At 50.6% G+C, this 144,179-nt stretch overlaps 1 protein-coding gene across 1 annotated transcript; it reads right to left on the reverse strand.

The window, feature by feature from the left end:
• Positions 1-4,390: 4,390 nt before the first annotated feature.
• On the reverse strand, positions 4,391-98,481 carry PLPP4 (phospholipid phosphatase 4). Its single transcript, XM_037059570.1, has 7 exons — positions 98,356-98,481; positions 62,540-62,648; positions 54,409-54,499; positions 49,487-49,550; positions 47,523-47,647; positions 15,018-15,188; positions 4,391-4,923 (listed from the first exon to the last, which is right to left on the reverse strand). Exons 1-7 carry the CDS (start codon positions 98,409-98,411, stop codon positions 4,724-4,726), a joined length of 816 nt encoding a protein of 271 aa, XP_036915465.1. The 5' UTR covers positions 98,412-98,481; the 3' UTR covers positions 4,391-4,723.
• Between the last annotated feature and the right edge of the window lie 45,698 nt (positions 98,482-144,179).

A 144,179-nucleotide genomic window follows, 5' to 3' on the forward strand; every position in this document is an offset into this window, starting at 1 on the left:
AAAGTAGGGAAGCGTGTTTGGGAACTGTGCTGAGAGTTGCTGCACGGACGCAACCCAAACCCTGCCCTAACTTCCCCTGGACGGGACTCTGAGTTTGGCTGGTCTTCTGTGAACCCCAGATCCTTCCCTTAAAAATGTTAATACACCGCATTGTTGGTCCAATTTGTAATTGTGGCTTTTGGCCACTATCAGTTAAAGAGAAGAGACTAAGCCATGTGAGAGACCCACATCTGTGGCACTTCGAGAAGGACAGAACTTCCGAAGCCTTCTAGTTCAAAGCCTCATGGTGAGGGATGACTCATAGCGCCTTCTCCATGATTAGTCAGCAAGAAATAGCAAAAGTGAGAGGCCCTTCTTCTCCGGGACTTGTCAGGGGCAAGGCACTTTCCCCGGTGCTTTAATCTGCACTGATTTATTCTCACAGGGATCTCTCCGGCACACACGGTCCTTATCACCACACTTCAGATGCACAAACTCAGTGAGAGAATGCAGGGGACTTGCCCAAGGCCACACCATAGGGCAGGGGTATAAATCTGTGAGTGCCGATCTGCTGGGGAGAAGGTCTGAGTGACTCGAGAGCTGTCACTCTTACCTACTCTGCTACGTTACTTTCAACCAGAACATGGTACCAAGCTCGCAAACTACACAGGGAGTAGGGGACAGTATTCTGAAGAGCAAAAACAGCCCCTATTTGTACAATGCACACGCTTCCATCAACGTCTGGGTGACAGTTGAAAATGATAGACTTACATTGGGCAAGATACGCCAGGTTACTTTATTTTCTTTAAATAAAATTCACTTTGACGGAGTCCCCACCTCAATCCCATTGGCCTAGCAAGAAATTTGGGCTCCGGAAATTGGGCCTGTCCCTACCCGGCATCACGGAAAGGCTCTGGGCTCTTATAAGAAGGGGGACACTTTTGAGTGGCGTGGTTGCCCGAGGTTGCCAGCCCACCCACAGCCCAAGCCCACATGGTTCCTCATCTACAGAGTTTCTGCTGCCTTCCCGCCACTCTTACACCCGTCGATCCCTGCGGAGGCTGGGGGCTCCAAGGAGTGGGAGGGCTCCCTCCTCTCCAGGCAGACCTCACAATCGAACCTTCACCCCCTCCAACATTACCCAGCTGTACCCCTCCATGCCCTTCTGTCAAGACCAGCACAGTTCTCTGTCCCCTCCCAGTGTGACCTCTATGAGCACAGGAACATTGTCTGTTCTGCTCTCTGATGTCCCCTCAATGCCTAAGCCAGAGAGTGACACACAGACCTATGCCCCTTCTGCCCCTCCAGCGCCCCCAGGGCCCTCCTGCCTCCCTTCCCCCAACGCCCAGCACCATTCCGACAGTACTACACACCCATCCTTTCGTGGTGGGGGAGACAAGAGTGAAGACACCTGTCAAGGTTTCAAAGACCTTTGCTACTGAAATGATGGCATTTGAGAGGCTCCTCTCTGGGACCAGGATAACGAGGTAACTAACATTCACACTCTTGAAGAGACCATTTGCTCTCTACAACACTCTTCTGTTCCACGAAAGTGCTCAGCTTTCAAAGTGCTCAGCTTTCACCGCAGGGGAGGCTGGTAAAGTTCCATGCCCAGCGAACTCATTAGCACAGCACAGGGGGCCAGATAATACAACGAGAGAGACAGAGACACGTGGACTGAGAAACAGGGACATGCTGGCTGGGGACAGGAACGAGCGCTGAAGTCACTGACCCACGGTGATGCACGGACACCCAGAAGAGGCACTCTGAAGGATGTAGGGAAAGACCCACAAGAGTTAGGACACACCGGGGCTGAACAGCACATTACATATTCCATCGTTCCCCACACTTAACTAACTTCGCATTAAAGTGGTAGCTACACTACTCAGACACCTGGGGGGAAAATGATTGAATTTAATGGGACAGGTTATTGCAAACCTGCTTCAAGCTCAGCCATTTACAGAAGTACTGTACGCCTGCATTTCTCCACCCACCCCTGATGTTTGGAATTTGCACCCTCGTAGCCCTGTGGTTGGCAGGATGGGGGGAAGGCAGGTCAGGGGTCAGTTTAAAAGCCACCCTGGCCTCTCCTTTCCTGGCCTTCCTGGCAAATGCCTCCTGGCTCCCAGGTATGATTTAATCAGCAGGCCTGCAGCTCCATGTGTGTTCTCAAAAGACCTTTGTAAATCAAACGGTAATAAACTCTATCACACGAGAAATGGACTGGGGCATCGGCTTTATAAATTAGTTGAGGTTAAGAAAAGAAGGCTTTTGTAAAGTTGGTTGGTTTGCTTTGTTTAATGTAGCACCTTTAAGGCATCTGTGTTTGGTTGACAGGTCGTTATTTTTGCATCTCTCCCCGAACCCAAATGAAGTAACTCCGAGCCTGCCGATGTACTTTCGGCCTGACCATCCCATCTCCTGGAAGAGGAGGTCAGGAGTTGCAGATTCCTCAGAGAGACCCCCAGCAAACTATGCACTGAGTGACACAGGACCAAGAATCAGGAATGCTCTAGCTTTTAGGGGTGTCACCTTGAGCAGGTGACTTGAAGAGCCAACCTTATAGGGATAGTGGTGAGAAAAAAATAAACTGATGAGCCCGTATATTAAGGGTCGGAACTGTGAGCAAGACAGAGCAATCCCTCGGGTGAGGGCAGAAAAGGGGAAGAATGTACTGATTTGCTCAAGGGGCTCAGTAGCCAAGTGCCACAGACTGGGTCCCTGAAACAACAGGAAGCTTTGTCTCACAGGGTTGGGGCTTGGGCTTGAAGTCCAAGACTGAGGCATGAGCAGGGAAGGTTCCAGGCCTCTCTGCTCAGCTGGTGATGGTCATCTTCACATGGTCTTCCCTCAGTGAATGCCTGTCTCCAGATGGATCCCTTATCAAGGACGCCAGTCTTGCTGGTTAGGGCACATCCTAATCACTTTATTTTAACTGATTGCCTCTGTGAGGACCCTGCCTCCAAATGAGGTCACATTCTGAGGCACCCAGGGTCAGGACTTCAAAATATAAATGTTAAGGGGCACAATTCAACCCATGAAGATTTATGAATGCTATAACTGCAGTATGTAGGAACGTAGTGGGAAAATATGAGAGAAAAATATTTGTGTGTGTGGAGGGGGGTGTGGCGAGCAGAGGAAGGGGAAGACCGGCGTGGTGCGTGGGGGTTTGAGGAGGGGCCATCTGAGCTGAGACCTGAGGGGGAGTCAGAGCCAGGCCAGAGGCACTGAGGAGCAGCTGGCGGGCGCCCAGGGCCCATGGGTGCAGAAGCCAGAAACTGGGCAGCTGGTCTGAGCGACAGAGAGGAGGCACCATGTGCAAGGGCGGGGGCGGGGGGGGGCAGGCCCAGAAGGAAGCCCGTTGTGAATGGATATTGAGTGGACAGATCTCAAAAAAGGCAGAAGCAGGTCATAGAAGGCCACATGATGTGTGATTCTACTTATGTGACATTTTTAAAAAGGTGAAACTTTAACAACAGTTGACCAGAGAGGACGGAAAGCAGAGGAGACCAAGGAAACTTCGGGAACGAGGTAGTTCTGTGCCTGACCATGGTGGAGGCTGCACTATCACACGCAGTGATCAAAACTCAAAGAGGTGGGCGCTTGACATAGGTCACGTTTATTCGATGTGAATAAGGGCTTTGTGGGAAAGGAGCACACGAGTGCAGTCCAGCCCATGTCGACCGTGGGTCAGGAAGCGGAGGTGGACATGGTCACAGGAGGTGTGGCATTCTGAGTGACACGGTGGCAACGGCGAAGGTGGGAGGACTGCGAGGTGTGTTTGGAAGGTGGGACCAAGAAGAGTGATGGACACACCTGACGAGGGCAATGTGGGGGAAGAAACCCTCAGGGAGGCGCCTGGGTTTTGTCCTAAGCAGACGAGGTGACAGCGGCCCCACAGCACACTCGTGCTGTGAAGTTCCCACCAGAAGTCAAACCCTGTCATCTAGATGTGCCCTCCCTCGCCGGGTAGAGGACACGAAGGAGTGGTCCCCTCTCTGTCCTGTCCCTCGGGGACTAAGGAGACGGAAGCGGGGGTCCCAGCTGCAGAGGCCTGGGAATCACCTGGGGTGTGTCCACAGACTCCTGGCTCTCCTTTCCCAGAACGTGATGCAGGAGCCCCCAGGTGGCACGCAGACTCTGTCCTCACCTAAAGCCACAGGGCTGGGGGGCTTTGAGCCCAGAGGCCCTTCTGCAGTGGTCTCAACATGCTGAGCCAAGCGCTCAGTGTCACCTACTGAGGACGCACAGGCCAACCAAGGGGGGCTCCGTGGTTCTTCAGGGGGTGGGCTCCTGCCCCCGGGGGCTGTGAGAGCAGGGCCCTGAGTTTGAGGCCGCAGCTCGGCCTGCCCACCTGCCCCCCCCCCCCGCGGCCTTGGCTGTGAGGCTCATGCACATCCGAACGACCTTCGGTGGGAGGTTTTATTATGTTTTACAACCATGAACACAGAGGAAGGCGGCTTTCACAGCAAACACTGTGGACAGAAGAATCCACCGGGCAGCACCCACCCCGCCCTGGCAGCCTCCTCCACGCATCCCCCAGAGATGGCTCCTGCGTCCTTCCTCTGGGAATTCAAGTGAGAGTCAGCACGTAAAGGAGCAGGAACCACCGGCAACATGGAAGCGGCAGGGTCGCTGTGAGAAACAACGCATGAGAAACACACTACAGGAAACCTCTTCTACGGTGTGATGATGTCGGTGAAGAGCACACCCCGGGCTCAATGTCCATCCCCCGGGGCACTGGTCATACGGGGCCCTCGGTGATCCCCTCCAGAGGCAGGGTGGGTGCAGCATCGGCGGGCAAGCTCTCCTCTTTCTTCAGCGAGGTCGGGATGCGGAGGCTGACGTAGGGTTTGTGACAAGCCATGTTGGCCAGCGGTGGGTAGTGCTGTCTGTAGCAAATGTAGGCAAAAATGAGGCCAATGACTCCACCCACAAAGGAATCTGGGCAGGAAAGAGCAAACAGGAGATAAATGGGTTATAACTCATTCAAACGTGGCCAGAAAGCACTTTCCCCACCTGCTCCAGAGAGTGGCTTATCAGCCCCCTGACAGGCTGCAGGAAAGAGAAACCGCGCTGGAGGTACACATCTTGGTGGCCTCTGCAAACTGTTCTAGAACTTGGTGTGAACATCCCTTTGGAAGGTGTCCTTGATTCCTTCTTCTCTCTGTCTCCTTACTCTGTACCGGGCACTGCAAGAGCTCAGATTTGCATTCTTGATTTTCAAAAGCGAGTCTACATCCTGGAAGAGGGGTCCCAGCCATCTCTTTTGCATCTAACTACTACTATTCAGGGCTGCAATGCCTTTTTCTTTGGCAAGTTCCCGCTGGAGTCCTGCAACATTGCTGGGGCACCAGGGAGACCCAGCGGGCATGCCAGTCTCCTCCAGGCAGAAAGGGATTTCCCAGGGAGAAATGAACCTTCTAAGTCACAAAGCGAATAAAACATTTTATGATACACCATGACTGGCGAACTCAACAGACGGCTGGTGGGAGAGGCCCAGCCCCTCCGACAAGCTGCAGGCCCCTCAGGTAGGAGAGGCCTGTGCCGGTGGAACAGGCCGCCCCACGTGGGCAGCCCCTTGCCAATGAGGGTGTTCGGCGGGTGCCTGATAGAGACCCCGCAGGGGCAGCAGGGCCAGCAGCCTCTCCTCAAGTGTGTGTGTGCATACACACACACACGTGGGCACACTTTTAACCATGTCTGCGGATTATTCTTTCCCCAAAGAGCTTAACAGAACGGAATCCTTCCTCTAACAAAAGAACTCTTTTGGGAAAGTCGCCACCAGGCGGAACCACCATTCTTCATTTGGGGGTCTCCACTTCCACATGTATCATGGTGGACTGTGCACACACCTCCATTGACGGGTAGCACTGGCCCCATTTTACAGAAGAAACTCAGGCTCAGAGAGGCCAAGGGAGCTCTGCACAGACACGGCCCGCGTTAATGACATCACGGACTTGAACTCCGGTGTCTCGACTCTGCACCTGCGCTGCTCGGTGGGGCCGTGCTCGATCCCTGGCAGGTTCATTCCAGATTTTCTGGGTCCAGATTTTCTGGGTCCAGCTTTCAGAAGGCCGCAGGCCGTGACAAAAGGTCCGTCCCCCTGGGTTCCCTCACCCCATCAGTGCTCGGGTGTGAAGCCCCAGAGGCTGCCCAGTAAGCAACACGCTGTGTGCGGTCCTCAGTTTAAGTCTCAAGCAGCTTCTCTTGTGTCTCCTACAGGGGTCTTGGGGTGGGTGTCGGGGGGAGGTAGCTTTCAGGAAAACAAACTGCTTAATGCTTAGCTCTCTGTGCCTCACTTCCCATTCTTTTTTCAAAGCCTGTTACAGGTGTCCTGGCCCATCTAGATATATGGGGGTCATTTCAGAAGAAAGGGAAAATATTTTAGTACTTTATCATCGGTCGAAGAACTGCTTCTACTGTCAGTATTTTTACTAGGCTAATGGTAAAAAAATTACAAAGTGCTACAACAAAGAGCTTTACTCGCTTTTAAATAAACTGAGCGGTTCAGTGCATGTACTTTTACTTGTGTGCGGTGGCAAAACGGGGCAAGAACAAGGCACTGCTGTGAGGGCAGCGGGAAGGCCCACTGGGTGCCCAGGCGCTGCTGGGGTGGGTAGGGTGTGGACACAGTGGCGGATGGCGGGGTTTTTTAAGTGGAAACAAATGAGGTCATTCTCCTGATTAAAATCCTTCCCCCTGCTCTTCAGGAAGTGACCAGGTCCCTGTGGCCTTCAAGGCCACCACACACCTGGCCCTCCGGTGCCCCGGCCCTGCGTGCTCTCTCCCACTACGGCAGCCGCTGGCTTCCCTCCCGCTTCTCCCACGTGCCTGCTCCCCTGTTCTTCCTCTTCCTACAAACCTGTTTCAGTCCTGGGAGCCTCTTCCTTTCCCTGCCTCCCCTGCTCAATTTCTACCCGTCCTTCGGAGCTCAACTCAACATCACTGTACAACAAGGCCTCACCTGGGCTCCAGACTGGACCAGGCCTCCCCGGCGTACACGTTAATTGCCCCTTCTGCACCCCACGTGCAGTCAGTCAGAATGAAAAACAATGGCAAACTGCAACTGTCTCGTGTTTAACGTTGGGTTCTAAACTCCATGAGTGCAGGAGCAGCGTCTGTCTTGTTGGCAGCTGATACGTAAACGCCTGGAACAGCACTGCCATCGCGCAGAACAAACGCGGCTGAGGGAAATGGATGGGTGGATGGGCAGCTCAGTAATGGGCTGCTGATACGCGCGTGTCCCTGCGCGGGCCCCTTTCGCCTCTCCCGGCCCCAGCTGCCTCATCAGTGACATAAGAGCACCAAACAACTGCACGGAGAGTTACGGGCCTTCCCATGCGCGTGTGCCAGGAACCTGACCCCCCGGGCAGGCTGCAGAGACCAAGCATTCAAGTCATTTGGAAACTCTGCCAAGGTATATTTAGAAAGCAGGTCATATCCTTGGTTGGGATAAAACATCGCTTAGAAATGAAATTCATTCTGACGGGCCAAAGGAAGAGCCTGAATAATTGTGGCTAATTCCCTCTCCACAGCTGCTTAGACACAGCATGACTGTGTGGCCTCCATCCGGCAGAAAGGAGAGGAAAACATCCCGGGGCGTGCTGGGCCAAAGGGGAAGACCACCCGAGAGATAACAGTGGAACCCCGGAGCCCGCCCCTGCTCCCAGCACCGGCACTGGGGCTGAGCAGGAGGAAGAAATGTTCCTCTACCCTTCTAGGTTCTTCCAGCTGGTCTAACAATTAAGTCAACATGATAGATTAATAAGAGAAAATAACCAAATTTAATTACACATGTACGCACAGGAAACCCACATACATGAGCATTAGAGACCCCCCAGCCATGACAGGTTCAGAGACAGACAGGTGAAATGAGGTCTGTATGACATCCAGAGCTAAGGGTGAGGTGGGGCACTCTGGACTTCACGGTGAGGAGGGTCATTCACAAGACGATAAGAAGCGCAGACGGTCAGTGATTAGATGTTTGCCTGACATATAGATAAGAAATAGAAGTTACTTCTGGTGATAACTCACATTATGGGCAAGGTCCCTGATTTGATTTGTCAAGGTAGTTGAGGTGCAAAAGGTTTTTCTGAATACGCAGGTTCCTGATTGCCTTCAACACAAAAACAGTCTACATGCAAAAGTGTCACGTCTTAGGAAGGCTTGTTCTGAAGCCCTTTAGGGCCATGGCAAAGGACCCAAGAGCTCCTTTCCCCCTTCTCCTGAGAATCCTCTAGGCTGAGGAACCCTCAACCAAAGGCAGCGCAGCCCCCGCTGGGGCAAGTCACCGCACCTGTGAGGCTCAGTTCCCCTGAGTCTCAGGTGGAGACCTCGATGTCTACTCACTGAGCTGTGGTGACGACTTATCGAGACTGTTCTTCTAGAGATCATGCCACAGAGAGTGTCATGAAATGAAACAATCTAAGAAATCATGTGCCCACCCTTGCTATTCTTACTCAATTCCTTTCCAAAACTACTGGGAGCTTCTAATCTTCTCCACCCTTCACCTCGCAGAGCCACTCACCAGTCCAGAGTTCTAATCTCTTTAGAATGGCCGAACTTCAACTTTAAATAAACTTCTAATGAACTTAAAAAACATTCCTCACCCAGGGGATGGAAAAGCGATATGTACCGTGATTTCTTGAGCGGGGTCGCAAGGCATAACTAATTCCTCAAATGGAGAAGCTCTTCTTGTAGCCTGTGGCCAGTAGCTTTGTGCAAGGTCTAGTTCAAGGTCTTAGAACTGCACTATTGTTTTGTTCTTCCTCCAACCAAAGGGAACAGCCCCATGGGGTGTTATTTTTATTACCATCTGAAATGACCCCCAGCACCAGCACGTGCGCCACTGACCTCTGAACAGACCGAACAGCAAAATTACAAAGAAGGCCGTTCGACTTCCTGTTTTCTGTGACATGACATTGCATTAGGTGCATCACGGACCAAGACGTCGGGCCATTCCAAGTACACGTTCCCCAGGATTACCAGTGGGGCAGCAGGCAGGGGAACAGCCGTTCCCGTGGGTGCGGTTTCCCGTTCAGTGGAATGAGTGACAAGTGGGAATTCAGGTAGGGTCAGAGTTTTCAGAAGGAACGGGGCAGTGAAAGGTCTAGTTGAGCTGCCTTCTCAGCCAAGTCATTCGGGGCTTTGTTTATTGCAAAGGCAGTGAACGGGACCCAAATAACCATTTACACTATGGGGGGTCGTCACCAAGCGCCTCGCGTGGGCTGCTGTCACTGATGGACGTGTCACAGGCATGTCCTGCGGGGCGTGTGCCGGCAGCAACGTGGGCCGAGGACGAGCAGAGTTTCACCAGAGGGAGAAACCCACTTGGGGTCGACTTCACCCCACATATGGCTGGAGGATTCTGAAGGGGAACACATGGGTCTCCGTCTGCTCAGAGCACAGAATACGGCAGGCTCCTTACTCAGCACATATGTAATCCAATCGTCACACGTGCACTACATGGTGTCAAGGGTTAGGTATGCTGTCCAGTCCTGAACAAAACAGACAAGTTCACAGTCCTAAATAGTGGCAGCCTTATCGGTGAGCTGCAGCTACGATCCTGGCCATGAAGGAGATGAGCAGGACTCTGAGGTCACCCACTGGAGTGAGCTGGCTGGTCTGGACCAGGGGTGTCCAAGGATGATGTGACCCACAGGCAAGCCCTGCAAGGGGGCAGGCATGACCAGGGGAGTTGAGAAGTGGAGGCAGAGAGAGCACCTGTAGTCTTCCAGGCAGAAGAAGAGGAGGCTTCGCAAACCCAAGAAGCTGCAGGAAGGCCCATCTCTTACCCTAGGGGTGGTATCTACCATTAGGTGAGAACCTGTGTACTCGACCAGGTTCAGGTGTGGGCCAGAGAGGAAGGTCTTTCCTACCCCTTCAGGGCTCTGTTGAACCTCAGCATGAACCAGGGGTCCCCCTGGCTTTCTGGGTGACTGTCTGTGTCTTTTTTAACCTCACACCACCACTCAGTGTTGCCCCCGCCCCCAAACTGCCTCCCTCATCCTGGTTTCTCCAGAGCCCAGAAGTTGTCACTCAGGAAATGTCTGCACGACTGAGATGCACTGAACAAGGTTCACGCAATGCACTGAAGAGTCAAGACAACCAGCCACGACAGGTACCACCTTGTGGGACCCCATGGGCATGCGATGCCCAGAACAGGCCAACCCAGAGAGAAGGAGAGCAGACTGGTCACTGACGGGCACTGGGGAAGCAGGGCATGAGTTTCTTCCGGGGGTGATAAAAATGTTCTGGAATCAGACAGTGGTGATGGTTGCACAACTCTGAACATACTAAAAAATCACTGCACAGTACACTTTAGAAGGGAGGATTTATGAATTATGGGTTATGATTATATCTCAATAAAGCTATTAAAGGGGCTTGGAGGACCCCCCTTTAATCAATACCAGTGGGTTTCAATGGTAGGACCAAAGTCTGGCCTTTGAACCAGGCGACCTGGATTTGGATCTTCACAGATAAAATAGGTATGACCCGCACCCTTATCCTGAGGTCAAAGGACAGGAGAGGACCTCACCGGGTCTGGCACACTAAGAAAGCTGCTGGTTGCGCTCACCTGTTCTGGTGCAAGCAGGCAGACATGCTTCTGAAGATGTGCTGTCAAGTCCCAGGAGGAACACATCCTTCCCTGTCACCATGGCAACATCCAACATCACTGAGCTGGTTGACCTAGGACCTTGTATGGCTTGGATTCCATGACCCACGATACTAGAGTAAAAATCAGCTCTGGCAAATTCAATAATCTCATGTTGATTCAGTAACCATTTATGTTCTTTTTATTCTGTTACTAGTAAAGCTTTCTGATTCTGTGACTTTGAGTTTGTTTAAAAGAATGTATATAGCACGGAGCATCCACAGTCCACCTGGTACCCTGTAAGCTGGAAGGCTGTCGCCATATCTGTCTTCAATACTGTGCCTCCAGCCTAGAGCATGCCTGGCACACAGGCACAAGAGGATGGATGGATGGATGGATGGATGCTTAAAGTGCAATTTTGGTTCATTTTGAATGGGAAAGAACTTGCTGAGAATAAGGTTAATTTTTGTAAAACCAGTGTAAAGAAAAATCATAACCAGTAGAGAGGAATGTGATTCATTCATTCCCTCAACATGTATTTATTGAGCACTGTTGTGAGCTGAACTGTGTCCCCTACAAAGACATGTTGACATGCTCGCCCCCAGCACCTCGGAATGTGACCTTATTTAGATATGGACTCTGCACAGAGGTCATCAAACTAAAAGGACACCATCAGGGCGGATTCTCATCTACCGTGGCTGGTGTCGCTGTAAGAGGGGGACATCTGGACACAGGGAGAGACACATATGAGGAAAGAGGATGAGAAAAGACAAGGAAAACACCACGTGAAGATGGAGGCAGAGGTTGGCATCATGATGCCAGAAGCCAAGCAGCATTTGGGGCCACTGAGGGCTGGAAGCAGCAAGGAAGGAGGCTGCGTGGGAGGGAGTGTGGCCCTTCTGACACCTTGATTTCGGACTTCTGGCCTCCAGAGCGGTGAGACGATTTCTACTGCTCTGAGCCACTTGGTTTGTGGAACTTCGTCACAGCAGCCCTGGGAAGGGGGGTGGCAGGGGACCACAGCAGAGGGGTGGCACACACTGGAGCACGATTTAACAGCTCCCTCTGGCTGCGGTGGGAGGGGCAAAGGAGGAAGGAGGGAGACTGGCAGGGAGGGGTCTACTGGCAACAATCCAGGCAACAAACGGTGATGGCTTGGGCTAGAGTGGGAAGAGGAAGTCAGATTCCGGAAATACTTTGAACACAGAGCCAAGAAGAGAAACCAGAAAAACTCCTGGAAAGCAAAGGTGAGGATGCACTGGGCAAAATGAAGCAAGGCTGTCAGCAGGACTCGGGAGCGGCCACAGTAATGGACAGAGCAAGGCATCTGAGAAGACACCTACTTATTGGATATGAATATGCAATTGAGAAACCGTATCAGTACATAAGAGGTACTTCTAATTAGGCACAGTTGTTTAGCTTGGAATTGAAATGGAGTCATAAAAAGCTCATAATGTTGACTGAAGTCTACAGGGAGAAGCCTTGGGTTTTGCTGGTGCCCACGGGGCTCCACATGGATTCTCATCATGATGGATGGCCCCTGCCCGCAGTCGCTGGGCAGCTCAGTCTACCAAAGAAAAGCAACTTACTTATCTCAATCAGGCAGCCTGCCCCAAATACCCACCTACGCGGCAGTCAAAGGCCTCACGGCCTGTCCCTTCTCCAAGCTGGAAGCCTGGAGGCCTCCTTGATGACTCTCTTAATGAGTGAGTGTTGAGCGAACACAATTTCCCACCCCTTGAACAGTGCTGCTTTTCAATGTGCAAGAAGGAAAAGACAGACAGAGCTGACGTGCTGTGTAGTTCAGGGTTTTGCAACCTCAGGGGCAAACTTTTGGGCCTGGAGAAGTCTGTGTTGTGGGGGAGGCGCTGCCTTGTATATGTAGGATGTTTAGCAGCATCCCTGGGCTGCACCCACTGGATACGAAGTGACCTCCACTCCCAGTTGCGAAAACCAGAAAGATGTCTCCAGACAAATGTCCTCTGGGGGGTACAGTCTCCCCCACCGCAGTTGAGACCACTGAAGTAGGCAGTAACAGATGACCTCTTAAAAGGGGAATTTAGGTAAAATGAACCTGACTTAGAGCCTAGCTAAAGCACCCAAAGAAAGGCACCCCCCTCTCGTGGCTAAGTTGGGGGGACGAGCGGAACGGAGAGGATGGCACAGCTGACCTGGTACTTAAGCCCCATCAATGACCTGTGCCAACCAATGCACCTTCAGTTCTGGCTGCAGAAGCCACTGTGATGCAGTGTGGCTTCTCCCCAGCCCCAGGTACGGCCCTGAACGTGACAGAACATGAGTTCCCTCGCTTTGCTCCCCATCAGCCCACAGGGCACTCATCATTTCCCTCTTCTGCACCGAGTTCCTTCCTGTGCCAGTTGGATGGGACAGCTCTGATGCTGCACCGCCAGCAGGCCTTGGGGACACCAGCTGTGTAATGGGTCCACCAAGAACTGCTCCTTCATTCTCTCGTCATGCGCCAGCCACAGCCAGGTGACGAGTAACAAAGCTGGTAGGGCCAGGAGTATTCTAGAGAGGCCACCCTTACTTCTTAGGTTTTCAGTACAAAATCACTGCACAAAGGCTCTCACTGCGTCCTGAGAGCGAGCAGAAATCCATTCAGTTCTGAAACCCTGAATCACTTCTCGAATCCAGAGTGGCTGGGCAGAAGTGAAAACCAGGACGCACAGCTTTACTAACAGACCTTGTCCTGAAAACGGCTGCCTCTCAATCAGCTGTTCGGGAAACACAGCACAACCCTGGCCCCTGCTTTAGAAACAAGGTACTACAGAACAACAGGACCGATGTTCATTTACAAAGTACACACAGACCCACTGTCGCCTTCCGTCCATCAAACAGCTCTGTGAGATGTTCGGGAGGTGCTGCTCCCAGTTTGCTCCCCTGATCAGAAGGAGGGGCTACGGTCCACAAAACACCGTCTAGCCTGGGATAGTCCTCACGGGGAGATGCCCCAGTCATATAAACAACGACTTTGCTGGAAAATATCCCCAGTTCCAAGGGTGCAACATTATACCCCTGGGCTGGTGGCTCAGCAACTGGATCCCTGCTTCCCTTGCAGGATGCAACTTTGTACTACCTGGAACCTAATCCAAGTCGCTGATAGAAGCAGAGAACAAGGGAGGGCTCAGGGCCAGCCTGTGGCCCTCTGCTGACGGTCCCCATCATGCATCTGCCTGGCCAGACCTTGCATTAGCCTCTCTTTCCCCTGCACCCTCCACCTCCAACCCCAGGTCAAAGCTATCGCTGGAAGCTCAGGAGGCCCAGAGCATGTGCTCCAAGAAAGTGGAAGGTGGAGTTCAGGCCAGGGAAAGAGCAGGAGGAGCCAGGGAGGTGCTGGGGAGAGCAGGAGGTCCTGGAAAGAAGGGGGTGAAGGTGCCCCCAGCCGGGAGTTGCCCTCACCTGGCCTCAACTGCTGTCTCACTGCCACTAGAACAAACACCTGGGAAGATGTGAGAAGAGGGCGGTCCCACGAGGCACTGGGCTGCGGAAACGGATGGAAGAAGACGGAGGAGGGGAACAGTGCCTGGTGGCAGAGCAGGAAGGAAAGGGAGGTGCAGGCTGCGGACTAATCGTGAAAGGCCATTGGTCCAGGGGAGCTGGATTTGGGCGCCCTGCATTCAGTCTGTTGCTTGAAGCTGACCCAGTGCGGCTCCTCACCAGTGCCTCTCCAACTTCACCAGAAACAACAGACCTGCTGGTTGATAACGCGGACTCCTGGCCACCATTCCAGACCCGCCCCCAAGAGCTCAACTCCCGGCTCAGGGCCGCCTGATCAAGGCGGTCTGAGGACCACCCTTGCGTAAAGCCAGCCTAAACCCCGTGCCCCGCGAGGCCACACGTCCTGGGAGACCACCTCTGCCTCCGCCCCTGGTTTGCCGCGGCAGCTATGGCAGCTGATCTGCAGGGGGGCGCAGCCCGGTTTAGTTTTATTCTAGGAACGAGCCCCTCCCAGGTGTTGTGGTTTTTGACTAGTTACATATGGGTAAGCCGCCCCCACCTTGCAGCGGCTGCTAAGAACATTGCTGGCACGAATCCCTGGGCTGAACAACTCCATTGGAAACACAACCATGGGGAGAAGTATGTCCTCGTGGGATGGATCTGAGATGTGAAAGGAGCCAAAACCACACGGCACCAAGTCAGAGGACCGAGGTGAGTGACCCAGCAGGGAAGTCACACTGTGGCCCAAGGCCAAGGGCCGCCATCCAGGCAGGACTCGAGCAGTCAGTCCCTCAAGCTTCAAGGAGGAAAAACTCCAGTTCTGTCCCCAGCAAGGGCCACAACTCACTGGAACAGGGGTATGTTCTTCGACACGATGCCTCTCTGTCACTCAGCCTTCTCTGGTGTCTGACGGCGGGCACTCGCTTCTCCCCAGGGAGGTGCCCCTCTCCTCCCGCCCCTGCAGGGGCCAGCAGGGACTCACCTTGCCAGTGATGCTTGTAGTCGCACATGCGGGACAGTGCAATCATCATGGCGCAGTACAGCGGCAAGATGGCGGCACACAGCCGCCAGCTCTTCCCCCGCCCGCTCTCGGTGAAGCAGTGCAGCTTGCCAGCCAAGTAGAATGTCGTGAAGCCGAGGCCAGAAAAGGCAACTGCCAAAGAGAAACAGCAGGTGTTACTCTGGCAGGTGGTGCGCAGCAGGGACGCAGAGCATCGCGGGCATGCTGTCTGCCATTGTGCACGCCCCCAGGCACAGGACCTCGCCGGCATCAGGCTCCGCCTCAGCAATCTGTGCTCCTGCTAGAACCACCCTGGTATGAAACTTCCAACCATGAGAATGACCTTCCAGGCCTGCAGGTGATCAAAATCCATTCTATTTCATTCGTAGGTTCATTTAACAATAACATAATGGGTATCTGTCACATGCTAGACAGGCAATATTCCATGTTTAGGCATGGGGATAAAAAGAGACATCAGATGCTTGGGTCTGGTCTCAAGGTGCTCACAGTCAGGTTGAAGGTCATGGTCATGCTAATAGATAATTTTAACATAACACATTGAGTTCTATGAGGAAAGAAGTATACACAGAGCAAAAGACTGAGATGATGACTCAGATTCAAAGGGAAGGGAAAGGAAGGGATTTTTGGGTGGGTGGCATCCACCAGGATGGGACCAGCAAATGCTAGTGAGTTTGACGGAGAAGCCAGTGATATCCAATTCCTTGTTTGCACTTAGTAATCATGATTATTGATTTTTACTATTCAAAGATAACTTTTGGCTGTGCTAAATCCATCGTCCAAAGTGTGGAGTTGGGTATAGCATACATAAACCCCAAGTTTTTCATCCAGTCTGGTTAAAACACAGAAGTCAGTGAGATTGGAAGTGGGTCTTCTGCAGGCTTAGAACTACAGTCCTCAGCCCCAGCTACACATGGAGTCACTTTTAAAGCCTGGAAGCTTTAAAAAATACCTCTAGCCAGAGCCCATTGCTAGACATTCCGTTCGTTCTGCTCTACTGGTCTGGAGTGGGTCCTGGCGTGTGCCCGCCTGTGTGCACATGTGTGCGTGTAAATGTGTGTGTTTGTATATGGGTGTGCAACATCCTAGTCAGAGCTTTAGGTTCTTAATTTCTGGTCCTCACCCACTTTCCCATCTCCCTGCTCTTCACTGACACTCTCCCTTGAAGCATCAGAGTCGGGTGGGTACTGGCCTCATCCTGCACTCTTATGGGAAGAGAAACAGACTTCATTCCAATCAGACAGCTTAAGGCTGTCCACCTGATTACACAAATGTGGGGAGCAGAAACAAACTGCCCCGGGGCTCTCCAGAGTCATGGGTGAAACTCCCCAAGATTCAGAGGAGAGGCACTTCTGGGTATTGCCGAACTGGCACCTTTTTGGAAAAAGAAACAGGAAAAAAAACCAGTGAGTAATGGGTGGATGTGGAGCAGAAATTTGTGTGTGTGTCCATAAGAACAGTGGCCGTGGAGACTTTCAGGTAATGAGTGCATCTGCCGATATACCACCCGAGCTTCTAGGCACTTGCAGGACATGGACAAGGGAGAGGCGGCTGAAGACCGCTGTGGTCAGACCTGGGGCGAGTGGTTTGAGGCCAGACCCTCGATCACTTCCTCGCCCACCAGGAACAGGAATTGAACCAGTGCAGCAGCTGAAGGCGCGGCTCATTCTTCACGGAGCAGGCAAGGTGTATTCCCACCCACGTGGAGGGGCCCGTACCGCAGGCCTCTGGAATGCTGAAGCATCTGCTGCTGTGAAAAGGAAGTGGGATTCAAAGGCGTTTTTAAAGGCCAAGTTCAGCAGCCTAGACTCTGAGGGCTTCTGGCAGCCTCTGGTCTTTTCCAGCACTTCTCAACTGGGCCACAGGGCTGTACCTCTAAAGCAGCTCCACGTGCCCCTACTTCTCTAGGTGACACGATAGGCCCCAATTCCATGCAAAACCTATGGTAGTCTCGTTCTCACTAACATTTCTATGGTGACTGAGCCAGCATAATGCCCTTTGACAAAGGGCTTCGGAGGCACCTCTTTCTAGCCTGGGCAGGTACGCTGGGTAGCACGGGAGCATGGTCCTGCTTTTCCAAATACTATCTGAAGAAGAATTAGGCTTGACCAAACTCTGCTGAATTCAGGGGATCCCAGTTTTTCTGCCACCTCCTCTCAAAGACGGGGGCAAGAAATGCTCTCCGACTCTAGCCAAACACCACTGTGTTCTCTTCTCAGAGAAACATGCACTTGAGCCTTGGCTGGTATAGCTCAGTGGATTGAGTATGGGCTGCCAACCAAAGGGCTGCTGGTTCAATTCCCAGTCAGGGCACACGCCTGGGTTTCGGGCCAGGGCCCCACTAGGGGGCATGTGAGAGGCAACCACACACGGATAGTTCTCTCTCTTTCTCCTTCTCTTTCCCCCTCTCTCAAAATAAATAAATCTTAAAAGAAAGACAGAAACATGCACTTGAGACACCGAGGGGCTGTAAAGCCCGGCACGTTGGTTGAGAACAAGCGAGGTGACCCGTTCACCCCAGCGGCTGGCGTTCCCTTAGCCACAGCCACAGCTTCCCCCAGGATCAGAAGAGAACTTTTCATTCCCAGACATTGGCAGGGCAGTGAACATCTTAGAAGACGAGGGTTATAAAATAGGGTAAATGCATTCGCAGTTGGGTAACATTAATGACAAAAAGACAATTAGAAGAGTCTCGAGCCAGGGGTGAGAGGATGCAGGCTGTCTCCCGGTCCCAAGGACGCAGACGTATTGATCTGCTCTGCGGAATTTGGAACATACGACAGAAACCACACCCACAGCGCGCCCACAGCAACCGCGCGTTCAGCCTGGAGCAGGTTTTCTTGGCTGGACGCCGCTGATTGTAAATATTTACGTGTTGCTCTGGCTGTGAAAAGCGAAGATGCTCTCGGAGTCTCCAAAGTGGAAGCAGATGAAAGCGGATGGGTTCCCTACACTGTTTCCACACTTCGAGCGCTCACTTGGCTGCTGTCTATGAGGTCAGAGAAGCAAAGCATCACCACGGGAGTTGCTGGCCCAGGAAGTGACGCAGGTAGCCTGGTCACACTGAGAGGGAATCACTGACCCCTCTCTCTGGCTACACAGATGGATTGCCAAAGGGCTGAAAGGTCTACAGTATTAACAACTAAGCAAAACCTCACACAGGGCAGACCAAATGAAACTCACCCGCTGGCCCACAAGGCTCGGTCTGAAGGCCACCAACGTGCTCACGTTGGTGGCACGCCCTCATGTCCCGCCTTCTGGCTCTGACCAGTGGTCTGCTGTTTAAACGACCCTCTAAGCCTGCGCTGAACGTGACACGTGTCAGTTCATCCCTCCTCTCTGCACCAGAGCAAAGGAGCACCTGATAAGTTTGGTGTGACTGCTTTCAAACCAACAGGAACGACAATTTAAGTTTACTATTATTGGGGGACTAAACAATCCATGTGGCAGGAGGGAGTGTCTGCTGTCAAAGAGCACGGGGCTTTGAGACCACCTGGGCACACGGTGACGCTCCACTCTGCCACGTACACCAGTGTGAGGCCAGCTCACCCCTCGGGGCCTCAGTTTCCTTGTCCACGCACTAGAGTTAGCAGCACTCTACTCACAGTCATCTTGGGGATCAGTTCACGAGGAACTGTGAACCACTAGCATAGTGCGTGACGCCCCCCCCCCAACACCACTGCCTGCAGCAGCCGCACTGTGCACAGCCTCAGTTCTGGAACGTTCCGTTCTGAAAGAGAAGCCTTCCCAAGCGGCAGTTTGTTAGTTATATAACTGTGTTGCGTGCTTCGGGAGAATCCTACAGCCAGGTTCTCGAGCTCTTAAAATTCTGCAGCCCCCGGGGCTCTCAGCAGACGCAGAATGATCCTAGCTGTAACATAAACACACTCGAAACCTGGGTGAGATGGTCGCTGCAGATGTCTGTCCCACCCACTCTGCAGAAGCCTGATGCTCTGAGAGGGAAGGGTCGGGGTGCCAGGAGGCTGCTCCTGCGCTGGGCAACCCACACGGGGCTTTTGTCCTCGGGTTCTTCAGAAACAAGTTTCACTGTGGCAAAACCCCTCTAACGCCCCCATAGCCCTAAATCCCTTCACATGAACAGTCTCTCGTTGATAGGAAGACCGATGTTGTAGTTTCTCAATTCATCATTTGGCCTAGCTAAGATGCTTGCTCTGGGGTCTGTTTGTTTTTTGTGTGTGCGACAGGCTCTATTATTGATATTCTATGATATTCAGAGATTTCGCTTTCAAAAAGAAGATGGCCACATGTCTTAGACGGAAAGCAGGTCTACGGGAGCCTACAGGCTACACATTCACAGAGCTCGGGGAAAGACAGTTGCTCCTTCCTCAGGAAACGATCCACAGCAGGTCACTGACAGCTAACAAAGCTACCCAACCAGAGTTACGATTTCAACAAAAAAAATCTGATGAAAGTTATAGAACGGATTCAATATGCACAGCAACGTTTCCAAAAACCTCGCCTTCTCTCTAACCCATCAACGATGAGACAGTGTCGCCCTGATGTGAGAAACAAAAAGTCTACCTTTGCTGAATTGAAGAGCATTCTCAAAATCCTTGAGGTCTTCGGAATCTCACACCGATGATTCCTTTAAAGTTTCTTTAAAGACAACAGTTCATTGCCATTATTGACTGTGATAATCCAACCACCTTAAAAATAGCCATTAGTGCAACTAGACCATTTAGGGGAAGTGACTTGGGTCCTGACGCACCTCAGTAAGTGTCCATGCAGAATCCCTTCTCTGTACATGTAGAGCTCGGTAGACATCAGTCCCAGAGGACTGGAAACACCACAGGGCAGGACTTGCCTTCTTGCGTTCGTAGAGTCTTACGCACTGATAAACACTTAGGAGGCCCCAAGTCAACGAAAGAAGAACCTGGTCCAGGGTTAGGTGACTGCCACCCTTGCCTTCACCCATTGTCTCAACACCTGTTTATCAGCAGCAGCTCTAAGCCAGGGGTTTCGCCAGACCCTGTTCCTGCCCTGGCCGAGCTTCATCTGGGAGAGGAAAACTAGGGTAGCTACGGCGCTTCCATGGAAGACAAGAGACCAGAGACTGGAGGACAGACGGAGGAAAGGGTATGCGAGACAACCCCAGTTGTCTAGAATCCAGGGGTTAAACTCATGCGACCCTGCAGGAGACTTGCCTGTGGTTCCAGGCACTGTCAGAGTGGCCATCGGCTCAGGTAGAATTACCTACCCTAGAACCATAAGCCTTAAGATTTAACGAGAATAGCCATCTGAGGACAAAGAAGACCGAGTAGATTCTACACACCTTGGGGGAGGTGGGCTGAGCTAACACCACTTGACTGTCTGGTCCAGAGGGATGGAGAGAGCCGTCTCGGCTCACCGAAGGAGGCCAAGTAGCCAAGCAGACCCGATGGACATGGCCCCAGAGACGTGAAATGAACTGAAACTCTACTGCTGGCTGAGGGTGGAGGGAGAGTCTATGCGCGTGCCCCTGCAGCACAGGTGAGTGGACCGAGGCACACGTCCTGACCCCACCACTCTCTGTCATCTAGGGCAGGGTGCTTAACTTCTGACGCTCAGGCTCACTGTCTATAACACGGACGGACAACTGCTGTCCAACAGAGTGACTGGCAGAACCAATGACAGTCCGCCACGCGCTGGACAAAGTGCTTGGCACACGTCAGGCCCACGGTGAAAGCCTCTTTTCCCTTCCCTGCTTTCTTCACTGGTGCCCCTGCTCACACAATGCCGCTTCCTGCAGGTGGACCGGAGAACATGCAGGAGGAAACACAGCGAATGCACAGGGATGAGGGCTGAGCTCCGTGGCACCAGGATGGCTCTGTGACCAAGGAGGTGTCTGCAGCTGTTGCCACTAGACGACCCCCTTCCGCAGCAGTGATGGGCACATCGCTGGTGCTAAGTACCAGTGAATGAACAGATCAACAAATCGAAGGAACAGCAGGATCCTATGAAACCTGGATCAGACAACGAGCCCTCTCAGGGCTTGGAGGAAACAAGATGAGTAGCATCCCTCTCCTGCCTCACTAACTTACACTCCTCCAGTCTCAGTTTCAACGTCAGCCCCGCCATGGCCCCGGCCACAGGCAGGACAGGCTCTCACTGCACTGTGCACCTGTCCTCCCCAGCACCAAACACGGTCCTTTTATTTGTGTGGCTGTCACGCACCCACCTCCCTTGTACTGGAGACTGAGCTCCGTGAAGGCAGGGGCTGTGGCCCTTGTGCCTGAGCTCACTAGATGCTCAAAAATGTACATAGTGAATAAGGACACGTTAGGGTGACAACCTGATAACCAGGGAGGTTTCACAGAGGAGGAGGCAGGGATGAGCCCTATGGAGGCGCGTGAGAGTCACGTTTGAACACGCACTGGCTCGGAATAGCGCGTGGGAGGCAGGGAAGCTGGGGCCCACCCTAATGTGCTTGCTTGCTCTCTCTCCCTCTCTCTCTCCATAACTCACTGCCCCCGTCCTGCCCTCCCTTGCACACACGCACAGACACACGCTTCCCTGGACTCTTCCTACAAAGATGACCCTGGAATCCTCCTGGGGACTTCAGAACAGGAGTCTCTCTGCTGTCCAGGGCCTGGCAGTCACATCCAGGGACCTGGGCCAGACTCCAGGGAGCAACGTGAGGTTCCCAGGTAAGGGAAGCAACAAGCCAGTCCAAGGGTCTGCGGGATGGACTGGTGGAGTGGCACTCAATGGACAGAAGAGAAGGGGAAACTATGCCAAGGTGAGCGGGTCCGGGAGTTCGCCATCCGAAGGAGGGGGCCACACGGAGATCGGGGGCAGCAGCTTTCACAGTCTGGCCTCACTCCAGCCCCAGAACAACACGGAGACACAGGTACTGGACCCATGTTATGGATGAGAAATAGAGGCTCCGATAGGTCCAATTATTTACTGAAGGTTAATGAATTCAGCCCTTGAAAAACTGTGAATTATTTCTAAATGGAGCAAAAAAAAATATCACAGATTTCCTTGGTGTAAGTGTAGTAATAACACAGCTAATTGCCTATTTGTTTTTATACCCCTGTCAGTGTGTGCCCTTCAGAGTCCCTGCTGAATCTCTGGGACCCAGCGCACTGCCCGGTGAAGGAAGTCACCGATACATGGGGACTGAGTGAATACAAGGACCATTGGACTCTCCTGCACCTTGGCACCAGGCCGAGGTCCTTAGTGACAGAAAGACCTACGTGGCCATGAAAGGCCACGCCCTTTGCCCCCTGTTTTAAGCAGGGTGAGACTCAGGCCACCTGAGCCAAGCGAGATTTCCACCTCAAGATGGAAATGACTGTACAGTCTTGTTTGAGAATGAGCCATGGGGACAAGGAAAAGGAACCAAAAATCTCATAACTGGGCTGAAAGCAAATGCCAGAGGCAGGAAATGCAAGCAGAAAAAAGCATAGCAGAAATTCCTGTGTGATGCCAGTGTGCATCTTCAAAGAGGATTTTTGTTCTGAAAAAATAAATAAATAAAGTAAAAACGCACCCCTCAGGTAGGATGCACAGAAAGTGCTGAGGAGGTGAGAGGGACAGGGAAGAAGGCGGCTGTGGGGGGTGAAGGTGGCCGTCTCCTGTCCACCCCTGCAGCACCGATCCTGAGGGCAGTTAGGACTTTCAAGTGACAGAAGCCACTCTGCCCCCCAGGCACCCCACACTGCTCCATAACAGTCCTTACTAGGAGTCACGAATGTTTCTGCTCGCCCTAGCGAGAGCTATGGACTCTCACCGAGAACAACCTTCGCTGCTTCCTGTCTTGCTCATACACCACGGTGGTCTGAAATGTAAATACAAGAACAAGCCTTCCACAGGGAGACATCCCCTCGTTCCAACTACCATTAGGGGAGCCGATGAAAGTTAGAGCAGGATTAGATAAAGCTAACATTTTTATGACAAATAATTGCATTTTACATCCAAAGGCCTTGGCGGAACACAAATTTGATAGCAAGATGAGAATGGCAAAGCCCACGTCCGAGAAACCACTAAAAAGACAGGAGCCATTGATCGGTGCCGTGGGTTGGTCGGATGAGCCTCCCCTTGGGCCGCGGGGACCCCAAACGTGAAGCCTGAACGGCTGCCACTGCCCAGCCAGCCTCTCAGGACGCGGCCTCGCTGCACCTGCCTTCGGTGACTTGTTACTGCACTGCCCGAGGTCTGACCCATTAGGGGACACAGCCCTTCCGACCTGCCCCCAGCAGGCCTCACTGGGGATGCCAGCTCACCAGGAAGGCAAGGTGGGAGGTAACAGAAACATACATGGGCCTCTGCCCCCCTGGGTCCTGGCCCAGAGCTCTGAAACCCTCACAGTTTCCTACATGGTAAGAGCACGAGGAGCATCTCATTCTAACGAGGCAGCATGGGTGGGTGCTGGGATGGGTGCAAAATGGAGGGCAGTCTCCCGAAGACCAAGTTGTGATCAGAAGCTAGGAATTCCCGCTCTGTCCCCATTCTCCAGAGAGGGGTGGGAGGGTTAAAAACAGAGAGCACAGTCAATGCCCATGGGAGAAAGCCCCCTCGAAAACCCCGACAGCCCGGGGGTCAGAGGCTCCCAGCAGGGTGAGCGGTCTGCGCACTGGGCGAGCGTCACACCCACCCCAGCTCCCCAGAGACAGAAGCCCCTGCTCTGAGGCCCCCGCCGCCCCGGGGCTGGGCCTTGCGTGTCTCTCCATCTGGCTGTTCCTTGGGATCCTTTATCACATCCTTTAATAAAGTGGTAAATGTTAGTGTTTGCCCAAGTTCTCTAAGCCACTCCAGCAAACTAACCAAACCTCCAGAGGGGGTGATGGGACCCTCAGATTGAGAGCTGATGGGTCAGAAGCACTGGTGACAACTTGGAGTCGGGACTGAGATGGGAAGAGTGGGGGCCAGGCTGGTGGGGCTGAGACCTGAGCCCATGGGATCTGACGCCATCCCCAGGCAGGGAGGGTCAGAATTGAGGTCAAGTGTGAGACAGCCAGTGTGGGTCGCCAAGCATGCTCCGTGTGGGAAAACGCCCACACATCTGGGATCAGAAATGTGAGCTTATGCGAGTAAAGGAGAAACACTGGAAGAAAGAGTGGGCTTTTCCATACAGAATGTCAACGAGATCTGCCCCCCCCAGGTGTCTGGCTCAGGTGCTGACCAGCAGGTACAGCCACGATGGCTGCTGACCACACAGCCCGACCCAATCTTCTCAGCTCTGTGCACGTGGAAAAGGGCACACTGGCCTCACATTTCTGCCCTAGCTGGGTGAGGCCATTCATTGTTTTGGTTACTGGAAAAGACTGTAATGCCCTGACTGGTGTGGCTCAGTTGGTTGGGTGTCATCCCACAGAGCAAAAGGTTGCCGGTTCGATTCCCAGTCAGGGCACATGCCTGGGTTGCAGGTTCAGTCCCCAGTCAAGGTGCATACAATTGAGGCAAACAATTGATATTTCTCTCTCACATCGATTCTTCATTCATCTATTCTCTCATTCTTCCTTCCTTCCCCTCTCTCTAAAATTAAATTAAATCTAAAAGAAATATTGTGGCACAACTGGTGTCAGGACTGAAGTGACTGGGCAGCTGGTGAGAGAGCTTCCGAGCCAAGCTGTTTCCAGTTCCCCTGACAACAAAGCCCTATCACCAGAGCCCACCGCTGCCTATCTCTCGCTCACACCCCCACGGAAATGGACCACAACCAGGACAGAGCCTCACTCATCCCACCTACACCGAGTCTCCCTGTTACACACACAATCCAAATTCAGCTCAAGATTGTTTTTGTACATATTAAGAGTTGTGGACTTTCTTTCAGTTAGGAGGGCCACTTAAATTGGGGAAAGCAAACATGGCATTTTCATCTCCTGTGACCTTGGCAGACACTGCTATTTGATCCAGGAACTTTCTATCAAGAAAGTCAGTCTTGGGCCCAGAATCTTCTTCAAGACAGTGTCCATGCAGTGACTTGCCCCATGCACCTCTTGGCTTCTTGTAAACTGTCTCGTCTGAGGCAGCACCAAGCTGAACTCTCCTGGGTGTTGGGAGACAGGGGTCCCAGATCAAAGTGGTGTCCCCACCGGGGTCTCATCTATTTGCCAAGTGGGGACCATGTCCGCCTCATCCAACTCCCACAAAACACCATCTTTGTAAAGGTAACTTTTAAACAGATATTTGACACACAAATGAAAGATGTTGATAGTAAAGGTGAGGAACTGGATAACTGGAAATACTGCATGTGGAGGCTGGTCTTGAACCAGGATCCGCGTGCCTCAAAGCCCAAGTCGAATCCTCTCTTCCAGTCCAGAGATACCAAACCATCACCAAACCCAGGATTTTACACCCAGCTGTGTGGCAGCCTATGCATCCCGACTGAAATAACTAAATGTTGGGAGAAATAAAAAAACAAGCAAACAACCTTTTAAACACATGGCAGAGTTGGCATGAAGAGAAGAATTCACAAAAGCAAAGTCTCCCAGAATGGAGGGAAAGCAGGTGTCTTGGGCATCAGGAAACTGCAAAGCCAGACTGCACCCTGAGTGCATCTGTAGAAATTGCTGACCTTGAACTTCCACTCTGATGTCTCCATGGGACAAAGAGACGAAGCCTCAGCCATGTCCAAAGTGGAAAACATGATGGGAGACCCTGCAAAAGCCATAGATTCTGAAGTCTTAAGAGTAAGTAAGAGTCCTAACTGGTGTGACTCCACTGGGGCATCATTCCACAAACTGACAGGTTGAGGGTTCAATTCCCAGTCAGAGCACATGCCTGGGTTGCGGCTGGGTCGCTGGTTAGGGTGCATACCAGAGGCAACCGGTCAATTTCTCTCTCACACTGATGTTTCTCTCCCTTTCTTTCTCCTTCCCTTCCCCTCTCTCTAAAAATAAATAAATAAAATATTTTTTAAAAAAAAAACAATAAGTAGGAAAGAAAGCCTACTCTTTTGAAGGAAAGAGCAGAGGAGCTTCTGGTCCCCATCTTTGAGCTGTGTGGGGAGGTTTCATAACTGCAAAACAACTCTCATAGGTTTTTGCTGTCCAATTAATGCTTTTCCTGTGGTTCCCAAAAACTTTAAGAGCAGAGATAATTTGGGGGGCCCTGGAGTGGGCAATGCTCCCCAGATAACTGGCAGAACCCTCTCTGGAGGAATCCAACTTCAACCCAGACATCAAAATATTCCCTGAAATAATAGTTCTAGAAGAAAGTAAAGTGTCCAGAGTAACAAAAGTCTAACACAGAAGCTTTCAGGGCACACATAGCGAAATCTGATTTAGAACCACTTTAGATATTGCAAGGCACAAAATATGAAATCATTATTTGCAAGAGGTTTAAGAGAACCATAGGGAAGCATAAAAAGAAAGCCAAAGAACAGGCATTATAAAAAAATAATGAAGGAGATTTTTTACAAGACCAAAGTAGAATTGGTATAAATAGAATAATTGAACTTAAAAACTCAATAGATAGATTAAATAGTACATGAGGCAAAACTTAATAAAGAATTAGGAGTGGAACATGATTCACAGATCAATAGATGAAGTAGATAAAGTAGATAGATAGACAGGTATAAATAAATAAATATTTTTAACATTTTGAAGGAGAGGTTAAGTGACACGGGTAATATGGAGACGAAGTCTCGCAAATATCTAACTGGAGTTTTAAAATTAGAGGAGAAAGTAATAGGAAACAATGGGGAAGCAGCAAGATTCAGACAATGGCCGAGGGTCTCTCGGAATGTTGGAGGGGGCTCAGGAAGCTCATCGATGGGGCTCACACAGAATATGTCACAGGAAACCCTGAGACACCTGACAGTGAAATTTTATGGCACAAAAGAAAAAGCAAGACGCGCGCAGCCTCCAGAGAGGAAGAACAGGCTACCAGCGAAGGAGCAGCAGCAAGATCTACAACTGACTTCCAAAACACCAACAATCCGATGCTAAAACGCAGCAATATCACAGCTTCGGAGTTCAGGGAGACCGGAACTGTCATATTAGAATTCCAAACACAATAAAGCCATCTTCCAAGACTGAGGTCAACTGAAGAACATTTAGCAAAACCTAAACCAGAAAGCAATGACCACGAAAGTATGTTCAGGCAGAATGTTGGGTGGCATGGCAGTGGGGGGTGGGGACGGGGGCAGTGCAGCTGGGACAGAGAAGAGGCCATAAGCAAGGGGCCTGCGTGAGTGCATGGGTCACTGCCCACAGGTGGACGGTTGTATCATGGGAAGAGGAAGAATCGGGCTGAAATGAAGACACTAAATAAAAGCGAACTTACCAGATATGTTTTTATCAGAGTGAGTGTACTTCATGGCTTTACACTGCTCAGAACAAGAAAAGATACTAACTTTGTGTCCCACAATTTGAACATTTACATATGCCCAACCCAGCCAAATACATACTCAGGTTAACTCTGGCAACCTCTGGGCGCAGGAATGTAAAATTCTTTCTGCATATTTACTTCTCCATATATCCTGACTTTCTACAGTATGCATCTACTGTGTCTGTCATCATGGAACAATTATTAAAATAAATACATGAATAAATACATGAAAGAATGAATACACAGGCGGTAGGAAGCAACAACAAATAAAGATAATAAAAGAGATAAGCGTGGAGAGGAAGGAATTACTTTTTGGCACGTATAACCAACAAAGAACTAATAGCCTGGATTTTTTTTAAGCCCTGTAAGCCAATGAAATGAAAGCAGACAACCCAACTGAGAAACAGGCAGAGAGATGAAGTGACGTGTCACACAGAGAATCTAAACTCCATTGTACGGATGGGATGACACCCCAGCTCATTCTCATTGGGAAGTCACAGCACAACCGCCAGGGGCCACAGGCAGGCCCCGAGTCCAGCAAAGGCCAAGTCCCTGCGAGTCCCAGGGGTGGCAGGGCTGGGGGCCACGGGGACCCTCATGACTGGCTGGTGAGAGCGTCTGAACTGTTTGGCCTTATTTCTTAGAGATGAATAATGATGAGTAAAAGCCCCAGGCATCTTGCTGCCAGGAACACACCTGAGAATTATTTCTGCAATGTTCATAATTGGCCCAAAGTACCACAGATGGACGGGACCCAACACCTGTGAACAAGCATTCGAATGACGTGAAAATGGTGTGGCACAGTCATGCCCGAGAGCACCATACAGTGACAACAAAGAGTGAACTCCTGCTACATACGTCAACAAACAGGGAATCTCAACAGCAACGGTGAACAAAAGCAGAAAGTTATAAAAATGTATTCTGCATGACTCCACGTACATAAAGTTCAAAACCAGGCAAAGCTAAGCAGTATGTTGTTTAGGAATATGTGCACGTGTGTGTGTAAGACTACTGAGAAACACAAAGAAGTTATTTTTCAAAGTTTAAGCTAATGGGAGACAGAATAATAAGACACAGGGAGAGTTTCAGTGAATTTCCAAGGGCATAGTTAAGTTCTGTTCCTTAATCCAAGTGGTAGGTACATGAGGGTGTCTCCTATCGTTATTTAATATTTATTGTTATTATTTAAAATAACATTATGTAAACCTTACTGATACAGCTTAGAAACGATTTTGTCCATTGCTTTTCACTCTTAACTAAGTAGCCCTGTAAAGAAACAGCAGGATGCTAAGAAAATTACATGGTCCAGGAGTAGATGCAGAATTACAGCCAGTCACCAAACCGTCTGCCCTGTACCAGGGACTATTCATTTGGTCATCCAGCAGTTGGGATCACTCGGAAAAGGAGCCACCAGTTCAAGTCCCCCAACCCTGTTCTCCTTTCATCGGAAAAGCATGACATGAAAAGCTCCGTGGTCACAGGCCTATGCACACCAAGGCCAAGTGCCCCGGCTCAAGCAAGACTGATGAGCACAAAGTACTGCGTTTGGTTTTAGGACATCCCAAACATGACCATTATGGAGCCTTTAAATTGTATGTTTTATGACGACAGTGATCTGTTTAACCAGGAAGACAGAAGCAATGCTCCTCAAGAAGAAGAAGAAGAAGAACACAGGAAGTCTATGGAACATCACCTCATTATTCAGGCGCAATGAACTCCAACTAACACTTAATTACAAGAGGCGTTTGGAGACTCCAAGCAGAATGCAACCCGGCACTCTCCCGAGGCACTTGATTGATTTCTCAGATTACAAAATTTCAGCGGCTGAGAATTCTGAGAACATTGATTTAGCAAGAGAGAGACGAGGGAGCTCTCAAGGCTTATAATAGGAATGAACACAGAATAAACGAAACTGGCCCAGTTGCCTGCTACAGATCTGAGGCACCAGGATGTATTTCAAGCTTCGCTGCTATTTTAGTTTTCCAATGTAGCTATTTCTTATGGGTGACAAGACAGACCTCATTCCTTTTTTGCCTCGTCACTGCGACACAGGCCCGTGACTCTGTGCTGTAACAGGGTATTCTGCGTGATTTGCTCGGGCTCAGGAACATGTTCATCCAGGACTTGGGTGATTCGCTTTCTTTGAAAATTATTAGCAATGAAACAGGCCCCACAAACATGAACACAAAATCAAATGCCCTTGTTCAAAGTTTCCAGTCAGCAAGTGGATGTTTCTTCACTAACAGCTTAGTTTAAATATTAGATGTTTGTACAACGTAGCATGTAAGTGCCTGTGCTGGAATCCCAGCCTCACTACTCATAAAATGCATGACCTTAGGCAAGATACTTAACTCTGTGGGTCTCATCTACAAAATGGGATCAATAAGACTATCTACTCATAGCGGTTTCCTGAGGATTAACTAAGACAATGCGAGCAGACCATGCGGTGTGTGCCCAGAAGATAGTAAATGCTTGATAAACGCTAGCTACGTATAGTCAGTACAAAGCCCGTATGCTTGGTTCAACACACTCCACGGCAGACTGAATTTTCTGTGCCCCGTCTATTACGAGTTTTATACTCACACCATGTGACGTCCTACCCATGAAATTCGAATCCATCCTTCACCCACCAACAGCGGCTTGCCAGAAACAGTGTATCTGTTCCCCTCCACTGCATCCCAACATGAGACGGAGAGCAACTCCACCCAGGACACTAAGACTCCATCCCCATGTCATCGAAAATGACTTCCAGGAACTTTCGCAAGTGAAGGGATCACAGGAAAGGTGCCAGGAGCTTGATGCCAGGGAAATACCCTGAACCGTTTAAAAAAAAATTTTTTTAAAGGCTTAAACAAGAAGTCAGAATTCTGGAAATTCAAGGTAAACATCTAACATTGGCTTCTGGCAGTATTCACAGAATGGAGTATGTGATCTCCTACCCATTTTTCTAAGGCAGGGAGGAGAAAGGGAGTCAGTCATGCGAGTCATCAGTTTGCAGAAACAATAGATGTGCAGCATAATCATACCTGCAGTTCGGTCTCAAGGTACACAGAGCCAGTCACTCTCCCAGAAAACCCCCCGCTATTGTCCTGACTTCCTGACTAGGCCAGACTTCCTTGAGGAAGTCTTACTCACCTGAATAACCCCAACACGCTGTCTTATTCACCTGAATAACCCCAACACTTATTCAGTGCCTGGAACCAAGGATGCAATCAATAAATGCTTGTTGGGTGAATAAGTAAGACATCAAATAACCTGCTCAAGGTCTCTGCTAGAAATGAGAGATTCTTCAAATCAATTAGTTCATTCATTCATTCATTCAAATAAGCTGGCACTTGGCCTAGTCAGACCTCCCAGTCCCATACCCTTTCTGCCTGGCACAAGGACACTCTCGGTGGGCCTCAATTTTCGTAGCACATTCGCCGAAGCCATACCTGAGAACTCGAACAGGCTGAGTGAGGGGCTGGCTGTCCTGGAGTTTTGGCAGCTGACTGAATAACGAAACTAGAAAAGCACCCGGTGCCAGCCTGACCAGCAGCCCTTGGCCTTACGTCTGCCCGCCATCTTCCCGGGTGACTGGGGTGAGACAGACTGAAAGTGAGGGACCAAAGAAAGTCCCCAGATGCCGACAGAAAGTCAAAGTTCTTTTTACCTACACAATTCGACGTGCCCTGGGCAAAACGCAGGAAAATACAAAATGTGATTCAAGCCAGTTGGGGCCAGCCCGTCATCTGAACGCTTCTACGTTACCAAAGTTCGAGGACAATCTTTTTCAACCTATCGATGGGAGTAAAAGTTCTTCCATGGAGCCAGGCTTTCCCTTTTCTTCTCTAGAGGCAAAAATTAGTGCTTTGCTATTTGGGGTCTGCTTATTTTGGTGCTTCATGTTTGCTGCTCCCTTATTTGTTTATTTTCCATTCCCTTCCGCCCCACTTCCCAAGTTTGACACTCAGGTTAGCTAGCAGCTTCTGGGAGACTGTCAGCATCCCCCAAACTTCCTAAAGGCAGGTTTGGGGCCAGACAAGGCATATGCTGCCCAGAGTGAGCAGGCAGAGCCAGCCGCAGTGGGATCCCGAAGGGAATGGCTGAATCTGGGGCAAAACTCAAGCCGCTACACGGGGCCTCTCAGACCTGTCTCATCAGTGCCGCACGGTTCTCCTGATGCTCAGGCACAGGTATCAGGAGGTCCCAGGGTCTGGCAGCCCAGCTTCCTTCCAGGGACAGGCAACTTCACAGAGAGTGACAGTGACTTAAAGCTAATCCACTCAAAACAGGGAGCAACACTTCATATTAAATATTGGTCATACATTTTAACTGAGATCCCAACTGGAAACCTACACTTATGAAAGTAAATTCATTTTGTCTTATGTTTAACACGACATGGGTTATAACGGCACCTCGGGCAATTTTTAGAATAAAGAATCGATTTGATCGTCTTCTACATCATTTCGAGGGGTGGGCAGCAACACAACACCTTCCCTCAAAAAGACCAAGAGGACGGTTCCATGACTACAGACAGGTCAGCAGCATTCTTCAGTCCCCGACTGCACCTCACGGCCCTTTGATGTTCCCATCAGGCCAGCCGGAGCAACTCTGCTGGGCTCCTCCTGGGCTTCGCTCCTTTTCTGTTAACTGGCCTGTCTGGTCCAGCAGGTACTGACTTCATGGAATCCTGCATCCTTCTCGAGGTGTGCGGTTCATCATCAGCGCAACGTGTTTGCACTGCACCGTCACATGACAACCCCCAACAGCCAGTGAGAGCTGAGCCAGGATGAGAGACCCCCGCCCAGGGCTGGAGTAGATGCTTGAGAGCAGGTTAATGTCAGAGGTGATCAACTCGTGCCTATACATTGGCCTCCCCGTGCAATCTCCTAACTGCAAAGGGCCACCTAACAACTTAGGTGTTAAGAGCCCCAATGTCTGCACCCCCTCAAAGTCAGTGGAACTCTGCCCGTTCTGTATCGATCAGCAGGAGAGGAGAATTTCAGTGCTGGGGTCCCCCCTCTGTGCATGGCAGTTTTCAAAGACTCTTCCTATATCAGGTCCATCAGCTCGGTCCTTGTCACCCAGCTAGCAACTTGCAGAGATGTAGAAATCAGCACAGCTGACCTGCCTCTCCAATAACCGAGCAAACCTACCATTTGGGGGAAATGAGGCTCGGGGTGAAAGTGGGTTCGTGTTCTGCAATGCCAAAGTAGGTGGATTCGGTCAATTCCTTTTTTTTAAGGGAAAAGCAGCTGCAGGAGCAGCCAACTTGTCAATTCAGTCAAAATGGTCCATCTGGACGACCAGCCAGACTATTTTCCCAGGAATGAGCACAAAAGTATGTGCATTGGGAGCCCCAGAAATGATAAAGTTCTGGACACTTCCTAAAACACTCTTAGATAGAATGAGATGGGAAATGTCAAAACCCTGCAATCAAATCAGGTCCCAACGTTCCACCCAGGAGAGAGGTGATGATGGATTGCTCGGATTCTGGCTTCGGTGTTTCCTCCACTAGGGAGAGAGGCTGCAGTCCAGTGTGAGGTTACCCACTGTAGGCAGGGAGAAACCACAGTTGAGCCGCAGTTTCTTGATTAGCATTTGAACCGGTGGATGCAGAAAGCAGCCCACCCTCCCCAACGTGGGCAGGCGCCTCCAATCTACTGAGGGCCTGAACAGAATGGAGAAATGGCCTCTCTCTGTGAGAAAGCTTGAGCTGGAACGTCGGTCTTCTGCCCTTGGACTGGACCCCACACCATCAGCACTCCCGGTTCTCGGGCCTTTGAACTTGAACTTGAATTTACACCACCAGCTCTCCCAGGTCTGCAGTTTGCAGACAGCAGATCATGGAACTTCTCAGCCTCCATAATCACGTGCATTGTTTATCACAGCTCCTCACAATATATCTCATCATACACACACCAGTGATTCCGTTTCTAGAAGAACCCGCCTCCCACAGAGAAGACTCAGATAGGTTCCAGCATGGTGTGGGAAAATCCCCCGGTTCGAATTCCCAACGAACGATGAAAGACACAGCTAAGTTGTTGTGAGCGATGCAGATCCCTGCCCGTTCGCGGCTGGTGCCACAGAGGAGCCTTGGGGCTCCCCCTGCCACTCCAGGGGACAGAATTGAAGAGGAAGACAGCACAGTGTGCATCGGAGGGGCAGGGAAGTTGACCGAGGTCAGCGTTTCATCCCCAGGAGGGACGTAAATGAAAACAAATCAATAAGGTGAAAACCAACACAAAAGGAGTATGTTGCTTGAACGTACTACACGCCTCTCACAGCAAAACACACACCAGAAAGGAAGTGGTTAGGAGTGTAATGATCACAACACATCTTTCCTTTGGGAAACAAACTGGATACATTTGTAGCCGGCTCCTTCACTGAGTTGGAAGCAAACTAATTCAAATAGACACCTGTCTGTTCGAATAGACATCTGTCTATTCAGACACCTGTCAAACTGAAGCCTATTTGACAGATCTTCACTCTTGCCCTCCATCCACCAAAGGGAACAGGGACCAGAACTTTCTTATTTTTCCCCGAGTCCAAGTTCAAGGGGGAATGGCACTAAGTTATCCCATTAAATTCCACCCCCCATGCCTCGGAAGGTGGAGATCAGTCAGAACTCCTGTGTACAGATGAGTAAACTGAGGTACAAAGTCATGACTCCCTGAGATCGCATCATCACTAAGTAACTGAGCCTGGCCGAACTCAGGTCTGCCTGGGTCTAAAAATAATTCTTCTTTCACTATCGTCAGCATAGAAATGTTCTTGGATGTAAGATAATCTAATCATATTGAGCAAGCTAACAATTGTAAAAGCAAATATATCCTGTTTAGCCCCACGTTCGGTCTTTGGATGGCTTTCTTTGGACACCCAGCAACTTGCAGTCATGGACATGCGGAGGAAGGAGAAATAAATGAAGGCTCGTGGCAGTCAGACCAGAAGTCCACGAGTCCTAAAATGACCTACGGGCCCGGTCCTCTCCGCCACATGCATACACACGCCGAGGGGCAGGTGTGCTTGGGGTTCTTTGGGTCAGGAACGTTCTCAGCCCCTCTTCCCTAGGCTTGGCTCCCATTTCCTTCAAAACTAATTGTCCCAGATGCCTCTGTTCATGCAAGAGACACCACTTAATTATTTTACATTATACACGTTTCCTACTAGTCTATGTCAAAATGTAATTAAATGGCCACTGGCGTAATGATCTGTTTAATGTCCACTGCTGTCCATCAGAGTTACCAAGAACAGCCATTCAGAACACTCACAGCCCAAGGGTGGCCTGCTGACGAGGCAGGCTGCTCTCCGCTCGCCGTGGTCCACACCTGGGGCTGCACCTGCTGGGGGAAGAGAGGCCTTTTCCGACTTGGCATAAAGCGCTGCACAAGCTCACAGTGGCCCCGCCCCGCAGACTCTCCTGGGACAGGGGCATGTCTGTCTCGCTCCCCACCGCCGCCTCCCCCATCACGGCCAGAAACACATGTTCAGTGAATGAGCGCATCGCTAAAGAAACGGATGAATGAATGAATGCTTCCTAAAGCACCTGCAGAGTCCTGGGAGTGTGACCTACGCTATCGTGAGAAACAGAGGCTGAACTGGGGATGCACGAGACGGCCCCTCACTCATCTCAGCAGCTGAAGCCCAAGGACAGCAGGAGACGACCCCTCACTCCGCAGGACGAAGCTGCAGGACAAACGGGCTCTCATAGAGAAAGCTCGCGTTTCTTCTCTTCCAGAGGGAATACTTTCAAAATAAGTGGACCCTTGTTTTATTTGTAAGGTGTGGTAAATAATACTCAAGCCAAAATATGTGAACATTTGACCGAAAGGGCATACTAGTAAAGGACAAAAATATGAGCCATATTTTTCACAAGGTTACCAATCACCATGGGATCTGGACAGGCTTCACTGGAGTCAAGTTCCACCCACACCTACCTAGTGCGTGAAACATAAACGAAGCCCGGGCTTTTGTTCCTTCCTTCCTCCTTTCTTCCTCCCTTCCTTCTTTCCTTTTTTCCTTCCCCTCTTCCTTTCTTTTTGATGAAAAATTGTATAGTTTCTCATGACCCAGGAAACTGAGGGAGATCATCCTATGACAAGGAACAACCTATGGCCAGAAACAAAATGTGTTTATTGGTGGAAATAAGCATAAAGAGGCCCCCAAAGAACTTTTGGCTTCTGAAAATGACTGCTTATTTTTTTTTTAAAAAGATTCAAGGAATGTCATAGCTCTGGAATAAAGCTAGTCTGTCTCTTCCTGCTGGTCCCCCAACCCCAGGTCCCACCCAGGCTTCCAGAAAGAAAGGACCTGAACTCAGTGTCTGTTGTCTCGGTCTTTCTAGTCATCAGCAGGATTCCCCAGCTCTGCTGGAGGAGGCAGAGAGGGGATCTAATGTACACAAAGCACCTGCTATGTGCCTAGCACAGCACAAGGGGCTTCGCACCCTTTCGATTCTCGACTTCTACCAAACAACATCTTTGCTTTGTTAGGTATTGTTAAAACTTCTTATAAAGCTGATGAACTCTTATAAACCACAGAATTCCATAACTCAGAGTCAGGTATGAAACTATCCCAACCATATCCCTTCATCTTCTGAAAGGAAAAGAGCAGACTGAGCGGTCAAGGGCATGCAGTTAGATGACCCTGCGATCAGCAGGAGAGCTGGCCGCACTGTCCCCACTGCTCTGGTCTCTCTCCTACTCAAAACCCAGGACGCTGTTCTGAAACACCGGCATCGATGGTACATTTGAGGTCCTGATCACACACTTACAGCCTGACTGTCACTCCAGTTAAGTCTTCACTCAATTACGCTAATGAACCAATGAGTGCGATCACCATCTGGAGCAGAACACCAACCACAGGCGACTCGCCGTGCAGGGCACTTGGAGCACTGTCCTGGAATAACCAAGGCTCCTGTCGTCATGGGGCAGAGGGCAGAGGGCAGAGGGCAGAGGGCAGAGGCAGATGGAAAGAAGTCAACACGTGAAGATGATTACAGACTCAACTAAGTGTCACGGCAAGGACCACACAGGAGGAGAATCCGGGGCACTCAGACAGCAGGAAGAGATGCAGCCAGACTTAGGCAGACTCTCAAAGAATAAATGCGCTCCTGCTGGGTGCTAGTTTGGGTTTCCTTAGGATGAGCCCCTGAGACGGGTTCAAGTACAAACAGTTTATTCAGACGATGATCCCAGGAAAGACCAGCAGGTGTGTGAAGTACGTGACCTCAGCCAGGTACCGCTTTGGGCAGCAGGAGCTCAGCCCCACTGGGGAACTCTAGGAGGCGGTGGGAAGTGCACAGGGAACCAGACATTTATACACCAATGCCCATTACCTATTGGCCAGTGGCTGCCCTGGGGGACAGAGTAAATGTTCATTCGTGAGTACAGGCAGGACACAGTAACTCCTGAGGGAATGTGGAAGGGGTTCTGACAGGGTTTGAGAAGTATAGGAGAAGGGCAAGTTCAAAAACCAAGGAAGGAAAGAACAGGAATATCTCATGTTGAGAGAGCTGTCAAGAGTCGGCCTCTGCAATTAAGAGTCTGGGTTCTGAAATCAGATGATCTGGGCATAAACACCAGCTTGGTGACAGGCTGACTGTGTGATGTTAGGGGAAATCATTAATTTCCCAAAGCCTCAGTTTCCTCATCTAGACAAGAGGACTGATAACAGTCCTGACCTCAGAGATGTGTGGAAGATTACATAGGATAAACCCTTTAAAGCCATTCACGCAGACCTTGACACATTTTCTTTTCCATAGACGGTAGCCATTTGCATGATCCTCAAAAAGACAGGGGGACAGGAATACCGGAAGCAAGGGGGTGGGAGGAGAGGGACAGGAGGTAGATGAGGCAGCAGGGGTCAGAGCGTGCAAGGCCTGAAGGCTGTGCTGGCTAGACGGGCAGGTCTGTCCCTCGGGTGCACTGGGAGCCACCGAGGACCTGCAAGCTGCGGAGTGCGCCGGCAGCACCGTTCTAGGATGTCAAACTCTTCAAAGTCTTGAAGTGCTTTTTCTCCTTCTACATCCCCAGTGCCAAACCCACCGCTGGCGCAGAAGGAAGATGCTATTTAGCACTAATTAGCCAACTCCAGAGGCTGACGGAAGGAAAGGAGCGTTGGTTTGAATCATCCAAAGACCGCACTTGGCTGTGGAATGACGGGTTTCATTTTCCTTCGGCAGACTCCACTTCCTAATTGAGTTGGCTCCAGCTAACGTTAAAATGACTTTGCATTTCCTGAGTAGATGCCGAGAGAGGCAGGAGAAGTAGCCCCTCACCCACTGGGAGGCACCAGGAAGCAAACTTGGAATGAAATGTTGCTGTTATTCCCCAGTGGGAATAACACGTGTGTCTGTGAGTTCTACCCAAAAAGGGAGAGAAAAACCACACTGGCTCTCAGATGTGCACACTAGACATGAATCAGAAAACACAAAGAAAGGGCCAGGTGGGTCTGCACCCAAAAGGTGATGTTTCAAGGGCGGCGCCCCAGCTTGAGGACGGGCACCCACCTCAGGATCTGGACAATTCCACAGGGGGCGGCTTGTGAAAACATTGTTGGCTCATGATTGTCGATTTATTTTCATACTTCCATCCACCCACAAATCAATCCATTAATCTCCAGATCCCAAAAAAGGTCAATTACAGAGGACACATGGTAATTCGAATTTTTTTTTAGACTACATGTAACATCTTGAATGATCTTTGGGCCCAAACTGGAAGGCGGAGTTAAAAGTCAATACTTTGAAACAGTGATGAAAGGAACCCACACAAAATAGCTGCCTACCCAACAATCCCTTTATAGCTCAAGTGCATTTCAGGGGTGAAATGCACCAAGGACCAAGAACAAGATCTCCATTATGAAAATGTTTCACAACTGTTCGGCTCCTGGGCTTTGCATCCAGAAGTTATTATGTGACATAGGAAGAGAGAAAATGATGAACAGAGGGTGTTTCACAAGGACAACTGGGTCAGATACCAAGAATGCCTGACCATTGTAAACATGCGTGAGCCTACCGCCAGTTTCTGTGAAAGCCAACCGTGCGCCCAACACATTACCCAGCCATGCCACTCAGATGCTCGGCCAAGGTATGTGGCAACCGAGTTCCCTAGGAGAACTGAATGCAAATACTCAGAGCAGCTTTACTGACGATGGAAAACTCTGAGGACAACCCAAATGTTGATTAAAAGGAGAAGAGATAAACAATCTGTGGAATGCTGATTACCATGAAATACAATAGAAGAGAACAAATAGTTCTATTTGTTCTCTTCAGCAATAGAAGAGAACAAATCACTGATATGTGAGGTCTGTCTGGAAAAAGACCAGCCATTGTTAATATAATGAGAATGGTTTGTGTGACATCTATGTCAACTGGCAGCTGAGGAGAGGGGACTGGAATGCACATGTATGAACAATGACGACTTCACTGTACCAGTCTGTGGGGGAGGGGACAGTAGACACAGTTGAGTGTGCATGTGTACTGTGTGGCCGTCACATTCCAAATGACTGAGTGAGCAGAGGCATGAATCTGCAACAGATTTTGCATTAAACTTGAACATTCCTCTGTGGAAACCATTCGGATGATTAGAAGGCTGCAGCTCTGGGCAACTGGTGATTGGCAGCTTCATCACGACAACACGCCCACTCATGCATCACGTCTCGTGCAGAGTTTTTTAGGAAAAACATTAAATCACATAGGTGACTCAGCCCCCCTATAGCCCAGCTTTGGTGCCCTGTGACTTCTGGCTTTTCCCAAAATTAAAATCACCCTTGAAAAGAAAGAGATTTCAAACCATTGATAAGATTCAGGAAAATACAACAGGGCAACTAATGACAACTGAGAGAACTGTGTGAGGTTGTCCCAAGGTGCCTACTCTGAAGGGAATGAGGCATCACTGTCCTATGTACAATGTTTCTTGCATCTTGTATCTTCTTCAACAAATGTCTCTATTTCTCATAGTGCATGGCTGGATACTTTCTGGACAGACCTCATATACTGGGAACAACAGGAAGAGTTTTCAGACTATTAAGCTGAATAAAAGCTGGTACATACACACACACACACACACGCACACACACACTGTAAATCTAAAGCTATAGGAAAAAAAGAAAATGCTGTTCAGGGGCAACTTAAGGGGATGACGACCAGCTGGAAACAGACATGAAGGGGCTTTCTGGGGTCACACGGGGATAGGAACATGGGTCACACGGTGTGTCCGTGTGTCCGACCTGAGTGATCCATGCATTTCCACGTAAGTCTTACCTTAAAATGCTAAAATAATTTTTAAAAATCACCATCATTATTGTCAGCAGGAAATGAACAGAGCAAACCCGGCCCCTGGAGGGGCAGCTGTTGTATCTGGAACGTGCACATTCACTAGGGTTCTGGGTTCTGTGCTGCAGGCCTGGGGGTTTGTACGACAGACAGTTCATACAGACAGAAATAAAAAGGTATCAGACTTTAATTACAACCTTTAATCCCACCCTGGTTTTCTTCCCCACAGAAATCAAATAGCGAACCAAGTCTCTGAGGAAGAGTATTTTGATTGATTGAACAGTATTAATTTCTAAGAATATTCTATTTATTCAGACCAGGAACTTGCAGAGTTGGAGGAATTTCATACATACATGATCAATTTCTCCCACATACTTGCCTAATTGCCCTAGAACAGGGCTTCTCAGCCTGGACACAATGGACACTTCAGACCAGACACTGCTGAGGGGACTGTCCCATGCACTGCAGGATGTTGGCAGCATCCCTGGCCTCGATACCACTAGCACTCCCCAACCCAAACGGTGACAACCAAAAGTGTCCCCAGAAGTTACTAAATGTCCCCTACATCCCCTGCCAGGCAAAACGGTCAGTGAGAACCACCCCTGGCCTAGAACACGCCTTCTCAACCCGGACAATCTCACCCCCAGGGGATGAGAACTGGTTCTTGGGAAAACGAGAAAATCTTAGACATTGCAATCGCTTGTCACAGGCCTGCAGAGGGCCCCGGTATGCAAACAGATGTACAGTCTCTCTATGGCACTGAAATTTCACGGTAGAGAAGAGTAATTAGGGAAAAAAGTCGAGGAGGGGGTGGTGATGAAAGAAAGGCTGGAAAACACCACCTACAAAGTGGTCTGATTCTACTTAACACAATCACTTCCTGCGGGGATTTGAACCCCCAAAAAGCCTCTTCCGTGTTCAAAGGCATCTCCACTGGGATGAGGCAGACACGGCGAAATCAGTACAGCTGCCTCCCAGAACCAATGAACGTGTCTCAGATGCCAGAGACGTAGGACCATACAAATCCGAGCGAAAAGCTCTGAGGGGCTCTTGCCAGATCTGATAATGCCCCTTGACAGGACAGTGAGCCCAGATGCTTTCACAGCTGAGTTACTGGAGAAACCACACAAGTGGAGCTGACCTCAGACAGAGGGCCACCAACAGTCCTGGTTGAACCGAAGCCCCACGCAGCCCACGCCATTGTACACCACTTTTAAAAAAAGAAGGTGGTGGCGTGTTGTGTGCCTCCCACCTACCAGCGACACCTGTGGGGAGCAATTTCATTTCAATAAACAATCCAAAGCACATGAACCCTGCAATTTCCTCGGTGCTCCCGTCTCCTGGCTCTTTATGCTGAAGCCCGCCTAACTTACTCTCAGAACCAGCTGGTTTACAATGCTGAATATTCATGCTTGTTGGAGTTAAACCCGGCTGGTCAGCAGAGATGATACCGTGTGATAATTTTTCAGTCCATAGTGAGAACCCACTGAGATTCATTCAGCAAAAGCAAACTCCCAGGCCTTCTGCCTGTAAGACTTTTCCGTGTGTGTGTACTCCATTCTTAAGGACTCTGCCACCAAAGTGACCCCAAGGACGAACAAGAACCTTCTAACAGATGGCACCTCTGTAAGGAAGGTATTTCTGATGTTAAAATCATGGGAAAGGCAGGAAGGACAGGGTGGTGGCTACGTTTATGTGACAGCTTGGCTAGGCCATGGTGCCCAGCTCTTTGGTCAAAACCAGACTAGATGCTGCTGCAAAGGCCTAATTCAGACGGGCTGAGGATTCACCATCAGTGGACTGTAGGGAAGGAGCTCCCCCTGCATACCTTGGGTGGGCCTCGTCCAGTCAGGTGAAGGCCGTACGAGCCAAGACGGAGGTCCTCCAATAAGGAATTCTGCCTCGAGACTGCGTGCGACACAGAAGGTCTGCTTGAGTTCCCAGCCAGCCGGCCTGCCCTGAAGATGTCAGACTGACAACTAGCGAGTCACCCCCTGACCTGCGTTTCCAGCCTTACTGGCCTGACCCACGAATGTCGGATTTGCCAGATGCCACAATCACGGGAGGAAATTCCTTGAACTAACTCTCCACCCCCGGCTCTACGCGCACTCTTTGGGCTCTGCATCTCTGGAGAACTCCGACTTTGCCACAGGAAGACACGTTCTGTCTTCCATGGAAGAACCCTGACTGCACAGCACAATGTAGGAAGACGACAAGCAGATGGCAGAGCGACACTGACTCACAGAGACAAGGAGAGCGTGCTGCATCCGCAGAGGATGGTGCCGGGGTTGGGGTGGGCAGAGGGGGACGCTCCTTCTCCTCCAGGAAGGACCACACACAGCTTTGAACGGGAGGCACCAGGTACCACCGGAGGCAGGAAACACGGAGGTGGGTGCAAAGCCCCCATAAAGCATGGTTATACTCTCCAGGTTGCTACCCCAACCTGAAAACCAGGAAACCACCGCCTCCCTACCTCTTGAAGAAGACAGAAGGTGTAAGCAGCTGAGGCTCTGGGCTTGGGGAAAAGCAGGCAAGCAGAGAACAGGGCTGAGCAACCAGACCGAAGGCAAGGGGATTAGGGGCAGTCTGCAAAGTGACCTGTGCAAACCCAAGCCCCTTATGCAAGGCCCCCAGAAAGCCAGGCTCATGTGCACCCAGCGAGAGTCTGGGGAGGCTCCGCATGTGGAATCCAAAAGCCTTGAAGGGAAGGGCAGATGCTAATGCTCGGGGCCAGTCTGTGAGAGCCCAGCTCACTCCCCGGAGCCCTGCAACAAAGCCCAGTTAATGAGCTCTGCCCAGCTGGCTTCAGTGGTTCCACCTTAAATAAGAAGAGACAGCAGAGGGTTACCAGGTATTTAATGAAAAGTAGATGCAAATAAACAGAAGGTGGGGAGCTGATGGAACCCGCAAACAGACAGGAAAGAGAGTGTGTACCCGTGGAAAAGAGGACAGGATGCTTTTTGAAAAATCAGAGCTCAGGAAAGACCTGTTGGAAATTAAAAACATAAAAATCAGCCCTGGCCAGTGACCTCAGTTGGCTGCAGCATCCTCTGGTACACTGAAAAGTCACAGGTTTGATTCCCAATCAGAGCACATGCCTAGGTTGCAGGTTCGATCCCCGGTTAGGTGATATATGGGAGGCAACCAATCGATGTTTCTCTCTCACACTGAGGTTTCTCTCTCTCTCTCTCAAAACTCAATAAATATATATTATGTATACCTAAACACTACTAAAATTCAATAGCAGGGTTGGTAAATAAAATTTTTTAAATGTCGCAGAGAGATGAACAAAATACACAAATGAGCAGACAATAGGAAATAAAAAGATGAGATCAATCCAGTAGATTCGACACCTGTGTCAAACAGGACCCAGGGGAAAGAAACAGAATACAGAGGGAAGGCACCCCAAGTTCCAGTGTTAAAGGGCCCACTGAGTGGCCGGGACAATAGAGGACAAGAACCCCAGTAAAAGGCGTATCATCGTGAAACCTCAGAGGGCCAGAGGCAGAGGAAGGATCCCAGGAGCCTCAGAGAGAGAGAAAAACAAAAAAAGTAGTTCCAGCAGGCTTCTCTCAAGTGCACTGAATACTCAAATCCTGCGTGGAAGTAACCTTCCACCTACAACTCTACGCCCAGCTGAAGAATGAAGACGCTTCAGACATAAACACCTCAAAGCACACAGCTCACATTGTGCCCTCCAGGGAAACAAGAGAAAGGGTATCTCTTCCCAGAGGCTGTCCCCTGTCCCCTGTCTGCTGTCCAGAATTCCCAGCTGCCCGATCCCGGAGCTCCATGTTAAAGCACCTGGTATCTGTCCTTTCCCTAAAAGGGACACGGGTCCTTTCTTTAAAGGGGACCCAGGCCATGTTTGACCTCCTGGACTACCTCAAGTGCTACGCCAGTAAGTACTCAAGTTTGTCCTTTAAAAAATACATCCCCAAAGCACTGGTTATCCTGTAAATGCCCTTTGTTATGCTGTAAGGGAGCTGTTTAAAAATGAAACATCTATGTACACAAGTCAGGGGCATTGGTCCGGCTTTAGAATTGGTTTGTGTTTAGTTGATGACAGCAGTTTTGGGTCCACAACCAATCAAGGAGGCACAGAGATCACCCACACACCTCCTGCTCCCGCACCTGCCTCTCCCGCGGCCAACACCCCCACCACGCGTTACACCTGATGAGCTGAGAGGGCAGATCGCCCAAAGTCCGTAGTTTAACCTAGGGTCCGTTCTCAGTGTTGCGTTCAATCCATGGGCTTCGACAAACGCACGGTGACAGGTGTTCGTCATCACAGGACCACACTGAGTACCTGCACCTCCCTAAAAACCCTCTGTGCCTCACCTCTGCGTCCCTCCCCCACCCCAACTCTAACCTCCAAAGTAACACTTTTTAATGCCACTTGTTTGGAGGGCGGACAACTTGTTTTCCGTGCTGCGGGCCGTGTCTCTTTTGCAACTACTCAGCTCTGTTGTTATCAAGTGAAAGCCTTCACAGACACGCATCTTTCGGTTCCAATAAAACTTTATTTACCAAAGCGAGCAGCCACGGAATTTGGCCCACGAGTTGTCGTTTGCCAGCCTGTGGACAACAGTATCATTCCCATCATTTTCACAGGAAATTTCTTAGTAGCTCCACTGGCATTAATAATTCGGGTTTTTTTTTCTATTTTTCTCTCTAAAATCTATCCTCTTTCTGGAAGGGGAATCAACACACAATCACAAGCTAAGATCCTGCAATGAAAGATAATTCCCTTCCAGAATAGCCCTGCTTTAAAGCTGCATTACGCTTCTGCCCTTTAAAGCCAAAGCTTCCCCAAAACCTTCTGGAGGAAACCCTTCCTTCTTCGAAACTGTGGTCTCCGCTCTTTCGATCAAGGGTGGCTTAGGCCACCTTACATAGCAAGTCCCACGAGACAGCCACCCCGGGGACACACTGTTTGTGGACAGTCTGCCAAGTGGCCACTCCAGGGGAGTGCGGCTGGACCGCTTACGGGAGATTAAGGACAAGATCTCTCGTTTCAAAAACAGATCACGGTTTGATCTTAAGTTCAAAGGAAACCAGCCGCTCTCCCCGATGACGTGGACATCAGCTACCTTCCAGCCTCCAATTACCTGTAACCAGAGTGCAGGCCAGCCCGTGCTTCCCCAGCCTGGGGAACCCGTCTCACGAGACCCCCTGGTCCACAACGCCTGTGTCCACTCACTCAAGTACGACCTGCAAACTGATTTATTGAAGGGAGAGTGTGTTTCAAAGTGAGAGCCCACGGAGGTCACGCCCCTGAGTCCACCACCTCCTCTGAGGATCAAAGAGTCACACCAACCACTGGGCTCCCTATTAGCTCAGTTAGAATCCAGGAAACACTCCCTGCGAGGCCATCATTGACCCGTCATCTGAAAAAGAGGGAAGGTAGGATGGGAGGAGGCGGGGGGCGGGGGGAGAGGGAGGGAATGAAAATACTGCCGGCAAAGCCTAAGCCTGGAGGATAAACAGGATACTATGTCTGCCAAGTAATAACAATTTGTAACATTTTCAGTAGCATCTTAAGCAAAAGATAGTAAGAGCCTCTGTCAAAAAGCTTGTCGGGCATGGATGGGACACCGGCCACACACACAGTGACAATGCAGCTGGCGGGCAGCCCTGTCAGAAAGCTTCTGACGTGCAAGGCGGCGGTGCATCTAAAATAAACACTTCGGTGGGGCCTGCACCCTAATCTCTGCAGCCCAGCAGTCTTCCAGCTCCAGTCACTCACATGAAAGCTATTTTCTTCCCAAGTTCAAATACAACCGTAGATACCAAATTGAGCTGCAGTCCTCAGTCAACCACTCAAAAGCCAGGAGGAAGGTTTTCCCACAGGGTTTCGCTTCATACTGCTTTTAATTTTTGAAGGCTTTTAAAGCTCAGCACCAAGTCTTAAGGGGACATCATGTGCCCCCAAATGACAGAGACCTTGACTGACCCCGAAAGGACAGGGATGGAGAGCAGGTGGGAGCTGAGCCAGGGGCCCCACTGCCAGCATCAGAAGCCCTGGCGATGAGGAGATAATGTCCCCATAGAGCAGGCGTCCCTCCAGCTGGCATCTCTCAGGGCCACCATTCAACCCTCTGTGGTCCCCGACAAACTAGAGGAGCAAACGAGTTATTTATTGAAATGAACCTGGACTGCAAATACTTCGTTGTATTTAATCACTAAATTCCCCAAGACACTGTCATGTCAGAGGTCGGTGTGAGGGTCAGCTAAGGGTTCCTGGACGAGATACTGAGATACTGAGTCTGTCAGAGCCCGCCCCCCCCACCCCATGCATAAAACTGAGACAACCCGACCCCACCGGCCGCGCAGGCTGCCAGCCCCTCCCACTTAGAGTGCCTAGCACCTAGACACTGCTGACAGACCCAGCCACCCACGGCGCTCAGCAAAACGTCCAACAACCACTCGGTGGGAGAGGGCCTCCAGTTATTCTTCCTCAACTCAGGCACCATCAGGGTGTGTCTTAGGTACTCAGGAAAAAACAGAAAGGACCGAGGTGACAGGCTCGCCAAAGGTGAAGAACAGTGTCCAGGGAATCGAGGGCTGCATATCACGACCGCACCTGTCCGCTCCTGCAGTCACCTGCAGTTGTAGCTCTTCTCCACTCATCCCAGAGCCACCAACACACACCTCCAGGCTGCCACAGCCTGGGTGGGGGCTCCCCATGACAGACACNGCCAGCCCCTCCCACTTAGAGTGCCTAGCACCTAGACACTGCTGACAGACCCAGCCACCCACGGCGCTCAGCAAAACGTCCAACAACCACTCGGTGGGAGAGGGCCTCCAGTTATTCTTCCTCGACTCAGGCACCATCAGGGTGTGTCTTAGGTACTCAGGAAAAAACAGAAAGGACCGAGGTGACAGGCTCGCCAAAGGTGAAGATGAACAGTGTCCGGGGAATCAAGGGCTGCATATCACGACCGCACCTGTCCGCTCCTGCAGTCACCTGCAGTTGTAGCTCTTCTCCACTCATCCCAGAGCCACCAACACACACCTCCAGGTTGCCACAGCCTGGGTGGGGGCTCCCCATGACACACACTGTCGCTTATTCACTCACGTGTCCCCAGCACCTGGCACAGTGCCTGGCACCTAAGCCCTTCCATAAGCTTTGATGGAATGAATGAGCCGGGAGACTCTGGAAACCTCAGCTCTGGTGATAAACAATAAGGTGGATAACTGCTGTTTATCCAAAGCACTGCACTAAGCACTTTACATACGAGTGGGTTAGATAAGACGAAAGACGGAAACCTTTAGGAACGTCCCACCAGAACCAGGACGTCCTCTAACCCTCCACCCCATCAGGAACAGAGGCACCGTCATCCCGTCTAGCCCAGCAGGAACTGAGGCTCAGCGACGTGAGTCCTGGAGCCAGAAACGGTCACACGTCAAAGACCTTGCCTTCCCCACTGCACCCTGCTGCGCCTCATTCATAGTACTCAGCCTTGGCCTTAAGGCTGGTCCCGGCTCCAATATCTATAATCAGATCCTAGCTGATTGTGGGTAGGTGTGTATGTATGCACACATTCACATGCTACATATGTGCACACACACAGCGCCTTCACTGAAGGAATAAAGTAGAGCAAACACCAAGCTAAAAAGCAGAAGGTCCCAGTGAACACAGTTAATTCCCAGGCAAGGTCAAGTTCCTGAACCATATGGACGCAGGGTCAAGTGTCAGGTGTTACACCCTGCCAAGCTGGAAAAGCAGCACATCCAAAGTTCTTTCTGTAAACACCAGAACCTTGTTCACAGACTTATCACTTCCAGGTGAAGATCTTGTTTGTAAGTTGAGGCCCCTACGGTGGAGAAAGGTGAACTGTGCCCCAACCCTCGTGAGCCAACACTCTGCCCACCACCTGATCTCCCAGAGAAGCGTGACAGGCAATGACAGCCCCCGGCAGGGAACTCACAGGAGGAGTGGATGCTGGGGAAGCTTTTGCGGCCCTCGGACACCAGGTCGGGGTCCCCTGTGCAGTGCATTTCCGAGTTCATCACTCCATCTGGAAAGCAGCGGTAAAAGAAATCGGGGCGAGGTCTACAAAAGACACCATGGACATTTTCAATATAAAACACTGCCATCACCAACAAGCCCCAAGCTGACTCCCACCCTCCCTGGCTGTCCCCAGCTCCTTCTGCCACCAACGCCTGAGCTCCATGCCGAGAGTCCCACACACGGCGGTCCTGGGCAAAGCTTAGGCTTCGGGGTCCAGGAGATCTGAGTGGGAACTCCCGCGCTGCCACTTACTGGTTTGCTGACCTTGGGAAGGCTATGCTCCCACACCTTAAGAGGGGGAGGTCATACCTACCCGAAGGTGAGGGGCTGAGGGTTCACACCCTATAGGAGGAATCTGAGCTTGGTGCTGGTGACGTCACACACAGCTCCTGCCTCAGCTTTGGACCCTGCAGGCAGAGGCCGCATCCCGATCCAAGACTCCAGGCTACGCATGTCCCTTTACCTTGAGTCTGGATGGCCCACTGTCCTTCCTCGGAGAGCAAGTCTCAGTTAACCTCACGGAGGGGACCGGTCAGCCCTGCTTCACGATGTCGAGCACACGGCCACCCAGTGTGGTGGGAGAGACCTGGCGGGGTGGGGCTGAGCCCGCAAGCTCTGCAATGCTGTAAGCACTGCACCCGTGCCCTGGGGCAGATCCTGGGACTTTTTTCTTTTTACAAACACAAAAGCAAAGGCTTTGAAAGCTCACACCCCTGCCCAAGGTCACACACAACCAATAAGTGGCAAAGACCAGCTCTGGACCCCCACACTTTGGATTCTTGCACCCACACACCTCATGCCGTGCCTTCCTGCCTCACTCAAGCAAGGATGTTCACATTGGCGTCTGATGGCTGAAGGCCGATCGCTTCACATCAATTCAACTGCTGTTTGCCGAAGGCCCAGAATGGTCAAGACTTTGCCCCCACCACAAATACGGGACCCCTTTTCTGCACAAATACCGGGTCATAGTTCACACCACTGACTCACTGGTCCCCCCAGCTCTGGGATCTAGGCCCAATGATAATCTATCTATAACCTATCAACAGCCAATTTCAGTCCTCTATCAGAGATGCAAGTGTATTCACCTACTGAACCCGAACCTCAGAGCAGACTAGACCTGAGAATCAGCATTTGTGGAGGCCCCCAGCAACTTTGAGCATGGACTGCAGAGGACACGGCAGCGTTAGGCCCCGGGCTGCCCAATTTGGTCCTTCTCCTGCCCCCTTGGTCCTTCTCCTGCCCATTTGGTGCCCTGCACCGAGCAGACAACCAGTAAATGCTGAGTGCTGAGCGGGGAGACAACCCACCCCAGGCCAACACCTGGTCGGGGCCAGAGTCAGGCGTCAAAATCAGGCATTTGCTGCTCCGCTCTGCAGAGGCTGGCTCCCTCCCAGGGCAGTCGGGGGCCAGGAGGAGGTAAACGGAGAAGAGAAATCATCTCCCAGGAGGGTAAGAGAAACGTGCCATGAGCTGAAACACAACTGCCGATCCACTCTTCTCACCACGAAGAGAGTAAGTCAGTCACCTTATTTCATGTGGGGGTGGGGGCAAAACTGCCCCGGGAGTGGGTATCAGGTGAGTGAGGCCCTGGGAGCCCGGTGGGCGGACTGGCAACGCCAGCAGCTGGCTCTGACCCACAGGGAAGTGACGTTAGTGAGCGACCCCTTCTCCACTCTTCACCGCCTGCTGTCTGAGAGAGTGAGCCCACCATTCAAAGGACAAAAAAGGCCTGTGCTAAGGACAAAAGCCCCAGAAGGACAGCGATCTCAGGAGAAATCAGAGAAGAGCTTGAACGTGTCCCATGCCGCGTCCTGCGGCCACGGCTCCCACACAGATGACCTGGAGCATCTACAGAGCCAATCGTTTCTTTTTGGAACTTACCTTCCCACTATTAACTTGATAGTGTTGGTGCAGACTCCGTTCAAAGCAAGAGCCAGGGACACTGCTAGGGAACAAAACCGACAGACAGAAAAGTAACCAGCTGGCTCTCACCTCGCCGTCGCCACCCACCTCGTGGTCGCCACCCACCTCATCATCGCACTGTTTAACTTACGACCAGCGGAACAGGCACCGATGCTTTCAAAGGCGGGAGGAAGTCTGGGTGGCCAGGGCAAAATACAATCAGGACAGGACTCTGGAGAGTGACTCACTAAATTCCAGGTCCCTCTGACTTGAACTTTCTCCCTCCGCCTTGGCTGAACTTTCCCACACTGTAGAGGGGCCCATCGATCATGCTCCAGCCTGATACGAACAGATTTCACACTGCGGCAGGCAGAATTTCTTTTGCTGGTGGCAAGAAATGTGAACTTTTTAATTTCCTCTGGCAACCTTCTCAGACATAATTCCCATCAGAGCTGCTGCTGGAATCCTTCTGCAAACTCAGACATCATCTCTCGTTGACCCGTCACCTGCCAGCGGGTGTCCCTTTGTCATCAGGCTGGCCAGCGTTTCTGAGAACGTGAGGAGTCCCTGGACCTTGCTGGGCTTTGAGAAGGTTGGCCCAGGTAGTGCTTTTGGCCACAGAAAACTGCAGAAACTTCCAGAATATAATATTTTAAAACGTACAGCCCGGGGCTTTCTCCAAGCGGCTCGGAAGGACTTTGATGGATGGAGTACAGATCACCCACGGCGTGCGAGTGACATGCATCACAGAGCTGCCGCTGCAAGGGCCTCGCACACGTGGGCACCAAGGCTGTACCAAAGGCAAGTCAGTGTAACGGAAGGTCAGACGCCGGGCACACGCCGTAAGAACTGTGAATGCCTGTTCCATTGCTGTGCTGATAAAGCCGTGAGCTACCGCCTTCCCTTGGCAAACACTAATGACTCTACACCAGCTGCGATTCATGTAGGGAAACAGCAGTAGGGGCAGTCGCTTTCGGGAAGGAGCTGCCTAGAGCAACTCATGGCCACTGAGGGAGACAGATGTGATGTTCTGCAAGCAGAAAGGACTCTAGAGTGGCCAGCATGGTCATCCGGGGCGCTGGCCACAGACATGAAGACAAAACCCACAAGCTTTCTTAAAACAAAGTTTTATTGAATTTATTGGGGTGCCAGTGGTTAATAAAACCACATAGGTTTCAGGTGTGCAGTTCTATGACGCATCCTCTGTGCACCGTACTGTGTGGGAGCCACCCAGCATCGGGTCTCCAGTTAAGCCCCTGTTACCCTCTTCTGCCTGCGTCCGCCCTCCTCTTCCTCCGGCAGTCACCCTACTGCCATCCGGGTCTGTGAGTTTCTTTTATTTCTTGCTTAGTCCCTTCACCCGGCCTGCCAGCTCCCCTCCCCTCTGACCACTGTCGGTCTGTTCTCCGTATCTATGAGTCTGTTTCTGTTTTGTTTGTTTTGTTCACTAAATTCCACATATAAGTGTTCACAAGGCATTTGTCTTTCTCCGACTGACGTATTTCACTTAGCATAATACCCTCTGGGTCCACCCATGCTGTCACAAAAGGTACCATTTCCTTCTTTTTTTTGCCGCTGACAAGCATATCACCTCATACCTGTTGGAATGCCTACCACCGATAAATCTACAAACAACAGGTGCTGGTGAGGGTGTGGAGGAAGGGCCACCCTCGTGAACTGCTGGTGGGACGCAGACTGGTGCAGCCACTGGGGAAAGCAGTATGGAGATTCCTTCAAAAATTAAAAATGGATCTGCCTGATGACCCAGCGATTCCACTTCAGGGAACATATCCTAAGAATCCCGAAACACCAATCAGAAAGAATACATGCAGCCCTGTGTTCACTGCGGTGTTATTTATAATCACCAAGACACGGAAGCAGCCCCAGTGCCCATCAGCAGATGAGTAGATAAGAAAAGGTGTGGTACATCTACACAATGGAAAACCTACCTGCTTTTAACAAGTTGTGGGAAGCAGAGAGAATGGGAGGGGCCAGTTCAAATGAAGACCTCTGTCAAAGGGAAACTTATCACCCAGTGGGAGACAGGGAACACTATCATATCTCAGTGAGGCAGCCAAGGTCGGACGGGCCACCGGGGTGGACAGCGGAGCATGGGCCAGCAGCAGGCACCTGGGTGTAGACATTGAAACCAAGACTGCGAAATGCAGAGCAATCCTCTGATTACATTCTGCACACACAGACCCTTCCTTCCTAACATGCTGGCCTCCTGTCTCTCTCACCAGCTCAGAGCCCCGCTGAGAGGTCCCCTTCACAGAGAAGAGGGGGAGTTCCCTGGGCTCCTTTGCCTGCTGCCTCCTCCCGCAGCCGTGACAGTGAACAGGCTGTGAGGTTGCCCAGAAACAACTGGGGTCTCCCCACCAGGGCCAGTCTAGTGGGCTCACTGCTGTGTTCTCCAGCGAGATCAGACTTCTTATCCTGGTCCTAACATGGCCTTTAGCACAGAAAAGGTCTCCAGGAACAAACTTCACCAGCTAACCTTCCAATGTCCTTGGGGAACTTCAAGACCACTAAATTTCAAGGGTACTGCATCAGTCCTCAACACCATCCCCACCCCACCCTCTGCACCAGCTGGGCCCATTGTAGCCCAGCCCAGTCCTCTGAAAAGATTCAAGTAGCGGGGCCAGAAAGTGTAGGCATGTGATGTAACCACCAATGGCTGGCAGCTTCCCTCTCTGATCCAAAAAGAGACAGAAAGGAGTGGGGTCTGGAGTGGCAATACTGAGGGTGGACATCCTCGCAGCATTCTGGATGTAAACTGAATCAATTATTACTTTCATAAGAAGAACCCAGCCCCCAGGGCATCGATATGGGGCCCCTCACTGATCCCAGAGAGGAGGCTGGCCCAGCAGGAAATGAAGACCCTCGTCGGGCAAGGGGCTGCTGATTAATACTAACCCAGTGGGCCTGGTTTCAAAGGGCCATGTTTACTGCATCCCGGGACACTGCGGGCTTGAGAGAGGTTGCAAAGACACACCAGACTGTGTCTGGCAACACAATTCAAAGCCATGTGTCATGTGGGCTGACCTGCAAGTAGCCTATACCGAGCATCCTCTGTAATAAGCATCCCAAAAGCTTACAGGGCTTCCGTCGCTACTTTTACTGTTGCTGGGACTTAACACCTTCTTCCCATAACAGGGTTCTCTGTGACACAGACCTGGCTGCTCTCTGCCTGCCTCCCATAAAGCCCGAGGCTGCGTGGGCCCAGCCTCCCTCCCCTAGTCCGACAGCAGGGGCACAAAGGGGCCTGCTGCGGACGTGCGGCTCAAGGGCACTCGGAGTGCCCAGGTCTGCGGAAGAGGCCTGAGTAGAGGAGGGCTGAGCACTAAGCCCCCCTCGTGGAGAGAGTCCTAAATTCCAGGTAACAGTGGAGCTATACCTAGTTTTCTGTCCTTGCCTTTTAAAGATCACTCCTTCAGCCTCTATTTCTAAGGCTTCCTTAAAGAAGTGACTATATTTTTAAAAAGTGTGTACATGAGGCTCTTCGTCATTTTTGCAGAACCAGCTCTCATTAATCTAGGCCCACAGAACATCTGGCAACTGCACCTTCTCTGTTAACGTACCAGAGGCGGGGTGTGGGGGTGAAACTGTGAAATGCCCCTGAAGGGAGATGCAGCTGAGAGTAGAAAAGTCTGCAGAAAGTACTGGTGAGCTACTCGTTGTAGCAGCAGCCAGACTTCAAGAGCTGGCGGTAAATTACCAGGAAGCTGTCACCCATCATCATGTATCGGGGATGTCGTGCCAGACTAGACTAGGTGGCTTGTGTAGCCCTGTAACAAAACCCCTAATTCATGTGAGCTAATCTGAGAGGGATTCTGGTCTTCAAAACTAGGCAGAGCCTGGCCAGAGCCTGGGCACACGAGGGAGGTTCCGTGCCCTGCCTCAGAGCGGAAGGTGCCCCTTCACCTTCCGTGAGCCCGGACGGCGCCCTCAACCTCACGGCCTCGCCAACACAACGAGGACCATACTCTGCTACATTTTCATCTCCTCAAAGCCCAATAATTTACAAACGTATCCTTTAGAGGGGTGTCTCCTATTTTCAGATTTACTACCCACCTGGATGTGAAGTCCACATAACATACCAACAGCAAAATCTGTGTGAGGGCTTGAGTATCATTTATGTGTGGTGTCAAAAAATAAACATAACTCAGTTTTCCTAATAATCAAAAAGCTGAACCCCTGGCCACTGGGAAGTTGACGTTGGTTGCTAAATCAGCCAAATAGTTCTGGCTCTCCCCTTGAGACGGCCATTTACTCAGCATTTCATTAAGGTGCAGGTCAGAAAACACCTGTCACAGGCAGACAGGGCTCGGCTTGGGGAGAATCGGCAATGACGCCTTTGTGATGGCCAAGGCCGCAGCACCCTTCCCCCAGTCCCAGGTGTGTAACTGCCAGCCTGTCCCCGAACCAGAACGTGAGTTATGGCGCCTGCTTCTAACTTCTCCTCTATTTGACACCTGCTTTTGCCCAATTCTGCCTCCAGCCAGTGGTGATCAAAGGGTCCGTGGTGGTCGGTTTCTGACCTGCCTGTTAGCCACAAACATGAGGTTGGACAATCTGTGGTGACAAAGTCTCAGATTCGCCATCCCCTACCACCAAGAGCTAGCCCACCGCGTCTGTGTCCCAGGCGGCACAGATTTCTGCCGAGGACGTGGGCGTAACGTTCAGCACCATGGACAGCGGCCACCACTGCCACTGAAGAGATGTTGCTTCTCATCTGTGCCTTGGAGCTTCTGCGGGCTTTCGTTCATCTTGTCTTGTTTCTCCCAGACTCGGTTGGACCAAGAGAAACGCCAGCTGGGGTGCCACTGAGATTTCTTTAAGTCGAGTGATCTCATTCCGTTCCGCCCCGGCCCCTAAGAGAGGAACTGGGGATACCCTACCTAAGAAGGCTTCCTTAATCTCAGTCTTGTCTGTTCGCCGGATGATTTTCACCACACAGATGACGGCCAGGGGCGTGAGGAAAGAAATAGCCTGGAAGAAATAACAGACAGTCCCTCATGAGGACAGCGGCCGGCCATCAGAGGGCTGGTTGATCATTAGTCCCTGTTAGCTTCCTTTAGACTCAGCCGCTGAATGATCCCACTGAACACTCTTGACCTCACACAGAGGAGGAGGGTTTATAGCCACACTCAGAGACCTCGCCAACTCAAAAAAGCAGAGGCCTGATTGCAGGTTGTAATTGATTTGCAGTTGTTGGGGAGTCATGTTTAAAGCGGTGGTTTTTAAACAGGAAGGAGTAGCCTATCATTACAATGACTCATTTTTGCCAGGAAGCCCCGTCAGGTCCTTCCCTGCAGAAGGGGGGGAAGAACCCCTGGCCACCCGTCCCCAGCTCTGTGGCAACACAGGAGCATGTGGGACTTGTTTAGAGTCCATCGGCTCACGCCCTCTTGGTGCTGTTTTGTTGAATGTTCATGTCCTTGGCAAAGTGGAGATCAGCCCTTTCCCATGAAGTTTCTCTTCTTCCCTCCCCCCAACCCCCTTTCCTTCCCGGCCCAAAGCACACAGCAGGGCATCAAGTGCTTAGTGAACCGAGCTGATGGGAGTCAGACGCAAGCAGCACAGTACAGAACCGGCCGTGAGGCCAGAACTGTGCTCAGGTGGCACCAGGTGCTGGAGTCTTGCAAATCCTCACCACGGCTCTGTGACTGTCTTTGCCAGGCTTGGAACTCGGTGCAAGGGAGGACACGGAGCTGGTGAGGAGCAAGGCCAGGCTCCGGAGACCAGGTTCCCTGCCTCCCATACCTGGTCTTCACCCAGCATTCTATAGTTAGGAAGTTGTCTGCAACAGTCCAACAACCAAGACAAAGATATTTATGTTACTTCCTTAGGATTATAACATCTCAGGATAATGCTGTCAGAAGGGACTGTGTATCTCACAGATCCACCACTGGCCTCACAGTCGGGGGTGGGAGGGGTGGAGATGTGATTAACTATCGATCACTACCATTCCCACTTCTGGAAGTCTCCACCTGTGTCCTAATGCAGTGTCATTTTTTAGAGAGGGGCTTCCTAAGAGGACTAAAGCATGGCTGGAGATGCTTCTGTCAGAACAGAACTCCTCCATCTGAACATGAACCACATACAGATGACACCCAGACGGCCAGAGCTCACAGTGTCCTGGGGGCCACTTTGGGAGCCGTCTCCAGGGACAGTCCGTGAGATATGAGAAGCCCTCTCCTCGCTCGGTGGTGTTTCTTCCTGACCCCAAGTGGCCATAACGACCTCCATGAGCTTCCACATCAGCTGTGGCCCCGAAAGGCTTGGCTGCTGCAACCTCAAATGAGCATGCCTTGTCTCTTGGCCGGGGGGGGGGGGGTGCTGGGGGGCCTGCACAAGAATGCGACCCAGGCCTGAGGGCGGCTGCAGGCAGAGAGACTCAGAGTGAAGCCGACAAGCAGAGAATCTGCCCAGCGGTGACTGGAAAGGCAGCAGCACCTGCTGGGTCAGAGTTCCCTCCCACAAGACTGGCAATGGCTCCACCGGCGCCGGGTGGCTCTTGCACCTGAACACACGGCAGGACTGTGACAATGCTGAGTCCCTCCAACATGCCTCCAGGGCAGGCCTGAAAACCTGCGTCTCAAAGAATACCAATGCCAATGACAGAGAAACCTGCCTCAGGGTCTTGCCTCACACGTTCGAGACTGAAGTGATGTTTCAACAGGGATGACCGAAGCCCACGCTTACTTAAGTCCAAAGTTACGGTCAAGGTCACTGAGTCCTTGGCTCCTTGTTCCCTCTCTTTAGGCCCCACTGCATAAGCCGCTGCTCCCAATACAGACAGCAACTCAACGAAAGCGCACGGCACCTCTACGGCCCCGCCGACCGTCAAACCTCACCTAAGAGCACACAGAACTGAAGACGCCTTATGCGCTGGACAGAAAGAAAGCTCCAGAAAAAGTACGTGTGGGCTGCCAGCAGCTCCAGGCTCGTGGCTTAATGGCCAACGGGTCTCAGCTTCGCCTCCTGCCCCACTCTCCTGCCCCGAATTGGACCCCCACCCCCACTCGCCCGACCAGACTGCACTTAATTCAACCCAATGCCAAGCACCCAGGACAGCCAGGCTCCCCACTTCATGAACTTCAGAGACGAGGGACCGCAGCCCCCAGACACAGAGTCACATGCCCAGCCAGGGTGACAGAAACGTGGGGCCGAATGTTTCTCTCCCCTCCCAACAGCATGCGGGCTCATTCCTTCGTCCTGGGGACACACCTGCCATCTCCCTGGGCAGGGCTGTCCTAGGATCAGGGCAAAGAGACACTCCTTTATCACCTGCCCTTTCTAACAACTGGCTTTTCAACTGGAAGTTGGAATCAGGAGAGGAACCCCAGAGGTCAATCCATTAGGAGCACAATATCTTCCTGGGACCATAGCACCTCGACTCGGAGCGAGAGAGGAGCGAAGAGACAATAAGCACCCCACCAGCACTCAGCAGGCCAGAGGGAGCTAAGCCCAGCTTCCACTGTTGCGACCAAAGCCTTCAGAAAAGCCGTGGGTTAGAGGAAGGTGGGCACAGAGACCGGGGGCGGGGAGGGGGGGGGGCGCGGTTCCTTCTGCTTCCAAACAGCAGTGGATATGCAGGATGAACACAGGCCAGCAACATTTATCCTGGTGTTGTTTTCTTAAGTTAATGTTTCCACAGCTTAAAAAAATAGTTTGAAAAGCCTAGGAGTAAGCCTGGCATAAACAGACAGTGAATGACTAGTGCTTATTAAATGGGACCCAAGAGGGACCAGAACAAGGAACTGCAGCCAATAACAGATGCGGGATTCAGGGAACGCACTGAACTCTCTCTGCCTGAGATTTCCCCGCTGGCGATGAGTGCCGGGCTGCCCAATGCACACACTCACGTTGGATAAACGCTACCATGTTCTCAGACCTCACTAACAGCTGTGGGCTTGTCTAGTGCTTCGTTGCTAATCAATTCCTTCAATCCTCCCAGCAACTTCATGGAGAAGGCTCCTTACTTCCATGGGCAGGAAACTAAGGCACAGAGAGGTTAAGCAACCTGCTGAAAGTCACACAGCTAACAGGTGCTAATCCTGGGTTTTGCACCCAGACAGAATCAAGCTCTGCTCTTTTAAACACAGTGGTATCGACATTCTCACTGCGGAAAGTTAGATGCATTGATAAACCCTGGTGAGTGCCTTTTCCCCGGAGTGCAGGAGGACGGACAGAGGCTCCTGCCCAGACACGAGGACAACTCACAGAAAGGCGAGTGGCAGCAATCGGGGATTGAGCGCCTACTATGTGTTTCCTCACACTTGTCCAATCCTCTCACTACTCTGTGAACATCCCCACATGGAAACACCTTCCTCCTCCCACAGGTACCAAGACTAGAGGTCAGAGAGATAAGTGGACACACGAGGGCAAACAGCCAGAGGGACCAGAGAGCGCCCCCTATCTGGGCTGCTGAGCTGCCGGCTTAGCTTCCTGAACCGCAGGGGTCACCACGGCCCAACAGTCCATCTTCCAGATGGGGACACTGAGGCTGAGACAAATCTCATGTTGAAGAACATTTAATAAATTACTAGTTCGTTGCACTGCAAAGCACCCCCCACCAAGATAATATGCATAAACCATCAAGCAGTATCTGGTGCATGGCTGGTCTTGCATGAGGCCAATCTGCAGGCTGGGGACAGAGCTCTACGGAGAAAAATGTGTGGAGCACACGCTGATTAAGGAGAGCTGGGTTCGAGCCCCACTTCTGACACTTACCAGCTCTGTGACCTTGAGCAAGTCACTTAACCTCTTTGCCTTTGAGTCTCTGCTCCTCGTCTGTACAGAGGGCACGTCATTATCTACAGAAAGTAGTATTGCTAGCATTCAAATGCACTGCCACTTACTGAAGGCATCGTACGTGCCACGCACGAAGGGAAGTGTCGTTAAGTCCCCAGTAGATTTTTTCCCCTAAAACCACAGAGAAAACCGGGGAACCCCTACCATTCCTCAGGTTCATACCTGAGCCTTGCTGGTCTTTGAGGGCTTTTCTGTAATCGGATGCTCTCAACATTGGAGGGGAGGGGAAGGGGAGTGTTGTTAGGGACCCTTTTACAGATTAGGAAACTGAGGCACTGAGAGGCTAGGTGATTTTCCCCATTTGTGGAGCTAGTTAGCCGCAAAGCTGGGAGTTGACCTGAGTTGGCAGTTCACACTGGGGCCCAGCCAACTGCCCACCCACAGGGTCCAGCAGACAGTCAGCACCCAGTAAAGGCTGCCCGTGGGCCACTGTGTCATTCTTCCCAGGGAAACTGCCAACAACCAATGTCCCAAGCCAGTGAAAAGGTACCAGGATCCTGTGACCAGGCATGTGGGAAACAGTGTTCTGAGCTCCAGCCCCCTGTGCCCTCGGGTCTGAGGAGTGGGGGTGGGGGCCACCTTCAAGTGCAGGAAGGAGGTCGGGGCATGCAGATCCTAACCCGCCCAGCACCCTGTCCATGTCCCACGTGACCCACGTTGACCCGCACCTCCAGCCAGGGCCCCGCCTCGTGCACCCTCCCAGTGACCAATACAGGGAGTGCTGTTGCTGTTCCCAAAAGTGGGCCCCCCCACTTTCTGCGTGCTGACACGAGGCAGTGGCCTGCCAGGAGGCTTCTGGGAACCGCCAAAGCACAGGGCAGCACATCTGAATGGGGAAGGGCATGGGTACACCAAACCCTCTGAACAAGCAAAGGGTCAAAGCAGAGCAGCCTGGTATCAGGACACTGGGCAGAGAAGACCTTGTCACTGGGGCTCATTCACAACAGATAAAATGAGGGGCCTGACCTGCCTTAATTTCTGGCATTTGGCAGAAACATGTGCTGCAAAGCACTCAGACAGACAGCCCAGGATGCACAGACACCTTGAACAGACCCAGCTGCGGGCAGACAATGGGAGCCTTTCGCAGAGAAAAGTGCTGTCTGAGACCTTTCAAGAGTCTAAAAATTAAACTGACTGTCACGGGCTGGCTTTGTCTCGTTTCCTCCTCACCTCCCCCCAAATGACTTTATTTCTGTCTTCCTTAGAAGCATCCTCTTCCGGAAGAGGAAACTGTTATCAAAGCAACACAATTATCGATAATATTCTACAGAAATAAACCCTCTGGATGCACCACGGCCCAGGCCAAAAGAGACCCAGGCGGAAGCCTCGGGTAGACTTTTTTAAGCCGAGGAAAGCAACTGGGGACGCCCGCCTTCCCCACTTTCATACGTGAGTCTCGCCTGTTCCTCTGGGGCTCCCCTGCGATGCTAAAGCGACCGACTCGCACCCACATCCACGTCCCCCACTAGACTAGAGGGGATCTCATTCGGCTTTGCACCTCAGCAATTAACCACCCTGACGCTGTCCACAGGCTGCTTCTATCCCTGCCTCCCTCGGCCCCATCACTGGGCCGACACAGCCCTTCCTCCCCCGTGTCTGCGCCTTTACACACCTGCTCTCCTGCGTGTGACCTGCGACTCGCCACCGCTCCCCATCATCCATGTCACCTGCGCCCCCAAGGAGACATCCCAGTCAAATGGCTCTGGGAGCATCTGTGCTCCAGCAGCTGGCATTCAGGTCCCAGCCCAGCTGTACAACCTCAGACAAGCTGCCAAATCTCACTACGGCCTCATTGTCCCCACTGAAATTACCGGACGACAGAAGCACGACCTCAGGGACTCTGGGAAGGATTGTCCTAGGTGCTCTTTAAAGTGACAAGTAGCGTTCCTGCACTCCAGAGATGCCGGCTGTTGTGACGATGATGACGACAATGATGATGATGGTGGTTGTGATGAGGGTGATGACGATGACAGTGAAACTTCCGAAAAGCTCCCCTGAGCCCCTCCTCTGGCCCTCTCCAGGTTCTGTCTTCCTTTAAAGGAGCCGCAGGGTCCTGCGGTGTACCCCAAATCTGCTGCAACTTCCCGCCACCGGGAGCTCCCCTGGCTTCCCTGGCCAGAGCTGACTCCGGGAGTGTTCCCTGAACGCACGAAGACATGACAACCACAGACAACACAAAAGTGCGCTAAAAACGCAACAGGCAAAATACCAATGGAGTGCTCTCCTTCACCGAAAAGGAGGTTTTCAAAGATGCCCGGATAAGCCCCACGTGTCCGGGAAGGAGCCAGGACCTCTTCTGAACAAGGGGGCAGCTGGTGGCTTGGGTACATCCAAGAAATGCTGAGTTAGACTCAGGGCCCAGGAAACGAATTCTCCGCCTGTCTGTCTGGTCCCCAGGAAGCCAGAGTCTTCACGGGAAGCGAGCTCCCGGAAGCTGAGGGCCAACCTCAACCAACTTCCTTATGGACAGATACGGTCACCTTGGCCGATGGTGCCAGAGACAGGACACGCGAGTGAGGGGCTTCCTGGGGAGGGCAGTGCCATTTGCTGTGCCCTTAACGCGTCCCTTAACCATTACCTGCTAATATCTTTTGTGACATCTGACCATGCAGCTGCTCTAAAGCACACATGCACCAGAACTAATTTCTCAGTGATGAAACATCACGCTTAATAGCAGCTGCCTTTAATGATATCTTCACTAGAAAGTTTGTCTTTAGATTAAAATATCCCAAATGAAAGTACAAGAGACCCCAGGACTGTTTTATCATTCATTATGTATTCAAATGATGAAATTTGAGCTTTCCAGGGAAACCAAGCTATTTCTTAAAACCAGTAAAAATACGTGTTCTGTTATATATTTTTTTCTATAAATACCTCAGGTTTTTAAAAATCCAAAGCAGACCAATGATGCCTCATACTAAACTCTGAATAAAACCAGGAAAATGAATCTGACTCACGTGACAATAAGATATTTTCCAGCTGAGGGTTACAGGTATTACAAATGTATCTACTGCTCTCCTTGTGTTATTACAGAATCTCGCTATATCCTGTGACTAAATGAATGAAATTCGTCAACTACTATTAAGGACACGAAAGGCTGAACTTTTTTCATTAGGAGATTAGCGGGTGTGAATCAGGGTTTGTGGCTGAATACGATTCCACTCTCTGAGGGCCCCAGCACTGAATAACTCCTTTAGCGCCTCCTCCCCACCCCTGCCAACATGCAAATGTGCCCCCCCCCCACCACACGCAGCTGCACCCAGAATCTTTGGAGCATTTGCATCTAGACTTCAAAGCAACCCTTTGTTCACATACCACCTAGCACACAGCCACCAAGTTCTCACATGCACACTCATCTCCAAATTGTGTCTTACAGCACATGCAGTGTGAAATCTCTGAAGAATGGGGTGCGGGTAAGTGATGAAGAGAAGCTCCCCCCATTAAAGCCACAGGGTGAACTAGTCAGATACACACTGGTTCCTTTATTTCTAGGATTTTTAGGAGATTTGAGTTGGAGCCAAAATGGATAAAGTCTTGTTTTCACACTCAAGTGCTAGGTGGTGGTCTCCTCACAACGACCCTAATTTTTCAATTTCCCCGAGATTTGGGAAAATCCACGTTTATTTTCCAGCAGAAAAAGCAATAATTTCAAAAGCAATTAAAATAATACTTGAATGCTCACGTCGCGTTCTGGGCCTTTTGGGGGAGTATGCAGACACCGAGATCTTTCTAGTCATTGCTAATTAACAAGAGTTCCTCCATAAAATCAGAGGGGTTCCTTTCAAACACAAAAATGTTTCTGGTGTGCTCCGTGAACGCTTTGAAGTACACATTTCAACTTGCGGAGGCATGAAACACAAAGGCTGGTCAACAGGCATCACCTTCCTCTCCCAGGTTGCCATCCAAAAGTTACATTAGTGCTGAGTAACGAGGCGGGGCGGAAACATTTCCCCTGGCTGCAGAAAGGCCTGGTGGCCTTAGCATCAGCGAGGAGTCCTGAACACGGTTCCCTCCCCGAGGGGCAGCCTCCTGGCTGAGAGCTGGGCTGGAGCTGGCCGCTGGGATATGACTCCCGGCTCTGCCAGCTCACTAGCTGCGTGCTTTGGGCCACTTCCCTTATCTCTCTGGAATGCGGTTCAGCCTGCTGTCTTCAGAAGGGTCGGTTCACACTTGGGAGGGTGGTCAAATCAGCTATGAAATCACGGTACTTACAAACATGAGGCGGGTAGGTATGTTATCCGACTGCACCAGAGGGTTTTTATACAGCCAGATCTCCTCCGGCTGGATGACTCTCTGGAATGGATCCAAAAACTCTGTAAAACTGAAACAAAACAAAGAAAGATATGTGAGGGCTGAGTACTCAGCAGTGGCCCTTGGTTCCTGGGAAGGCCACCCCTGCACCCCCTCGGGGAGGGTCATCCTCTAGGAAACAGGAGCGGGTGGCAGCTGCCCTGATGGTGGGTCCCAGCCAGGTCCAGAAGGGAAAAGAGCAGAAGGACTGCTGGGACTTGGCAGAACCTCCTGTCTCCACCAGCCAGCAAGGACCCCTTCTGGGCACATGAGAATAGCTGGGAAGGCGACACACCGAGACCCTAAGAACTGGGGGCTCTGACGTGAACTGAGGGCTCAGACAGACGGGAGTTAAGGCAAGGCCCCAGCCAGTCTCAGGAACAAAATGGACTTGCTTGAGGGCAGAGGCCAGGGAGTATAGGGCACAATGTTCCCTCCACGTTACCCTGACGGCAACCGGCCACCCTCTAGGCCACCAGCAGGGGGCAGTGAGGAAAAAAAGTTTCCAGAAAAGACAGGTTAGGGCAGGAGAGACTCTCAGAGGAGAGGAAGGAAGAAAGAAGGAAAGGGGGATGCAGAGCATTCTGGGGCTGCTGTTGAGAAACCCAACAGCTTTGCCCTGACTGGGGTGGCTCCGTTGGTCAGGTGTCATTCCACAAAGCGAAAGGTCACCGTTTCAATTCCAGGTCAGGACTTGTGCCTGGGTTGCAGGTTTGGTTCCCGGGTTGGGGCGTGTGCAAGAGGCAACTGATCAATGTTTCTCACATCCATGTTTTTTCTCCCTCTCTTTCTCCCTCCCTCCCCCCTCGTCTAAAAATAAAGAAATTAAATATTTTTAAAGAAAACAACGGCTTTAAGCATCCACCTTGTCATCTCTTCACCCTCCCAACCCCTTTCATGCTCCCAGAACCCACGACACCCAGGCACAGGAAAAGTGGTCACCACCAAGAGAAAAACGGGGGGAGGGGACAGATGGCTGCAGCTTCCACTGTCAGCTCCCAGCCAGCAGGCCACCGCCCAGCTCTCCCTTCAACCCTCCCCCAGGTCAGCTCAGCTCGGAATGGGGGTCCCAGGAGGAACAGGTGGAAGCTGCACGGCTTTCTGACCACGCGGCCCCAGTGTTGTGGTATCATCAGGTTCCACGTGAGTCCCCAGGAGGTCGGCCCAGACTCAAGAGGGCGGCCTGGCTCCACCCTGGGCAGGGATGGGGCCAAGTGCAGCCAGAGAAGAGCAGGTAAGATGAGAAAGAGGGATGCAGCCACCTTTCGAATATAATCTGCCTCCCATGGGCTGTCAGCCCTGTCGTGGTCCCACAGCCCCCACTTCAGAGACCCCCAGAGCCTTGATTCCCATTTCCTGCCCACAGAGCTGGCCACAGTGCCCAGGAGCAGGCCCACCATGGAGCACCACAGTGGGGGACTCTGTCGGCCCCCACCTTGTTTGCCCCCCCAGGTGCTACTGTCCTCGTAGGGTTTTTTAAAGCCTCATGCCCCCAGCCTCTCCCACGATCCCTCACCCCACCCCACGTAGCTGCAGCCAGAACACGTCTCTCAAGCAAATTATACCCCCGGGGGCAGCAGTACTGAGAAAGACAGGTGTCCCTTCTCCAGCCACACCACAGCCTTGGACACAGAGCATCCACAGAGACTGGCAGCCCCCCAGAGGCCGTGGGCCTCACAGAGCACGTGGGGAGGAAGGGGGCGTGTGGTGGTACGGAAGGTTCTGGAGACATTAAAGGGTGCTCCCAAGAGGGGGCCTGGCCACCTCCTTCCACAAGGCCCTTCATACATAGTCTGGAAACCAAGGCATGGAACCCGCCCGTTCGCCAGCGCTCACTCTGCACGGAGGACTCCCAGCAGTGTTACATCAATGCTTCCCACACCTTAATGTGCCTGGGAACCACGCAGGGGTCTTGCACCTACAGACACAGCCAGTCCAGGGAGGAGCCTGAGGGGGGGCTGCTGCTGCTGCTACCCCCATGCTGACCTGGGGGGTCAAACCCTGAGTCCCAAGGGGCCAAGGCTTCGGCACCACCTGGGAGGGAGGTTCTTAAAAACACAGAATCTTGGATCAGCCCAGACCTACGAAATGGGAACCTTTCATGTCTGATGAACTCCCCAGGGGATGCGAGTTGCGGAACACTCCAGAAGGCCGGTGTCTCCCCATTTCAGCCATTCAAGAACTAAGTTGTGCAGTTTCGCCTTATCCCCCCCTCCACCTGTGCTGTGAGATTTCTTCTGACTTTGTAAACCAGTCATTTTATTCTAGAAGAAACTTCATGTCACGGCTTAATTACAAAATCAGCATTCCTTCCACAAACAGCTGGTGCACATCAAAATAAATACAACGAAAACCAAAGAATGGTGCTACATTCTGCCTTGCTACATTCCCCCGCCTCTGCCAGGAGGCATCGAGGATGGAGGGAGGAGTGGGCGGGGCTGAACGTGCCTCAGGTGGGTCACGCCCGGGGAGAACCTAAACTCACCCTGTGAAGCCCCCAAAGTCGCCTCCTCCACCACCACTTGTTAGGGAGGAGACTGAAAACAAGATGAAAAACAAAAATGACAACTCGAAACCACCCCAATCTTGCCCTGGCTGGTGTCTCAGTTGGTTGGAGGTTCAGTCCCTGGTCAGGGCACATTCTTAGGTTGTGGGTTCAATCACCAGCTAAATGGGGAGCAACCAAAGTTCCTCCCTCACATCAATGTTCCTCTCTCTCCCCCCTTCCTTTCTCTTTAAAATCAACACACATATCCTTGGGTGAGGATTAGAAAACAAAAAGCACGGCAATCTGCGGCCATCTGGTGTAGAATAAAATTGCCCCTCCTGCCGTAACAACTCCCAGGAAAATGGCCGCCACCCCTGCGTGTTCGACAAAAGGCAGAAGGAGGTGCGGCAGGTTCAGGAGCGCTGGGAGGTGGGAAAAGCCCCTGGTTTACTTCTATTTCCAGTAACTACGATGCAGGTAAAAACACCTCGGTGCCCAAAGACAGTGTGGCAAATTCACCAACACAAGCCTTTGGTTCTCTGGGGACGAGAGCAAAACCTGTCCTCGCCGTGAGTGGCTGGCTCTTCCCCATCTCTGCAAAGACTCGCGAGGACAAGGAGAAGTGGCACGATGGCCTCGGTAACTCGGGCTCTTGGGGCCCCCGTGACAAGGATGGCCGCCCAGTTATCCACTCCACATCGAGGGTTGCCGGAGAGCGGTGTCGACTCCTCAGAGTCCATCAGACCCCATGACAGGAACCAAACAGGAAGGGAGGAGCCTCTGCAAGGACGAGGCTCGGGACTCAAATCGGGGGGCTGTCTTTCACCGCACACAAAAACTCACTCAAAACCGATCAAGGACCTGAACGTAATATCTAAAACCATAAAATACCCAGAAGACTACAGGTGCGAACCTCCTGGACCTCAGTCTTAGAGACGCTTGGTGGGTCTGACTCCAATGGCACGGGAAACGAAAACACCGTCCGACAGACAGGACCGCAGCAAAGGAACAAGCTGCTGTACAGCANGGAACCAAACAGGAAGGGAGGAGCCTCTGCAAGGACGAGGCTTGGGACTCAAATCGGGGGGCTGTCTTTCACCGCACACAAAAACTCACTCAAAACCGATCAAGGACCTGAACGTAATATCTAAAACCATAAAATACCCAGAAGACTACAGGTGCGAACCTCCTGGACCTCAGTCTTAGAGACGCTTGGTGGGTCTGACTCCAATGGCACAGGAAACGAAAACACCGTCCGACAGACAGGACCGCAGCAAAGGAACGAGCTGCTGTACAGCAAAGGAATCCACCGGAAAACGGAAGGGGAGCCCGCTGAATGGGAGAAGATATTTGCAAGTGATATTTCTGATAAGGGGCTGGTATCCAAAATACACTATAAAGAACTCATGCAACATTACAGCAAAAAATCAATTAAAAAATAGGCAGAGGATGTAAATAAACATCTTTTCCAAGGAGTAAATACAGAGGGCCAACAGGCACCTGAAAAGATGTCACCTATCACTGATCATTAAGGAAATGCAAATCGAAGCCACCAGGAGATGACGCCTCACACCTGTTGAAATGGCTGTTATCAAAAAGACAAGAAGTAAGTGTTGGAGAGAATGTGGGGGTCTTCACTGCTGGTGGGATTGCAAATTAGAGCAGCCACTTGGGAAACCAGTATGGAGGTTCATCAACATATATAAAATGGAATACTACTCACCCATGAAAAAGACAAAATCCTACCACTTGCAACACCATGAATGGACCTTGAGGGTGTTATGCTAAAGTGAAGTATGTCAGATGAAAAAGATGAAAAACATATGATTGCACTCATGTGGAATACAAAACAAAAAAGAAACAAGCAAAAGGAAGCAAAGCAAAAACAAAAGTCACGAATGTAGACAACGGATCAAGGGTCATCAGAGGGGAACGAGCAGGAGAGGGTGGGATGAGTAATGTGGGTGGAGAGATATGTTGCCCAATTATCTCTGTGAGCCACTAAAGCAGCAGCCTGACTCCACACAGGCCTTCCCCTGAACCACGGCCACACAAAGACAAGGGTCACAATTCTAACAACCACCACCAGGTGTCACGTCCGGAGCCCTCTGGTGCCAAGTCCTTCACTTGGTTCTTCCCACCATTACTCCTTTTAATCTTCATAAGACCCCTATGAGACAGACATCCGGTCCCTCCCCTTAAGGTCCCCAAGCCAAACAACACTCCTTACCAAGGGGACCAGGTAGGTTCAGTCCCTGCTTATCCCTGAGTATCGGGTTTCAGTCTCCCACCAATCACATCCTCCCGTGGGACCAGGAGGGGGCACCCCACTCTCCTGCTACTACAAAGCCTGCCTCCCACAGCCCCCGCCCCCTGCTGTTCATCTACTCCTGCGTGGCCCTGCCTGGCGTGATGTCCTCCTCCCCTGGGGTGCGGACACAACTGAACCCTGATCTCACCAAGGGGGTGCACAGCAGGTGATGAAAGCGTGTACTCCACAACTGTGGTGCCCTAAACACGACGGGGCAGGATGAGGTCAGTGGGGGACAGCGGTGGAAATGTATGGGCCAAGCCTGGAGATGTCAACCTATCCAGCTCCCAGGAAGGAAGAGAGAGGACCAGGAACAGGCTGCATGGATAAGTCAAAGCCACCCACGCCAAGATGCTACCTGCGCACACCGACTCTCCTTCATTTCTTAGCAGAAAGAAACGGCACTAACCAGCCTGTCCACCCTGCCTGCACTCACCGATACTGGAACCACAGACGGCGTGCACCCCTGACACGTGCTACAAGAGGCAATCTCCCCAAACTCATGTACTTTGAACCTGTTAAGCCTCTGGACCCCACCTGCAGCTTACAGGAAATACCCGGGCAAAGAAACAACTCAAACACCCTCAGAAAAACAGACTCTAAGTCCCGGAATAAAGCCAGACAGGATGCTCCAGATTTTACAAGAGTCTGAAAAGCCAAACAACCACATGCAACATACACACTTTGACTGGATTTTGATTCAAAAAAATTTTTTAAGCTTTATAAAGAAACTTTGAGGATGACTGGGGAAATTTTGGGACTGGAGTGAACTAGATATCAGGTGATATTTAAAAAAATATCACTATTTCCTTTGGTATGGTAATGACGTGGTTATATAGAAAAATGTCCTATTTTTAGAAGAAGTCGCCAGGGGGATCAGGATATAATCCCACAACTTACTTTCAAACAATTCAAAACTGTACATACAAACACATAAATACAGAGACAAAGCAAATGGGATATAATGTTAACAACCACTTAATCGAGGTGGAGTGTATGGGTATAGTTTTGCTCTACTTTTCTGCCTACCTGAAGTTTTCCAGGATAAAACTCTAGCACGAACAAGTCCAGGACCAGGCCCCGGAAAGCAAGGGACATGGCGTCCAAGGCAGTACGACCACGAACACACCATGTTTGCATCCAGAGCTGCGGAGTTGAAAGTCCTACCTTCTACCTTTGCCACCTACCAGTTGTGTGACCTTGGGAGAGTTCCATGTCCCCTGAGCTCCGGCTGCCTCCTCTGTGAAGGGGGGTAGCCCATGACCTACCTGCAGGGCCGTGATGGGCAACGCGCAGGGAGCATGCGCATGGACTCAGCCCGGGCTGCGCTGCGCGGCCCTGGAGACGTCTCCTTCCGCCAGGAGTTGTCGCAGCAGCAGCAGCACATCACAGCACTCCTGCATCTCAGGAAAAGGGGGACCCTTCTGAACACGCCAGCGATGGGCACAGCATGCGCGGCAGCCGTTTTCGCAGAAGCACAATGTGGAGAAACCACAGCCACCACCCAGAAGTCCAGATGTTTACAGCAACTGTTTCCAAACATTTCCACAGAGGGCACCTTCCCTTTGGAAGTAAATGACAGCAGCCTGCAAATGTTTTCACTGCTTGCGCTCGGACGGGACATCCTGGTCCGCGTACACCCAGGCCGCAAAAGCTAACACGTCAGCCGGTCGGGACTTCAGGACCTGGGCAGGATGCTGAATCCCCTCCTGGTCTGTAAAATGGGCAAGAGTCTGCTGAGGGTGATGAGGGTTTGGGATAATCCTCCGGGCCCCCAAGAGGCACTGAGTGACTAGTAGGATACGAATCATCACTGAAAAATGCCAAAAAATAGAAAAAAATCTTAAAAATTCTACACACCAAATAACAATCCATGGACCTTACCTGAATCCTGATTCACACACACACACACACACTAATTGTGTTACTTTCATGGGGTGTTACAAATGGTAGTATGGTTTGGTGGGTGGGGATGGTGGAGGAGTTTTCTCATTGGTTAAAGTTACTGTTTGGAACATTTACATATGGAACAGATGCCCCACCAAAGAGAGGGAGGGAGAACGGAGGAAATAAAAGCACTGGCACCTGGTAGAGGGCCTTTGAAAATTCCCGCACCAAAAAGGGTTTCTTTACGGATCATTGACCATAACAAAACTACAAAGTGAAGTGTTTTATTGGCCAAAGCAGCTGACACTCTCGGAAAGTACTATTCACTTCGACTGGACTTCAGTCAAGTGTGACAGAGGGGAGAGCAATTTAAAAAATCAGAAGGAAAAAAGCGGGGAGTGACAAAATCAGGAACAGACGAAGAGGAAGGGGAAGCAGCCGGGTCATTCACAAAACGAGCTGCCTTCAAAAACACCTGCACACCTGGCCGCACCTGCAACCCCCAGGTGACAGGCAGCGTAGAGTGTGCGGTAGTGAGGACCCTCTGCCTGGCTCAGACACTGTCCCCATTGGCCACCTGGGAAAGCAGGTGCCCAATAATAGAAGTGGGTGAGCCGTGGGGTGGCAGGTGACTTGGGGCAGAGCCAGAGCCTGGGACTCAGAAAAAACCTGGGGGGGGGATCCTGCCTCGTACCAGCTTCCGGGGCTTCCTGGAGCCCAGACCCCACCCCAGCACAAGCTGGGGCCCCTCTCCCAGCGTGGCCAGCCTAACAGAGCCCCCCAGGACTGAACAGCCTCCAGGCCAGATGCGTTTCCCAATGGTAAGTGGTGTTTGGCGCAGGGTCCACTGGACTGTATCTGAACCACGGGCAAACACAAGCCACTCTAAACACTGAACAAAAGACAACGCTAGCAAAAACAATGAAAGAGGGACAAAGGGGGTGTCCTTTGCTAACAGGACCTTCATCTACAATGAACTGTATAGTCTGAAATGCCCAGTGAATCACTCATTCCTGGATTACTGAGAAGTCTAGCAATTTAGCTTTGGCTTAAACCAATGGGCTACTCTACACACCCACATCTGGAGTGGACCACCACAGGTCCCAGGACATGCCACCCAGGACATGTCACGGTGCAGAGATCTGGGCAGAAGGGAATGAGACTCAACACAGGGCCAACACAGTGAGGGTGCAATTCAATTTGAAAGGGTTTCTAAGATGTCATTTTAATTAAAAAATAGCAGCCAGAGAGCACATGCTCCTAAACAGGGGCCTGCAAAGCGTCTTTGAGGTTTTCCTCCCTTATAACCTCATCTGAACTCCCAGGTGTCTGTCCATCAGCCACGGCAGGGCTGCATCAGGCCTTCCTTACAGAGGCCCAGGCAGGAATCAGCAAAGTCCTGGCCTCCACAAAGCCCCTGTCCATTCTCACTAAGACCTGTTCTTTCCCTGGTGGAAGGGTAAGGCCGTGTCCTCCCAGGATGGCCTTCAGTTGGACTGGTAGGGCAGGAAGGGATGGATGGGCGTGGTACAAGAGCCACCCATCAAACAGCCGAGGGCCAGGGACAGTGGTGATTGGGCGAGAAGCTGATGGCAGGGCACAGACCCGTGCTGAGACCACAGGGATGTGACACAGCTTCCTGCAGCCCGCTCAGCAGCTGAGGTCTCAAGTGGGTGGACAGTCCCTCTCTACCCTGAGGGATGCCCACATCTGTGGCTTTCAGGCAGATAAGGAACTTCCATTTTACCCCAGAAGTTGTTTGCTGTCTGTGAGCATCCCTAAGTGTTTTTGTGGCCACCTGCACTACAAATGCTGACTTCCTCAAAGCAAAGTCAAATTGAGACACAGGCCTGTAGACCTGGGCTTGACCTTGGACAGCTGGAGACATCCCTACGCCGGTGTCTGTGGAACGAACAATGGCCAGCTCCAGAGTCAAGAACCAAGTAACATCTGCCCATTGGTATGACTGGGCTGCATGGTTGGGACCGAGCTGCTCACTCTAAATCTTCCTAAAAAGAGGGTCAAGAATAACCATGTCATCGTCACTGCTGCACAGATATGGTGGCATGGGGCAGAAGGTGAGGGCCACAGCAGAACATCAGCTCACCAGGAAGTCTTGCCTGCTTTGACCACAGCTGTATCCACGTGGCTTAGAACAGAGCCTAGCATGTAGCAGGTGCTCAATAAATGTTTGTTGCATCAAAACTACACAAATAAATCCATGGCACCTGTTTCAATAAAGATCTCATCCGCTGCCGCATGGGATCTGAAGTCAGAGCCAGGCAGCTGGCCACCCTGGGACTGAATGCAGCTGCTACACTGGTTTGGACAGCAGCCTGTTTCTGTGTGTGTGTGTGTGTGTGTGTGTGTGTGTGTAATTTGTAGCCAATATTTAAAAACCAGAAGCTCTTATAGCAAAAGCTACACTTCTGGCTTCTGTTGAAGATTTTGGTCTGGCAACCCTGGGTCCAAATCCCTCCAGGGCAACAGACAGTCCCAGGAGCCAGAAGCAGCCGCCCGGTTTGGACAAGACAAAGCCTTGTCCTGCCTGCCCATCTGCATTTGTGACCCACCCCTACCCCTGCCTGTCTCGACTGTGAAATATGGTATGTGCGCTCCCCACTCATGGCTGCTTCAGGCTGGTTGCTGGTTGGCCCGGGACAGGGGGGAGTCAGCACTTAACAGTCCGAGGACCCCTTGAACCCACTGTATGAAGACAGCTTCCCCCGTGCGTCTCTCTCCTCAGGGTGCCTGGCTTTGCTGGGTGCTCATCTGCCGATTCAGGACGAATCAATCCACAGCAGTTGTGTGTCCAACTGTTCCCTGCCAATACCACTGTCACCACCGCTTCCCTGCTTTCTTCCTCGTCTGCCCCAAGTGATGGAACAACCCTGGGCCCATGGCACTACCAAGAACAGGGTCTGATACATTACAGCCTGCTGGGGTATCACCTTCAGAGACATCAGAGGGAAACGGGAAGGGGAAGAGAAAACAGAGGATCCACTGATCACCTCCTGAGTCCCCCTGCCCACCAGGAGTCTGCGAGGCACTTCTTACACCTTACCTCCACCACTCCTCACAGCAAAGGGCAGGCACTGTTACCCCCATTTTCCACTGAGAGAAACAGACTAGAGAGGTTTCATGACCCGCCCAAGGTCATTCAACCAAATAAGCAGCAAAACAAGAACCCACATTCGGGTGTTCTAACCATCATTCTGGGCTATTTCCACTGTCTCCAGTTTTGGAAATGTGGGTGCCAGCACGCTGAGGTGGGAGTGGGCACCTGGCACCCCCTCCCTGCCCACTTTCTCTTTCCCAGATGCCTCTCCCTTCCCCCAGGCCCTTCATGACCTATCTTAGCCCCGTGTGGTCGTCTTGGGAACCGCATCCTCTCCGATGGGACCGCATCTACCCCCCAGGGCACTCCAGCCCCTAACGTCTGGCCCTTCCAAATGGACATCTGCATCCCTGAGTTCTCCCACCCCCTCCTGAACCACGTCTCCCGCTGCTTCTGGGCTGACGGCTCAGGGTTTCCTTTTGGCATCAGAAATAAATCAAACCCCAAGTGGGCAACAGCCACCAACACTGCAAGCCAGAACACTACGTTCTATTGTTGGCTTAGCTGCTAAATCAACTTGAGTAGTTCATCTAATCTCTCTATTTCCCTCATTAAGAACCTGGCCTGCATGACTTTGGAGTTTTTTGTCTAAATGCTGTGAATCTCCCCCTCCTAAGCAATGGAGAATCTGACAGATAAGAAATACCTTCTCCACTCCAGGCACAGAATTATACACTTAATACACAGATTATTTCTTCCACCTCTGGGTATATGTCCAGAGGAAATAAAAACAGGATGACAAAAAAATATCTTCACTCCCACGTGTGGGGCAGCTATTATTCACAGTAGCCAAGATACGGAAACAACCTGCGTGTCCATCAACACACGTGAGATAAGGCACAGGTGCTGTGCACACACAGAACGAAATATCATCCAACCCGAGACAGAAGGACACCCTGCCGTTTTCGAGGGCATGGCCTTCTGGCGCGTTGTGCTGTGAAATAAGACGGAGAAAGACAAACACTGTATGATCTCACTCACATGTGGACTCGCTTGTAAGTGGAATCTAGAAAGGCCAGACCAGGAGAATCAGAGACTGAAATGGGGGTCCCCAGGGGTTGGCAGGTACAGAGGAGAAATGAGGAATCACAGGTCCAAGGGGGCATACTCTCAGCTATACGATCAGTAAATTCTAGGATCTAACCTATGGCATGATGATTGGAGTTAATGCTACTGTGTTATATACTTGATATTTTCTAAGTACCTAGATCTTGGGTATTCTCCCTACAAAACAGAAATGCTAATTATGCGGCATGACGCCAGTGTTGGCTGATGCTATGGTGGTAATCGCTTCTCAATATGGAAGTGCATCAAATCAACACGGCGTACAGCTTAAACCTACACAATGCTCTGTGTCCGTTATGTCCCAATAAAGCTGGGAAAAGAAGGCAGGAAAAAAGGATCTGGGTTTAAAGGTCAGTTCCTTTAAACTGGTAAAAGGAGGCAAACAGCACACTGCTAAATAAATCAACCGTTGCTTCTCTGCCCCGTTTTCCCAAAGTCCTTGCACTTGTTCCATAAATGGCACCCGTGTCTTCACATGCTTGGTACCCAGTGCAACTGGCAACATCCCCAGTCAGGATGGATCTCCTGGGAACACAGCAGAGGCGTGTCTGAGCCACAGCTTACCCAATCAGCAGAACCATCGGCACCGCCCCTCCGGCACTCCTAATTGCTGTGTTTCAAAGCACAACAATAAGACTCCCCGCTGCCTCGGAAATATAAAAAATCAGAAGCAGAGGAGTGACTCTCGCGCTTCTCAACCTATTGGCAGACTTGGCAGACTTGGCAGACTTGGGAGACAGGCTTCCTCAGAATCTGCTGCTGGCATTGGAAGCCAGCCTCAATTGGCTTTAGAGATTCAGAAAAGCACTGCGAATCTGAATAATCAAGTTTGGGGAAGAGCATAATCAAGCTAATTTATCCACAGTTACCTCCCCTTTATTCTGTTTGTTACCCGTTTCTTTGATCACTTGCACAGAAATTTTTATGCCCTGCAGACGTGCAGGACAAGGTAGCACATTCTTTCTGAATCCTACAGCGAGCGAGGGGCTTCGCTCTGCTCAAGGGGCCTGGGCTCCCACAGGAAATGCCCCCAGACAGGCTGACCTCGAGATGGGTAGGATACATGAGGGGCAAATGCCCGATGAGCCCCCGCTGCAAAGCTAGCAAGCTCCCTGTACCCTAGACTCACTTGGAAACTCGCAATTACCAGCCTCCAAGAGAAGGCCTAGCTCGCATCTGGCTGAGGATGGACACTGCGGACCACTCCAGGTGCGCTCCAAAATGAGCCGAAAAGTGCATGTGAGAGACACATCCATCGATGGCTGGGTACTGACACCTGAACTCCGTTCTCTTCCTCTATTAGCGATTTGAAACAATATTATTTATAACAACGGCATTCACGTGCCATGCACTGTTCCGGGCCCTCTACATGCCCCATGTGTCTTTTCAACCTCACAGTCCCTGTGGAGTTTTACCAGCATTACCCCCTTTTTACAGATGGTCAAACTGAGGCTCTCCGAGGCCACCCAGCATTAATGAGTCCAGATCTCAGAGCCCGTGCTCATAGTCACTGAATGGTCCTGCCTCATCAAGGGGAGGCGGAGAGAGGGGCCCAGGGTCACATCAAGGGATCCATTGATCTTTTAAGAAGCACTTGGAGCCCTGATCGGGGTGGCTTAGCTGACTGGGCATCGCCCCACAAAGCAAAACGTCAGTGGTTCCATTCCCAGTCAAGGCGCATGCCTGGGACTCGGGGTCAGTCCCTGGTCGGGGCATATTCGGGAGGCAACCGATCGCTGTTTCTCTCTCACATCAATGTTTCCCTCCCTTCCCCTCACTCTAAAAATAAATAACGCTTTTCTTTTTTAAAAAAGAAGCATTTGGAAAGAAGCAAGAAAGCTTTAAAGAAACTGACAGGAAGCCACGGGAACCACTCCCAGATGGAGCTGGCTGGGGCCGTCCTGCCTGGAGGCCGCTGCAGCAGCATTTGGGCATGATGGGAAGTCCACCCGAGGGAGGCCCCGGTCTTAACAGGGCCACCGAGTGCCTGGCGACCTCGCATCCAAACCTCGGTATCTGCATTTGTGAAACGCTCCCGGTGGCCTCTAAGCACCACCCTCTAATTACTTCAGGGCTTGGAGAGCTTCTAAGTGGGAACAGAGCAGAGGAAGAACGCCCTGCAGCCCTGGCTCTCCACCCCACTGCATGTCACACTCACCAGGGGGAACTTGGAAAATGTCGCTGTTCTTGCCTCCAATTAAATCAGAATCTCTGGGCCACCCCTGCCGCCAGGGAGGTGGGGACGCCGCTGCTACAGAGCCACCTTCCAAAAAGACAGACAGGAGGCAAGTGGGGAGACCAAGGGGCCCCACCTCTCTATTCTTCCACCTTTTCCTGTCTTCTCTTTTATTTGGATTTTCTCTTCGATTTTTGTCTTCACCTCATTTATCTCCCAGCTGCACAAATCAACAGTGGTCATTTTAAACGTGTGACAAGGAATCCACAGCATCTGGCATCAAAAAGCACACAAGAGTTTGGAGCCCCGCCCACGAATCTTTCCCCTTTGGGGGGACTCCCCTTCTGAAAGGGACCCTGTCAGTTGTGAGCTAAGCCTGGGGGCAGTGCCCTGTGCCACCTGTCTCTGCCACCTGGCCTAGGCTGAGACTGGCCTGGGCCGGCAGCATGTCCCTAAGTCTTTGGAGGTCACTCCCAAAGGGCAACATGAAGCCGAGGACCTGGCTTTGGGGTACAGAGGCCCAGGGCACGGCTTCAGGCTTGACTTGGAGGCAGTGACTTCCCAGCAGGTGCAGACTTGAGTAAACCTGCGTGGAGCTCAGAGGCTGTGCCAGGCACTGGGAGCCAGAGTGAATAAGGCACGGCCCCTGCCCTGAGGGATCTCAGCCTGGGGGGAGGACAGAAGTCCTGCAGATCTCACTGGGCTAAGATCACAGTGCCCGCAGGCCTGCATTCCCTTCGGGGAATCCAGGGAGACTCTGCTTCTCTGCCCGTCTGGCTGCTACAGCCACCCTCACTCCTTGGCTGTGGCTCTTTCATCTCCAAGTCACAGCGGGTCCAGTCCCACTGCATCTCTCTGACCCTCCCTTCTGCCTCTCCTTCCACTTTCAGGACGGTGTGGTCAGACTGACCCCGGATAACCCCCCATCTCCAGGCTAGCTGGTTAGCGACCTTAACTGCATCCGCAAGCTGAGTCCCCTTTGCATGCAAAGTAACGTATTGACAGGTTCCAGGGATTAGGGTGTGGACAGCTCTGGGGGACATTATTCTGCCCATAGGTCGGTTGCGATGACACAGAGTTACAAAGCACAATCCTGTGCTCTCCCTTTTCTGTGTTATTTACATTACATGCAAACATGCAAACATTACATGTCTGAAAAAAAACAGACAAGAAGAAAATCCCCCAAATGCTAGGAATGGTTACAGCTGTCCAGCCACCACTACATCGCACTTCTAATACCGAGTGGTCCTTCTCACCACGCAGATGTTTGCTCATTGTTGGCGAGGTGGTTGCCCACCAGGCTGGAAGCTGCCCGAGAGCCCAGCCCTCATCTGTCTTCCCTTCCCCCACCCACCCCAGGCCCTGGGGTGGTGGCAGGCCTATGCTGGTGACCACAGTGGACACTGGCAGAGGACACACAGTGTGCCCAGCACATTTAGGTGCTTTGCAAGCACTGACCCACTCGGTGCTCACGAGACCCTCAGAGGACAGCGTTACTGAGCTCCACTGTGCACATGAGCAAACACCTCCTGGCTACCTCAAAAGGGTCACTCAGAACTGTTGCCCACCTCCTCTAATGGGGACCAGTACCGACTCCATGTCCTGGCTGTGAACATTAATGTCTAATGTATCCCAGTTCTGACCTGGATAAAGGCTCTTCCCAGAGAGCACGTGAGCAAGCCCGAAACCTCAACAGGGAGCACTCCCTGGGGAGGAAGAGGGGGCGGGCTCTGTTCCTGGTCACCGCCGGGGGCCACCGCTGCCAGGCTCGAGTCCCCCAGGCTGGGGGCACCGGTGCAGGGAACCAGAAGATTGCCTGGTGAGGCCAGGGAGAGTGGGCGTCTCCACCAGCCCAGCACGGTGAAAGGGGTGAGGACTGGGGACCACGTGTGTCCGGGTTAGAATCCTGGCCCTGCCACCTGGAGCTGTGGTCCTGGACACAAGTCACCTGGCTGCCCTGACTCCCCGGCAGAGACCACAGTCTCTGAACAGTGACACGTAGAAGAGATATACAAGGTGGCTGGACTCAGGCCCCATAAGCGATCGCCCAGTCACTCTATGTTGCCACTGTCCTCTTTTGTCTCCCACCCACACTGGCCATGGTGGCCTCCCCTTGAACTTGCCATGGCGGGAACTTCGTCCACGCTGTTCCTTCTTCCTAGAATGTTCCTCTCCAGACACCTGCATGGCTCACTCCTCACTTCCTTTGGGTCTCTGTTCTTGGACATTTCCACACAGAGCAGTGACACCCAGCCACCCCAAACCGGCCCTCCTCCCTCTCCCCCTCACCCATGTTTTCTTTTCTCCTACTGTTCATTACCATCCAACAGCCCATAATTTTCACATGCGTACTTATCTATAGCCCTTCTCACCACGTTAGAGTATGAACTCCCTGAGAGCAAGGGCTTTATCTGCTTTGTTCACTGCTCTGTCCCCCGGGTCTACAGTTCTGCCTGACGTCTGACTGGTGCTCCGAAGAATTTACGGAGGAATGAATGAACGCTCTCTATAATTTCAGAGAAAAGGCTCTCGGTTTTACTGATGTTCCCTCTGCTAAATGATCTGTAAGCATATTTCTGACTCCAGAAGAGAATTACAGAAAATGAATTATACCTTGAGGGCTCCCTTTCTCACACAGACACACACATACTTACACACACGTACACCCTAGACAACAAGTACAAGCAGGAGGACAGAGGGCACAGCAGGTGGCCGGGAGAGTCTGATGACCTGATTCTGCTCTGCCACGTGACTCGCAGGAAAGCTCCGCATTCGAGCTACACTCACTGTGTGGAACTCCTCGGTCTAACTGTTTCTCGTGGACACGCTCGGCTTGTCCAGACAACAGATTTCAAATGAGCTCAAGCAGGACCTAAGAACCTGAGAGCAGGTGGGGACGATGGCCACCTTTTTTCAAGTGCACCCTGGAGTCAAGTGCTTTCCAGAACAGGAGACTAATTCTACGTTTCACAGCCGAGGTTCAGAGACAGCAAGTACTTGATTGGACTGCAGTCCTACAGCCTGTATCCAGCAGTGGAGACTTGAACCCAGGACTGTCCAACTTCTGGCCTGAGAGGTCCTTCCATTGCCCCACACCAACTGGAGGTCCGTGAAGACCCATGTCTGCGTGTTAACAATGTGCACATGGTCGGACACTTGCTGACCTCAGGAGGGGGTCTCCACCACCAAAGTGGGTCACACCCTGAGGCAGAAGAAGGCCAGATGCCAACCCCAGAACCCTGGTGGAGGAGGCAGACGGGACTCTACAAGGCAGGCACCAAGTCCACAGCCAACAAATACCTACACACAGCAGGTACTGGAGGAGGTGCTGTGAACCCCCAACACTGGATTCCTGGCACCAGAGGCCCTCGGCCTGGGACCAAGCTTCAGTTCCCAGCTACTTACTACTCGGGTCTCAGTTTCCTCACCTGCTTAACAGAGGGACACCAAACCCTGCAGGGAGGCCGTGGGGACGCAGTTCACAAAGTGCCGGGTGCCCAGGGAGGGCCCGGGAAGGCTGAGCTGTTGATGTTGTCATCGTTATTACATCGCAGCTTTCAACTCCTCCCCTTCCAATGGACTGACCCTCTCCAGGGTGCAGCCTGGAGGCTCAGGGGAGCCTGCCATCAACAGGCTGTCTGCATGCGGTTAGGCGGCTCCGGTGAGGTTGCGGCTCTTCTGACCAAGAAGCGGAGCTGCCCCTTCTCCCTGCCATCCCCTGTGCTGCTCCGGAGCTGCCAGGACGGTCCACACCTGGGCATGGCCAGGATGAGCATCCACAGTTCTGTCACCTGTTCCCCACAGGACAGGGTCCGCAAACCGGTCACTACCCGGTGGCAATGGGGGTTCAAGAGCTGAAGATGCGGGGTCCAGAACCCCACTCCATACCCTGAGAATGGAGATGTCACCCACCGGGGCATCACTGGGCACATGTTGTGTGCTGGCCACGGTGCCCCCGCTCAGGGCAAAATATCTAATGAGGCAGATACAGTTCCTGGCTTTCAGGGGTCCTGAGTTCAAAGCAGAAGACAGACAGGTAACAGCCACATCATTCGGTGAGCACTGTAATGGCAGAGAAAAGTACTGTCTGATCACTCAGGAGAGCATAACTGACTCGATCTTGCAGACTCAGAGAAAGCTCCCTGGAAAAAGGAAGCGCCCCACTGGGGCCTGAAACCCAGTACGAGAGAGGTGAGGGTGTGGGAGAGAGGGAGAGCTGGGAAAAGGGTACAGGAAGGATGTTAATACTGCGGTTAATAATATATAAGGCATAGTTAATTTTTAAAATCGCCACCTAGGAAACCCACGGGCCTGGCTGCGCACAAACGGCCTTCCAGCCAGGCCGCTCCCACTACAGGCACCGCGGCTGGCTCTGCGGGAATGAGCTGCAGGACTCGCCCATGTAATCCAGTTAGGGTTACCTTGTTACTTTCAGGCCCATCATTCCTGCCAAGATTTTTATGAATCTTGATTCTATTATCCTACGTATTAGCCTTCCATCCTGGTTTTGCATCATTCACAAATTTGATAAGCCTGCTTTCTATGTCTTTATCCGAGCTGCCGATAAAAAAACCTTTGACAGAAGAGGTCAGATTCAAGGGCCCAAGGCATGGTCCCCCACGGCAGCCCTCCCCCAGCTGTGCCCCAGCTGCAGAGCCAATACCAGTGCTCTCTGCATGCTCTCCAAGTTCAACCTCAAACTACTGTACTAGTCGGAAGACAGTCTCCCCTTGTGTTCAAGGGAGGCACAGACTCAGTAACGAGAACTGTAGCACCTCGCTCCTCTGGAACTCGGCGATGAACACCATCCTCCAGCAGAATCAGCCAGCAATCACAAGAGCCTCCGGGCCTGCAGATCACTCAAGCACTTGAAGCAGGAGAGCTACTCAGACCCTCCAGATAAACCTGCTAACTCTTATTTTATGCACAACAATGTTTATAAGGTGACCGCCTTCCTTTCAAGGCCTTGGCAGGTTAACAGCTTTACATTAGAGGTGGAAATGGAACTTGCTTTAAGTAAGCACACTGTCCGTAGCCTTTCAAGAAGACAGGACAATGTTAAACTCTAAGGAGCAAACCACAATAATTCAAATCCCGTCAGTGCATGGGAAAGGGGCCCTTGGTACACTTCAGCGCACCAGAAGCAATCCCAGGACCACCTGAGGGCCACTGGTTGCCGGCAGAGGTTACATCATGTTTGGCATGCTTTAAATAAAGAGGGTACTTTTTAAAAAATGCATGATACTGTGAGTGTCACTGACAGTGTGGGTGACATATATTCACCCGGCAAACTTGCCCTGCACACAGAGATGCACAGGCGGAGTGTGAATGGTGGAAAGGTGGAGGCACCCTGCTGCACAGCAGTGACCCCGACAGGCAAGGCCCCTCTGCACCCCCAGAGCTTACAACCAGCTGCGCGGGTGGCCAGTAAACAGAACTGCTAATGAGGAACGCTCAGCATCATTTCAAAGTCAGGACTACCAAAAAAATAAAACAAGGGAAGGTGATCGTGCAACAGGGTGGGGCACGAGGCACTGAAAGGCATGTTCTGCAAAGGTTTCTCCAGCAAGACACAGGAGAGCATGAATGACGTGGAACACCAGCTGGATCAGGTGCTGCACGCGAGGAGGAATGCACGTGGGTAACACCTTTCCGGGGGCAATTTGGAAAGTAGAGGGGAAAATGCTTTCATGCAGAAATTCCTCACCAAGTATTAAGCCTAAGTATTAAGTAACATACGAGCCAGAATGTTCAACACAGTGTCCTCCACAACAGCTCAAAAACAGAGCCCGCCTACTAAAGTCCAATGCCAGTGGGCTGATGGTATCAACCTCTTTGCCTTCACTTGTTGGACTGTACTGCAGCGACACGGGAGGAAAAACTTCTCCTCCACCCTTCTGAGTTCTCAGCTGGGCCGACTACATCAGAAAAAGACAGATTAACAAGAGAAAAAGAAACAGTGTATTAACATGTATCCCTCCTGTATACATGGAAGATACTCAAGAGAAAGTGAGTAACTCAAAGCTGTGGCTTAGAACTCCAGCTTCTACCGCACCCGCGGTAAAGAACAAGAATTTGTGCATAACTAACAGGAGAAATGAGAAGGGGGGTTGGGGGCTTCCAAGGGCAGCAAACTGTGGGAGGAAACTAGTGATACCTAGGCTAGTTGCAAAGTTTGTTACGGAGATTCCTCTGGAGCCATCGCCGGACTGATGGGGTTCAATGTCATCCAGCGTCCAACCTCTGCCCTTGCTGGTAGACAGAGAAGGAGGGACACTCTTGAAAACGTATGACCTGCTTTTAGGCAACTAGAGAGAAGGCAGGGAACCTTTCCTGCATCTTCCTCTTCTCAATTCCTCTCAGCTCAAAATAATCTTTATGTCCAAGTGGCATATTTTGGGGTAGCATATTCTGTCACCCTCCACAGCTACAAAAAAAGCAAGTTGGGGAAGAAAGGTTTTGGGGGGGCATAGAAAGATGTTGAGGGTGCAACGCCAAGTGAAAAAGGCAGCCTACTAATTTTTATTTCAGATGAGGCATACTTTATGTGCAGAGTAAGTAGTACATATTATGATGGGTGGGAAAGGGGATAGTGTACAAGAACACAAACTGAGATGTTAGCTGTGGCTTTTCTCTGATTTATAGCATCCCACATAATTTCGTTTTCTTTCAATGTTTCTCTGTCTTGTGTAAGTTTCCTGCACTGAGCCTATATATTTTTCATGATTTGAAAAATCATTTATTTAAAAGAAAAGGAAAGAATTCCAGCAAATACAATTTGGTTAAGAGCCATCCTTGGGAAGAGGAAATGCAGCCACACAAAACAGCTCACACCCTGGGAAGAGACATGAAGTAGCTGACCGGGGGGTCCGCCCCTGGGAACGCGGACCTGGCTTCACGGAAGACCCCCTACGAGGGGGGGTCTGCGGCCAGTCATCTGTGGCATGGGATCCAAGGGGACGGAGACCTTGCAAACCACGAGGTGTGTCTGGACAGTTAATCAAACACGCACAGCCACACTCCCCCACGGTCACCTTCACCACCGCCCTGCTCTGTCCCACTTTGCACAGCCTCCAAATGACAGGGCCCAACGTGGGCAGGCCAGGGGTCACCCTTCCTTCATCGGAGACCTGACAGGCTGGCAAACCCACAGGGCATCTCCGCGTAGAACCTGGCATTTTCTTCACTGCCTTTCTCCCTGGAGATGAAGTTGCTTCCCTTGAGTAACCCATGCCTTCCCACAGCTTTTCCTCTGAGCTTCTCTGTCGGAAGGGCAAGCCTTGACCTGTCTTCCTAAGTGCAGGCCCAGGAGACCCCAACTGGAAGAACGCCTTCCTCCAATAGGCAGAAGTATGCTCTGAAGTCCCACATTGCAGCTCCCACATTCCCTCAGTATTTCCTGAGCATCTAGTATGTGCCAGGAACATATTATCAGGGGACGGAGGGGATGAGAGGAACAGTGGTGAACACAAAAGTCAAGGCCCCCTTCTCTAGAAGCTCATAGTCAAATGGAGCAAATGCTTTCATAACCCAAGGCCACAAAGAGAACTTGTACCCGGATTTATCTGCATCTGACATTGATCTGTACTCAGCACTTGCCTCCGTGCAGTGTGAAATGCAACCCAGCTCCGTCCAGAGCAAGGCCTGCTTTCTGATTTCCCATGTAGGCCCGTGATTCCCAGCACCCCCAGCAGCAAACACCAGGGTGATTCTCCAATCACCTCAGAAACAAACAAACAAAAAAACTGACACTGAGAACACTCCTTTCTGGAACACCAACTGTCACAAAGTTCGGTTCCATTCTTCTTTTGCAAACTTGAAATAATTGAATTTCACCCAAAAATTATGTGACATACCTTTAGACTCTCTGAGAAGAAAAACAAAACCCTCTGGCAGTCATCTTAGGGGCTGACACAGCAGTGGGGAGACTTCAGAGAGCAGTTTTCCTGGATTAATTCAAAGCAGACGGCTCACGCTCTAGAGGGACATGAAACCGGGATGCACACTCCCAGCATCGAGTACACAGATAATTAATCAAGCTTCATCCGAGGCTCGGGGGGCTCCTTCTGCTGGCTGCCGGAGGCGGGCTCCGGGTTCCAACACTGCCTGCCGTCATTAGAGAGAGGTTCCACTTGTTCAAGAAACAACGATGATGGTGGCCTAAACCAGATCATTCCTATAAACAAGTGGCTCTTGGGGACAAGACAAGGCCAGGGTGAAAAGGGGGCCACTGGGAGCAGGGTATAGAAGAGCACATTTTACCCTGAAGGCAGGACAGAGAGAAAGACGGGGGAATTTGTAGATGAGCAGCAATGGAGGTGAAAATAATAACTCACATCTGCGGCGTGCTCTCTGCATACCGGCATTCCCCCCTGACAGGTTCCAGTACGTACTGTTCTTATCCCCACCTTGCAGATTCATAAACTGAGGAACCTACACAGAGGTGGAGGCAGAGCTTGATGTCAGGCAGTCCGTTCAGATCCTGGGACCCTCGGCACTGGTCTTGACCACATATGACTATGAGTTTGTTATGACCAAGAGGCACGGTGGGCAGGGGGCTGCTGTATGAGTGGCTTGGGAAAGCTGCCCCCCTCCACAAGCCCAACTGCAGCAACAGAGCGATGGAAACAAAGAGATACCAGAGCCAGGCAGGCCTGGGCTCCAATTCTTCTTCCTGCTGGAGGTCAATGACCAGGGACGGATCATTCACTGCCCTCCCCGTGCTTCCGTCTCCCCACCGGTGAAGTGAGGCAGTAACACCATGGTGCTGTTGTGAGGACTCAGTGAGCTAACTGCTCTCAAAGCACAAGAGCCCCACCTGGCACAGATTAAGAACTCAGAGAGAGAAGTTGCTTGTACTCCTGGAAACGAGCTGGAGAGCCAACAGCAAGGCTAATGGGGAGGAGGGCCAGCTGACCCCAGGCCAAGCTGCTCCCACTCTGGGCAACGCCATTCTTCCCACGCAAGCCCAACGCCACTGCACCCCCATCACTCCTGCCAAGTCCTCCTACACTGGCCACTTCTCAGGCCACAAAGACTGGCCTGACTGCGTCTCCATCTCCGAGGACCCTGCCGTCCACCAGCAACACGACCTTGGCTAGGGAGGCAGGCCTGTGGCATCGTGCATCCCCATGTTCCCCCAGCACAGGACCTGGCACGAGGGCACACGGTCAGTGCACAGCTGAGGCTGCAAGTGTGAAGGAATGGACAGGACTCTGCCACCCACAACTTCTCCCAGGACAGGGAACGGAACCCAGAAAGCAGCATGCCAGCTGCAGGTGTTCGGCCCAAAATGCAGGTCTTCCCAGCGTGATGGGTGGTGTCCTCAAGGTGTGGAAGCTGGTCTGTGTGGGAAGAAACACCTCCCTGAACTTGTGGTCTCATCCCTTTTCCCGATACTTAAAACCAGGTCCCCGGGAACCCTCACATCACGGAGCTCGTGTGGACTCGAGGACACCACCCTGAGGGATGGTGTGCATGTCACCTCAGGTTCTCTGGGAATACAGACACCCCACAGAGTGTGGCAAGTACACAGGAGGGAACAGGCAGGACTTCCTTTTGCCAGCTTTACTGAGATGTAACGGCCATTGTACCTGTTTATGGAGTACAGCCTGTTGGCTTGATACACTGACTTAATGCAAAACGGTTACCGCCGCAGCGCTGGCTAATACCTCCGTCACGCCGCAGAACACCTGCTTTTTGTGATGAGAACATTTAAGATTTACTCTCTTAGCAGCTTTCCAATACATAGTACAACATTGTTACCTAGTCACCACGCTGTAGATCGGATGACTGGAACTTACTTGTCTTAGCACTGGAAGTGGTGGGGAAAATGGAGAAATGCCGGCCAACGAGCTTTCTCTGGAGAAAGAATTTGTTTTGCCAGAAAGCAGCAACGCCGACCATCTGCCTCACAGAGGCCATGGACCCCAGCAGGACAGGGAAAGGGCCAGCTCAATGTGCAGAGCCTGAGCCTTGTTAGACAGCCCGGGGGGGGGGGGGGGGGGGGGGGGGGGGGGGGGGGGGCGGGGGGCGTTGCGCGAGTCAAGGGACTGCGTTGCAGGCTCAGCTCTGGCACTGAGCAGCAAGGAGGATCCAAGTAACGTCTTCTGTTTTTTTTTAAAAATGAAGATGGTAAAGAGGAAAGTGAAGGAGGAGGAGGAAGGGGAAGGAGAAGGCGGGAGGAGGAGGAGACAGGTGCCCAGAGACTCGCCTGAGTCAGACCTGGGGCGTAGTACAAGTCACTCAATGATGCCTCTGATACAACGTCAGCGTTCCACTTGCTCCTCGTGTGTCATCCCTGTCATGCCCAGATGTCACTGAGGCTGTCAGTGCCATTTAATTACCAGACAACCTCACTACCAGTCTCTCAGCTGCCCCCACCCACCCCCCACACAAATCTGGTGTAAAATCCTGTACATCAGGTTTATGTGTTTTTACCCATACCAACACATAAAAACATCAAACACGCAATTTAAAATTCCCATCGAAAGCACTTTCATGCCACTTATTAACAGTGGGACCCTGGGCGCCTTCTTCACCCTCTCTCCACCTTGATTCCTCATCCAGAAACGTGACTTGTACATTTCCTAACCCAAGAGTCGCTGGAGGATTTAAGGAATTAATTGCCTTAGCACACTCTCTGGCGTATAGTAGTGCTCAACAAATATTACTTACTAGTATTACCATCATCCTTGTCGGCATCCCCATTATTACAGTCATCTTCCTCCTCCTCCTCCTCCTCGTCATCATCTGTGGCGCCAAACAACCCAGTTTTCTACTTTTTGCAAACAATGAGAGAATCTTCTACATTAAAAAAAATCAAAGTAAAGCATTTCTGTTTTATGGGGCTTTCTATAAGTAAAATATTCATAATGCAGAAGTCCAATTTAATATGCTTTCATTACATGGCTGAGATCTCTCCATTGGTCCACAAGACTGAGTTAAAGCACAGTACATCCAGGAACCAAGGATTTCCATCTTAAAAACAGACAAATGTGGGACTTCTATGTCACTCTGTCATCAGTGTTATATACTGTGTTATATATCATCAGTATTATATTCAGGGATGATACGTTCATACAAAACATCACAGAAAAGCAAATGCTAGGAGATAGAGTTTGAAGTAGACATTCCTCTGAGTTAGACTTTCCACTGACCCCTCAGCAGAAAGAGCCAAACCTTAGGAGCAAAAAACACATCCCAGGACTAAAGGGTATACCCTAGAGTCAAAGGAAAACCAAAACAGACACATGCAGACAGAGCCTGGAACCAAGGTTCTACAGATGAAGGAGACCCAGCAGTAAATAGACTGCCTGCAAGAACAAAACTCGACACTAACCAGAGGACAATTACAATCCAGAATATATGCAATGCATGATACACGGGAACCAATGCACAAGAATATATTTCTACATGTGCAACGAATAAGAGTCATTATCAACAGAAAAAACTAGGTGAATCATTGATCACCTAGTATTAGAAGTAGCAGAAAAGCACTATTATCAATACAATGAGAGAAAATGGAATGCTAGCAACTACTTGATTAATCCAAGACGGAAAAAGAGAAACAAACAAAAAAAAACAGTCGGGACAAACAGAAAACAAATAACAAAGTGGAGGACTTGTCAACTTTAAAAATGAAACAGCCAGTTCCTTTACCAGCAAGAATGAGTTTACTCAGGAATAGCAGAGGAATTACGATTCTCGGCCTGCAAACTATGCCAAATGACAGGTAAGTGCGAAGAACAAAGGAGGAGAATGTAATTTTTTTTTAGAGAAAGGGGAGGAAGTTGGGAGCAGCAGTGATGAACAAAACTCCACTGGAGGAAAGGGAGAGTTCCGAGTTGCAGTGGCTTCTCATTAGCTGAGTGTGGTGGTTTCTCATTGGCTGAGTGTGGTGGTTTCTCATTGGCTGGGCTATTGCTGGGCAAGGAGGAAATCTCCCTTCCTCTTGCTGGGGTTGTAAGCTTCTTCCTGCCCAAACTTTAAAGTAAGCTTCCATGGGTGGCACCTGCGTGAGAACACCCCTTCCAGAGCTTCCCAACTCCACCTTGAATGACGTTTTGCTTTATCATTTTCACCGCCTTAAACTCAACCATATCAATGATTGATTAACTGTAAACGACTTAACCATTCCAATTCAATGGCACAGATTGGCCAGCCTGGATCAGATTAGAAGATAAAACTAAATGCTGTTTATAAGAGACATAAATTAAACATACAAATACAGAGAGGTTGAAAATGAAAAGATGGAAAAATATATTCTGTGCAAACATTAATCTCAAGAAAAATACTGTAGCTACATATCAATATTAGATAAAGTAGACTTCAAGGTAAGGTTTATTAACACAAACAATGAAACCTTAATGCTGATGAAAGTTTCATCAGAAGCAAAATTTCAGGACACCAACTGGAAATACAGACAGGAATGTTTCACTTCCAAAACCTCACTATGGGGAATAAAGGAGGGTAACAAAACACATTTTTTTGAACTATTCAGTTAAACAAAAAAGAAAAAAACACTAAAGTGAAGCACCACAAAAAGAAAACAGAATAAGTTGGCAGAAATGAGACAAAATATTAATTATTTCCCCCAAAAGTGAATGCTTTAATTACCCTAGCTTGACAGAAGTGGCATATATCTTCACATTAAAAATTAAAAATTAAAAAGAGGGAGAACACAGAGCATCTGAATAGCACAGCAGTTGACTTGCTTTAATATATTAGAGCTTTGTAGCCACTAAACAAACTATTCATTGTGTTTAAATGATGGAAATTTACAAAAAAAATTGACTATGTGGCCACCCAGAAAATCATAAATAATGAAACACAGAAATCACACACACTGTAGTCCCTGATCTCAGTACAATGAAACCACGTTAGCACTACCATTAGCCCCATATTTCAGTTGAGAGGACTGATGCCCAGGGAGAGAAAGCAACCTCAAGTTCACAGGGCTGGTAAACAGCAGGGTAGCATCTCGAACCCAGGCATCCTGGCTCCGGGGCTGCAGACGTAACCACTGTGCTAGCTCCTCCCCGGGAACAGGGGGTTATTTTGCCTCAGATATTTAACTCTACTTAAAACTAAACAACTGACACGCTTTCCTGAACTGTCAGTTTGTTCCATGTATCTGCACCCGTGATAAAATTCAACCCTTTGTACCCCAGATGGGACATGACTAACAGATCTCAGAGAGGGGGGTGAGGGGACTGGAAGAGATTAGCCAAGGAACATATATGCATATATGCATAGCCCATGGACACAGGCACCAGTGTGGTACAGGTAGGGGGAAGCGCCGGGGGGAGGGAACAAAGGGGGAGGAGCAATAGGGGAAATCTGTAATAGTGTCAAAAATAAAAAGTAAATAAATTGTCCCAGAGTATTTTTTAAAATGTTATACTGAGCTACTGCTGGGCAAACTGATTGTCAGAACAGAATTCGCCCGCAATGTCATGGACACATGAAAGTTTGTATCTGACAATGATTTCACTGAGAAACATCATCTCTTTCAATAACTGACAAACCTTGTGCAAGAAAAAATGTAAATTTTCACCCTCACTCCGTAAACTAAAAATATTTCTTATAATTAAAGAATTAAAATTAAAGAACAGTGTAAAAGACTAGACAATATGGAAAAATATTTCTATTTTAGATGAAAAAGAATTTTCTAAATGGATAGAAACTCTGAAACCATAGAAGATTGATAGATTTGACTACATAAAAATTAAAACATGCATAATAGTAGAAATTGCAAAGAAATGCAAAAGTCAACCACAGAGATGGAAAAAAGACGTACAATAATGAAAGACTCATGTCTTTAAAGCAGAAAGCACTCACACAATGGTGGGATGAATTTAAAGATCCAATAAAAATATGAATGAAAGGAAAAAGATATTGCATTTAAAAATACAAGTCGCCAATACACGAGTGAAATAACACGAATGTTACATTCCCTCCCATGGTATAAATATAAAATAAACATTAATGACAACCAGCACTGGCAGGGATGTTGAAAACAGACACCTTTGCACTGTCAGTGACATTTAAATACAGCCCTTTGGGTGAATGACTCATCAGAATGTAAAATACATGTGGCCTCTGACCAAGAAACTTCGTTTGCCCAAATTTATCACAAAAACACTTTAACAGGTGCACTACAATGCATGTAAAACTGCAATATTGCTTGTTATAGCAAAAAATGAAAAGACCCTAAAATCCCATGAATAAGTTAATATAATGGAATACCATACAGCCAGTGAAAAGAATCAAGTAGTTCCATATCGATAGAAAATATCTCCAAGACCAGTGAAGTTTCAAATATGTTAACTAGACATAAAATGTGTTCCCAGTTTCTTTTTTATTATATAGAAATATATGTTTAAAAGTTTAAAAAGTTGCCCTGGCTGGTGTAGCTCAGTGGATTGAGCGCGGGCCTGCGAAACACACGATCGTGGTTCGATTCCCAGTCTGGGCACATGCCTGGGTTGCAGGCCAGTTCCCAGCAGGGAACTCACGAAAGGCAACTGTACATTGATATTTCTATCCCTCTCTCCTTCCCTTCCCCTCTAAAGATAAATAAATAAAATCTTTAAAAAAATAAAATAAAAATAAAAGTTTAAAAAGTTAACAGAATTGGCAGAAAGAGAATGACTTCAGAGAGCCTTACTCTTTTTGTATTGCTTTAATTTTTACAACCGTTTCATAATGTTAAAAAATATTTTAAGTGAGGAATTACACATTCATTCCCATTACATTCACTTTTTGTGCAAACCTTTCTAATATTTGCTCAAATCAGGCATATTTCAGATAGCTGTCTGAGATATATTTTCATATAGTGGTCTTTCCTTTAACTACTACATCACAAAATTTCACTACATTTCTTCACAATTCTCTAAATGATTATCTTAATAGCTATAGAACCTTCTCTTTGTGTCCATATCATTTGCCACTGCATTCTTCAAAGGTTGACCACTGGGGTTTCCATTTACTTATTTTTATTTGACAAGTGTATTTGCTTTGCATTGTGCGGAACGCAGCAATGAACGTCTTCACGCAGGCAGGTTTTTGCATCTGTTACCTCAACGCCTCGACACATTTCTTCTGACAAGTCTGGGCCACAGGGCAGGACCCATCCTGCACAACACGACTCTGCAAGGGGCATATGTCCACATGCGGTTCCCGCCGCAGCACCGCCCACATGTGCTCCACCACAGGCTTGCACCTGTGGTTCGGGGCTCAGCCTCACGTTTTAACTTTCCTTTAAATATTTCAGTTGATGTAAAATACAGAGACGTTGATTCTTGACACATGCTCACCTGAGATATTTCTGAAGCAATCACAGAGAACATCCAGGGCCCTGTCCGAGGACGCTTCATTGTCTCTTGTCTCCCCCCAACAGGAAACATCTACATGGATTTTTCTGATTATGAATAAAAGTAATAAATTTTACTGTAAAAGAGTTTAGACCATAAATGGTATAAAGAAATAGAAAATATTACAAAATCCCACCGGCTTGAAAATCCACCATTGATTTTTTGTGTGTATCTTCATCAACCTCTTTGTCAGAGAAACAGACCCAAGTTCATGTTCTCGTTGACCTGAGCACCTTGAAGTAGCATTGCACACACTTCTGCAACGTGCTCTGTATCGCTGAACCTCAGGGACGGGCATCTTCATGACTCATCTGCATAATTAAGTTTCATGGCTGCATATTCTTTTCATTGTAGCACATAAAAAGCTTGTGTCAATCCATATTCAGGGCTATTTTGTTGTTTTCAGATGCATATCTGCATTTCTATAGAAATCACAGATTTAAAGGTGTATCCGTCATCCATATTTTTGTTACTTCCCTGTTCTCATCCGCTGCCCATTTTCCTATTGCAGAGCTCTTATGCATTCTTATTGATGGGTAAGAGCTAGCTCTCTGTATATGAGGAGCATCAGCTCCTCACTCAGTAAATTAGGACGACAGTACCACCTCCAAGGGGTTGCAAAGATTTAATCATCTAAGGTACGCCAAGTACCTAGCACAAAGCCGAGTCCTCTCCTTTCTCCGACTCCCTCCCCACCAGGTCAGTTAAAAGATACCTATGCATGGGCCCTCTCTCTTCCCGGTGTTGGACAATTATTCAGAATGCCTCCCCCAAACTTCCTAATTCCTAGTTCAAGGATCAGCTCTCCTGCAAAACTGAGAGCTGCCCCCTTCTTACTACCTTGTGAGATCAAGAATTTTTCAAGTGACCCTCCAACCCTCACATGAGAGAAGGCAGAGAGGGGGACAAATGGAGATCGGCTTTAACACGTGCCATGTGCCAGCTGCATCCGTCACACATGACATCACTTCCTCCCCACAGCCCCCCCGAACATGATACGTGACACAGACCAAGAAGCTCACATACACTGTAGATTATCGGGCACATCTTTATAACCAGCGGTCAGGGTTCCACTCCAAAGCCCAGGAGCAGACTGCCCTCCTGCAGAGTGGGCCCCCCACTCTGGGCTCCCTTGTGCCCCTCACCTGGACCACCACGTGCTTTACACAGGGTAGCTGATCAAGACTGGAGCAGCACACAGGTGAGCGCTCTCATTCAGAATTAGCCTTGACAGTGAGAAGCCAAACCCTTCCTTAAAATCCTCAAATGACCCAGCATTTCCACTCCTAAGTGCAGACCCAACAGAAATTCCAAATATTGTACCTCACCAAAACCAAGAGTAGTAGCATTATGCTTAATAGCCAAAGACAATAAATAACCCAGATACCCTGAAATGTATAAATAAACAGAGGTACAGGCAGGCAATGAAATGCTTACAGCAATGAAAATTAACAAACGACAACTACACACAACAACACAATGTGGATGAATCGCACAATTGTACGGGGCAAAAAAAAAAAGTCACACCGAACAGCCCACACTGCAGGAGTCCATTTACATGGAGTTCAAAGCCAGTGTTAGAAGTCAGGGTGCTGGGGACCCTCAGGGGCGGTGGGCGGGGCTGGGTGGGTGAGGGCTGCCCCAGGTGGCCCATACAGTTATGAATCACACACTTTTCTGTGTGCCTATGACTTTCAGGTTGAATTAAATGAAATTCCCATTTTTTAGGTCAAAACAGTCCAAGAGCAGCGATTTCATGTGGTTTAAATGAATACTTCAATAAAAACATGTTTTTAAAACCCTCTGGTAAAGGAGAAAGAAATGCCCAGCGTTGGTTGGCAGACCATACCTTTCTGAAAACCAGCCCCAAACCCCCTCTTCAGCTTCCAGCCCTCTTCCTTGCCCCTTTCTCCCTGGTGGAGACAGAGCCACCACCAGCCCCTCCCCTTTGTGGGACAATTCTTCACTGTCACTTGTGGAAAGCCTGTGATGAAGCCGGTCCTCATTTCCACAGTCCCAGCTGGTCTCTGCTGCCCACCCATCCCAGGCATCTCCCCCCCCCAACCCCCCACACCCCCCACACCCCCCTCTGTGCCTTTAGCTGAGTGATGAGGACACACGGCCAGTCTCAGTCCTGCCTGAATGCACCTCCTCGCTATGAACCAATTCATCCACAGGACACCAGGACTGTATCTCTTAAAGAAGGATTATTACTAAGATGACTCTTATATTTAAAAAAAAGACTATCATAAAAAATAGAGGCACGGAGATTTTATGAGTCTTGTGTGAGTCATAAAAGGCATAATCTTTATAAGTAACTGTGATAATGTTACCCACAAGTTAGGAAACTAACGGTCCCCTTTCGCAGTGTTAGAAGCATTTATCTCCCTGTGGAAGATATCTTCCACCCACATTCCATCTGGCCCCACCCGTTTGGGATGGGCGGTCTCCTGTGTGGCCAGAAAGGAGAGAAGACCCAGAGGAGACCCTCGGTCACAAGAAGGCACAGACTGCACGTCAGTGGTTCCCAAATAAGGCAGACAGAGGGCCTCCTGTTGAAAATGCAGGTTCCCAGGGCTCCAGTCCCTGTGTTGGTTCGGGTAAGTGTGAGCTGGGCCCAGGTGACTGTGGCAGAGGCAGTCAGCAGACGGCCCTGTGGGAAGCCTTGCTCTGGACTGACTCGGACCCTCAGAGGTCTATCAAAACGAGCATTGGGAAGGCAGGGCGAGGTGCTGACACTCCCGGGGCCCAGACCGCGCTCGTGCCAGGCTGGGAACTCGAGGGAGGCCAGGAGGATCAAGATGCAGATGCAGCCCCCCCACTGTCCAACAGCGGACGGTCCCGAGCCAGACAGGGGGCAGGTGACCAACTGCACCTGGGGCAGAATAAAACACGACTCCCAGCCCCCACGCAGGGCTGTGCACTGTCACTCTCAAGGGTGAACAGTGCCCAAGGGTGAACGGAAAGCTGTCACTTTCTGCCCCTGGGTGGAGTCCAATCACAGGGCTTTTCAGTTTCACGCCTCCTGGGGCCCCCAGTTGGTGCCTCGGAGAGACTGTCCCCACTTCCCAGCACCACACACGGAACATCACATTCAAGCTCACTTCCTGCCACTCTTACCATTTCCTGCACCTCCACAATGCACAGCCTGTGCGGAGGCCACACCTTGCCACCTAACCCCCACCCAAAATGAGCATCCAGGCCTCCGGGTCCTGGCTCCAGGACACTCCACCCAAAAGACTGTCCTTGGGCCAGGCCTTCTATGCCTGTCACTTGGTGTTCAAGGCTCCCGTCAGATGTCCTGGACAGCCTTCCCTGATGCCTGTCTCCTCCTTCTCATTCCCAATTAATCTCTCCTTCTCAGTAAAGTGAGCACTTTGCTTCAGCTGCTACCAGAACTGCCCCTGCCTGAGTCCTGGGCGGGACTCTCAGGGGTAACAGTGAAAGACCTGCAAGTTACTGTCAGTATTCCCAAATTCTACCTGAGAGCCAGTACCCGCAAGCAAGTCACCTGGATCAGCTAAAGCACCATGTTCCCCCATGCCTATTTGGAATTATACCAACCAAAGTTTACCCGTAGAGGGGAAAGAAAATAACCATTACAAGTGCAGGCATCTAAACGGTGCCAAATAAGCAGCTGCTAACTGAATAAGTGATAAGAGAGAAATGTTTGGAGGCAAAACTTTCAAAGCTAGTGAGTGCGCAGGGGCGGGGGGGGGAGGACAACCAGCCGTGGCCCACTGTGCGCTGGCTCTACCCAACTGTGAGCATCCTGGAGGCCTGTGGCCCCTCTTCGCCATCATCCCCAGCACCTGCCCGCGCCTCCCACACAGGACGCACTCAGAGGAGGATGTTGGATTGATCGGAGGTGTCGTTCATCTACCTGAACAACAGAGCACCCTGAGCAGACCCACAGTTCCTGGAGGGACATCCCAGAGAGGGAGCCACCAGCAGCCACCAGGAGGCAGAGAGAGAAGGGAGTGACTGGGGGGGAGGACCGAGGACCCAAGTGAAACAGACAGATCCCCTCTCCGAAAGTCGGCATTTCAGATCATCGTCATCATCTTTCCAGGGTCCTTTCTGCAGTGCTGTGATGAAGGGTTTTCCGCATTAATGGATCCTGGAGGGCGATGGCTGACAGCCGTGTGACAAAGGGGGCTGCCGATGACTGTTCAACACAACCACGTATGTTCTTATCAGCATTTGACTCACTGAGTCTTGCCCCTCCGGGGCCCAAAGAGCTGAGACTCCTCGAAATCAGTAACGTGTCCTCATCTCATCGCTGAGAGGATGTGAGCCACACCGGCCACCCCCCTCCACACACACGCTGCTGAGGTGTCATATCCCGAAAGCCTGATTTGAGAACTGGAGTGACACCTCTTCCCACACTATGCTTGCTCCTCCGCAAGGTCTGGTGCTGGCTTTGGCGTCTGCAGAAATGTTCGCAGAGTCTGGCCACAGGGCAGCGGAAGCCCGCTGGGCTCCTGCCCTTGGCTCCGCCCGGGGCCACACGTGACAGCGAAGGTGCCTCCAGGCCCGTGAGCTTCACAGTGCTGCGTGCAGCCTCGACACCATGCCCACACTTCAGAGTTTCCCAAACATTGGGTTCCTCTAACCAATTTATGTTCAGTTAAACTTTCTGTGCCAGCTCTGACGTGCCTCCCTGGTTCCTATGTTCTTCCCAGTGATTTGAAGTCCCTAGGCAGGACTGTCCAGAAGTCACTGAACACCTCTTAGGCTATCTGTGGGGTTGCCTGTAGAGCACCTTCTTAGGATCCTGAATCGACCAAAATCTGGTCCACAAACGGAGAACTGGCTCCTTAATTACGTGAGCCGGGAAACGCTTCATCCCTCCTGCCTGTGGGTGCCAAGTGCGTTTCATCGGCGCCACCTTAGACACTATGGGAGCACGTGTCAGGGTTCCTGCCTTCGTGCAGAACACGCCTGGTCCGAGAACAGGCCCACCCACAGAGGGCGTTGCCCCCCACGCACAAGTTTGCAAAGTAAGATATCCCCCACACCAGACGATTAGTCTCTTATCCTGGGATAAAAAACAGGGTAGAAATCCCAAGCAGAACCAGATGAATTCTCTCAGCCAGATTGGACCCAGCAGTGGAGAAGCTGGACTCCGCTCCCCAAACCTACCCAGGTGAGGGCCTGGCAGCTGAGACCATCGTCCTCAGCAGAGCTGAGTAGGCGCCACGGAGCCTGCCATCCGACCAGCACTGGCAAAAGGAAGACTAAAGCTTCCCCCAGAAGTCAGCCCCTGTCACCTCACCAGAAGTACGTCTGAGAATGCAGAGGGCCATCTGTACCTGTGCACTCCGATCCTGTCTTTCTGGAAGCCATCATCTGCCTGAGGATGACGGGTCCCCGCCCCATCCCAAAGCTGGTGTTTGCAGGCAAAGGAGCTACAAGTTGACACAGTGCTAACATTTCCCATTTCATATGAAACCAGAGAATCGGCCAAAAATGCCATCAATGCCCCAGTGTTTCCCTCTGAGCAGACTCCCCATTAAGTAATTAATACACAGGGGAAGTTTGGAGAAGAGAATGTGAACCGGCTGTCTGGTTTTTACGTAACATCCTAAGAGGACACAACAAGCGCAGAAACAATAATTGTCGGAATTTCAAATCCACTGCACAGATCGTTACATCTTTGTAAACCTCTCATAAATGTCTGAGGAAGTCTGAAGGAAAATCTGAAAACAATATAAACATTATCGGACCCTTTCTTAATCTTGAGACTTCTCAGCAGCAGTCAAACCAGGCAGCCGTGGGGCTCACCTTGGCTTCCTCCCGCATCCCTCACGGGCACCCGGCAAACGTCCAATTCCACCGGCCCTGAACACGCTGTCATTTCTATCACGCAGTAACCTAATGAGGCTCAGCCTCTCTGCCCACTGGAAACCGTCGCCCCCGCTCCGCCCTGGACTACAGGGCAACCACTAGCTGTAATGTTTATTCCAGAGGAGAAAAGAAGAGTCAGGCGAGGGGAACCTGCTTTCCGTTTTCCCAAATGCACCCAGACCCACTGAAGTTCTCCTGGTTCCCTGTTACCACCGATAACAACACTAGTGTTTGGGGAAGCAGAGATGAGGCGCCAGCCTGCATGAGGGGAGCTCACAGCCCTTCCTGGTGGTGTGAATAAAGACTGGGGGGGGGGGGGATTTCGTTCCTGGTAAAGAAAAACGCACAAGAGAGGGCATTTCTTCCCACGTGGACACCCTCCTGGGCCGCCCCGGGAAGGAAGTCATCTCGAAGCCTCCCGCCCGCCGTCAATGACTGGGTTTCGGGCACAGACCCAGGGAGGAGCCTCGCGTTTGGGATGCCCCCGTGGGCTTTTCGGTCAAACAAATAAGGAGAAACAACCTGCCAAATCCAGAAATGCGACTGCAACATTTAAAATGTATCCGGAAACAGCCACGGCCAGAGAGGAGAGAGAACCCGACGGCCAATGGAGGGCCGAGTGCAGCTGTGAGCGCCTCGGGGCCAGGAGGTCCAAGGGTCCGAGCCGAGATTTTGGGCTTGGCTCTAACAGGCGGAGACGCGACAGCTCCCTGGTGCCGGCGCCAGGAGGGGAGGCCGGCGGGTAGCGGGCCCAGGGATGCCGACGTCTCTGAAAAACCCTGTGCCACATCTGACCCTCCTCTTTCCAAGATCGCTATTTTCGGTACCGGACCTTCGCTGCCGCCTCAGAAGGGCCCCCGCCCCCACCCTAACCGTACGTGGACTCGGCACAAAGGTCCGGGCGGACCCCCGACTTCCCGAGCCTCCGCAGCAACAGTTTTCCAGCCGGACAAGTACCGCAATCGCCTCCTAGGAGAATGCTCACCAGGACCCAGGGCCTGGCCCTGAGGGCGGCAGGGGGCGATGGGAGGTGAGCCAGGAAGGAGCTAAGACTGCAGACGCCGTCTCAAGAACTCACATAGTAGAAACTTCCCGAGGGCGCGAGCGAGGTGCGCGTCCGCCTCCAGGGGAGAGCCCCGGAGCTCAGGGCTGGTGCGGAGCCGGGGAAGGCGCGGGCAAGGGGCAAGGGGACCCGAGCAGTGGTTGGATCCGCTCCCCGCCCGCTGCTGGTGGCGGGAGCAGGTATCAGACACGCGCACACAGCTACCTCCGCGGGGAGGTTCGCAGGAAAGGGCCAGGAGGGTGTCTTTCAGTCTCAGGATAAATCCCAAGGACTGAACTGAGCCGGGACCTGGAATCCAGGCCCCGGCCGGACGCGTTGGTGCAAACAAAGTTGGGGCGCGGAGACGCTCGGTGCGCGGGTCCCCGCATCAGGGCGCCCCTGCCCGCGGCGCACCACTACTTACACGAAGACCCCGAAGAGCAGGGCTCGGACCCCTATCTCAATGGCCAGCTCACGCATGGTGCAGCCAGAGCAGATCCCGCGCAGGCGGCGGCTGGTGCTCTCCGCGGCTCCCGCAGCTCGGCCGGCACCGGCTTGCTAGACCTGGGGCTGCGAGGGAGGCGCGCTCCAGGCCGCGGGTGGAGGCGGGAGGCGGGCGCCAGGCGGGGGCGGGCGGCGGCGGGGAGGGCTCAACCCAAACCTCCCGCGGAGAGGACTCCGCGGTAGCTCTCCCTACGCTCCAGGTCCCGCGTCCCTGTGCCCAGCACGCGGCGCCCCTGGGACTCCCCGCTCCTGCGCGCCGAGCGCCGCCTCCACGGCCAGGTTGGGGAAGCCCCGCCGCCGCCCCTGCGCGCTCCCCTGCTCCCCGCCAGTGGGCGGCCCCTGGGCAGCGCGCTCGCTGGGTCTTTGCCTGCAGCCCCTCCGCGTCTCCTTGCTCCCCGGGCTCTCGCTCCCTGGCACACACACGCACGTGGGCAGGTAGTACAGGAGGCTTTAGGGATTCTCTGGCGCTCCAGGCAGCCCTGGCAGCCGCTATTCGTGCCGAGCAGAGCTCCTCCCTTCTATTTTCTGTCCTCCTTACACCCTTCCAACCTGAATTCCCCTGCCCTAGGAAGTTCCCCGTAGGCCACTCGCAGGCTTCTTTTGCCTTATGAAGAGCCAACCAGGCGCGCGCTGGAGCCCAGACTGGGGGCAAAGGAGAGCCTGGGTGCTCGCCATGTCGCCAGCGCCAGGAGACCCCTAGGGATGGAACTGGACTGCCTGTGGGCTAGTGCGGGTCGCGCTCCCTCTCTGTCACACACACACACACACACACACACACACAGGAATTTATAATTAAGGCAGGTCCCTCTTGGGGACACATAAGCTTTGCTACCCATGAAAGGAGTGAAGACGGCAGGACTGCATCACAAATCCCACAGAACGGCCCGCCACTACACGGGTTCGGAGGTGGCTGGCTCCAGCAGCTGTCCAGCTGTGGACATTTAACAAATAATAGAACCTTCCAGAAGCGCCACATTGCTGCCCCAGCTGACAAAAGAAGGGACGAAGGAGTGGAGCAGTAAAGGCAGGTTCAACAAAGCAATCCAGCCACAGCACCCAGGTGCCCCTCCTGTGTCTTCGCGACTCCCGTGGGACGTGAGGTGTTCTCAGGGGAAGGAAGCATGGGTCGGAGGGCCCAGCAGTCTCCGAGACACTCTGTCATAAGGGACCAAATAAACACGCTGGCCCCTCGCCTGCACATGGCGAGCACCGACACCGTGAACTGTGAGACTGAGGTTTGAAAAATCACTTCAGAACGTGGCACTCGAATTTAAGTGCTGCTCCCGGCGGCTGCACACATCGTCAAAGCGCCGCTTGGTGAGCATCGCCCGTATTTCACAGGGAGCTTTTGCCCTGTCACGGAATCGCCATCATCCCTCCACGGTCAGGCCTCCGCCCCTGGATTTTTTTTAAAAAACAATATTGTCCAGTGTGATGATCCCATATTGACCATATTGCTATTTTCAAAAGCCAAGACCACCTTTGGCAAACACAACTTTCCAACAATNTGTCTTCGCGACTCCCGTGGGACGTGAGGGGAAGGAAGCATGGGTCGGAGGGCCCAGCAGTCTCCGAGACACTCTGTCATAAGGGACCAAATAAACACGCTGGCCCCTCGCCTGCACATGGCGAGCACCGACACCGTGAACTGTGAGATTGAGGTTTGAAAAATCACTTCAGAACGTGGCACTCGAATTTAAGTGCTGCTCCCGGCGGCTGCACACATCGTCAAAGCGCCGCTTGGTGAGCATCGCCCGTATTTCACAGGGCGCTTTTGCCCTGTCACGGAATCGCCATCATCCCTCCACGGTCAGGCCTCCGCCCCTGGATTTTTTTAAAAAACCCAAACAATATTGTCCAGTGTGATGATCCCATATTGAGCAGACTTTTGCTATTTTCAAAAGCCAAGACCACCTTTGGCAAACACAACTTTCCAACAATTTCTTATAACCTCATTTCCAGAGGTCACACTCTGTATCTCATTGGCCCCTACCTAGTTGCTCTAAGAGTATGGCCTGGCAACAGGCAGCCACATGGGGCCCCTACCTGCAGGGACACAGGTATGCGGGCTTTCTGGAGTCACCTGCTGTAAGCTTGCTGAGATGCTGAAACCACCAGCGACCCAAGAGGAATTTCAGAAGAGGTGGTCAAGTTCAACCTGGTCCCTCAGCATCTTCCATGATGGGCTCAGTGAATATCTGTGCTCTTGAACACCTCCAGGGATGTGGCACTCACTCACTGCTTGTTCCTTTTCTGAAGAGATCTGCTGAGGTCGCTTGAGCAGAAACAGGCGCAGGATGTAGAGTTGCCTGTAGCCTACACCCGTGGGTCCAAATGATGCTTCGTGGGCCACACAGAACAAATGCAATGCCTGATCTTCTGCATTCCAGCCCTTTAATTATCCTACACCTGAGAAGATAGGGAGATGGCAATGAGGATGGAGATAGAGAGGAGGGGTGAGAAGGGGAAACAGAGATGGACATGGGAGATATGACCATCGTAGCTGGAGTGTGGGGTGTAATTATGCTGATTGAGTAAATCTCAATCATAGACCATCTTTCACACCAAGAGGACTGAGAGGGAAAAGGGGGTGAAGTCTTAAGCTAAAGTCAGTTACTATTAGCAGTAGAAGGATGAGGGGTAGTGGGAAGGCAGGTTTCAAATGCCCACCACATGAGCTGCCCGCTGCAGAGCTCTCGCTAGAAGGCCATGGACGTGAGAACAGGGCCTATTTTCCCATTCACTGCTGTGTCCTGTAGGAAAATGCCTGGTACAGAGCAGGTGCTAGTAAACACTAGCGTTTGTCGTATAAATAGGGAAGTGGATGAACCTCAGGCACTGGGAAAATCTGGTAAATGTGGTGTCATGTGATTTTGTTCTGCTTGTCTCTGCCTTTGTCCCAACAGGGACCTCATGGAGGAGTTGGGTCCCCAACAACATCTAGTGGCCAAGTCTACGCACATTAAACCACCTGTCTGACTGTCCATTTGCCACTCGAGTTCGAAGCAGACAGCACGTGTTACTTTCTATCACATGCAGGTGACCNCCCTTTAATTATCCTACACCTGAGAAGATAGGGAGATGGCGATGAGGATGGAGATAGAGGGGAGGGGTGAGAAGGGGAAACAGAGATGGACATGGGAGATATGACCATCGTAGCTGGAGTGTGGGGTGTAATTATGCTGATTGAGTAAATCTCAATCATAGACCATCTTTCACACCAAGAGGACTGAGAGGGAAAAGGGGGTGAAGTCTTAAGCTAAAGTCAGTTACTATTAGCAGTAGAAGGATGAGGGGTAGTGGGAAGGCAGGTTTCAAATGCCCACCACATGAGCTGCCCGCTGCAGAGCTCTCGCTAGAAGGCCATGGACGTGAGAACAGGGCCTATTTTCCCATTCACTGCTGTGTCCTGTAGGAAAATGCCCGGTACAGAGCAGGTGCTAGTAAACACTAGCGTTTGTCGTATAAATAGGGAAGTGGATGAACCTCAGGCACTGGGAAAATCTGGTAAATGTGGTGTCATGTGATTTTGTTCTGCTTGTCTCTGCCTTTGTCCCAACAGGGACTTCATGGAGGAGTTGGGTCCCCAACAACATCTAGTGGCCAAGTCTATGCACATTAAACCACCTGTCTGACTGTCCATTTGCCACTCGAGTTCGAAGCAGACAGCACGTGTTACTTTCTATCACGTGCAGGTGACCTTGATGAGTTTCACACACACACACACACATATATATAATGTATATAGCACATAATAATATATATTACATATTTATAACAACATATATAATATGCATTATATATAATATGCATATGAGAGAAATAGAGATGGTATCTTGGAGCACAACTTCTAAAAAACACCTGTCCATTCTGTATTCTCCCTCAAAGAGATTAAGGTGGGTCTGTCGCCACGTACAATGTGTTCAGAGGAGTGAGAGATACACACACATCTTGACACAACAGCCCAATGCCACTGCTGGTGACCGGCAGCCGGGCGTCTGGATTTCCAAAGCTGTTGACCGGTCCATGCACAGCCCTCCCAGACGGGACCACAAAACTGCCTCTCCCGGGAGTGAAGGTCGCCTCGTCGGGCTTTCTGGTAGCCTACTTCTCCAGGTGTGCCTCCCAAAGGGATGGAGTTTCCCACCTTGGTGTATGGATAACACCGGGATTTTGGAAGCATGCAAAACCTCCATAAATTGTTTTTGTAAAGTTTAGGGTATTTTTCTGATAAGAGTCACATAATGTTTATCTGACTCTCAGAAGCTGGCGTCACCCCACGTTAGGCCAATAGGGATGAAAACAGATAATATCTAGAGGCATCAGACTCCACCGAGGAGGAATAAGGCCCTGTGGCAAGTTGTGTCTAATGCCCCAGCACTGGGACTTCCCTTGACCTAAGCCACTATACTCCTGGTTGCGGTTAAGACAGTTTGATTGGGATTTTCTTTTCCATCTTTGAGCCCTGATTGAATTGTTGGAATCTGTTAGATCTCTGTTTGCCAGGTAGCTCCCTGTGCCGAGCACTGTTGAGGGTTGTGTGGGAAACCCAGGAGGTCTAGACACTGCGCGTTTCGTTAGGAAACCAAGATCAACGCCCCCAAAACAAGACACTAGCGACTCGGGGCTCCAATAAATGGTGCAGACATTGGCAAAGCAGTTGAGCGAGGCCGTTCTGTCTGCCCGTCAGTGGTGGAAGAGCATTCCGTTCCACAGTGCCTAGCTCCTTCCTCGGCCTCCAGTGATCATATGCGTGACCAGGAATTGTCCGCCAGGGACAGTAGGAGAGAGGGATGTCACCAGGGCAAAGCCGGTCCCTGCCTATTTTACCTGGAGCTCATTTCCTTAGTTAATTCACAGGTCTGTTTTGTAACTTTCCAGGACACACGATGCTCTGACACTTGAGTAATAAGTGATATTCACGTGATGTTTCCCCTTTGTCCATGTGAAGGGTGCTAATGAGAATGGGCGCCAGAGTAAAGTAACAGCCCTCCCTCGCTTTCAAGTTCATGATCATTACTACCAGCAACATCCTTAATCTATGCGGGGAAGAGGCAAAATGGAGATGCCAACAGCCCCGAAGTTTTTCCTCACTTTTGTCTTGGAGTTGAAGCAGAGGATTAATAACAGGCCAAGGTCCAGTGGGCCCCTAGGTAGGGCGGCCAGGTATCCCTGCAATCACGAAGAACCATCTCCAAAGCAGGGGCTGCTGGGGAGGGGTGGGCAGGCAAGTGGATCGGCCACTGGTCACGGACAGAAGCACCCCAAGAGGAATAGTCCCGCACTAGTGACAAGCACTCTGTTCATACAGCAGACAGTTCAAGTTCCAAGGAATTATTGGTAAGGATAAAAGTTAAGGAGGCGGGACGAATGCAGGAGGCAGACACTGTATGTTCCCCACATCAATTGGCCTGTTGTAAAAAGAGGGAACGTGATTCTACATGATTCTTCACCATGTTTATCAGCATTATGTAGATGAAAAGACACCCTATTTTAAGAAGAGAATGGTCCTTGCTTTCTGCCTTTCCCCATCTGTGCCATCAGGGACAGTTAATAAATTTGTGTATCGGCGGAGAGAGCACAGGCTTTTTGCACTTAGGTCCATCAGAGGTGTGGTCTTGATGAGGCCTTTGGAGTCGGGCAGACCTAAGTTTGAACCCCACCTCGGCCCCTCCTCCTCTGTGTGACATCCGGCAAGTGAAGGCTGAGCGGTACTCCCTTCTTCTGCTAATAGTAACCTCTCTGCTCCGTAAAACGGGATTGGTCATCGTACCCGCCCAGTGGAGCAGTGGGGGCGCCCAGTGAGACGGAGCATTAAAGCGCTGAGTCCTGGGCCCAGTGCTCACCCCAGGTGGGGGGGGGGGGGCGGTGCTTGGCAGACCCCAGCGCCTATTGCAGACAGACGAGGCAGGGGGGCTGGCGTTTCTCTGCACGCTGTGTGCCGGAATGCGGTGGTTTCCAATCTGGCTCTTCTCCAGGGGCTGTAGCTTTNCGGCCACTGGTCACGGACAGAAGCACCCCAAGAGGAATAGTCCCGCACTAGTGACAAGCACTCTGTTCATACAGCAGACAGTTCAAGTTCCAAGGAATTATTGGTAAGGATAAAAGTTAAGGAGGCGGGACGAATGCAGGAGGCAGACACTGTATGTTCCCCACATCAATTGGCCTGTTGTAAAAAGAGGGAAAGTGATTCTACATGATTCTTCACCATGTTTATCAGCATTATGTAGATGAAAAGACACCCTATTTTAAGAAGAGAATGGTCCTTGCTTTCTGCCTTTCCCCATCTGTGCCATCAGGGACAGTTAATAAATTTGTGTATCGGCGGAGAGAGCACAGGCTTTTTGCACTTAGGTCCATCAGAGGTGTGGTCTTGATGAGGCCTTTGGAGTCGGGCAGACCTAAGTTTGAACCCCACCTTGGCCCCTCCTCCTCTGTGTGACATCCGGCAAGTGAAGGCTGAGCGGTACTCCCTTCTTCTGCTAATAGTAACCTCTCTGCTCCGTAAAACGGGATTGGTCATCGTACCCGCCCAGTGGAGCAGTGGGGGCGCCCAGTGAGACGGAGCATTAAAGCGCTGAGTCCTGGGCCCAGCACTCACCCCGGGTCGGGGCGGGGGGGGGGGGGGGGCGGAGCTTGGCAGACCCCAGCGCCTATTGCAGACAGACGAGGCAGGGGGGCTGGCGTTTCTCTGCACGCTGTGTGCCGGAACACAGTAGTTTCCAATCTGGCTCTTCTCCAGGGGCTGTAGCTTTAACATATATTTCAACCACTTCAAAAACTGTGAAAACAGGAACGTACACCCGCCAAGGTGGCCTGCTAAATCTCAGCGCGTGGAAGACTGCCAGGGCCTGAGCCGGTGCAGACACCGAAGCGAAGCTCGTGTCTGTGGATCAGCCTGACCTTCGCTCAAAGCGGGCAGGGATTAGGGGCGCTGCACTCTGCGCTGGTTGTTTGAAACATTCTGGCCTCTGTCCGTTTCTTGGCGCCAAATACACAAACGAGGACACCAGTGTCTGCCCCATTCGTGCCCTTGTCACTTTGAGACAGTCAGCTGTGTGCAGTCAGGGAAGTCGCACCTTGTGCACCGGGCAGCGTCAGCGTCCACCCAGACGGCCCCCTGCACTGGAGACCAGCTTCCCTTCCTTCAGAAAGTCCTGCTGCTTCCTGCTTGAGGAAGATTTCCGGAATGAAACTAGCACCGGTTCCAGACCTCAGGAGCTTCCTGGACGGAGTTTTGAAACTGGACCCGCACATGTGGAGAGAACCAAGAGATGCAAGAAAGAGGCCGGGCCACTCCAGATTGGTGGGTGACAGGTTTAATCAGCAAAGGAAGTTACTAGAAGGCTTGTCCTGGGAGGTACAAGACAAGTCGACCTCCACCCATGCACCCCCCTGCCCCGCCAAAATTCTAGGAGGCCTTGGGGGGGGGGCGTGGTTAGTCACACAACCACCCAGATGGTCTCGGCAACACGGTACTTTCTCTAGGCTGCGTCCTTGATGGGCAGAGTGTGCATTCCAAGTCCAGGGGAGGGGGAGGGCCTCTGATTGCCCAGGTCCGGCTGGTGGGCCAGCCGGCTGTTGTGTCCTCTCCATGACCTCTCCCAACAAGCAGTCCTTCCAACTTGTTAATGATTCGGTTCTGAAGACAACGACCACCCATCTCTCGTGCTTCTGGAAGTTTAACCAAAGACTGTACACTGTGACAGCAAAGGGAAGTCTAAAAGCCCACTCGCACGTGTGGCCGTGTGCCTGTGTGAAAGCAGACTTTCTTTCCCACGTAATGCAAACGATGTACGGAAGTACATGGGGTGCTAAGAGGAGAGCCAGGCAGCATCTAGCAGGCACAGCCGGGCTCTGTTCGGGTTCTTCTGGGGGCAGCCCTAGGACAGGACCTGAGTGCTCATCGCTCATTTAGAGAGTGATCCCAGGAGGCCCTGCAGGAGAGGGAGGAAGGGAGACAGGGAAGGGGGGAAAGCCAGCGCAAGGTCATCATGGAGCAGGTGACCACGGTGGGCAGTCCCACTGGGGAGTACCAGCAGGGAGTGTCTCGGAGTCCCCCCAACCCCGACCAGGACCCAGGGTCTTATCCACCGACTAGTGCCCATCAGCAGCTCAGAGCCACTCCCGGGAGCTCAGCGATACCGCGCACTTCTGCGTTCCTGAGCTCCAGCCAAGCAGATGACGCCAGCCGGAGAAGGGCCCCCTGCAAACAGCCACGTGTGCCAGCAGCAGGAGGCTGGGACACTGTGCACAGGAGCTGGAGGGCACCGCTGGTGTGGGCGGAGTGCCCCCAGCATCAGTGACTCCCCTGCTCTCCACCGACTTTAGTAACAACTGCTCGCAGACGAGTGTGCCAGACGCTGGGCCAACGCGAACTCCTGCGATCCTTCCACCAACCCCAGCAGAGTGGTACCATTCCTATCCCCACTTTACAGATGAGGAAACTGAGGCTTGGAGGGATGACATGACCAGCCTGTGATGGCATCTAACAACCTACACATTCAGCACTTGAACCCGGAGCTGTCGGACTTCGAAACCTTTGCCCTTTATCACTCCACCAAATTTCAGGCTCATTTGTTCTTATATAATAATGTTAACTAACTGGTTACTTGATATTTTACCCCATAGCAGATTAGAAACAGGAAATGCCAGACAGACAGGCACCTGTCAGCTGCACGTCAGCATTCAGGGATAAAAGAAACTGTCCCCCCGAAGTACCGCTCAGCCTCATGACGGATGCCTAGCACAGGTGATCACACAAAGGTGAAATGATGTTCACACCCCCTCTTTTAAATGGGGCATAAGGATACCATGTGGATTCTGATAAACTTTCCAACAAGAATCGTGAACCACGGCCAGGTTTGCGCTTCGGAAAAGTCTATTTCCACGATGTGGATTATCCACGCCCAGCAGAGCGGGAAGTGAGGTGTTGGGTTCCTGCTACAGCAAAGCTTGGCCAGCCAGCAGAACCGAGGAAGAGAAACAGCTGAAAGGCAAGGGGCTCATTTCGGAAGGAAGGCACTGTGGCCTCTTGGTGAATTAGCAAAGCCAACCCCCAGAAGGAGGCGCCAGAACCAGAAGGGAGAAGCAGAAGGCGCACTGCTCTGGCCTGCCCGCCCAGCGTGCTCCTGAGTGGACAGCGACTTTGAGAAAGTGCCCTGCAGAGGAGGCAGGCTGGTGACCACTCCCTAAGTCACAGCCTTGGAAATAGGAGATATGCCTATTTCCCGTGATGTCTCGTTCCTGCGAATTGATTGGCATTTGGGATGTGGGGGGGGGGGGGGTCCCACAGGCTGCTCAGAACGAGCTCCACCCCTGCGGTGCAAGTCTTCACTCCCAGCAACGCCGCAGCCTTACACATCCGTCAGACAGTCGGCCAGCAGTGCGCGCCTCTCCTTGCCCATCTGACGGAGTTCACCAGGAATTCTCTTCTGCCCCGCCGAGATGTCACGGATGCGGCCACTGTGCGCTGTGAACAAAGCAGACGCAGCCCAGGGACAGGGAGCGACACGGAATGCGAAGGCCGACGCGTCCAGTACCATCTCCATCCCCGTCATCATGTTTTCTGTGCTTTCAAACGATCTGATGGAATTTTTCGGTCTCATGCCTTTAAAAATAACAACCCTTCCTACAGGGTGGGTAAAGTGTCTCTTTGGGTGGAGAAATGTGGAAACTTCTAAACTGATGGGCTAGCTGAGAAAACGCAGCCTTAAGAAAATCATGAAGAGCTTGGCCAGAGATTCTGGGAGCACAGCTGTTTGCTCAGCCCATCTCCTGTTGAGTGTCACTCGAGCAAGTCCCCTGCCAGCTCCAGAATATCTGACGAGGCTTGCCAGAGGGTCATTGCTTTTTATTATTAAAATCCCCTGCCAATGACTTGCACACCAATGTTTATAGCAGCATTATTTACAACAGCCAAATGCTGGAAACATCCCATGTGTTGCCTCCGCCATTTGACTATTGACAGATGAGTGGATAAACAACATACTTACAGCGGAATAGGATTCATCCTTAAAAAGGGAAATGCCGATTCCTGCTACCACGCGAATGGATCTTGAAGACATGATACTCGGTGAAATAAGCCGACACAAAAGGACAAGTACTATATGACTATATCACTCATAAGAGACACCTAGAGTGGCCACCTTGCTAGAGGCTGAGTAGAAAGGCAGGTGCCAGGTGTTGGGGGGAGGGGAGAGCATGGGAAGCTGGTGTTCAGCGGGACAGAGCTGCAGGGGCAAGAGGTGACAACCCTCTGACGATGGATGGTGGGGACGGTCCCACAACAACATGAGTGTGCCAGGCCACAGAGTGGTGCACTTCGGAATGGCTCACAGAGACAGTTCTCTTTGCATGTATATCTCACCACAATAAGAAAGAGCCCTCCTGCTGGAGGGACTTCCCATCCCGATGCCTTCAGATCAATCAAGGAACCAAATGCAGCAGTGATGCCCAGCATCCCTCCACATGCAAACTGTTAAAACTCTTTAATTCTCATTTGCATCCTTATCTGCATTTTCACCTCCTCTTCTCTGCCGCTCACAAGATGTTCCTCCTTGGCGACCACTAAGCTGGAAGCACCACTGGATGTCAGAAGTTCCAGGGGAGAGAAATGAAAACAAAAACTGGGTGATAGCACCCTAAACTCTAGGTTTCCTAGGGCAAACAGTTGGCACAGAAACGCGCATGGGTTTGAACTTTTTCATTTGGAATAATAAAAGGTTTCTTTTTTTAGCTACATGTTTAGGCAGATGTAACTTTTTGCTAATAGTTGAAAAGCACATTTTATATAATTTTTCATAATAGGCAAGGAATAAAAAGGTCAAATGAAAAAAAAAGCCCTAATGTTTTGAAGCTCTCTACATATTATACATTCATTCTTCATTCTAATGTCATCACTAATAATCTATCTGGCAGCATTTTTTTTTATTTTCTTCCTTTCAAAAGGGACTTTTTCTGCCAGCAAAGAATTAATTGCACAGAAGATTCTAAACCAATAACAACCAAGAGATACACCCAGTGCTTTAAAACGAGATGGAAACAAGATTTCCGAAAGTGCGTTCCACGGACTGTCAGAAACACTAACCTACTCGTTAAAGATGCAGAGACTGCAGAAACGGAATCCCTGGGAACGCTGCCCCTGGACCTGCTTTCCACTGAATAAATAGCCCCTTATTTACCCAATAAAAGAAGTCCCCTCTGAGGCAAGGTGGGAGATAAGATCAAGTGTGATTTTGGTCAGCAGGGGAACAGTGAGGAGCAGACACGTGGGTCCAGGCCTGCCTGACTCCACAGCCCCACCCCCTCCCCAGTGCCCAATCCCATGTGCCTGGTGGCCCAGTAGCCACACCTCCAATATATTAGACACTCCCATTGGTTGGCTTTCGGGGGGACTGTGGACCTCAGCTCCCTCAGACCTTTAGTTAAAGATGACAAAAAACAATGGCCAACCTGGTACAGGAACCTCAACTACCCACTCTCAGCTTCCCTGAGAGGCCACACCACTACAGCAGGACCAGAGAGCCGAGTCTCAATCCACCATTGTTCTGGGCACCTAGGATCTCCAATGCCTGGCCTGGGCCAAGAGGGGCAGGGCAGCCTCAGCTTTCCAGAAGCCCTCTCTGCCAGGTAAGTACTTTAAGATGGTATTTCTCCCACTTCTGTGCATTATTTACTCCTGTATTTATTGACAAGTATTTATATAGCACTTTACCCAAGACGGTCTCCTAGGTACTTTATAAGCAGGAATTCATTTCATCCTTTTAACAACATTGAAACTATTTTTGTCCTCTGCAGAACTGAGGCAGCTGGAGCACAGAGAGGGTCAGACTTGGCCCACAGTCACACAGCAGGTAAATGGCAGAGCCAGTCAAGCCAAGGCAGGCTGTCTTTATCGCTCGCTCCAAGCTGTTTAAATGGGGCACACATGCCTTAATGGCAAAATTAAGCTCTTCAGCAAAAACAAACACAGCTGACTTCTGGTCCCTGGTGCCGGTTCTGAGGCTTGCTCCCAGGGCGTCATTTATGGTCCTTCTTAGGGGAACCTCCGTTAAATCCTGGCTTTGTAGTGAGCACACCTGTGACTGCCCAAGGACAGCTTGTTTTCTCACAGGTTACGCCTCTTCTTGGGAATAATGTGTGCCGTGGATCTGCTGAAAACACCCGATCTCCCTTCGTCCCAAATGATAGCCCAGCTTTGGGAAAATTTCTGAGTCGGGTCGGAATCGATGGAGTCTTCAGAGTTGAGTATTTCCAATCAGCACACGGTGGCGGCTCATGTCGGTCTAGGGGGCTGGTTCGCAGCATGTAGACCCTTGGACGGCAAAGCAGCATCCCCAGAGAACTGGTTGGAAGGTCAGGGTCTCTGGCCCACCCCAAATCTACTGAATCCGAAACTGGGGCATAGGGTCCAGGATTCTGTGTTTTTACAAGCCCTCCAAGTTGGAGAAAACTGGTCTAGAAAAAATAACCAAACATAATATGTACCATCCCATAGTAAAAATTTGATGTCAATTCCTAGCCGTGAGTTACATTTCTAAGAGCTTACCTAGGATCAAATCCTGGCTTTAAAATTTACCACATAGGTGGCCTTAGGCAAGTCATTTCATATCTCTAAATCTTAGTTTCTTTATCTGCAAAATGGGAATAATAAGACCTCCTATATAGGAATCACTTGGATTAAATGAGAAAAGATGCTGACAGTGCATAGAACAGGACAAATGATCAAGATCTCCTTGTGCCGGATTCACTGCTGTTGCCATCTCTCTGGGTGCGAGAGCACTTGGCAAGGAGTATTTTTCAAAAGGGAATGAGGTGTGTGTAAGTGGCGGGTGGGAGCTCTGAGAGCGGCAGAGGCCTTCCATCATGCAGATCTGACAGTATCGGGGCAAAGGCTGCAGACAGAGCTCCCTCCTTGTCCAGCCAGAGCCTGCCAGCCCAGACTCCCTCCCACGGGCTAACGATGAGCCTAGAGCATCGACAGTCCTGGCTTTGAAGCTTCCTGGAATGGAGAAATGACCCCTTCGATAGACGCATCCAGGCAGACTCGTCTACAACCAAGGAAATACCTGAAGAGAACCAGTGTGGAGGGCCATGGGTGGGGGGGAAGATGGGTGAGATGGAGACAGGCAAAGGGAAGGAGGATGGGGTCATTCCTAGGCAGATCCCAGCTCTTAGCTCACCCCCATCCCTTCCCAGACCCCTCACCTTGGCCCTCCTGCACCCCCACGGTCTGCCTTTAAAATGTGCCACTCTCCTGCCCCTGGACGCAAGCCTTTCCCTCATCTCCTCCCACACGGGCTGGAATTTTCCAACACAAACTGTCTCAAAACCAAAAGAGAGAGAAGGGAAAAAAGCATGAAGACATCAGAGCAATAAATACAAATCCCAGGAAACCAGTGTAGCTCACTGAGGGCCAGAGCTTGATCTTAAAATAACAGCCCAGTAAGAATTACCAATTGATTTTTTCCCATGAAACTGTAATCACAGGGCCACACAAAGAGACGTACCAACAGCCAAGGGATCCCATGCTCACGGGCTCTTTCCCTATGACGTCTGGATTTCTAACCCAAACCTACTCTTTTTTGTTTCTTCCCCCTTGCTCCTTTGGGCTGAGGCAACAACACAAGTAAGTTCACGACACTTTGCACAGAGGTGACTTGACTACACCTGAAGGATGAGAGAATCCATCAGATGAAGGATGATAATAACCACAGTTGAACACCTACTGTGTGCCAGGAACTGTGCTGAATTCGTTGCATCCATCACCACAGTTAATTCTCCTAACAACACGACAAAGCAGTAATAATAATAGTTATTGCTGTCAAGCACTCACTCTCTGCCAAGCACTGTCCTAGGCATTTTACATGTCTCCATGAACTTCTTATTACAACAGTGTAAGCTGCATGTTACTGTGCCCATTGTTCAGAGGAAGACTTTGAGATACAAAGAATTTAAGAATTAGGAACAGAGTCACAGAAGTAAATAGCAGAGGCTGGAGTTGCACCCGAGGACTCTGATTTGAAAACCCATTATCCCAATCACTGTGTTTCCAGGAAGAGGGGCAGGTAGGCCTGGAGATGAACCGCCATTCTGGGAGAGCCAGTCAGTGGGTGTTGGCTGGAAGGTTCCTTAAATGCTGGGAAAGTGTGTGGTTTTAGCTTCAGGAAATGATTTGCATGAGACCAAAAGAAAGTGGAGCCAGCCCTGGGCAAGAAGCAAGCTTGGGGGAAAAAAATTCAGTTTCAGAGGAGAAAAAAGGAATTAAGTGAAAAAAGTAGCTACTTGGAAGGTCTCGGTTGTATAGAACAGAAACCAAAATTAACTAACTTAACAAGCAATTCCTTAGATGGATTTTATAACACCCACAGAAAGGACAAAGAACCAGACTCAAAAAACAAAAATAAATAAGAACGAGGAAGATCCAAGCAGCAAGAAACACACCATGGTCACGCTGAAAGAACAGTCTGGCTAGGACACTCACTGTTCCTGGACCCTCATCTGTGCACTGTCCCCAACTCGGATACCATTGGCTGGGAGTTACTTCTCAGTGGCCAATCATTGGCGAGCCACACCTCGGTGTCCAATCATTGGTGGGCCACACCCTCAGGTGAAGGCCCCAGACTGGCTGAGCTGAGGACCCGCCCTCATTCGGCTTCTAGAATTTCTGACAGTATCCTCTTTGCCATTGAGGGATTCACACGGTACAGGATCCCCTCCCCAGCCGTCAAACCAACGACACCCAGGACGGCTGCTGAGGCCGTGAGCATAGGCTCCTGTGCCAGGGCCGCAGGGACCCTGAAGACCAGCAAGCCTGGATGCGGGAGAGACAAACAGCCCGCCAGGTTCGAGACAGAAGGAAACCAACCCGCCTTTTCCGGAGACGTTGGGCGTTAAAGGCATCTACAGGAAAAAGGTCTTGCTCCTCAAGGCCCTTGTCGCCAGCCTTGAGAGGGGCCCCTGTACTCAGGGGGGCGCTAAGACTGCGAAGGCTCAATCCCAGCAGAGGACAGGCCGTTATTATGTGCGAGATGGATGTGCGGTGGCTAATGACAGACCCCAGTGCTCCTGGAATAAGTGGGCTGGAAACCTCTCTGCCCTGCCGGTGGCAGCCTCCAGCCCACTGCTCTCAGCACGACCAATGCCGTGCGGCACGAATGGGCGTCGCCATGACCACGGGATGTTTTTTTCATCCGAGCAAAGGCTGGGCCTGCCTCCGGAGTCTCCTGCCTGAGCTTGTGCTGACCTGAAAGTCCCAGCGTGAAGTCTGTTGCTGGGTGAACTCGGAGCGATGCTCCCAGGTCTCCTGCTCTTGTCGATTCCTCTTTTTGCTGATCTCCAGCTCGAGGCTGAAGGGTCAGACAGCGAAATCACGCAGCAGGACTCCACGCTCACGAAGGGGGCCTGACAAATCTGGCAGCAGAAGCCAAGGGAACAATGACCATTGTGAACGTGACCCCAATAGCTGACCAAGAGTGCGGTGGAAGGAAACTTTTCCTGGGGAGATATAATTTCAAAGGAAAAACCTCCAGAAAATTATAAATATCGTCATTTGATGTAATCACCAGCATTTGCATAGCTGTGCATGAGAAATCCCTTTAAACATTTATAAAATTAAGATGCTAGAATTAATGTTTAGCTATTATAGGAGTGCTTATAACTATCCGACAATCATGCATAATTAAATAGCAATTTCACACGTTACCGGATGGGGCCCCATTCGATGAAACTCAGTCAAAAGAGAACATGGAAGATTTATGGAAGGAAAAGTTTGTGGGCTATGAGCCCTCTTGTGGCCCTAAAGAGCAGTGCAGCCAAGACCTCCACCCCCACCGTCCCTCTGGCGTAGAGGAGGTGGAGTCGGGGGGGTCAGAGTCTAATTAATTGTGAGGCTTGGACTTCTTTCCCAGGCCATGACCTCTGGTTCTAAGGAAACTGCCAGGCAGTAGCAAGGGCACCATCAAGGGCATTCGGACGGAGGGCAAACTTTCTCACCTCTCCACGGTTACCCAGGAGCAGCAGATAACATGTATGGAACTTCAGTCGCATTCGTAGACAGCGACATGGATCTGTGAGGAAACCACCCTCACGCCTGTGTATGGACGTTGAAAATGAGGCTTTGAGAGGCTGTGTGACTGGTCCAGGGTCTTTCACGCTTCCAACCAGATGTCGCATGGCAGCACCTCCTGGTTTTAGATGCCAACCGATTTCAAATGTCTTTTCTGACCCCTCTGTATCAAGTCCCAGCACCGCCCGCCCACACCAGCTAATGTCCGGCTCTCCAACCTCTTTCCCTCCAGTTCTCACCCTGGGGGCACATGATCCTACCTGCATGTTTGCTCTGGTCCCCCTCACTGGAATGGAAACTCCTGGGGGTCCAGAGCTATCTCGTTCGCCCCTGGGTGCTCCCTTGGTGTGGAGCCATGAACGATGTGATTAGTAGGACGCGGTTGAAAGGCAAGGACAGACCAGCCGACTCAAGGTTCCCTCGGGACGTGTTGGCTTGGTGCCAACTCCTGGACATCCCCTTGGGTGGGTCTGTAGACCCCTCCTACTTCTTGTGTGAAAGGTTAAACCCTGCATTTTGCCTCCCAAACTCCTTCCTCCTCCTTTATTCAATGTCTTTCAGACGGGAGGCACCCTCCACCACCCAGTTGTACAAGCAAAGCACGGGAGGTCATCTGGACTCCTCTGCATTTGAATAGCTCCTTCCTCTCCCACAGTAGCTACCAGACGCCATGTGCCGCTAACTTGTGTCCCAGTGTACCCACCGGGCTGCACCTGCTGCTCTCCATTCCGGCCACGGCCTCGCTTCCTTGCACAGGCTGTCATCACGATACATTTGCATCGGGGCAGAAGCCTGCCAGCTGCCCTTCGCAGCTCTGGGCGGCTTTCCATCTGCACCCAGAGGGTGCTTCCAAACACTCAGAGCCCAGCCAGTCCCTGTCACTTACAACCCTCCAGGGCCCCCCTGCTGCTTTTAGGAGAAAGTCCAAAATGGCTAATAGGACACTTTCAGAGGCCTGCTGCTACCTCCACCCCCCGCCTCCCTTAGCCTCACAGACATTCTTCAGAGAGCTCCTGAGAGCCACCTACTACATTAGAGCCTTTCAGGGATGTTGTCCCATTAACTTCCACAACACTTTTGCAAGGAAGATGTTACTAGTCCCATTTTTAAAAATATGAAGCCAGCTCAGAAAGGCAAAAGAGACTTGTCCAACGTCCCCAGGCCTCCTGGTTCAGAGTCCACTGCTCCTCTGTCTCAGCCTGCGTCTGTCATGGCTAGTATTTGTGAAGTACCTACTGTGTTCAGGACACCATGCAATGGTGGTACTCTCTCCACCCAGTGAGTCATAAAGCACCCTTGTTCCTACACAGTTAGCAAGGTCCTCGCTGGAGACCAGCAGACGCCAGCACCTTTAGTCCCCGGAAGCTAGAACAGGGCGCAGCACACAGTAGATGCTCCCTAAATCCTTGTTCCGTGGACGATTGTCCATGTTCTTCCTCCTCTGTGCACCTTTTAGGAAATAAAGCTTGTAGTGGTTCTAGCACTGCCCCCGTTTCAGAGGTAAAGCGTAAGGCAGTATGAGCTTTAGTTATGTTCTTTCTTGTTCTTCGGGCTCCTAAAAGTGTATTTGTGTTTACCTACCCAGGTAAAACAGTAACTCTACTGTCACCCGAGCCTCTCACCCTATTGGCAGGTTCTGTGATAATACAAACAAAAGCTGCGGTGAAGATGTAAGCCCTTCTCGGAGTTTGTCCCAATGTTGCAGTGTGACAGGAGCTTCAGATGTGGCCAGGGCTGGGCTTGGAATACAGACCGGAGTTCCCGCAAAGCCCCGGAAGGACAGCGGCTGCGGGAGGCGGGGGCAGCCCCCAGCAGGAGGGAGGGAAGGTCCAGGCAAGCTGCTCATCCAGTTGCGGGAGTTTCAGTGTACACTTGTCGCCATGGCAACTTTGTCCTTCAAATTTGGAAAATTCTAGGAACAAGATCACCCTGGTGGTAAAGATTGCATTAAAAAAAATACAAAAGACAGGCCACCTCAGCCCTGGAGGCTGTACTTTCTTTGGAGGCCTTCCCCCAAGACGCCAGGCACAGGACGAAAGACCGCAGGCTCGGCAAGAGGAGCAGGAGAACAATGAAAGCCACCTTGGCTTTCATCCCACTCATTCAGGGTTTGTGAAAACAAAAGACCTTTGCCCCAGGATGCAGTTGGCTCAAAAACTACATTTGGAATATATAAATGCAGAAAGGAACATGTTTTCATAAAATGCACTTGACTTATAAGTCAGTGTAGCCATGATGTAGGTACTGATAGGCTTGTCCCATAAAAGTGCTAGAACAACTCAGTGACCCTGACACTGGATTTTCTGGCACTCTGTCATTTATGATGACAACACCGTGCTGACTGGTGGGGACAGCGTGGGATTTTGCCCCAGGGTATTATGCTACTAGTAACTGATGTTTCTCCTTTGAGGGTGGTCATGATAGTGGGACAGTTCATGCCGAAAACACTTGGGAAAAGCCAAAGTGCTGACTCACTCCTGAGGGTTTGGTTCGATCCCATCGCCTCAGGTTTGTATGTTTCTGTTCTTTGGGACCCTGTTTCTCTTCTCCATGCATATTAACCATGACTATTCTGCCACCTTCGGCAATCACTCCAAACAGAGGGCTAGACCAGTGTGAAGTTCATGGAGTGGAAGTTTGTGCGGGGCACACGCTCAGCATCAGGACACCTGCCACTGAGTGGAACTCCAGGCCGTCCTGGTACAATAAGCAAATCCCTGATCAATAAACTCTGAGCCCTGGGTTTGCTTTAGGACAAATACTTCACTATTGGAAACGAGCGAGGAGGGGCTGGGGTTGTGCATCTCATTGAAATGTCCATTGTCACCTTTTGTGTGTGCCTGAGCCACAAAAATCCCTTCTTCCAGTTAGACATCAGTTTCTTGAATGGAATAATGGAATCTAGGAGCTATGGGTTCTCTGAAAGGCTTTCTAATCCCTCCAAAAGGGCCACTTGCCTCATCCACTCTCCACCTGACAGCAAGGCCATGCTCCCCTGCTTCTTCTCCAGAATGAATGGAATGAATGGCATGGAGGAAAACGGGCAGATGGCACGTGAGAGAAGAAGGAAGCCTGTAACCCCTTCATAGCGTCCATCCCTTCCTCCACTCATTCATCCATTGATCACTCAGTCGCTCGTTCTGTGAATCTGCTGGATACCCACACAGCGATACCTCCAAGGTATTGCAATACCGTGGTGAACAGGACCCAGACCTGACCTCTCACCTCCGCTCTCCATTCTCCCAGCACATGGGCTCTGTTCCTACACATCATGTTCCTGCCTCAGGACATTTGCACTTGCTGTTTCTTCTGCCTAAAATGCTCTTTCCCCAGCTCTTGTAGCCCTTATGCCTCCCCTTTCCCTCTGCCCTAAGTTCACAAGTCATCTTTACAGACAGGCATCTCCTGATCACATGATCTAAGAGGAATCTCCCCTCCCTGCCCTGCTGTGAAATTATTCTGATAGTTTTGGACAGTTTGTGTCTTCTTCCCTATTGGATCTCCAGCACCTGGGACACTGCCAGGCATATTATAAGATATAATAGACAGCACTGACTTAGCCAGTTGCCCTTTGGAGTGTTTCATGTGCACTCTCCCAATTAGTCATGCCAACAGGCCTATGAAGTGGGTGTCAAAAGAGGCATAGAGAAGCTAGGTAACTTCCTCACACAGTCAGTAAGAAACAAGGTTAGTTTTTAAACCCAGGATGTTTGATTCCAGAGTCTGGACTCCTGGTGCCTAAACTAGATTTGTCAGCCAGTATAATGAATGAATGAGTGAATGAATATAAGAATGCATGAATGAATGAAACATCAGAATGAAAGAATGAGTAGAGTCAAAAGCAAAGATTAAACAAATAATTATTTAACACTGAAAAAGCACAAAGAACTGCAGGCTACGAGCCCTGGCTGGTGTAGCTCAGTGGATTGAGTGCGGGCCTGCAAACCAGAGGATCGCAGTTCGATTCCCAGCCAGGGCACATGCCTGGGTTTCAGGCCAACTCCCAGCAGGGGACACACTAAGGGCAACCATACATTGATGTTTCTTTCCCTCTCTCCTTCCCATCTGAAGATAAATAAATAAATCTTTAAAAAAAAAAGAACTGCAGGCTACGATGACAGTGTCTGACAGAGATCAAACCGAGTTTAGAGTGTCAGGAGACACCTGCCTGGGGAAGGGACCCTCACTTAAGTGACAGTGTAGAGTGTGGATGGGAGTTAGTGGGAGAAGAGGGTCATTCATAGACTAATCTGCTGGTGACATTGGAAAGAGAGAAGGCAGCCTGAATGCAACTATCAGACCTCAGGTGCAGAATAATACATCTTTGTGACAATGTGAAGAAATAGGCAGGGCATATACCAAGATAGAAGCAAAAATTGGTTTTTGGGAAGACAATTTGCAGGATCATTCTATCTCTAAACAACTCACAGAATTTGAAAAATACCTTCTTTTTGATCCAGCAATTCCACTTTTAACTATCTTTCCTACCAAGACACTTGCGTATCTACAGAGAAGAATATGAAAAGGCAGCCACCGGAACGGCCCCAAATCCAACAATGCCAAACAAATATTTATCAATAGGGAAATGGATTAAATGCATGTGGGTACCACCATACTGTGTGAATATTCTGGAACACTTTTAAAATGTCTTCAATCAAGATACCAGGGCACACGAAGAGCTCCAAGGCACAGGATCAAGCAGAAAAGGCCCATTAACTCTTCACTATGCACAGAATGACCCTGTTATATGTATTTTAAAAAGAGAAGGCACCACAGCTATGCGTACATGCTCATGCACACACACATGGGTATAAATGCATGTTTTGAGATATTGGGGATGGTTTGAAAGCACATGCAGCAAATTCTTACTCTTGATCTCCTGGGAGAAAGAAGATTCTGACTTTTTAAAAACGTCTGAAATGTATGAATTTGTATAACGAAAATGTAGCCAAATAGTGCAGTGACTTTTTTTCATAATCAAAAATCGCACATTGAAATCAAAAGACTAAAGAGCACTGAGCCATCACCACAAACGGAAGTTCTGTGAATACCCCATGGGCTCGGTAAGAGGCCCCGGCTAGGGTCGAACCCCAGGAGTCACAGTGCTCAGCCAGGGCCATGTTCCCCAAACTTCTAGCTTACCCTGATTCGCTTCTTTATTTGCTTGGGTCAGTGGCTCTGGGATTCTGACTCCTGGCTCATTCCTGCCTCAGCATTTGAGCTGCATCCAAGGTCCAGGACACCTGCCTACATACCCACTGTCCACTCCAGGCCCACTTCAGACCAATCAAGGCAGATTTTTATTCCCCTCGCCCCCAGGCTTTCTTCCCTCACCAGGGCATGAGGTTAATGTCCTCCTGAACCCCTCAGGCTCACAGCCGAAGAGAAAAGAAACTCGGCACATCTATGGATAAGGGCGGCTCCTAGCCTTGCCTGGTGACCAGGTGAAGATTAAGCTCTGTTGGAATTTCCCCCTTCTCTGCTGTGCTTGCAGAACCGTCCATGTGGTTTTCTTTTTCCTTTCCAGGATTCTGAAATAGATGAGTAGCTCAACGTGTGGGAAGCTAACATGTTTGGTTGGTTCTTTAGTTGTGTTAATAAAACTCGCGTCTTAATTAACTTGGGTGCTTGGGCAAAGGGAGGGGACTCACCCCTCCCTTGGTGTCCCATCATCTGCCTCCCCACCTGTCCCAGCAGCACCTGTGACCTTTGCTGGTACTCTGTGCCCTGCCCACATGCTTGACAAGGAGAGAGGGAGAGAGTCCAGAAGGCAGGAGGGAGGAGGGAAGCAGTTCTCATTTTAGTTCTACAAGGTCTTGAAGCCTCTAAGAAGAGCCGTATCCTGTGTTAAGGCCAATAAGACAAAGACTTTTACATCCTAGAGCTTCCAGTCCAGTTTAGAAAATAGACACAGGAACACATAACCTCAGTACCACCTCTGCTGACCTCCCAGGGCACAGTTTGTTTCCTCAGCATTCCTCCAGATGTGCTTTGTGTTCAGTTATTGTCCCAAAGAACGCAGGCCCCGAAGGGCAGAGCCCAGCCCTGGCAGGCGGACCCCCCAGTCGCCCAGCACCCAGAGCAGCCCCCATGTGCACAGCAGGAGCTCAAACACACCTGTTGATGAATGAATGAATGAATGCCCTGCCCTAAGTAAATGGTTCTGGTCACGCGAGGAGCCCCACCCACTTTCCAGAATTGCTTTTAATGCAGTTCCCCACCGAAGGGCCCATGTTCTCAGGACCAAACTTACAGTTCCATAGCCTCAGCCTGCCTTCACCCATCGGCCATCAGGAGAGGTTTCTCCTGAGAAACCGCAGGGAAAGGAAACTGTCGCCCACTCCCCGGGCACAGGGATTGCTAAGATTCCCGTGACAATTCTCCCGTCCTCTACATGACAGGGTGAGACATTTTAGGGACTAGGAACATTGCCGCCTAATAACCCTTCCTCGCGTAACTTTCCAGAGAAACTCAGAAACAAGTATTACAACATTTGAAGGAGACTTTGCAGGTGGGCACAGCTCACCAGGTTTGAGAACAATGAGTTGAACAGAAAGCACAGAGTTTATAGCAGAAAGAGGGAGAGCAGATTTACTAAGTAAAACTACATTCCACGGAACATGGGAGCGGGCCAGCTCCAAGCAGAGATTGACATCAGGGGCTGGAGGGATTCTATTCTTACCGGGTGGGTATTTCCTGGTTGTTTTGTTGGGCTTGTATCGCACGTGTACAAGTACTTGTATTTTAAAGCTACTGTGCATGTGGTCTCCCATGATTTTCCCTGATTGACCACTGGGGAAGGGGTTGCACCATGTTAATTCATTATAACGCTGTTACGACGAAGCAGGGGTCGTGTAGCATCTTCTGCGCAGGTGCATTCACGATTCACCGTGACTCAGCACTTTTCCAAAAAGCAGGAACAACTGGTCTTAGAACAGGGTCTCTGCCCTGTATCGATGTCCTTTGTCTTAGCCCTGGGGCACCTCCAGACTGCCTCCTGCCTCAGTGTGGCACTTGCGGCCACAAGAGGACTCGTAAAGTGAATTAATTATTTAGCTGCTTTCTGTGAAGCAGCCCAGAAATACCTCTGGGGCATCCAAGTTTAATTCTACTAAAGAATTAACAGTCTGCCTAATTTCTTCCTTTCATATTTTACTAATGTTTTTTCCCTTCTCTGTTTACTCCATTAAAGTCTATAACAGCATAAAAGATGAAAGAATGCATTCAAGTGTTTTAAAATGCTAATTTCCCCAAGCCCATGATGGCTTTTCAAGGTGATTTCCCCTTTAATGAGGGAATGACTCTAAATTTCTGACTCCCGAAGTAAACTGCTCGGTGTGCAGGTCATAGCCTCGCTAATTTATGTGTTCATTTAATCGAGAGCAGTTTAAGTTGCAAACCTACAAGCCCTGCACTGACTTCACTGTTGGCCACCACAAGGCACCGAGTGGTGTCAGTGTGCCCACAACAAGCTTTTGCTCCTCTCTGAAAGGCAGAGTGTAGCAGTCACAGGTGACAGAAGCCAGGTTGATAGAAACTCCACGTGCGCAGAGACTACGAGGAGGCCGAAATGACACAACAGAAGGAAATTCACCGCAGGGGTCCGAAGACCCCCCCCCTACCCCCCACCCCAAGCACTCCAGCAGTTAGGGAAGGGGGGTGTGGCTCAGGTAGAGCAGGCAGGTCGGAAAGAATTCGGAGGGCGAGTGGGAGGGGTGATTTTTTTTTCCCCTCTCTCATTTTAGGTTCAGTGCCTGTGGGCTCAGAATTTAACTGACGAAAGACAGATTAACAGGAAAAAAGTAATGCAAATGTTATTGCCAATTTACATGCAAAGAAGTTTACAGAAAAGAAATGAAACTCAAAGAAGCATTTAGACTAGGGTAAGGCTTACATACCATTTGTGCAGAAATATGTACGAGTCATTGTTATCGTGAGTGCTGACCCCGAGAAAAGGGACACCAAATGGCCACCTCCGGTGGGGGAATCTAATAATGGCACCCCAAGATGGCAGAACCCAAATGGCTTCCTGTCCCAGGAGGCCCAGTGAGGAGGTAGCATAACACTTAAGTAGAGATTTAACTGGTGCAAAGGAGTGAGCCCAGGGAAGTGGCAGCGAAGGGTTTGAAACAGCGGGTCTCTGGAGTGAGTCTGGCACGTTCTGGAGCAAAGATTCATGAATGGTCTCGAGGCAGGGAAAGGTCATGAACCAAGTCCAGGTGTCGGGGGGAGGGGAGGGCTGTGCCAAGCTACTCAGTTTACTTGGATGTTGGGACAGGAAACTATCCAAGAATGTGAAGCAAGGGAGTCACAGGATCCGGTTCATTAGGTTCGAAGATCATGGTCACTCGGGCTGCTCTGCGTAGAGCGGACAACACGGGGCGAAAGTGGAAACCGAGGACAAGGCAGTGAGAGGCTACACAACTATCACAGGTGCGAGGTGACCCTGGAGGCGAAGATGGTGAGAGTCCAGTGGGTCTGGGGTAGCGTTTGAAGGCTGAGAAGACCATGAGCAAAGATTTGGGCGCAAGGAGTTTCCTCGGGAGATGGGTCCCAGGAAGCTCAGTGAGGGCGCAGGGAAGGGAGGACGATCAGCAGGGGGTGCGGTGGCTGCGGTGGGCTGGGCACTGCCCTGCCGGGAGCTCTCGGAAGCAGACTGCTCCATGGAGGTGCAGGACGCTGGAGATTTTATGCCCCCATTCCCACCCACTAGTGACCGAGGGGAGCTCAGCCCTTCCAGATCTCCCCACACCACAGCCAAAGGACAGCTTGGGCAGAGAGACAGGAAGGTGTTGGCAGGTGAGAGTACTGGCCCCGGAGACCTCCAGGCTGGGCCCAGGGGAAGGGGTGGACTCCCACCACCCCGTCACTCTCAGACCTGTGCATCTTCCAGAAGAAATGGACCCAGTGTCCAGGTGGAGCAGCTGCTAAGACAGTGGACAGGGAAGGTGTTAGACATCTGAGAAAAGACAAGGTGTGAAATAGTCTTTGGGAAGCGTGGGAAGGTGAAATGACCAGAAAACAGCATGGACCAGGGTGGCTCCAAGTGCCCTCACTGAACTCAGAAACAGCCCCAGGCTGTGTGTCCTCCCCCGCCACATTCAGGTGCACAGCGGTCCGCAAACAGGCGTCTGGTTCGATCTGGCTGGCATAGTCAGGTGTGTGTGAAGAACTGTGGAGGGAGGGGCCCGGGAGTTAAGGGTCAGGCTATGGATCAGGAGAGATCCAGGTTTTCTGGGGCCTGAAATGTGAACACTTTTGGGTCCCTTCTTTAAGAAAAAGCATACACAATCACAAGTATAGAATTAAACACAAAAGTATTTTTACAATGAGAAAATAAGTCATAATAAAACTGAAAACTCAACAGACATCACCAAATCCAGAAAAAAACAACACAATTTTTTTTTATGAATGAGCTCCTCTCTGAGGAGCTCGACTTTGTATCACTAGGACAACTTTGTATTACTTTCTTTCCTGCCTTTTTTGGGGGGCCTATTCATGCAACGACAATTTTGTGTTATTTTCTATACAGAGCATAGAAAGACAGCTCAGTCTCTTTCTGAACAAGGTTGATATTTGTCTTTTCTTATTGGTAATTGGGGCAAATAAAACATGCAACTCCAATTAGATACACTTCAGTGTTTGCAACGCTGCCGCAGGTTGTATGCTACAAGTATAGAATGTTTGGCACAAGTGTGTCGGTTCTCTGATACATGTTGCCCATCCAAACATGCATCATAGCCCCGGCTGGTGTGGCTCAGTGGACGGAGCACGGGCTGTGAACCAAAGGGCCACTGGTTTGATTCCCAGTCAGGGCACATGCCTGGGCTGCAGGCCAGGTCCCCAGTGTGGGCCTTGTGAGAGGCAACCACAGATTAATGTTTCTCTCCCTCTCTTTCTCCTCCCCTTTCCTGCTCTCTATAAATAAATAAAATATTTTTTAAAAAATTAAGAAAAAACACACATAGCCTATTTATACCTGTAGATGATGCATCATTGAGGATACGCCCACCCATCCATTACTCACCCACAAATCTCTTGCTGGGCCCCCTTCCACCCATCTTCCTGTCCACCTGTCCACCCATCCACACCCCCACCCCCACCCATCTGTGCACTCGTCTGAACCCCGACTGAGCACCCGATACACAGAAGACGGGAGCCTCCCTGTTCCACTGCGACAGCTGAAGCCTTTTCGAGCCCTGTGGCTTCCAAATGCATCCCCCCGCCCCGTTTCTCTTGATAAGGGTGCATATTATGCATGTAAATCCCCTGTCTCATTTATACTTCCTTCCTCCAGACCACGATCCAAGCCCTTTCTCTCTCCACAGAGGCCCCTCCTCCACGCCATTTGCATTACTGGCGCGTGACTAATTAACTTCTCTAATCAGAATAAGCCGGTGTCAGACGAGAACAAGGCGCAGGCATCTTGGTGTCATTTCCTCAAACTTAATCAGGAGACAATAGCTCGGGGTTTATAATTTTACCAACAGTCGGAACATTTGCCCAGGGAGAGATGAATAAATAAAATCCAGCTCAGTTGCTAATGGAAGGAAACATTTGTGGAGGAAAGGAGGGGCGCGAATGTGTGCTGAGCCTGGGCTGTCTCCAGAATCGCGTTTGGAGAAAGGACACTAATAGCTGACATTTGCGAAGCTCTCACAGGGTGCTGGGCGCTCTGCATGCATCCTCTTATGCCACTGATTGTTACTGCACTAAAAGGTCAGTTTAGTTATTACCTTGTTTTGCAGACAGGGAAACTGAGGCATTACTCAATGTCATGGCCAAGTACAGGCAGTGAAACTGGGACCTGGGACTGGGCAGCCTGCCTCCAGAGCCCTTGCTCTCACCCCACATCACCCATACAAAGAGGTAACGCCCACCCCTTTGTAGGGAAGGGTAACATGGAGCTCGGGGGCTTTGTCATTGGCTAGGCAGACAGTGTAAATAGCAAGGTCTGGGTGTCAGTGGCTCCAGGTGCTAGCCTCCTTCCTACCATTGCCTCATCGTGTGACCTTGGATAAGTCCTTTTACTGTATGGCCCTCATAAAACAAGAAGGCTGGACTGGATACTCTCCTCATATCTGTTCCAGCCCCAAATCCTGGAATATCTACATTACTACATTGCTGTCTATAGAATTCATTTACAGCCTTAATCCAAAGTTGCTGCAAAGTTATCCAAGCACCAGAATTAACCAGAACAAGAATTAAAGCTAAAAATACCAACCCATCAACCGCGGAACACAGTCTGGGTCACGGGGTGACTAGTGAGAGTGCTGGAGGAGAGCCCAACTTGGGGACACCAGCCGTGACCCCCAACCCCTTGACGCCATTACGCAGGGGCTGCAGACAGCATCCTCTACAAGTACCAGTGTGGGAAGGGGCAGATAACTAGTGCCCAGCCCAGACACAACCACCGAGTCCCTCACTGACCCCTCCATTCAAGAAGCACATGCTGTGTACCTACTGTGTGGCCAGCAGAGAACCAGGTGCTGTAGATGCCAGATGACTGAAACAGGAGAGAGGGGACAGACATCCAGACACCCAATTTCAGGGACATTAATGAGCCCTGTATCAGGAGTACACGCAAGAGGTTCTGAGGGTCTCATACAAGGAGCCCTGGACCCATGCTCTCTGTGGTCCCAGTGGCTTCCTTCAGCTACTCAGACTGGCTAAACTCCTTCCCTCAGCTTTCCCACCTTCTGGAAGCCTCTTCCCCTGCCCTAGGCAGGGCCAGCTCCTTCTCATCCTCCAGGGGTCAGATTACAAACCACCTCTTGAAAGAGGCCCCTCCCCTTCCTTTCTTATGGGTTCATATTACTCTCCATCTTAGCATCCGGAGCTAAGCCACCCCTGCCCATATCACTGTGGTTAGTATTTACTTACTTTTTGTCTTTCACCCCCACTGGGTAGGCTCTCTCTACCACGGCATCCCAGAGCCTCAGCAAGTGCTTGCTACATCATTTCAAACATTTCATGAATGAATAGTCACCTGGGAAGGGCAGGGAATGCGCCAGGGGGAAGTTTTCCGAGGGAAGAGCAGGGGTTTCCACCTGTGCCAAGGGAGGACGCGACTGTTCAGGAGGCCAGCATGTGCAAAGGCACGGGGGTGAGACTGAGAACGAATCCCAAGAAACTGCCTGGTGGGGAGTGAGGGACTTGGTCCCTGTCTCGAGGCCTGTGGATCTAAATGTTCAAAGTGTCTGCTCTTCAATCTTTCTTCTTTGGGGGAATGTTGAGTCAGTGAGCAGGCAAAACTGCTCGGTCTAAAATAAAACGAGACTCATAAAAACAAGGAGATGACTCAAATTACCATTTGTCCGATACTTACAGGGTGAAAAAAAACTCATGGTGGATGAAACTGCGCATGGAAGTGAATCATGATTTGTCTGCAGATTATTTCACTAAAAGGAAGATACCCTGTATCTGTCTTGGCCTAATTCCTAAAAGGACTGGGTGACAGTCATCACCATGCTAGTCTAATTTATACTTGCTAAGTGCGTCCTTCCATCTCATCCTGACTTCATTCATGAGGACTGGATGATGCAATGCTGAGGCAGCACATGGGGCTTGCGCTGAGTGGCAGAGCATCCCAGAAATTTCTTGGGGTCATCCCGCAGTCTCCACCCAAACGCAGACGCTTACTCTGCCCCCTCTGGGTCGCACATTTGCATCGTTTGGAGAGAGGGGCTTCTAGCGTTGAGAGAGGAGGTTGACCAGAGCTGCGTCACAAGTAAGGGTCCACATTAGGTCCCGATTAATCCCACACACACTCATCCCAGGGCTGATGTCCAGGTGCGCCCCAGGAAAGTATCCCAATTCATTGAAACAACTCATAGTTGCATAGTGCAATTGTCCAGTCTCCTACTGGAAAGCATTCAGGTTGTGCGTCACTCAGGGCTCTCCAGAGGAGCAGAACCAATAGGAAATGACAGATATGGTTAGAGATAGGGTAGAGATAATATAGATGATGATATAGCTATAGTACAGATAGCCATAGATGAAGACATAGAGGCAGACAGAGGTATGGAAATAGAGAAAGAGAGCTTGTACGAGGCATTGGCTTCAGTGGTTATGGAGACTGAGGAGTCCTCCTCATCTGCAAACTGGGGCCCAGGAAGGCCTGGCCACCGGGACAGCCAATGTCTGAAGCAGAGAGCAAATTCCCCTTCCTTCCCTCCTCTTCTGCGTTCTATTCAGCGTCCCCTGCCCCACGTTGGATGAGTCCCCCCCACCAAGAGGAAGGGGATCTTGACTCAGCCTACAGTCAAACGCTAATCTCTTCCGGAAATACCTCCACAGACACGCCCAGAAGTGATGTTTTACCACCCATCTGGTAAACAAGCTGTTTCCAGTTATTTTATTTTTTTGTCTGTATTTTTCCCATTAGGAGCAGTGCTACAGTGAACATCCTTGCATATCTAAATGAGCAAATTTTTTGAAAGCATCACCACTGGCAAGTCCCTACAGTGCGGGATCCTCCTTGTGTGTTAAACATTCTGATAGACACTCAGACGATCCTCTTTAGCAGGTGAAAATATTTCTACTCCCACTAATCTTCTGCCACATGCCACCTCCCCCCACTACCCCACTGCATTTAACTTTTGACACTTTGATGGGTGAACAATGGTGTCTCTGTTTTGCTCTGATTTGCCTCCTTTCATTACAGAGTGAGGTTCTCACTTTCATTTTTAACCTGTCACTGCCATCAGTAATGGGGTGGGGGGGCAGCTTAAACCCCGAGGTAGGATGAGAAGCTTCCTCTTCACCCCGCCCCCCACCCCCTGAACCCCCAACAACCTCACCAAGTGAGAGAATGGGAAAGCCGACTTGAATTTAGTTTTCATAGAGACAGGCTGTAAGTCTCAGGCTGTAAAGTCTCGGAAGCATCTGGAGTATGCCGTAAGGCCAGCCACCTCCATTGTCACTCTTTAAGCGCACCTGCCTGCCCCCTCTCTCCTGGCCTCTCTCCTGAGCAGGGCTCCACCGAGTCTGTTGAGGCAGAAGGTGGCCGTGGCTGCACTGCCCGCAGCAGTGAGACTCCCGAGAACTTGCCTGCACTGCAGACCCCACAGTCAGGCACCTGGAGTCCTGCTCACTATCGTGCTTGCATGACCTAGATGGGTGCCTGACTTGGAACAGGTGCACAGTGGACATCTGGACACCTTGGAACAGGTGCACAGTGGACATCTGTGGGATGAATGAATGAGTGAACGAAGCATGGATGAGCACATGCCTTCGTAGCGGCCCAGGTGCCCACTTAGTTGGAATTTCAGCATTCCGCACCAAAGAGCAGAGGGGAGACAATCAGTTCCAGGGCACGTATAGGGAACGTGTTCCTCACTCCCAGCTTGACGTAAAATGATCTCAGTGGAGCAGCCAAGGCAACTACAAGGACAGTGAATCCACCGCACGGTTCTCGCCCGCACTCCTCTGTTGAAAATGCTCCCCAAGCAACTGAGATGAACCTGTTCAGTGCGGTCGTTGGTGCTGATCTTTCTATCAGAACCCTGAGGTGTGTCTGCCGTGAAAAATAAGTTCCATGTCAGCACAAGAAGTGTCTCTTTTGAGAAAATTAGCCAACAGGTTTGGCTGCCTCTCCAGGCACCTGGCTGAAGGCAGAGAAATGATGTCGACAAGATAGAAAAGGGCCCCCCATTTTCTCAACCACTAGGCCGCATGGACGTGTAGCCACTCACCCATCACCCGACTAGCAATTCAGACACTCGCCCAGAAGAAAAAGGAAAGGGGTGGGGTGCCAGCAACGATGGTGGAGATGATGCTGACGGGTGATGGCTACCACGCACTGAGCTTTCTCTCTATATCCCCCAGGCATTCTCTCAGAAACAGCTCAGACGTGGGGACCATGCTTATCTCCTTTTGAATGGCTGAGAATGAGGGGTTCACAGAAGTTAAATGGCTCGGCCCAGTCCGCAAGAGGAAATCACAGCCCAGATCCTTGGGCCTGCATCTGTCTGAGTCCAGCAGCGCGCATCAGTGTGGGTCATAAACTGACTAAGGCCTCTCCCACCGCCTGGCCCGGTCAGTCCCCCTCCTACAACTGGACATAGTGGACCAAACCCACATCTGAGGGCCAACAGTGTGCCTGAAAATCTGGGTGATCCTCTCAGCAGCCCTGTGGGGGACAGTACAAATGCTCCTTGACTTACAAGGGGGTTCAGTCCCAATAAACCCATGGTGAGTTGAAAACATCTTAAGTTGATAACGCATTTAATCCACCTAACCTGCAGGACATCATAGCTTCACCTAGCCTGTCTTAGATGCACTCAGAACAGAATATCCCAAACCCACTGGCAACAGAGTGCACTGTGGAGTGTGGGCTGTTTACCCTCGTGATCGCTGGCTGACCAGGAGCTGCCACCGTCGGTACCATGAGGGGTAACCCACCATATTTCACTGGCTAGGGAAGAGATCAAACTTCAGAATTCGAAGCAAGATTGCTACTGAATGCATATCACTTTTGCACCATCGTGAAGTCGAAAAATCACTGAAGTCCAACCATCACAAATCAGGGACCATCTGTATTAACACAGAATTGTACAGACAAAGAAGCCGAAGCCTGAGGAGGTTACCAACATGCCCACGGTCACATTAGTGAACATCCATCCTGGTATTTGAACCCAAGACTTGGCCTCCGCTCTCCCATACAACATCTGTCTGTAGCCAGCATGACTCTCACCCTCAAGCAGAGGTCCCTGGGAACAATAAGAAAAAGGGATCCAAGAACTGAGACCCCAGGGCATGGAGAACGTCATGCCTCCTTTTCCAAAAACTTACCCTAATTTCTTTGCATTCATGGCAGGTGCTGACTGCAATAATTACTCAGCTCTATTTCAAGAGACACTCAAAACATTTAAGCATTAAGTCAGAGATCACTTGGCGAAATAGAGACAGTCTATAAAATCACAGGCCTGACTGGAATGAATGGTCTAGAGGCCGTCTGTCCAGTGGGCAGATCAAAAACCCTAACAGTGCCCTTCCCCAAAGCTGCTCTTCTTTTCCTGTTCCGGGAACACAGTTATCTCACAGCCCAAGCTGTGACTCTGAAACCGATCTCCAGATTTCTACCCCCCTCCCTCCCCGGGAAGTCTCAGAAGGATGTCAAGTTTCATCGGAGACCTCCGTCAGTCCCCAGACACATCAGAGCCCAAGGAAGCTCAGAACGATGGGTCTTTGAACAGTTTCAATTACATCCGCTGAGAAAGGAGCCAAAATACAAGTGAGAAATTCCATCAGTGTGTCCCGAACGGAAGAGCTGGTCCACGATCACTCCAATTATCCTTCCTGTATTTCTGCCTCAAATACAATTGCTTCCACTTGGGGCCCTGGGAGACAGGATTCTGGAAAAGTGATGACTCTTTCTACACAGAAATAAAAGGTGCGGTTTAGAGTTAGCCATGTGGTTCGAGGGGCAGGACCCATCAACGTGTAAAACTCTCCTACTCTCTGACACACCAGCCCCCTAATCTGCCCTGCGATCAGGAAGGCACTGATGAGTATCTGTTGCCAGAAATGAAGACAGGAATCTTGGTCTAAAGCAAAAGCCAGCATTTAATAAATGCTTCATAAATGCATATCGAATGATCAAATAAGTGAAAACAACCCAAATGTCAATCAATAGGGAAGGAGGAACAGAGATTAATTGTAAGACACATGGAAACGTGTAAGGTACCCCTGGCCACTAGGAATGCCTTGAATAATCACACTTTTTGCCAAAATAAAAAGCCCTGGAGGTGTGTGTGTTTGTGTGCATATTTACAGGCATGGCTTGGGCAGGAAGAAAAGGCTGAGAGAAATAAGTCTTTTACTACTGACTTTACATTCTTCTGTTAGGTTTGAATTTTTAGCAATCCATGTGTATTAATTTTATGATACAAAATTCTGCCACCTGTTGACTTATAAACCGAGCCTTCCACTGTACCAAATTCTAAGTTTCCAGTCGCTGAGACTGAGGCGTTCATTGTCCTTGGTCTGTCTCTCTGGAACTCCTGGGTTCCAGGTGTGAATGACAGCCAGGCTCGGGCACACAGGACAAAAATGGGGGACAGGTGGGGATGGTGGTGGTGGTTTACAAAATATGAGGCTGAGCCCTGGCCTATCGCTTTGCGTGACACGTTAGAAATCAAATTGTCCAGCTGACGTATCTGGGGGAAAAGCATGTAGGTTACCTGCCATTAGGGTTTTGAGATGAAGCTCCATCCACTCCATCCCCCAGAAAAATAGTTTCATGGTGAACTTGTTACAGCCACTGGGTAGGGGCTGACATAGTAAATGTTCAGTGCTTATCACCTGGGAGGGCCAGGCAGCAAACCGAGGTGGGCTACGAAAGGCATGGGAGGCTGTCACCGGTGGCCCTGCAGGCCACTTCTGTGCCTTCGTTTTCCAGCTCCTCCCGACCCTCCCCAGGGCCTCCTTGCCCCAGGCCCCAGAGTCAACACCGCCCTGTTCTTTTCTCTTCAGTGACCTCCTCCACCTCATCTCTCGGGTTCTCCTCCTGTCCCAAGTTGGTCTCCACGAAAACACTAGTCTCCTACTGTCTGACTCTTTGAAACAGGCGTTACAGTCCCTATTTGAAGAGATTCACTGCCAATTATGAGGGACAGAAAGGATTACCCAAGAATGCAGCTAGAGAACTTACAAAGCTATTAAGCAGTGGTTCCAACTTTAGCACTCATTGGAAACACTCTAGAAACACCCGAAAGCTTCCCAGGGTTGATATATGTCCAAATAAAGATTTTCACGTACATTTAATTTTTTCCACATGTAGTTTAGATGAGTGAAAACACTGGGAGTGAATTTAGTGAATACACATGAGTGAATTTTTTTAATTCACCGAAGTAGAAAATAAAATAATACTGGTAGCCCAATTAATCACATTCTGCTAGTAATATAAGGAATTAAAAAAAGGGCAGGAAAGAAGAGGAGGCTGCAAAAAAATTATACCTTTTTATGCCTAAGGTTAAGTCAAAATATTTTAGAAAGTATCCCAGAAAATATTCCATTAAATATTCATTGTGTCATCTGTTATTGTGAATATTAGAGATATAGATCACTGGCTTCCCCTTAGAAACCCTTCATTCTAAGTTTAATATTTAAAAATTACAGAAAGAAAGAAGACAATAAGATTCCTCGGTTGTGTCATTACATGAAACAAAATTCAAAGACGGGAACCCAGAGGTCGAAGGGCAGCCAGACGGAAAAGACTGCTCTCTGCAGCTGGAAGCACCAACATCAAAGCAGCCTGGCCTCTGGAGGCTACAGCTGGAGGCCACTCTGCCCACATTCCCTGTGGGCATCGGCTGCAGCGAGGCTCTCTGGGAGGAAGAAACAGAGCCGGCTGCAGCCTTAAAATAGACCTGGGGATGCAAGACAGGACGAGGGCACACAGGGACCACGAGCTGCCCACCTGGCCCCGCTCTGAGGGGTAGATCTGGAGAACCCAGGGACACGTCGGACTTAACAAGAGCCCAGCTGGGGCCAGGAGGCCAGTGCTCCATGGGCTTCCTTCTCCGCCCAAACTACCAAGGGTTCTCTGTTTTGCAAGGAACAGACCCACTCTAGCTAGATGGGAGTGTGGGAGAGGAAGAAAGACATTCTTGGAAGGATACTGGAGTTTCTCATGGCCGGTCCCATAGCTGAGGAGCCTGAGGTCTTCGCTCAAAATTTCTACCATTAATGTGATTCGGCTGCTGCAACGCTGTGGTGAAATTCTAACACCAACCATCTGGAGTTTGCACAGACTCTGCAGGCTAAGGACCCAGTCCCCAGCAAGACTGTCTCACTTCAGATACAAGTCACAAGCTCAGGGGTCCCCAGGCCGCCTGCACTTCTGACCAACTGGCTATACATTCAGAAGGTTTGCATGAACCCCTGAGGTTCCACCATTCACTAGGATGACTCCCAGAACTCAGGAATGTGACACTTTACAATTGCAGTTTTATTACAAAGGACTAGCCAAATGGAAAGACACAGAGGGCAGAGCCGGGGAGGGTTTCAAGTGCAGAGCTTCTGTGTTCTCCCCACCACATCGCCCTCCCGGCCCATCTGTGTTCACCAACTAGAAAGCTCACCCAAGCAGGAGTGTCCAGAGTTTTTGCTGCAGTTTCAATTTGTAGACATGATTGAATTATTGGCCACGCAAATGAACTTGGTCTTCGGCCCCAGAGGTAGGGATAAGAGCACCCAACTCAAAGCCCAACCCTCTAACCACATGGTTGGTGGGACCAGCCGCATCTGGAGTCATCTTAGCATAGAGTCAGGTGAGGTCCAGTAGACCACCATGAATAAAAAGACACTCCTGTCACTCGGGACACTCAAGGGCCTAAACTCCCTCCCAGGAATCGGAACCAAAGGCCAAACATCATCTCTGTTACACAGCATCTCTCCATGCCCACCTCTGATTCTCCATGTGTTTTCTCAAGAAAACAATCTAATTGGCCCAGCCTCGGTCTCAGATCCACTCTTAGTTGAATAAACCAGAGGCCCAAGGGGCACAAATCAAGCTGCTAGTGTAAACTGCGACAGGGGAGACTACAGGGAGGGGAGCAGGGAGACCCCCCACAACGGGTGTCTACTAGGTCCTGGATCACAGCATCAAGTCTCCAACCCAACACCCTGGAACCAGGAGACCTGGTTCCGTATCAGCTATTCCCTTGAGAAAATAACCGGTAATTTTTACATGTTATTAATGAAAGAATTGAATATATTCTTAGAATACTGCCGGAGTTGAAATGAGCATTATAAAATCCATCAGACATGTGCTAAAAAAGCCTGCAAAAGGTGGAACTTTGTATTGGACAATGTATTTCATTAAAATGACAACATTTTCTTCAAGTAATTGAAACCTTCAATCTTGCTAGCACAATAGCAAGAATATATTGATTATACAAGGTACAGAAATTATATTACATCCTCAACTTTTACAAATAATTTACAGAAATTCATATTAAGGAAACTCCCATCACTCTGCAAATTCTAAATTCAACAAGAGCAAAGGATAAAGGAAAAAAGATTGGGTATGTTGGAGCTATTGAAATAAGTTTTTGTGATTTTCTTATAAAAAAGAAAGCGGCAAATGTGAAATGCCATTGTTCAGCCTAAACAAATAGGCCAATTCCGTCACCCAAGAATGGAGGAGACCCACTGGAGTGCCCACACCTACAGACAGAACATTCTTCTACGCGTGTCAGTCGCTTGTCCCACAGAAACCGCTGTGGATGGCCAGCTTATAAAGCGCGTTGGCAAGGCAGCAATATTCCTCTTTCAGAGACAACTGGGCAAAAAACACTCAGATGCTCAGAATCTTGTTACGTTTACGAGACTCCTTCCCCTTTCTAACTTGTCAGGTCCAACTGAGCACTGATGCTTAGTTATCAAAACATCTTTAGGTGCCACTAATATGCATAAGGCCAAGAACCACTGCCAAGGGGCTCCTGGCTGCCAGGAGGAAGCCAACACAGTTGATCATCACAAGCCCTGCGAAAAAACAAAAATATATCATAAATGCCAAGGGCTGTTTCAAAACCAACTGGCCACTGTGTCGAACTATTAAAGGTGTGCTCAAGACCCAGCAGAGTCTGAGTCCCCGTAACTCCCATCTGCAGACGGTTTGGACGCAGCCCAGGGGCTGAGGTGTGGGCACTTACCCACGCACGTGCCTCGGTGTCTGCGAGGCTCCACCTGTGGCTGCGTCCACAGTGAAGAATATGGCAAATCAGATGCCTCTCAACAGACTTGAGAGCTGAGCTAACACGAGCGACATGATAAAGACTGAACTGAATAAGGACCAGCGGACTGCCAGAGCTTCAGGTCCCCTCAGGGCATGGTCTTCCAGCCAGTGATCCACTGCTCTCCACCCTCTGCCCCCGACATTGTTCCCACGCAGCTTCCGTAGCCATGACGGGTTCCTTCCAGCACCCAGCCATCTCCCCAAGGGCAGGAGAAGAGGACACTCTGTAGGGCCTTTCCCAGCACACCCATTTCGCAGACTCCTAGTCATCTTGGAAATGGAAGCGGGGAAAAACAGTTCCATGGGGCTATTTTAAATGCTTACATTTTCAAATATTCTACAAGAAATGGTATTGTAAGATAGCACTCAGAAATCACTATTTTAAAAATCTCGTAATCCCATTATTCAAATAAACACGCCAACAGAGCATTACCTCGCTCCAAGTGGCTTCCAGAGCCATTAGAAGTGAATCTTTTTCCTTGAACCTTCCCGTAAATATATTTCTATTACTGCTAAATCTATGTCAATGTCATAAAGGCTCTGTGCTGCCAGCTAATGTGATGTATTTTAAAGTATGAGGAATTCAGTAATTTTCAGATTATGGGAAATCTATTCTTAATGGGCACCTAAATGTGTGTTTATATATTAACTCACAATAAATCACAGAAATGACCCAGAGTTTTTAAGCACATATTTGAAAACTCATAATAGCTCCAGGAACCTCAATAAATCTCACTGTACGAATTAATATATAATGTTTCATTTGACTCCCATAAGAAAAAATGTATTTTAAATGCCAATGAGCAAAAGAAAAAAATATATTTCTATCACCTTTGAATTCATTTGTCCAAAGGAGAAAAGAAAAAAAATGATATACCATATGATGAAAAATCTGTTCATTTACTTCTCTTTCTCATAAATGAGATAATAGCTATAAAAAAAAAAAAGAAGTCTCCTTTAAGGAGAAAATCTGAGTTAATTATCCAGATAGCTTAAATTAATATCCATCGAAATATTTAGATGACTGGATCCAATCAGAGGCAGAATGGTCTGAGTTATAAGCACTTAGATTGTCTTTTGAGAGCCTTGGTCCCTCTATGGTCTAGGATTCTTCCAACTCCTGGCCCAGCTGGTGTAGGGATAAGAATGCATTTTATTCCACGGAAAGAGCGAAACTGTGCTGATGGAGAACCGGAAATTCGGTGAGGACTGCAGCTCCTTCTGGCAAACGGGCTTTTCGGTGGCCTGGGCACCGGCCCACTCTCCGGGCTTGTCCCTCATCCCAGCAGAGGAACCTCAGCTTCCTGTCTGGGTGGTTTTCCCCTGACCCCAGACCCCATCTCCCAACCCCCCGTTTCACCCTCTGCCCTCCCCCACCTTGCGCTGAGTCCTAGAGGCTGCTCAGCAGATTTTCCCAAATCCTGAGCCCACCAGGCTAGGGCGATGCAGTCTTCCCACTAAAGAAAAGATTTCCCAGAAACGGGAGGGAAAGCAGAGGGATCCGAGACAGCCAGATATAGGGAGGACCCACAGGGTGTGGGCCGAGGCGGGGAGGGTCCCAGCCCCCCACCTCCAGCTCCCGGCCCCAAGCCCAGCACAGACTTGGGCGCAGGGGGACTGATGGTGGCCAGAGACCTTTCTGTTTCCTGGCTCTGGTCACAACACGGGAAGCGGAGGGAATCCCAAAATGACTAAGACGGGGTTCCCCAAGGATGGTCTTAGAGCCTAGGTTTAAATAAAAATAAATAAATATGGTGATATTTCCCATAACCCCGAGTTACAGCCTGAACCTAAGTCTCCCTTTGCATTTCAACAAGGACTGAGAAGGTCAAAGGGCAGGTAAACTTTACAATTACAGTAGTGGAGGCCCACATTTCTTCTTCTTCTTCTAAATACAGGTGTGACAGGCATGTGAGCATTCGCTGAACAAAGGACATACGCTAGCATGTTCGTAGGGACACTCTCCATAGCAGCCCCACACCGGAAACTTGCCAGCACCCACCGATGGGAGAACTCATAAACAGACTGTGGTTTCCACGTGTGAGAAAATTGTGCCCCGCAGTGCGAATGGGCAGTTCACAACCACACACCCCAGGGAGGAGCCTCATGAACAACGTGTTGAGGGAAAAGAGCCACTTGGTTCCATGCACATAAACTGCCAAGGTCAGGCAAGCGCATCTGCCCTGTTGGAAGGTAGGGACCGCTGCCCTTGGGGAGGGAGGAGGGGGCCAGATGGGGGACTCCAAGGAGCTGCTTAGGGCTTGTGAGAATTCCCTGAGCTAAGCTCTTATGATTGGGGCACTTTTCTTTATGTACAGTATTCTTTACAATTAAAAAAAAAAAGCCCTGGCTGGCATAGCTCAGTGGCTTGAGCATGGGCTGCGAACCAAAGTGCCGCTGGTTCGATTCCCAGTCAGGGCACATGCCTGGGTTGCAGGCCAAGTCCCCACTTGGGGGCACATGAGAGGCAACTACACATCGATGTTTCTCTCCTTCCCTTCCTTTCTCTCTAAATAAAAATAAAAAATAAAATAAAACAATAAGGTAAGANAGGGTCCCAGCCCCCCACCTCCAGCTCCCGGCCCCAAGCCCAGCACAGACTTGGGCGCAGGGGGACTGATGGTGGCCAGAGACCTTTCTGTTTCCTGGCTCTGGTCACAACACGGGAAGCGGAGGGAATCCCAAAATGACTAAGACGGGGTTCCCCAAGGATGGTCTTAGAGCCTAGGTTTAAATAAAAATAAATAAATATGGTGATATTTCCCATAACCCCGAGTTACAGCCTGAACCTAAGTCTCCCTTTGCATTTCAACAAGGACTGAGAAGGTCAAAGGGCAGGTAAACTTTACAATTACAGTAGTGGAGGCCCACATTTCTTCTTCTTCTTCTAAATACAGGTGTGACAGGCATGTGAGCATTCGCTGAACAAAGGACATACGCTAGCATGTTCGTAGGGACACTCTCCATAGCAGCCCCACACCGGAAACTTGCCAGCACCCACCGATGGGAGAACTCATAAACAGACTGTGGTTTCCACGTGTGAGAAAACTGTGCCCCACAGTGCGAATGGGCAGTTCACAACCACACACCCCAGGGAGGAGCCTCATGAACAACGTGTTGAGGGAAAAGAGCCACTTGGTTCCATGCACATAAACTGCCAAGGACAGGCAAGCGCATCTGCCCTGTTGGAAGGTAGGGACCGCTGCCCTTGGGAGGGAGGAGGGGGCCAGATGGGGGACTCCAAGGAGCTGCTTAGGGCTTGTGAGAATTCCCTGAGCTAAGCTCTTATGATTGGGGCACTTTTCTTTAGGTACATTATTCTTTACAATTTAAAAAAAAAAAAGCCCTGGCTGGCATAGCTCAGTGGATTGAGCGCGGGCTGCGAACCAAAGTGCCGCTGGTTCGATTCCCAGTCAGGGCACATGCCTGGGTTGCAGGCCAAGTCCCCACTTGGGGGCACACGAGAGGCAACTACACATTGATGTTTCTCTCCTTCCCTTCCTCTCTCTCTAAATAAAAATAAAAAATAAAATAAAACAATAAGGTAAGAAGCATTTTTTAAAGATTTTAATTATTTATTTTTAGACAGGGGGGAAGGGAGGGAGAAAGAGAAACATCAGTGTGTGGTTGCCTCTCATGCACTCCCTACTGGGAACCCTGCCCACAACCCAGGCATGTGCCCTGACTTGGGAATCCAACCTACGACCCTTGGGTTTGCAGGCCAGTGCTCAATCCACTGAGCCACACCAGCTAGGAAGGTAAGATGCATTTGGGACAAAGCGGGCAGATAGAGATGGAGACAAGAGGAGGTGAACAGGGACAGACTGAGGTAGACAGAGACGGGCAGGGACCAGTTTTACAGGCATCCTGCCCTCGGTAAAAGCATGTGATGTATGGGCGTCACTGGGGTACTAAACACACTAGCTGGGGCCAAGGGCGGGGGGGCGTAAAAGATACAATGTTTTAAACTACTAGATCCAGGCTACCATTCCAACTATTAGTTGGAAGAGATTGGCCCGTAACCGGCAACCCACAAATGTTGCTCCCAGCCTTCCCTCCCCCATGAGTAATGGCACCGGAAGTTCTGAATTTTATACTGAGCAGAGCGGTGCAAACGTTCAGAACTACCCAGTGCAGGAGAAAAGGACTTTCAGAGGCAGGAACAAGCATTCCCACTGGTTTGTTCCAGAGCATGGTGAAATGTATAGCTTGCAGTGTTTTGGGGTGAGGGGGATGCTGTTCACGCATAAGCCATCACAACTTAGCAAATGTTATAAATTGCTCAACAATTTTTTTTTCAAAAATCATTACATAGGAATTGTGTAGCAGCCTATAAAACTGTGCTCAGGATAGTTCTGTTTGGAAGGCTGAGCTACCACACGCCCTGCCTCCCACTCCCAGTGGACCAATCAGCATCCCATCCAACCTTGTGCGTGGCACAGACGGCCTTCGGGCTCCTTAGCAAAGCCACTCACCATGGTTGTTTTCCAGTGGCCGGAGAAACGTTATTTTAGCAGGGACCTATGAGCCCCTGGAGGGTAGGGCTGTGAATTGTTCATTGCTGGGCCTAATGTACACCAAAAGAGTATATATTTGGACACAGCCCCCATTAGTTCTCGAGTGTTTTTGCACTTGAGTCATTATTCTCCCTTACAGGAATGCCTGTCCATAATCTGCATCCCCAGTCCTCTAATGATGCCGTGTCAGATCCAAATGTCACCTCATTACTGCTGACACGCACAGAACCCACAACAGTAAAAGCCAATTACAGACTAGAGAAGTCCCAGAGGACCCTGCCTGCCACAAAAGCTAATAAGCTCCACGCCATTATCCTTGGTGACAGCCCCACACAGTGGGTGTCTGTGCGTATCCGTTGTAGGCAGCCCTCCCCTTCCGTTCACAGGAGCAGAGATCTAACGTGTTATCACTGGCTGTTGGCAACCATTCTGAATACCCTACCGAAAAGCCAGGGGAGCCCTGGCCGGGTGGGTCAGTTGATTGGAGCGTCGTGCCCTACACCAATACATTGTGGGTTCAATCCCCGGCCGGAGTACAGATGGAAGGCAACTGCTAGCGTTTCTCTCTCACATCGATGTTTCTCTCCCTTCCTTTCTCTCAAAACAAAAAACAACAAAAAAAAACAATAAATGAATCCTCGGGGGAAGATAAAAAAGAAAAAAGTCCTGGGAGACATTAGCTGCTTGGTCACTGAAGTACGTGTTTTATTCTGACAGATACCAGGGACTGTTTCAGATGGAGGTCCGCTGACGGAGTCAAGGTGGCTGAGCTGTGACTATGTTTCTGGGTCCAGCAGAGAGTTGGTCAGAGGAGAGACTTGCCCAGGTCCTCCAGGTAGTAGGGAAGCAGCGGCCACCCCGCGCGGAAGATCGCCGTGGGGAGACAAAGTGAAAGCATGTCCTGAAATGCCTTCGGCTCCAGCTCGTCCTCACTCCCCACGCACATGTGTCCAGCTCTCCTTCGAAGTGCCAACGTGCTGACCAACAGCACGCACAGGCCCTCCTCAGACACAGAGAAGAGACCCCACAGACCTGTCCCCGTGCCCCTCAGGTCCCCCTACATCGGCAGGACCTGCATGGCTCCTCCGCTGTATTTCCTGCAAGCTCTGACATCCCCACCCATTTCTAGGGCTGCTTAAAGACTTTTGTCTGACCNATCTAACGTGTTATCACTGGCTGTTGGCAACCATTCTGAATACCCTACTGAAAAGCCAGGGGAGCCCTGGCCGGTTGGGTCAGTTGATTGGAGCGTCGTGCCCTACACCAATACATTGTGGGTTCAATCCCCGGCCGGAGTACAGATGGAAGGCAACTGCTAGCGTTTCTCTCTCACATCGATGTTTCTCTCCCTTCCTTTCTCTCAAAACAAAAAACAACAAAAAAAAACAATAAATGAATCCTCGGGGGAAGATAAAAAAGAAAAAAGTCCTGGGAGACATTAGCTGCTTGGTCACTGAAGTACGTGTTTTATTCTGACAGATACCAGGGACTGTTTCAGATGGAGGTCCGCTGACGGAGTCAAGGTGGCTGAGCTGTGACTATGTTTCTGGGTCCAGCAGAGAGTTGGTCAGAGGAGAGACTTGCCCAGGTCCTCCAGGTAGTAGGGAAGCAGCGGCCACCCTGCGCAGAAGGTCGCCGTGGGGAGACAAAGTGAAAGCAGGTCCTGAAATGCCTTCGGCTCCAGCTCGTCCTCACTCCCCACGCACATGTGTCCAGCTCTCCTTCGAGGTGCCAACGTGCTGACCAACAGCATGCACAGGCCCTCCTCAGACACAGAGAAGAGACCCCACAGACCTGTCCCCGTGCCCCTCGGGTCCCCCTACATCGGCAGGACCTGCGTGGCTCCTCCACTGTATTTCCTGCAAGCTCTGACATCCCCACCCGTTTGTAGGGCTGCTTAAAGACTTTTGTCTGACCTTCCACCTCTCCTTTCTGCATTTTCCTTCCAACTTGAAGGACTGGCCTGGCCTTGAAGAGGTTTTGATTGGCCTCGGTCATTGGGATCAGTGGAGACACTTGTGGGAATTCACCCCTTCAGCAAATGTTTGTCCGGACTCCCCTGTGGGCGTAGCACTGGGGAGCCAGCAGGGTGAAGTCCCTGTGCTGCTGAGTCTGCCCACCTGCCGAGAGGACAGAAACAGCCATTTATTGGAGCTCACTACATCACAGGCTCACGGCGAAGTACTTCACATAAAGGGTTGCTTTTAACCCTCACACGCACAATCTTACAATGTCGGCATTGTTCTGACCCATTCCACTATTCAGTCTCCTTGAGGAGGAAGACCGCCCCCTCCAGAAAACCAACCCAGGTAAGGTTGCAGGGCACCAGGCACACACGGCAAGACTAAGCCGACTCTGAGGCAGACTTCTTTCTGGGACTCAGGACTTTTAAGTGACCGCGGTTGAGGAACACACTCACGCTGGAATGAGCTATGCTGACCAGTGACGGAGACCTCAGTGGAGGACACTGGGTATGGGGACAAGGCAGCTGCTGGCCAGAGACACCGAGGGACAGCCAGGCGGGCCCAGGCTCACATAGGTTGTTCTTTTATCAATGCATAGAGACAGTAAGTTATAAGTCAAACTCAAAATATATTACTTGATGCCCTGGCTGGTGTAGCTCAGTGGATTGAGCACGGGCCTGTGAAGCAAAGGGTTGCAGGTTTGATTCCCAGTCAAGGCACATGCCTGGGCTGCAGGCCAGGTCGCCAGTGGGGGACACATGAGAGGCAACCACACATTGATGTTTCTCTACCACTCTTTCTCCTTCCCTTCCCCTCTCTCTAAAAATAAATAAATAAAATATTTAAATATATATATATATATATATATGTATTACTTGATCTTTTCTCTGTCAGCAAATGAGTGAGAGGTAAACTGAACTTGAAAACAACTACACGATTACCCCATTCTTAATGGTGGTATTTTCTCCGACAGGGGAAGGGAGGTGATGGTGCAGAATTCTCACTTTGCAAGTCATCCCATTGTGTGTGAATTTTGAACAGTGAGGACATACACTTCTGTAAACAGAAAATAAACACCTGAAGCTGCTCATAAGGCCAGGGGTTTGTGTCATCACCCTGATTCAATGAGATGATATCACAGCAAGCCCTGTTGGTGCATGGGTAGCCCAGTGGCCCAGACCACCCACCCCTTCCCCACTCTCTGCCCCTCCCTCTGCCTTCATGCATGTTCAGAGAACAGCACTGAAATACCAACTGTTTCACAGTAATGAAGGCCAAGTTCACCTGCAACTAATCTTGCCTTATCCCTCTTTCCCGAATAAAATCAAGACTAAACCGTCATTCATTCCAGCAAAGCCCGAGAAAATTGCAGACACTGATCTTTGGAATTTTATGGTTTTCTGATCCTAATATGGTTTAGAATGTGGTTTTTGAGCTTAATTCTAAATCCCAATTTATTCAAGCTCAAATAAAGAACCCACTTCTGTTAATTAATACATCTCTGCTACATGTGAATTTTAAAGCTTAACATACTACCTATGAGATCTTCTTTGCCATAGACTGCAAAATTTTCCAGTCAGTCACTCAGCCTGTGTGTGCGTGTTCCAGTTTCTCCTCTTACTACTACTTTTAACCAAAAAGCAACCAATCTGCACTGGCTAACATTCCAAAAACAATGACAAGAAAGCAGATGGGCTGCCTACAGGGAAACACACACACAAAAATGATACAGCCTACTTTATATATTTTCTCGGGGAAAAATAACTCCAGGCTCTTTTCCACATTATTAAAGTTATGAAATGATCCAACTCGAAGGCCTGGCAGGGAGCTAACAACTCCAGAGAGAGGAGGGGAGGGAGGGAAAGGGCTGCATGAGCAGGAAGAACTGCGCTGTTAGCAGAGGAGTCATCGATATCGGGCATGTGTCAGGATGCTCAGGGACAACTTCCTGCCACCTCTGATGGGAGTAACCTCCACTGAACTGATGCTGAATTCATCCTCTTAATGACTAATGGTGATGGAGAGTAGACAAATCGGCCTCAGGTGTGAGAGCTGGAAGTCCAGGGACCGCATCGAGATAGAGAGATCTCCGGTGTTGAGGATGGACTTAATCATTTCGCCATGTTGGACATGACACTGCCTTCCTTTGGTTAATGGTTAAAACAAAGGCATCTCCCTGTGTCAGAACTGTAAGTTCAATGGGAATAGTAGCAAGTGCACTCATTAGGGGCCATTAACACATCCAAAGTGATGTTGGAGGTGAAGGTTCAGCAAAGGAATGCATTCTACACACTCTGCAAATGCCAGGTGCTCGAGCATTTGCAGATTAAACTATACTGTCCCCCCTTTCCAGTGAAATAAATGAATCACTGGTTACCACCCTAAATCACAGATAGTGCAGAATCTACTAATCGGCTAATTATTCTTAGAAGTTAACAGGTTCTCGGT

The sequence above is a fragment of the Sturnira hondurensis genome, unplaced genomic scaffold, assembly GCF_014824575.4.
Source record: "Sturnira hondurensis isolate 20B ecotype Veracruz unplaced genomic scaffold, ASM1482457v3 Scaffold0011253, whole genome shotgun sequence".
NCBI classification, from domain to species: domain Eukaryota; kingdom Metazoa; phylum Chordata; class Mammalia; order Chiroptera; family Phyllostomidae; genus Sturnira; species Sturnira hondurensis.

Bases quoted from the DNA above. Each gene is read 5' to 3' on its own strand.
- PLPP4 (XM_037059570.1), bottom strand. From the start codon at position 98,411: ATGCGTGAGCTGGCCATTGAGATAGGGGTCCGAGCCCTGCTCTTCGGG. The intron at 62,649-98,355 runs GTAAGTAGTGGT...GTTTTGTTTCAG, and splicing joins CTGCTCTTCGGGGTCTTCGT to TTTTACAGAGTTTTTGGATC. The intron at 4,924-15,017 runs GTGAGTCCCTGC...TTTCCTGCCCAG, and splicing joins CTACAAGCATCACTGGCAAG to ATTCCTTTGTGGGTGGAGTC.